The following is a 132899-nucleotide window of genomic DNA, read 5'->3' as shown; positions in this document are numbered from 1 at the left end:
GGCCGTGACGACAAAAGCGTGTGGTTTTAAAAGGGCTCCTATGAGGGTTGGACTGAGGCCTGTCATAAGTGTTGTAGGTGGTAGCTGAAATTTGTTTGGTAATGGACACTAATCTCTTTAGGCTGTCAAGAGTCTTTCCCTCCCTACTGCTGGAGATACTGCCTTCACCCTCCTTTACCCTTCTCTGCCCCTCTCTGTCTTTTTTCCTTCTCCCATTCTCTCTCAAACTTATATGCAATTGAAAAAAAGAATATTTCACGGATTTGCTTCTTAAGAATGTGAATATTATAGATCGCTCTGAAAACAACCATATCAGATATCCATGAGAAAGTCACCCTTAAATAAAGGTGTAGGTGCACCCTGGCCTTTTTGTAAAAAGTCAACTTTGTTTCAACTCCAAGTGTGACTAGAATACTCAGACCGGATTAGCAGTGTTAGCCTGCAGTGTTACATTTCTTTGCAATTACAATGAGGTTCCTCCGGGCATTGAGGTTAGGAGTACTTCTGTGCACCGACTATTCAAATGAGATGGAATGCGCTGTAGGATGTTGATGGAGTTTGAGGTATTTCCTTCAACAGGGGCAAACTGCAAATGCCAAATGCCTTCAAAACATTTCAATGTATATATTTTAGACAACACTGTCCAAAATGTAATACTGTCTGCCAGGCATCTGCCATGTGTCTGTACAGATACACTTGATTAGACAAATGGAGAGATCTGGGCAGATCTAGATAATTAGCATAATGCGGGACAGATTGTATCTCACTGTAAGTTATGCAATGCGCAGAGTTAACACGCAATATGGTATCATGTTTCATAGCAAGTCGTTTTGAGTAAAGAGCAGGTCGGACTTGAGTCCTCCTCCCTCTCCTCTGTGTCTTATGTATTAGCCTTGGTCTGACCTTGTCTTCATATCACATCCCTGGAGAGGAATGTAAATCGTATCCGTCCAATCCCAACCCAGTTACCACCAACCTCCTCGCTCTCACCACCCCTACTCCACTGCAGGGCCACATGATCTTTTCCATGTACCAGACATAATTTGTGGCTTAGGTTTGGAGGCTGACGGTGCGTCTACGCCACTCTGCTGTTTCAGGCGTCGGGTGCACCATGTGCAGTTCTCAGGATCAGGATTCAGGACAAGTCAGTCTTCAGGAACTGGAGAAGGAGCTGTTGTTTTTGAAACCATAGTACATGCCCTGTCAACCTCCCATGTTGTTTTGATTGCATCCCAGAGTGCAACAAATCAAACATTGCTAATGAATGCAGATGAAAGTGAGGTAAAGGCGAGCAGGGAGCAAGAATACACTGGAAAGCCAAGTTATGTAAAAGATCTCCTCATAACTTACAACAAGAACGTTGCATGCCAGGTTCCTGGCATAAACAGCAGTACTACCATCCAATATAATATACCGTACTACTTAGTTCATCCCATTTGAAAATAAGGAAAGAGACTTCCAGAAGTTCTAATAATAGTGAATCATAACTGTGTCCTCATGGCTTAGTAGATTACTGTTAATAGTATCTCCCACATTTACCTTGTGTGTAGAAAAAAGAACAGTAGCTTTAGTTTAAAGAAGGAGCTTTCCATTATCAATAAACACCTTAGTGGAACTTAATCCCAGTGCTTCATTTGCAGCATGTAACCTATGGTCCATGCACATTTTCTAGTGAAATGTTATGACACACTTGAGCCAAATTGTATGTGTGCATGTAGTGGCTTGTCCATTCCTGAAAGTGTCTGTTTAAGCAGGTACATCTAAAGTGCTGCTGCAGTATTACTGAGGGAGTTTTTGACTCAGAAAAACTGCAACATGACATACCTTTACTGCAAGGTGAAATAGTTTGTTGTGGAAAACATGATCTTCCATAGTCAATTTGTGGAGGCGAATTTTAGGGATCCATAAAAAGGCAACACTTTAGCATATTGTATTGTATTGAAAGGTTTGCAACAACAAGCCCTGTTTTGAGATTGTTGCCAAATGAGTTTGGTGAGATTTTAGGGAAATGATCCTTAGATATCTCCTGGTTTATTTTGTTTACCTTTTCATTCAATTGGCAGCCTCCAGCTTTGTTCCTCCAAGCATTAGTTACATTTCCTTTCTTGCAAACAATGACATTTATATCAAACCACAGTATACTAGGTCTTTTATTCATCTACGCGACAAAACCACAAGATACGATCCACTCATCGGTTGCCCGGCAACCGGTGAAACACCCTGCTTGAACGGGTGTTTACAGAATGACAAATTTCTATTTGCCCTTGAACAAACACTGCAATTCATCCAAGTTCACTTCGTCCCAATGGAGAAAGCATTTACAATGACACAACACAGCCTTAACAGTAAAAGTAATAAAATAATCATAATACGTGCCAGGAAATTACAGGTTGCTGTATGTCATTCCATTTATGAGACAGGCGATATGGTAGATATATAGTGAATGGGTCATGCTCTTGACCAGCAGGTGGTGTTGATAGAATGCTATGATCTGCTTTACTTAGCGTTAATGAAACAAGACAGCGTCCAGCTGAACAGCTGTAGTCGGTGCAACCAGTTGATTGTGACCTGGGATGACCCAGAGTGTCAGTGTCTGGAAAAGCAGGAGAGAGGGAGAGATGGGGGGGAGAGATGTCAAGACCAGAGAAGAAGAGAGCGAAGGAAGGTGGAGAAATGGAGTCTCTGGAGTCTCTCTCTCTCTCTCTCTCTCTCTCTCCCTCTCAATTTAATTGTTTTGAATTGAACTGAGCTTTTATTGGCATGACATACATGTGTACATATTGCCAAATTATACAACAAGACAACAAATAAAACAATTGTAGGACAAACTAATATAAGAAACATAGTATAAATTATACAGATCAGAGTCTTCTTTACATTGAATATTGGTGAATAATAATAATATCTGCATTTTACAGTTATTTTTACATTACTGTACATATAATAATGCACTACAAACACAACACAAGCAAATGTAAATCATTTTGAACTAAAAGTTAGTCTTAAATAAAATTAAAATAAAAGCAAAACATTTACATTTGTATACATTTGTATGTATGTGTGTATATGTAAATCTGCATATTCATACACTATGTACATGCACTCGTCCATACACACATAAACACTCTCTTCTCTCTCAGCAGTTGATAGAAGCCACAGTGCCTTAGTATGACAGGCAGGGGTGTTCCTGTAATTTGTCTGTTGTTTGGGACTCCGCTGTCTCATCCTGCTGCTTTAATCTGTGACCTCAACACTGAAGCAACTATCCAAGTGCCTTTGGGGAAAAACCTTGTGATCAAACACTGGCTGATAAAGACTTCAGTTATGGACAAAACAAGACTTTACAGGCTACACATGCAGAGACACACACACACCGCAAATGCATGCTTTCACGCCTTCAAGCACACCTGTTTACTTCTCTGAGGTCTTCAGAAGTCGGCTGTGACCTATCCACTGACCACAGCAAATGACGTGTGTGTGTCCTGTCCACAAAAGCAACAAATCTGACCTCAGAGACTGCCAAGACAGTTTACGTCAAGTTGGAAGTCATTGTGAGTGATTTCCCTTATCAGAATCCTTTTTACACCCTGTATTGCCACGGGGGGAGCGGTGGAGATAGGGACGTCAACGCCTGTGGTAATGCCCATCCTGAAGATAAGTGAAGGCAAAAGGAGGCCCTCGGTTCCTCTGGTTCCCATGTCCAGAGACCAGGAGTGAGCTAACTCTCAGGAGCGAGGCAAGGGAAAGTGATGAGTTGTTTCCAGGTGTGAGCTCTTGGGGTGTGTCCCGACTTACACTTATCGAGGCACTCCTCTCCTCCCTTTCCCTTGGAAACTTTGTAATTCAAACAGAGTTACACCGGAGGAATGGTCAGTGTTTACAAGTCTTACCGGCCATGCAGTTCTGCTTTCAAGCATCTGTTCTCTGTCTCTCTCCCAACATGCTCTATGATTTGTTTTCAACGATTATCCACAGAAAAGAGCTTTTAGCAATACAGCAAAAACAGACTAAATGAAACAGTAGATGCTGAGAGGCTTCAATTAAAGTTGTCACGATGTTTAGCCTACATTGTTCCAGTTTTCTTTCATGTGTACTTGAAATAAACCGCTTCAAAACAGGATCAAAATGACAGCTTCTATTCAATGGGTTGCACTCAACATAATCCACCACAGACCTGAAGTCTGCCTCAGTATGAAGAATACTGCCTGCTGCTCAAAACAAAAATTAGTTCACTTACATTGTTTAACTGTTGCCGTTGGATTTATTGAGCACACATACACACATATTCCTAAGAAAAGGCAAAGTAGAACATAGTTAAATAGTTAAAAGTTGCAGTAAATACATGGGATGCAAGTGCTACCCACTGTGATTGTTTTCTATTGTCTTAAAGTTCAGTTTTAATGATAGATGTTATAATTTCATAACAATGCTGACATCTAGTGGTACTATCACATTTGTACACATATCTTAAATTGTAATAGCTGTGGTTTAATGAAACACTATGTATGTATAATGTATATTTGTGGCATCTTGTAGAAACACATGATTGCACAAATGAGCAAAAAAAGCTCGGTGGCACATAAGGAAAACATTCATGGAAAATTCAGTGAAGTAATGAAAATGTGATTAATTCAATATTTTTGTATAGCATGATGTTAGTGTGACTGTCTTATGTCAACTGAAGAGAGCCTGACTGAGGCTTGTGAGTGGGATGCAGAGTAATGACAAGACTCACTTGTCGGACATGACTTGGTCCTAACGGCATTTTGCTAAATGACATCATCATGGTAGTGAGGTCACCGTGGGCGCACACACAGGCGGCGTGATGGCTGCCACAATGTCCCTCTGTTTGCATGGAGGGAAAAACTGAATGGACTGCCACAAGAGAGGCAGAGTGGTGGAAGTGTTGTCAGTGGAGACGGGGGGGGACAGAAGCCAGCTCTTTTGCAAAGAATTTACACTTTATGATTTAATTGATTTTGTAAAGGATACTCACTGTGTGATTGGCTCATATGAAACTATACTTACGTAAAAGGCCTTGAGTTGAATGTATTTTCTGGTGTGCACAGGTTGAATTTATGTTACACAGATTCTATAAGTAGCTCAATGAAATATACGATTGTCACTTTCTGGCAGTTACACAGTACTATACATACATTCACTTGCCACACAGCTGTAAACTGAACAGACATCACATTTTTCTCATGTATTAAACACCCTTGCTGACTTTGCCTCTGTGCCAGCGCTGACAGCTATCGGAAAAAAGGCCTAGTTCATAGCTGCTCTAACCCCTCGCTTCGTGCCCCTCTCTTCCAGATTTGCCTCTCTGAGAAAGTCTGGAAGCCAGACCTTTCTACACCTGCAGCCCAGGCAGCTGCCGCAACACACTGCAGGCTTCCAGCTATTAGGCATGGCTGTTTGGTCATTCAGAAGACATTTTTACTCTCTAAAGAAATTATTATTGTTATTGTTATTGTTATTATTGCTGTTGTTATAGTAGTAGTATTTCTTTCTTTCTTTCTTTCTTTCTCATTTTCTTTCTTTCTTTCTTTCTTAGAAATAAATAAATAAATACTACAACAGCAATAATAACAATAAAAATTATCATTTCTTTAGAGTAAAAAAAAAATGTTGACTCGCCAATTATTATTATTATTATCATTATAATTATTATAATTATTATAATTATTATTTATTATTATTATTGTTGTTGTTGTTGTTGTTAATACTGCTACTACTAGTAGGCCTACTAATAATAATAATCACCATCAAAATGACAGTAATGGTGACCCACATTTTAATTTATAAATTCCTCTTTGAAATAACACCAATAATCTCCATTCATGATGTCATTCTTGTGAACTTGCATAACAGAGATGCATCTGAGATGCTTCAGACCCAGTCATCCATTCATTCATTCATTCATTCATTCATTCATTCAGGTGAGAACAGACTCAATTTATGTGTCAGTATTTTCAGCTGATGGTCACCTCCTGGGTTAGCAGTATGTAGCAACGTCCACTAGATGGCAGTAACATCTAGGCTTCATGCTGCCAGTAACTCTGGACAGTGATCTTCCTCCTCCAGAGGGTTCATTTAGGCTCATAAGGACAGTTTTTAGACATCAGACCACGATGACAGGCCGACTGACTGGATGAATGCATCACTGAACGACGGACCAATTAACGATAGTCGAATGAGGGGATGAGTGAAACAATGGATCTAATTATGTATAATTAGCACACAAAGCCTTCCACACGATAAACACTGCAGAGTTAATAATATTCCAAATACCTATTAAAGTTTGGTAATTTGGTGATTAGGCCCATATAGACTATACAAGGCAATGAAATATACCAATTATATTTAATTGGATTTTAAGACTCTTCCTATTCAGGTTATGTTGTGTTTACGTCGCTTCAAAACAGAAACTGTTACATTGTTGCAGATTTTTACTGGTTCGGTTTAACATTACGGACACTTCATCAACAAAGGCAAGTGATTATTTTACCAAATTGATGAATTCCAAAAGACAAGTAAGGCAAAATGGAAATAGGAAAAGTTAAAATAAAAAAATTCGTTCCTACTTTGATATTTATAGCCTAATACCCAACAAACATTGGTTTCTGTTATTAACTATATTTTTTAAGCAATCTAAAGAGGGAAATGATGTGTATAGCTTCCATTTAATGCTTTTGCTGAGCGTGTTTAAGGACAATATGAGAGAAACCCTCGAATCAACATCAGTTTCATTAATATGCCCCCGACTGTTTTTCCTGCTTTTGGTCCAACTGTGTTCTCCACTCAGATAAATGGAGTCGAAAAATGTTGATGGGTCTAAACATTTAGTTTGATTCAATCCCTCCAAACAGAGCAGGTGACAACGTGCCTGCTGATAACTGTATGTCGTATAATTATGTAATATCTCCATCACTCAGGAATAAAGCCTGCTGACTACAAAGAGTGAAAATAAAAAATTGAAGGTGATCAAGCGACAATTCAGTTGATTTCATTAATTGGCGTTAAATTGAATTCAACAAAATACAACAACAACAACAAACAACAAAAACTTTTTTGGCATTATATTTTTTTGTTCACCTGCAGATCTAGAAACTCTTCAGTGTGAGTCCCTGATCTTGCACAACTAGCACAGAATGATTTCTTTAATCTTCAGATAAGCATCGGTGCCTATAAATGGAGAGACTGGTCCACCTCCTATTAGATCAGCTATCAACAGCCACTTGACATTGAGAAAGGGAAACAGACAGCCTGCCATTTAAACTCAGCGGCGCGGCCAAATCTATCGGATATTTTCGTTGGAATAGCTTGATGAGAAGCAGCCTGGCAGCTTCTCGTGCAGCAGCATTACAGTTAGGCTCTGGGAACACCAGAATTATAACAGTGCATGAGGTAATACTAGTGGAAAAAAAACTTTCCCTAATTTCCTTAGTCAATTAATGCTTAAAATAGGGCCTTTATAAACTGCCTACACTTCTCAGGATATGTAAATATATAATTTATAACGACAAAAACTGGCAGATTAAAATGCCTGCTCTTTGTTCGTTTTCCAATCTCACTACATCATTTTAACAAATAGGCTATAGTGGGATGAATTGGCAAATTGACAAAATAGACCTGCAGCACTTGATTTAAATTGCACATGTGTACAATAGCAGCCTAGTATCAGCCTAACAATTTAATTAGAGAATAATTAGAATGCAATAGATGGTTAATTTATTTATGTCATACTTTTTACAAGTCTAAAATTAATTTCTTCTTTCTTTATTCAAAGTCAATTCGTTGCATCCATCAGAAGAAAAAACTCGCCAGATCTAATTTTACAATCATTCATAATGGCATACAGGGACAAAATAAAGGATCGGAGACCTTAATAGTGGGCTCAAGCAATTCACACATATTTATTTCTGCATTTTAGAAGTTTCAAGCCAGGGAGTGAAATCCGGACAGGTTGTTATAGCTACGCAATCCACGGGGGTTCCGATGTCTATTTAAAACCCCTCGGACCCTCCCTCTCTCCTTTAAACAACATTATATATCACACACACAGCATGCTAATGCGACCAATTCTCAATGAGCACTAAAACACATCTTAAAATTAGCTCATTCTAGTGTCTGTGTTCAAGCTGCCTGAGTCGGGAACAGAGGGAACAGTATCATCAGAATTCCCCCTTTGGCAATACCTGCTGATTGGGTCCTAAAAAGCAAGCAGCTTTTAACTTTTAATATTTGGCTCCCGAGTTCTGCCACGACTAGTCGCAAAAGATAGATTGTCTATCTGTTTTAGGGGACAGAAATAAATATTAGTGAGTGCAGATTAGGGTTTTTGTTCCTCACTTAAACGCACTGTGCGCGTATGAGCGCGCATGTAGGCATTCTAGTGGAGATGTTTTGCGAAACTTTAAGGATGATATACCTTGGATGTTTCCTGTTGCTCTGTGGGCTTACGCGTGTCATGGCAAGTTATCCAATCTGGTGGTAAGTTTTATTTTCATTATATCTCGGACACATTTGCGACATATTTCCATAATGTTGTGTAGTATTTCGATAGTCCGTCTCTTACAGAGCACTTCATTTGTTTTCCGAGTTGTAATTTCGTTTTTGACATCAGCAGAATTATGTATTGTCCTTTACGTGCGCTGACAGTGAAATAGCGTCAGGCTGATTGTGAGAGGGGATATTTGATATGAATGTTAGTGCAGAGGATGGCTTGATGGCCAGACAAGTGAAATTCAAGGAGAAAAAACAACACGTGAGTCAATGACGCTTTTGATTTCAAAGCCTAGAGCAGAAAACTTGCAGACACCAAATCCTGAACCTCTGTGGCTACTTATTCTCCCCAAAATCTGATTTTATAGAGTATGGACGGTTTAAGCCGTTTTTATTTTTTATCCTAAAGAACCTAACTTTTGGTTTCTATATGGTGTAATATGACTGAAAGCAATCTTCATATTCAGACTGCAGCAGGTGCAAAATTTGTGTGCTTGCTTGCATGTATGTGTGTGTGTGTGTGTGTGTGTGTGTGTGTGTGTGTGTGTGGGTGTGTGTGTGTGTGTGTGTGTGTGTGTGTGTGTGTGTGTGTGTGTGTGTGTTTGAGTGAGGGGGGTGCCAAAGGCTGACCAATGGCACAGAACAAGAACGAAATTGTTCATAGAGTTTATGCTTGGGATGAAAATCGTAATAGGCTACTCATAGCTAAATATATTGGTGATACACATATATATTATGTTGTTAGATTATGCGGCTAGTCGATAGGAATAATGATAACATTGCAATTGGAATCAATTAATTTCCTTGTTATTTGAAGTTTGAACATTTGAATTGACTGTGCCTCTTTCTTCACTTGGAATAAACAAAATATTAAGGCTTATAACCAAGATCATTACAGACAGCAGCATTCCTGTCATAATGATATCACAGTCCACCAATGATTTACATTGCTTTCATATATTTCTTCGCTTTGCTCACGTTGTTCAGTATCAAACACCTGAAAATAATCACTTTTCCCATGAGGGCTAAGGAGGTTGAGGAGGTGCATTCATAACTTTCTTCCGTGCATTATTTTTCATTTATCATACAACAGGAGACAACTCACTGCAGTGCATGCACTAACGCATTTCTTAATTATTTGTCCAGTAATTATTCTTCACATTTACGAAATTGGCGAGTGACACTGATAGTAACTGAATACAACTATTTTTTATTTATTTATTTCCATATTTTGTAATTTATATAAACGGGCTGTGACATCCTCTGGTAATGACAGAGGAGAACTTGTCGTATGATTGAGGAATATTCATGCTTCATCAATTTATCAGATACTCACGTCAGTCAAAACTGCCTTTACTCCATTAGATAAATGAACAAATAATATCTATTGTCAAATAAATCATTTCAGTATTTGGGATTGGTTCGAGATTGGCTGTACTCTAATCTGGTTCCCTTAATGGGTCCCCTGGTGGTAATACCGATGAGAAACTAATTACATGCTCAGCTGGAGGGAAATCCAGATCTAACAGTGGGCCCTCTGGACCAGGAGATGGAAAAAAACTGACCTAAATGATAATCAGTACACTCCTAGTTTTGAGAGTTATGCAATGCACTCACAGGGGAGTTTTCAGTTTCTATTTGCAGCAAACTTAGTGTTCAACAGGTTGCAGTGTTAATTCAAAGTGAAAAAATATTGTTTTATGAACTGATATGAATATCAAGCTCCAAATACTGCGTGTTTGGCACTAGATCTTTATTTTTTGTTGTTGGATGCCAGTGTGGATGCCATGTTTCAGCTCTGCTGGCTCACACTTCTTAGTCACTTGCAAGCAAGGAAGGGCCTTGAATTTCAATATCACAAAGAGCTGTCTTTTCATTTCTTTCTTCTGCTGCCAAGATATCACAAATGACACAGCGGATGGCAGGTTTCCATTTTGTCACAGCAAAAACCCTGCGGCAAAATTCATCAAGTCATCAACGAACTTAGTGTGTTTATGATTTGATATTTGGTGGGAGGGTCGGAGCATTGATTCAATATGGGCAAGAGCGCAGCTACAGAAGCAGAACGGTGGCAAGTAAATCTAACGGCGGCTGTGGGTTTGCTGTATCACTCCTACCAATACAAACAATCTCTGACTGTAGCAGGCAAAGCAGCAGAGATGAAGTCACTTTTGAGCTCTGCATACCTGACGTAATGCTGAACTCTGTTTTCATTTCAATAGCTAACCAAAGACCAGAGATGTACTGTTTTTTGTTTCGTGGCAACTCAGCTCAATTCAAATGATGTGGTTCCTTTTTGGATTGCCTCTCTGTTTGCAAACAACTTGCCGGCTCTCCAAGAGCTATCATACGCTCTTATGAAAAGCAGCTTGGGGTGTTTTGCTGGTGAATTCAGATGCTTTGAGTGGCCATCAGAGCTGTATCCCACTCAACTTCTGTATCACGGCAGTCTCTGGGGATCGGTGCAGGACATGGATCTGCACTAAGACAGGTTCATGTCTGTCTCTTCTCGACCTGCCATGACATAGCCTGGCTGCACCCCCTCCTGCCCCCCCCCCCCCCACACACACCCTGCACCCCCCCTCCCTCTTCCCTAGTCCACCCCACCTTAGAAGATAAATACCTGGAGGTGAAAGCTTGCCGCACATTCCTTTTCCCAAACATGCTCTCTTGATGTCAAAGTCGGCTCCAAGGCCCCGGGGCCCAGGAGTAAAGTGGTAATTCTAAGGTACCCTGCTTGGGCTTGCTGAAATATGCATTAAACCTGCGCTGGATACACTTAGATGAGAGGGGGAAAATCTATACTGAGACAAAAATTGAATGTGATATAAGTTTCGCTTAAGCATTTATTTGTAAGTGTTTTAAGTGTTTATTTGTAACATGGGACAAGGTTAGTGAGGATGTCTTTGGTACAAATGTGTGAATCCGCTGTTTTCTTGATGGCACCGTAGATTCACTTGCACTGAAAATACATTTCTTAAGAGGGCAGTTTGAAGTGAGGTAGTGGATTCCTCCTTTAAGAGTGAGAAAGACTCATTTATGCTGCACCAATCAAGACTTGGATGCAATGAGAACAGGAATAGTCAGTAGATGCATACAATTCTGGTATGTTCAGGTATGTTTACAGATTTGTCATAGCTGGTATCCAACAACACTCATGCAATAGCTTTTCAAAAAAATCATAAATCATCCCAGGTGAAACATGCCCTGCCTCCTCTCTTAGGCCATTTCCTAACACAGGAAGAGGTGGCGTGGATTACTCAGCCCCACTGAGACAGACACAGAGACACGCATGAGAGGAACAATCCAGGCACACTGACTCATCATGGTTTGGTCTGACATGGTCAATAAGGATCTGAAATTATTTTAACTTGTTAACCTGGGAGAACTGCATAGAAACAGGTGAAACAGTGATGAGTGCTGATACTGAATATAGAGTCATACTAAGATGAGCATGTATGGATTGATTGGTAGTGACAATAATGTTGCATTGTTGCACCTGTTGGCCTCATTCAACTCTATTCAAACCTCCAGTGATCCTGGCTGAACATATGGACAAATCCAGGATTTTTGGCATGTAGGTCCTATGTCACTCCTGCCTCAATAAGAGCTAATACTTCAAACCTTTGCTCTGCATCATTTTCTATTATTGGGATATTTTGTGTTTTCATCAATGCAAAAACCTTCTGGCATATTCAAAGCATTGGACTTAAAAAATAAATAAATAAATAAAAACCTGGATTTGATGAAAATGTCATGATAGTTTTTTATTGTGGTTCTGAAAGGAAGAAGAGGAGGCTCAAGACTAGATTGACATAGAACTAGTATGTAAAAAATGCTGTCCCGCAGCACTGTTTCCACTTCCCCTCCTCTCCAGAATATCTAATCAACTCACACTTGTATTGAACCTGTGATGGTTTCTCCTACATGGCTTTTCTTTGCATTTCGGCTCTGTATGTTATGTGTATTGGGGCAAATGTCTGCATCGGTTTGTGATGTGGACTCAGGTTTCTGTTGTGAATGATCTGCCTGATGCCTCAGGCTTTGGACTGACAAGGGCCAAAGAGAGGTCACTTTGTAATAGGAGTGTCCGTGTTTACTGATGTTGCAGACAAAATGCAGACGAATGTGATTTCCTCTAGAGTCACTTTCAACTTGCCATTGTTCACTTACAGGATGTCTCATTTATGATTAACTAGAGCGGTCTAGTCTGTGGAAGTTAGGTGAGCAAGTCTGTTAAAATCAGTGTGACACATAACTCTGCCATTTGCTTGGGGAAATACTCAGGAAAGCACTAAATGGGTTCACTTACCAGGTCAACCGATGGCTTACAGACAACTTGACAGCAGATGGACTTCATTAAAATACAATCTTCAAAATGATTTTTTTAAGTGAAGCTATGTTGGCTTTTAAATTGCAATACATAAGTGAGATATTCAAGGTCAACGTGTTTTGCAGAGTTGAACAGGAACAGTCAGCCAAGGGTCACCTGGCTCTGGATGTCTTTTTGGACCGTGAGTCTAAAAAAAAAAAACAGCCTCAGGTCAGTGTCGGGGGTTTTGGTAATCTTGTTGTGATCAGTGATTAGTCCTTGAACAGCGGTGAACAGGTCAACAGATAGTGAGCTAACTGAGCAGCACAAGCCTCCTCACACCTGCTTTGGCTTTGCCTTTGTGCAAAAGCTACAGCAACTGTTCTCATGCCCCTATCACTCACAGGAGGATCATCAGATTACTGTCGTCAGTGCTTGGTCTTTCATAGACAGTTGATGTGAAATCAAGACTTGTCTGGATTGCCAACAAGCTACTTTGTAGCTACTCTGCAGGGACTTTGCCAATGATAATAGGAACTCTGCTATTAAATAATTTGGCTGTCCCCTGATAGTACCGAGTTGTCAAAATATTGATATTGGTAACATTTCTTTAAGTGGCAAACGGTTCAGGTCAATGGTTCAAGCATTTACTGAAAAAAAGAATTTGTTGCTAAAACTTGGTACTCATTTATGTTAGGTCTAATAATGCTGACACAACGTTTTGATAGTTTCTCTAATAAAGACGATAGCATCCAAATCAAATGGGAGGCAGCCATCCAACCCATGTACCCCCTTCCCACTGCAATAAATCTTTGCGTGATGTGGAAGCCCAAATGCACTGCCGGCAGGCAGACTGACAAGTGGTCCTTGGATTATACATTTACAATTACAGCACTGCAAAAGTGTTCATAAAATTGCATTAAATTACATAACATGCAGTGATACAATGGATGTTCCATTATATACTATAGTTACAAGTTATAAACAGCCCTAATTGAGAGGATAGAGAAAATAGATAGATGAGATAGAGAGATAGAGAGAGAGAGAGAGAGAGAGAGAGAGATGTAATCAGTGAACCACCAAGTTTGCACTTGTTATATCCCAGAATACCTTCCTCAAAGGAGAAGGGGGATGGGTTCAGAGTTACACTTAATACACTCTCTGAAGTTTCAATGTAGGGTTTGCACTCTTATTACCCTAAGCTGAGGGCCTGTTAAGTGTGTGGACAGTTAATAACAAGGTGTAGTTTTCCAAGTTGTCAACTTAAGGTCTATGAAGTCCTCTAGGTGCGTTGTGGACTTTCATCTTAGTCTGTAACCCTGCCTGCTCCTGTGGTAGTAGGACTGCAATTTCAATACATACAAAGGCCAGGTGTCTACAGAAAGGGTAGTTGAAGGGATAAAGGAGAGATGCCTAATGGTACCATCTGATATAACAAATAAACACACACTCAAACATACACAGACACAAAATTATACTGTATCTCGGGGAGAAAATCATTCTCCCACTTGATATTAAATCAATAAATAGACTCTGACACAGACAGACAGACAGGGATAAACATATACTTTCAGAGATGCAATTTTAATGAGTACACACTGACACTGTGACTTCCCCCATCCTTGTAGGTCACTAGCAGTGGGCCACCAGTACTCATCGTTGGGCACCCAGCCTATCCTGTGTGGCAGCATCCCAGGTCTGGTGCCCAAACAGCTGCGCTTCTGTCGGAACTACGTGGAAATCATGCCCAGTGTGGCAGAAGGGGTGAAGATCGGCATCCAGGAGTGCCAGCACCAGTTCAGAGGCCGGCGCTGGAACTGCACCACAATCAATGACAATCTGGCCATTTTTGGACCAGTGTTAGATAAAGGTAATGTTACAAAGCAAACACGTTTCTTATGTGATTTCTAACATAGACAGATTTACAGATTTGCTGTATTTTTAACAGCAACACAAGTCCCTAACTTTACAATCACTTTCTCTTTGCTGCTAATAACTTGAGTACCTGAAATCAGTCAGATTTTTTTCCCATGCCTGCTCTTAACTTATTGAAAGATGACTAGTGTACTATATAACAATTTCCTTGGTTATGGCTGGCATGCTGCGTGTGTCACTGTCACCAAAGAAGCTGAGAACTGGTGTTGCTGCTGCTGTTGAATATCTTAAAAAATAGTCAAGACATATGAAAAAACACCAGAACTGAAAAAGTTGAAGTTGATGTTTTTCTATGCTGCTGAATTCTCCATTCCATGAAAAAAAATTGTACTCTCTATGACTTATTTTTGGATTAGAAATGCTGCACTCCCTGGGTGCATCATTCATTATAATCCTTGTTCAAATAGACTTCAGAGACTGAATAAGCTATGAGCAGCCTGTATGCATGAAATAATGTACACAATTAGGTGAGTGAGTTCTGTCTTGTTGGAGTTTTCTTTAGAAGGGAATCCCCTTCGATTGTTCCTCTGTATGTTGAATTCCTCTGAAGTCCCTTACACAAGACTTTTAACTGAATGATGGATTTTTCTAAAATAGATATGTCCCCTTAGATTCTATGCTGATTGTATTAAGGCTTACAGACGTATGTCAATTCTTGTCTAATCATGGGCTCAGGCTGTAGAAATCCCCCCTATACATTTAACAATTTAAAAAAAACAATTCACAAAGCCTAAACAATACACATTCAAAAGTGGTTTGGAAAAGTGCTCATTAACTACAAGCTACAATGGAACTTCCCATTCTATTTTTTACTTAAGTTAATATATTTTCACTGTATTTTCAGTCTACATCATTAAGCCAGATGCCTATTCAGGTTAAAATGGAAACAATCTGAGCACAGTTGTTTTCAGTGTTATTTCTAAAATATATCTAGATACTAGAATGAATCTCGATGCATCCAGTGATTTAACTTTAAATTTAACTTCACTCATACAGCATGCCAGGATACTCTTTTTGGTGTTGTCTTTTCTTCCTCTCTGTTGCTGCTTGGTGATTCTGAGTCGCCAATCACGAAACTGAGAATGAGCACAGAAGTTAGGGGTGGGGGTGGGGGGTCTGAACCTGTCACCTAGTTTGGAGAAGATTGATGCTTACCATGGGGGAGAGAGGAGGTTAGTTAGGGCAATTGCTTTTAATAAACTCTTGAGCCAGTTGTTACATTGATAGAGGGGGCTTGAGCTCAAGTAGGTGGGTAACGATAGGGGTTCACAGTCCAAGCCCTATTGTGGTGCAAAATGCCATCACATCTCTCCCATTGCCTCCCCTCCCTGGCCTAAATTGCAGGGGCACTGACTGGAAAGAGGAGGCAGCTACTGGGCTTTAGTAAATCATTTTGATTGGATTAAGGTCACTGAGGCCCTTAATAATGTGAGAGGTCAAAGTGGCTGGATTAAGTGCCTTTGTCAGAGGCCAAGGAGAGTGACTCTGGGGCTCACAGGCCTTTGATAGGGCTTAGTAGGAGAGGGCTTCCATTTCATTGGATTTGATTGATGCTTGTGTTTGTCTGTGCAACAGGGCCATTGTCCTCACCGGTGTCTGTTTGTCTGCCGTGCAGACTGTTGTGTGTTGGTTTCCTCCTGCCTTTTTTGGGGGAGAGACTGAAAGGAACAGTAGGCCTTAGAAGCAATAGGCTCCAGAGGCTTAGCACCTATCAGTTAGCCCATTACTGCCCATGTCCTCCTCATCTTTACCAAGGAGGTTAGGGGCTTGTTTTACAGACATGGATTAAGCCTAGACCTAGAAGAATGACAGACATGGATATTTGTGGAGAGAGGGCAGTTTTGTGAATTGAGATAGTAGGCTACACCTCACAGAATGGAAGACTGAATGGAAAACATGTTTACAGGTTCTGCCTGTGGAAATGCTAATGCTCTTCCACCCTGTCTCCTCTCATACTAACACAAATACACAAACATGGTCATGCCTAATCACACACACTCATTGACATGGCCACACACAAACATGCATCCATGCATGGGCACACTGTCATGCACAGACACTGCTAAAGAGATAAAAGAGTTAAATAACTCCTTCCTACAAAATGGACCTTCTTTCTCTCGCGCGTGTGCTCTCTCCCTCACACATGGTCTGCCTCTCTCTCTGTCTCTCTCTCTCTCTCCACACCCCAAATCACAAGCCCTACCCCTAGGCTATGTCTGCGTCAGCACTCATTAATTTACATTAACCAAAGTGTCAAAACATGCACCGCTGGAATCTGCGTGTGATGAAAGGCAATAGAAGGCTGTGCAGGTGTTCTTAGTCCACAGAGCCGATCCCAGAGCGGTTTCGGCACACTTGGTATTTACAGAAGATCTACCTATATGGTCATAATCAAGCAACAGTTTATGAGTCATATGATAGCATTACGTGTGGGCAGCATTTTTACAGAAAGTGGACAGTCACAATTTCACAGGCGGCGCCAACCATACAGGTATGGACATGAACAGTTAGTCACTATTCTACTTGAAACCATTAAAAACTAGAAGGGCACTCGGAGAGCGCAGACCTCCACCAAGGTTCGTCGTGAGTCGGATCCAGATCCGCTCCAAAATTTAATGGGTTCTTCCTTGGCCCATGCTACACCCTTCCACGAAGTTTCATGAAAATCGGGCCAGTAGTTTTTCCGTAATCCTGCTAAAAGACAAACAAACAAACAAACGGCACCGAAAACACAACCTCCTTCGCGGAGGTAATGAAATGAGGTTTATCTAGGTAAATTACGTAATATGCAAAGCATGTAGAAGTAATTGCAAGTTTCATACTATAATCAGTTGTTGTAGCTAACCTTCATTATGTAATAGATTCACACAGAAATTGTCAGCACATCTGAACTGGCCAAATTCAGTGTGTTAGGAAATCCACCTTATAAGCTAAACTAAACCATTCAAACGGAGCCCCATCTAAACCAACCGGGAAAAGGTCAGGGGATGCGGGTTACGACCCATGACCTGAGGATGAGAAAGTGTAACAATTTAGGATGTGCTAAGAGGTCTCTGCTTTTCATAAGATGCATGTCTCTCCATGCTGGGGGAGGGAGGTTAGCACACCGGTATATCATTAACTCTGGGCAAGAAAGAAAGAAGGGGTGTGGTAAATGGAGTTGATGGGGGGACCTTAGCCCCACTCCCTGCTGGGCACTGCTCGGAGCACAATATCTTCGCAACCATGAGATTAAGCAGGAGAAAAAGTGCTTTTCCCCATTCACACGCCCTTTAGATTGTTTTATTAAACCATTTGAATAGGGATTTCCCCGTCTGCCGACAAGCGGGGTCCAGCCAACGCATAGTTCTCTGTTGCTATGACTTAACTTGGTCCCCACTAATCACTGGCCAGGGCAAATTTCATATAAAATATCTGGGGCCATTGTGGGGCTAACACAGCGTGACAGTGGCAGCACAATAGGGGATTCAGCCCCCCAGCAGGTTGTAGGGACCACTTGCCCTGCCAGGGTCTGGCAAAGTTTGGTGGAGGAGCATTGTCGGAAGAAAGTGTCTTGAAATACCATAAATGGGTCTTAAAACCAAGGAAAGCAGTGCAACTCGCGTGTTTGCAGGGGGATTGAAGGTAAATCCAACTACAGGTGTATCAGCACTAAATTTTCTTAAAACACCACATAATACATTATATGAAACGCCAAGCTTGATAAATACAAATTTAGATTTTTACAAGCAGCTTGATAAACACAGTTTAGCTTTTTGTTAAATTGAATAACATCAAAACGCTAAAGCAAAGATGATCTCAATAATATGATATCAAAATCAGGGTTTTATTATAATTGGAACTTGGATTGTCTTTTTGAGAAGTGTAAATGGCTCTACTACATACGGCTCAGCACAAGGTTCACTATGTGGTGGTGTGGTGATTGTGGAGACTACTATTTTCCTCATAACCATCTGTGTACTGCGCTTGCATGGGTTAAAATAGAATAAAAAAATCAAATGAACTGCATAAACGTAATGCATTAAAGTAATGGCTTGTGGCTTAATGGTGAGAGTTTGTGCCCTGTAATTAAGAGTTTGAGAGCTTAATGGTCAGTGGCATCATCGCTTGGCACTTCATAGACTAGTGCCTTGTCTGGGATTGTATATAAGATAAAGTATAATGTCTCAAATCCCTCAATTTATTGGGACTCTAGACCTAGTTGCGTTTCAAAGCTCTTTTTGAGTGCCTCATTTTACCTTTTATACGTATCAAAATCACTCTTTGCAGTCTGTAAACATTAACAGTGTGATAGATTCAAATCCTTCAGTTGGTGTAGCTCAGTTACCACTAATTTTTGGGTATGAAGACACTTCTATTTAACAGTGTGGGGCTGTCACAAGCAATCTTTCAACTTAGACACCTACCAAATAGTCTTTTTTTCCAGGTAAGACCCTCTATTCACCCCAAGGTGCCAGGACATATTTCTTTTGCCAGCGATTCACCTTCCTTTTCTCATTTTGCCCCCAGATAATCCTCTTTTTCTCTCTTATTCTCATCCCTCTGCCCCCTTTTGCTCTGCAGCATCATTGTCAGTCAACCGTAAGGTCACAATTTCCAAAGGCGTACCACAGGGTTCCATTGTAGGTCCACTTCTCTTCACGCTTTATAGTTGTAGTTCTGTGAAGCATTCTAAATTCCATTTCTACGCTGATGATACAGTGTTGTATTCCACAGCAGCCTCTAAATCCTTGGCATTCCAATTCCAATCTCTAGACTGACTTCCCACCTTACATACACCATTTTAGCTTACATCTTTATTACCCTCCAAACTGTAACTACCTGACTGTATCGCAAACATGGCTAGTGCTAGAAGTGCTAAATAAGAATAAATGAATAAAGGGACTGACCCACACTATATTGGCTTCCTGATAATAAATGGGTGACTATGTGGTTCTAAACTGACGCAGTAGACAACCCCCCTTAGCTGTTCTTAGGTCTTTGGAAATTTTAAAGTGACTGGAGAAAATAAGACCAAAAAAAACAACGGAGCGCAGAGTTTCAGATATACTGAGGACGTTGGTATCCCTGTGCACATACTGTGAAGTGTGTGGTGGAGGATGCCAGTAGACCTTTCTCTTGCATCATTGTTTCTAATGCCCTTTAGTCCTCAAACTGGTTGGAACCTGCTGTAAGGGAGGAGCTCATACTCCCTCTAGCTTTATACTCCTCCCTTCTTTCTTTTCTCTCTGTCTCTCAATCTTTCTTGCTCTTTACACACACACATACAAACACGCAAGCACGCACACACACACAGACACACACACAGACACACACACACACACACACACATAAGCACGAGCACACTTTTGCTGTCATTCCCAAATTTCACTATTTATCCTTTACCCTCACTACTTAACTCTCTGCTGCCTTGCATGCTAATTGTCTCATATATGACCTCCTTTTATGTTTATCCCTGGTCTTTCCACTCTCTCGCTCTATCTTTCTCCCTCTGTCTCTGTCTTTTCTTGTGGTTGTGCAAGACCATACAAGTACATATGTTCAAGGCAACCTCCCTGTCATAATGAATCCTGTTAAAGCAGGGAATGCTGAAGCATGGAATGTCTACAATAGCTCCCCTTGTATCAAATTGAAGTGTATCACAATGTGTTTGGAATTGCATATCTGGACACTCCACAGACCCATCTCCCTGTTGTGTCTCTGACTTGTCCCTTCAGAGTGAGGCCATTTCCTAACCTTTCAAAAGCTTAATTGAGTCTCTTAATTATAGGCCTGTCAGGCCTGTCTCTTCCTCTCATCTCTCTGGAAGTTCCTGATCCCTCTGAGTCATCAGTCAGCTATGTCAGACAGAGACAGGGGCCTTGCTGGCCTTATTCAGAGACAGGAGGATTGATGTCTGGGCAGGATGAACCCACACACCGGTACACCTTGGTCTCCAAGAACTAGACACATCTCCTAGTCAGCACTAACATTGGACTCTATCCACAGTTAACCACTTGACCATTCTGTTTGTATAATTCTTGTTGGCTTGAGTTGAGAAAGATTTGCCTATGCGATTATACAAGATGGAACAGAAGCAAGTATCAATAAGCAGGTGGTGACCTACATTCCAACGACTTGTACAGATACATCTATGGATATACTCCATCTTAGTTACGGCCAATATATGACTCAACTTTTCTACAAATCTAATATGGAAAATAATCACTAGCATCAGGAAAAGGATTACTCATATGACAGTTCATGATTATTTCATTCTGCAGTGGTGTTTCTCGCAGGAAGTTGCCTCCCAGTATTTTTCCATCCATGTATATCTTATGCTTATGTACTTATTTTTCCAGCTACACGAGAATCGGCATTTGTTCATGCTATTGCCTCGGCGGGAGTGGCATTCGCTGTGACCCGTGCTTGCGCCGAGGGTTCAGCCACCATCTGTGGATGTGACACACGCCACAAGGGCCCCCCTGGTGAGGGATGGAAGTGGGGCGGCTGCAGTGAGGACGTGGAGTTTGGCAGCATGGTGTCCCGAGAGTTTGCCGACGCAAGGGAGAATCGTCCTGACGCACGCTCAGCCATGAACCGCCACAACAACGAAGCGGGGAGAACGGTTAGTTGTTATGCTCTTTTTCTGAAGACTCTTTTAGCTGATTGCCAGCTGTTGTTCTAGCAGCAGCAGTTACCTGATAATGATGTTTGATTAACACATTGGCTTCTTTCACTCATCACTGTGTTTCTGTCTTATTCTCAGTCCCTCAATGACAACATGTTCCTGAAGTGTAAGTGCCATGGACTCTCGGGCAGCTGTGAGGTCAAGACCTGCTGGTGGTCTCAGCCTGACTTCCGGGTTATCGGTGACTACATGAAGGATAAGTACGACAGCGCATCGGAGATGGTGGTGGAGAAACACAAGGAGTCCCGTGGATGGGTGGAGACCCTGAGACCCAAGTACAACTACTTCAAACCCCCCACAGAACGCGACCTGGTTTATTACGAGACCTCGCCCAATTTCTGTGACCCCAACCCCGAGACCGGCTCCTTCGGCACCCGCGACCGCACCTGCAACCTGACGTCCCACGGCATAGACGGCTGTGACCTTCTCTGCTGCGGCAGGGGCCACAACACCCGGACTGAGAAGAGAAAGGAGAAGTGCCACTGTATTTTCCACTGGTGCTGCTACGTCAGCTGTCAGGAGTGTGTGAGAGTCTACGATGTGCACACCTGCAAATAGGGACCTCTGGCTCTCCTCTTGTCTCACCAAAACTTCCAAGACTTCAGTAGGCAGAAGAACAAATACAAGAACGTACCTAGTAGACGTGAGAGACTCTAAACCTGACTGACCTGTCTGTGGATTCAGCCAATGGCAGGCAAGATGGCCTTGTGTTTCATGCTGTGATGCTGAAAAGAGCCAGTCTCTGCCTTAATTTACTGAAACATTTGAGCAGATGTTCATATTAGGAAGCATCATCCATATGAACTGTGCAGTGCTGAGTGATGATGATGACAACGACGACAACAATGTTGCTGTCTACGACGACGACGACGATGGATGAAGAGTGGGATGGGGTTGCCGAGTCGGGACTTGCAGGGACAGAAATGGGTTTCATGTCCTGACGTAGGAAAGGAGAACTGTCAGCTAATTGTGTCCAATTGACAAGCACCATATTGGTGAATTTCTCTGTGTGTTCCAAGTAGTTAATTTTGTTGAGAATAGCACAGCACTGTCAATGCTTTCAAGTCTATGGGGCATACAATGAATTCAGTGATCAGTTATTCCATAACAAATTTGTTTTGCCAAGAAAAAAACGACAACATTTATGAGCAATTTGCATTTTTCAAACACTCAACAGCATGCATTCTCCTCCTCAACATTATTAGTATGTATGTTTATATCTGGTAACTAACATTATCATTGTGTGAATGAGTATTTGTTTTAGAGTGTTAATTTGTTACAGATGTTTGGGTAAGAATGCACTTGCACCTGAGTGAATGTAGTTGTTACACTGTAATGCGTTTACATATTCTCAAACTCTTAAGCTAGCAAGTTAATCTCTGCTTTAAATAACTAATTTTAACTGAGAGAAGACATGAGCCACATCAACTGAATATTGGCAAAATAAGAATATACACAGCCTGCACATTTCCTCCTGCAATGCTGGTGTATCATTAAACTCCTGAAAGAAAACTGGAAGCTTTTTGTAAAGAGTAACAATGGTTTGAACAGCATAGAGAGTTATGACCAAAGACAAAAAACTCTCCACTAAGTCTAAGGTGGTCAGAGAGCTGTAAATGAATTTGAAAGGTCAGCACTTGTGTCTTGTTGAGGAATATGAAGCATGTTCTCCTTGGTATTATCAGTATTAGCAACGTCTCATACGACTGGGTGTGGAAAAAAACTATGTTATTTATAAAAGGGACATTCCCACTATATTTTTTTGTTTCATTCATACCCATATAATATTCTTTTATTTTGATATTTGATCAAATAGAAGTAAATTTTGTACTCCCCAGAAAAAAAAATCACAAATGACAAACAAACCGCAGACTAAGCTGTATCATAAGCTGTGCAAAGTGGAGTATATTTTGCAGTTGCTGTAAAATAATGACCAAAACCTGTGCATGTGATGATTCTCAGCTGTGGCTTCTTGTTCCCCTGACTAAACAACAAGCAGCATCACTGAAACTATCAATACTTCCCCTATTTTAATGCTGCTAAGTAAAGATAATATGTGTATGTTTAGGTTCTTTATATATATGTCTTTGTCTATCTATGTTGTATGTATACGTTTGCATGTATTGATTCTTTCTATGAAAGAAACCTATTAGACATAGTTTGGAAAAAATGTGAAGTTTTTACTAATTCTTGCATACAGTAATTCCCAATTTAACCAAATAGACCAAAATAGAGTTTGATATATTATTTTAGTTGCAAACTGGTTCCCTATGGTTTTGCAGTCATAGAGATCATTTGAGATGAAATGCAGCACAGTATTTATTTATTTGGAAAATGAAAAACTACTGAATGCTGAGACAAGAAGTCGTAACAAGCAACACTGACACACGTTTATGAAAAACTGTGCGTACATTTCATTTCTAGTCTTCACTATGGAGGAACGTGTAAAGTAGCTGATGAATTAATGTTTACAGCCAATGTGATGCTACGTCTCAGGCATGTATATTTCTCAGATCTTAATCTAAATGGCCCTCCAATGTGCTATGTTTCATCATGACTGTAATTATTAATGAAAGGCCATCACCAGTTTCACATTTTAAGACGTCTTTAATAAACGCAGCAACCATTATCAGTAAGATTTGTTATCTTGCATTTATCACGGTACACTCTATATGGTTCTGTGTTTGATTGCTTGTGTAGACAATTTGCTTATGTTCTAATTTTTTTGTTAAGTCTGTAAATCCAAAGTTTTGTACAAACTAGTTTTGAGTTTTTATGGATTTCTAAAATTGGATGTTTTTTATAATTATTTATTTTACCCTATGTACATATTAGTAAGTAAAAGTATATATTTGCAGATGAAATCCATTTTTCAAAACAGTGTTGTGACTTGTAACACTGTAGCCTTTTTACCTCATGTCTGTTTTTTCACTGACTGCACACAGGTATTGTTTGTCCTACTGCCTGTAGTAGATTTCTAGATGTTAACTCTGTAACACCAAAATAAAACAACATAAACAACACAAATTATGTTTATTCATTGCAAACATGACAGTAGTTGTTCTATAATGCATGACAGAACTGTGGATGGTTGAGTGCCAAAGAACTAGTTATAACAGTTTGATGATTCAAAAGTCATGCAATGTTCTGGAGACCAGAGAACATCAAACATCGCTGCTGAGTGGATTTTAATAGATATATTCTGGGTCTTGCTTTACTGATGTCATTAAGTCCATGTTATCATCTAATCATAGTTTAGATTCACAATGGGCAATTGCATTGAACTGCATGGTAATATAAAGTATGACTACACTAATTTTCAAAAATTATTCCCTCATTTGTTTTAAATCTCATTTTATGAGAAATTTAAATTAGTATTTGCTTTTTATCATTAATTTAGACAACAGAATTGCATATCACAATAGCTCATCTCATCACAATATGATTCTATTGAAAGACGATAAACAATAATACTGAATTATTGCCCAGCCCTAGTTTAGAGTATACCCAGTGTACATAGAGTGTGTCTATGCAGCTATAGGTGTAAAAACATCTTAAAACAACAGTTAAAGTCACAATTTCCACTGGCACCTCCAGAAGTCAGACAGCCATTCTTGTCTTACTTTTCACTGATAAATGATGTTGATTTAAGCACATGTAGAGGTGAAATCATGCTCAACAGGTGGGAGACTTAAAGCAGGAACATCCATGCCTGAACACTCTGTTCTTCTCTGTCTGCACCTTTAACATGTGAGAATGCAGCTAGATATTACAACCAACAGCCAAACACTTAAATCATGTAAAATAGATAAATCCTCATGGTCCGTCTGCAGATTGTTGAATATTAACCAATTTTCCCCTCTGCAACACCCAGGCCTATCATCATAAAGAACTCAAGTGTGTGTTATCTACAGTACATCTATGTAATCTTATTCATTTTGCTCAATCCTCAACCAAAAAGTATCTCTTTAAAATAAAATATCCCTTTCAGAGTAGCTCTTTGTAAGAAGACATTTAATTTTTCCATTAACATGTTGTGTGATGCTTGTTCTATTGGCATGTCAGGCTGGATGAGAGGTTTCACTATAATACTACACTAGGCAGGCAAATGCTGCAAGTTGGTGCTTCTCAATAATGATCTCTACAGGCAGGCAAAAGTACAATTCACACAGAAAAGACATAATCCATTTAGTTGCCATTTTAAATGCCTGAAAGCCATTGCATTAGCCATTATTCCTGTCTGTAGATGGGGCAACGTAAAGACGACACTACTCCAACCTACTACGGATACATTGTTGCCCTTCAAAAAAAATCTAATCACGATCGCATAGTTATAATCTGGATGAGCTGTCAGTCGTGAACGCAATTAGATTTAGGGAATAGTCCCCCAAAACATGGACACTGCTGCTGCTGTCAATGGATCTGTGACAGGAAGAAAGAAGAAAAAACCTGCAGCAATAATTTGATTCTTTTGAGAGTCTGCAGAAGCCAGCTGTGCTGTTTGAGAAACAATAACAACAGGGGGAAAAAAAAAAGAAAATCTTAGTGATGAGAGTTTAGAAATAGATGGAGCTTTGTTGAGGAGAAAGACCTGATCTGGAGGCAGATTAGGGCTGTGAAGTGAATAGAGCCCACCAGTGCTCCGGCTCAGCCCCTGGACCCCTGATAGTCTTTGAGGCCGGCAACAATGTCACCACCAGAGGCCAGGTCTCTCTGCTATCTAACCCCATTATCACACAGAAAGATTGATACACACCCCCTCCGGAGTGGAAGCACCACAAAAAAGTGATGCCCTTCCGTTCTCATTCATGCGGGTTCATTTGTCTGCCCACCCCCACATCAAACTATATTTTAAGCCGTCTTTCACAGTCCGTCTTATTAGCAGAACTTATTACTTGGGTGTACTTATTTTTCCCAGACATTCATAAAAACCCAACGGCATTTAAACCTTCCCTCATGATGGGGGAAATGAATAAAGACTTGCTGCTGTCCCCTTTCCCAAGGCTCTGAGCTCCTGGGAGCCGGGCTCAGGTCTGGTTTAGTGACTCGGAGGCTGTCAGCAGCTCATTCCACACCTCGACCCTTGACACTTTTCACACCATCTGAAAGGGAAGAAAACGAGTACAAAACATGAAACAGATCACAGGATGGACAGAAACTCCGACCCTGCAGCAACGCGGTCCTTTGCTGAAGGAAATGGGCCCTTCCCTTCAGCCAGACCCACCTAGCAGCTTTGTCACCCAAGTGAGATGAACATTGTTAGCAGATAGTTGCCAGAGGAGGCTACGGCGGCTCCAGTGAGAGAGATGGCATCCTGACTGTGAGAACTTCGACACGGCCGGACCCCAAGTGGCACCACCCAATAACCATATAAATGGGAGACAATGGGCCTAATTGCAATCAGCGTCCCCTTTTTATGTCCTGTTTTTGCTGCTGCAGGACAGGGAGAGGGGGATCCTGGTTTTCACCCTGACATTTCACAATAGAGAACTCCATGCATTTCAACAAAGCGATGTTTTGGTGGGGCAGACCGGGGCAAGATACGCAGCGGAGCGGCGCAAAGGCCCACACTCAACTGACACGGTGCAAAACACTCCCACAGGAGTCACACTTCTCTTTCAGCCGGTTTCTGTTTCACCCTTCCTGAAGCTTTTGATGTTCAGACAGTTGAACATGGAAATCTCCGACTGTCACGTTTACATACATGTATGACACAACTGGAATGATTGTTGATTAAATTTGACTGTGTGCAAACATTTTAAAAGGAGAGTTCAGTTGTTAAAAGTTAATATAGTAACATGACAAAGAATCAGCCACTGTAATACTTAACAATTCTAAATGAAATGCCTTTGACCGAAGACTGAGGATGGGAAGAATGTGATTCTCAAAGCTCTTCTTGTGTAGATCATACACACCAAAAGTGTTGGGCCATAATAGAACTACAGACTGAGTAGAGTGTGTGGGCATTTCATTATGCAACTGACTTTGAAGCCAATCTTTTCATGTCTATGTGTGTTTCTGTCTGAAATTAGATCACTGCCTTAGCTTCAGTATGTCCCTTTAGACCGGAGAGTATCCAGACCTGAAGGATATAAAAAGGAAAATTATTGTTGTCACTTTTGTTACCAGCAATCTTGGTACTGCCAAGTATGTTGAAATGAATAAATAAATACAAAAATACTCATGACTACTGCATGTGACTCCCACAATTAAATACTAGAAAATCATTCCCACTCAAAAAAGTGTTAAAAATTTTGCCTTGTTAGCCCTGTATTTATACGCCCTGTGAGTGATAATCTTTAGCACTTCTGTTTTCTAAATAAATAGATCCTGACAGCGCTCACACCTTTATTCAACACTTCAGCCACTATATTCTAACTAAAGATTCACCAATGTGTTGTTTATCACACAAAACTAATCACGTATTTGCCACTTTTGGATCAACATTCGATTTTTCGGTTATGGGCAAAAGAACCAGCTCATTAGTCTTCTTCAGATGGTACAAACATTCTTCCATAATGAGCCTTTAAACTGTATTTTGAAACATCTTACATCTGCAGCAATCATGGCGATATTTTCTCTTTTACAGCCGAGGAGGGAAACGTGCGAAGTATGTCACCTGCCTTGAATGGGGATGATGGGTTATCTCCGAGCTTTCTAAAGAGGACACCCATCATCAGAAGAGATGTGGCACCTGTAAAGCAGCCTTATCCCTTTTGAAGTGCCTGTTTGTATTGTTGGAGCGAACAAAGGAATTTTGCCACCTCTGTACTTACAAGAGAACATTAGTCAAACTAGGGAGATAACAGCGGGGGAAGGGGCATATGGGAGACATGCTAATGCACCATACAGTGTGTGTGTGTGTGTGTGTGTGCGTGTGTTTGTATGCACCTGCATGTGTGGATATGTGTGTGCATGAATATGATTAGTACATTGACTGAAGAGCCTGCATACATGGTAGGAATACACAAATTCTTCCGTTTTTTTCAGGCGAGCCCTGTGTGTTCAGGTATGCTGCTGTAAGATGTGGTCTGGGTGTATGTGTGTGTGTGTAAGGGGGGTGGGGGGGTGCTGACAAGGGGTCATCCAGACCAGTGTGGGGTGAGACTGTGGTGGGGAGGAGGAGGCAGACATGATCAGTCAGTCACCTTTTCACCCCTCTCCGGCTCAAAGCAGTTCAACAGGTAGGATGTGCACGCATGCATTTCCATTAACAGTTTCATATTAACACTTCACAGTTCACTCATGTCTTTCATCTCTGGTGGGGTTGTTTGGGATTAAGATTTAATATCCGTAGTTTTAAGACATACAGAGTTTCTTTACTAACTTGCGGAAATGTGAATCATATTGCTTTTCTTTGTTATCACTGGGAGCAATTATATACTGTATACTGCATGCATACTTTGGGATCATCAACTTATTATGGCTGACTTGCAGTGGTTAGACTAGACTCTGTGTGGTGCGGTCCACAAATTGTGTGTGTTTGTGTGTGTGTGTGTGTGTGTGTGTGTGTGTGTGTGTGTATGGTGGCATTTCCATGATAAAACTCGTGAGCAAAAGTGAGAACTTGCGCTCGAGCAAGACGACTGCTCACGCGAGGAAACGGCACCGCCACGTGCGCAGGAACTCCCAGGCAGTGGCACGCGAGAGGGAACTTCGTCTTTGCAAGCAATTTTGCAGCTTGCAAGTAGAAATCCACACTTGTTGAGCGTGTACACAACCTGAAGGAGCGAGCAAAGTCCATCCCTCACACACAATTAGCTCTCCAAGCTTTTTTCTGTGCTTAAGTTTCATTTAGTTTTGACAATCAGAGGTGGGCCCATCACTGGTGTCAATAAATTTCATGTTACTGTAAAATCCCCGCCCTTGTCCAAAACTGTGTTGTGATTGGCTTATACCTTGTGCAACGACATCAACACAGATTAAATACGAAGAAGATGAGGAAGAGAGAGGTAGAAGCAGGCAATTTTTCTTTATTGTAAACAGTGGCTCTGTGCTAGAGGAGCGCAGCCATGTTTTGTACCTCAGAGGGTAGCAAACAGCCAATCACAACACAGTTTCGAAACAAGGGCGGGGACTTTACAGTAACCAATGAAATTTATGGACGCAGCGACCCAGCGACGAGCCCGCCCCCGACTGTCAAAACTAAATGAAACTTGAACACAGAAAAAAGCTTGGAGAGCTCACGGAGTAGCTTAATTGTGTGTGAGGGATGAACTCTGCTCTCTCCTTGAGCGCGCAAATACGGATTTCTGCTTGCAAGCTGCAATATTGCTCACAAAGCGAACAAAATTCCCTCGTACGAGAGCTGGCACTGCGCTCGCTGGATGTACCAGAGCGCTCAGTGGTGCCATTTCCTCGCGTGAGCAGTCCTCTCACTTATTCTTGCGAGTTTTGCCATGGAAATGCCAGTATACCATGTATGTGAGTGAGTGAGTGAGTGAGTGAGTGAGTGAGTGAGTGAGTGAGAGAGAGAGATAGGGTATATCAATTACAAGGTGACTAGCAGGGGAGAGGAGAGGGGTTATCATTAGCAGGGACTGGCGCTGGCCTCTGGTAGTTCCAGTAATTACCCCACAAAGGGTGGTGCTTGCCTTCCCACTGCTTTTCCCACACTGCACTGCAGGCTCAGAATTCCAATCGGCCCCAGACCTGCAATCTCCTCGGTTTTAGCCAGCAAATTACTGACAAGTCCCATTCTTCACAGCACTGTAATTGCATTTTAGTGCTGTTTTTATTGGGGCACCCCCAGCCCCCTTGTCCCTCCCTCTCTAAAGCGAAGTCAGGGAGGGGGCGAAGGGTTAATATAGATAGCATTAGTCCCTAATTGGAAGGTCTAGGGCTGCAGGAAAGTTTCATACAAGTCTAAACATTTCATTTAATCTCTTAGTAGTTGGGTTGGGCTAATATAATTATGCTTATGTATTAGATGTATGGCATTTTTAATGATCAGGAAAGTCTTTTTTTTTCCAAATTTGAAATTCAGTTGTCCTGAAAGTCTTCTCTGGAAATGCATTTAAACTCTGCCATATATCCTTCTGTGCTTGTTTGCTCCAGGGATGTGATATCATCGAGGGTCTTCACATCCCATACAAAGAGAGGTATTGAGCATCTTGGCTACTCTACTACTTTAATCACTCAGTGTTGTCTTTCCCACCCCTTCGCATTACTTTCTCAATCTATTACTATGTGGAAATCATTAGTCTCCATGTCAATACAAGCTCTGAGCAGAGAAAACATCTCATTATGGGACTTAAAGAGATCAGTGGCATTCTTGGCTCTGTCAAGCTGTTCTTCCTTTCTTCAATATAGTTACTTTCTTTTCACAGAGAGGACAAATTCTCAACGTTCCAATGCCGGACAACCAAACAGTTGCCATTTGAAATGAGAAAAAGAGAAAGAATGGAAAATGGCCGAGGGATTAGAGGATCTAAACAGGATAAAGGGATAGGAGATTCTTGGTGTGATCCAGTTTAGTTTGAAAGATGGAGGGTCTTAACAAGGATTTGAGACTTTAGAATTCATTGTGCCATTATTTCCATCCTATGCGGTTTCAGCTAAATTGTTTGCAGTTTGCTGGCCCATACAAGCCCCCGATTCTTCACACCCTCACATGCAAGTGTGCACACAATCTTCAAAATTATATCTGAAATAATGTGCTAATTAGTAGTTCATTCCGGTTTTAAACCATTTCCTGTTTGTTTCACATGCTTAATGTTTGCAGATTTACTCTGGACGTGCACAAAACTAATTTTCAAGGTGTGCACAAGCAAATTTGTGAGTGAACCAACCAAGAAACAAATTAAATGTTGTTTCTGGTTGAGAATTTGCAGAGAAATTTTCCAGTGGCATTGTCCAAGTCCATTCACCATGCGCCCATGTCAGGAATTGTCCCGCAAAGAACAATCAATGGGATCATAAGAGTATGTTGTTGCAATTTTTATAATAGCTCTATGATTGCGGGGTTTTTTTTGCACTAAACAGACACATAAACCCAATACAAAAAGAAAAAATCTAAAGGGAAAATGTCACAAACAATAAAAATACAGAAGGCAATGATGGATGATGATAATGCTGGAGAGGGATCTATATTTCTACTGTCGTTTTCTATCTGTGCATCAAACATGGATACCTCCAGGCTTTATTGGCGGAGCAGCAAAGTGCCCTAGGGCTACAACCTGCAATTGACTCAGGGAGCAACCTAATTCGCCTGTGCCCTAATGTGTCCATCTCCCTGTCAGTCTGAGCAGGTTGACACCTCTGACCCTGTCGAGAGTGTCAAATGGGTTGTCAGAGGCCTTCAATAAAGCGCAATGACAAGCCCTCTAATGCATTACCACACGAGCGCCAGCCAGAAATGAGAGGCTGTAGCCTTTTTCAGCCTGAAGGCAGACAGGTGCGCTGTTGAACATACACGCAGACAGACAGACAAACAGACAGATACACACACACACACACACACACACACACACACACGCAAAGAAGCCTTCCCCATCAAAACAATGTCCAGGGAAACAGTAGATCCATAACGAACAGTGCTAACATGCAGTATATCTATATTTACATTGTGACAGGAAACAAAATACTGGGACCTAAAGAGGAATGATGATTTTGCTTCAATGATCAGATAGTCATTGGTGTAGTTATTTTAGTACACAGCTTGTCTCAGTAGCAACTCTGTTGTACTCAAACCTGCAATGTTCAAAATGAAAAGCCTCCTCGTGTTTAATGACAAATTGATTGTTTCATCAGTGTAGCATTATCTTACAGGGGCTTACATAACTGAGAGAGATCAGTTGTCAGTAGCAACAAAACCCCTACCTGGACCACCTTGGGAGCGTGTTAGGTTTGTCACCATGAAGCCTCTTCAATGGACCCACAGGGCCTCTCATAATCAGCCTGTCAATATCATGGATGCCTGAATGTTGGAGAAACAGAATGAGACTGGGTTACAAATCATTTGACATCAGCATGACAATTGGAGGATGCAGTGCCAAGTATGGACACCTAGCTGTTCTTGATGCCACAGGTTTTGGTTGGTGCTGGTTGTCCTCAAGGCCCTGCTTCGACATGCTGTGCATTCCAACCAATTATCTACCCCAAGGTGGAACAGGTTCACACTTTTATCTTTGATGCCTCCTCCAATGGGATATAGCTGGATTTAAAACAGGGAATTGGGGTGGGACAACCCTTAAAAACCTGTATACACATAGCAGACATGAATCAACTTCAAACTAACCCACTGAGGAAAACAAAAGTCTTTCAAAGAAATATCTTTATCCTCACTATTGTTTCATCTCGCAATGTCACGTAATAGCCTCTGTGGATGCTTGATGCAAGTTTCCAAGAGAGAGCAGCAGATGTAGCCTCAAAAATTACTCTAATGAAAATGTCCTTTCAGTCAATAGAAGGTGGTGAAATGTCCTGGAGCAATGTAGGTCATTCAATGGGTGTTAAACAAACTCATTTGAAGAAATGGGCCATGGTAACCTCACGTCCAACCTAGTCATCCTTTACCAGGAAATCCAGCCCCTGGCACAGACATGCTGTTCTATGTGAATCCTCACACCTTGCCAGTAGACCCGCATCTAGCACACCAGCAATTCCCATACTTAATACATTCCCCCTTCCCACCCCAGTGGCCCCCTGTCCCCCCTGAGGAAGTGCGTCCTCGAAGAGCTTGTCTGAACCATCTGTTACGGATGTCCCAGGACATCTCCCGTGACTCAATGGACCCCACAGATACTTTCCTCTCCACCAGTTGTCATTTAGAGGAATGAAAGGGCCACATGGGAACTGACGAACCAATATTTAGATTACAGGAAATATAGCCTAACACAACTGTTCACAAATATTAAATTGTAACACAGTACGAGATCATTGGTAGCATCAGGGGTGAAGGAATCTTTATTGTACAACTATGTTTCCAAAAGGTTTGTGAAAAATATGGAGGACAAGTGGAGAAAACATGTAGTATTCTGGTCGTTTACATCTTGGTTTTCGTCTCGCATCATCCCATTGCCTCTGAAAACTATCGAACATGTATCTCAAATTATTCTGCCATTCAACTTTGTGAAAGCACAGTTCACCTCATTCCATTTGTTTGCATAAATTGTGTTGTCAAAATACATGAGAACATTCTTCATATGGTGAGGACTTAATATGGAATCAAACATTTCCGTATGCGCCCGGGGCGGAGTGCAAAATGTTATGTAAATCCCCTTAACGACCTTTTCAGACTGCCGACAATCGCCATACAAAGGTGATTGGCAGCCGACACTGGTGCGCATTTATCCTTTGCCCCAGCCTGTCTCTGTCTATAGCGCCCCCTACTGTGAGAGGCGTGGGGTAGGGTGCCCAGTGGCACTTGTTGCCAATGGGTAAAGCCAGCATGGATCCTCTCATGGCAACGATGTGGGTCGCTGTAATAATGTTCGGTTTGTTTCCTGCTTCGCACCTCCTTGGGATTTTGCCCGACCTATAATCCAGTACATGAGACGCAGAGGGAGGCGTCCCATGCCTGTCCATCTGAGTTCCAGCATCGCTTAGCCCAATCCAGCTCCATTGTACGACCCACACAGCGGTCTGTTGGTTGCCCGAGGGCCATTTCATAATGTGTGTCCATTATCATCATTATTATGACTATTGTTACTGAACCCTCACCCCAGGATACACATGTGCTCCATACACATCCAGAATCACTTATCTAACCGAATGTGAAGGCTCACGAAGCTGCAGTGATGTCAAACTTCCCTGCGTGCACACACACACACACGCATGCACACACACAAACACAGACATTCTCTCACTCTCTCTCTCTCACACACACACACAGACAGACACACACACGCACACACAACAGACCAGTGTTCCCAAGCCCCTTACTGAGCGTTTTTATCCTCACTAGGCTTCGTCTCAGAGGGGAGTAAGGCCCCTACTGAGATCCGTACCCACTTCCTACTGCGAAGCCTGTTTGGCCCCTTGGCGGCCTTCCTCCATTCACACACTGCAGACGAGCCTTACTCCCTGCTTGGTCACCCATAAATTTGCTTTGATTTGGGCATGACTGACTCAGCGACATGAATAACATCTCATAGGTGATGACCTAGTGCATATACATTGCCCAAAAATGTCCTATAAGAGCATATTTTCTGCAGAGACAGATTACTTGGGAAATCTTCAGAGCCCTACTGTTCTGGGGCCCTGACCCCTAGGTGGGGATAGGTGTCCCGGAGACACAATTGACATGAATAAAGAGAAAGGGAAGGAGAAAAAGAGAGTGCATGTGTGTGCGTGCACGTTTGTGCATATCTGCGTATGTGGGGGAGAAAGTTAAGCGTGTGCGCAAGCATGGCCGTCAGAATTTGTTTGTGTTTGTGTGTTTGTGTGTGTGCTTTGAGGGGGTGTGTGTAAATATATACACCCCCTACTGTCCTATTTTCCTCTGTCCACACATCACAACTGTCAGTATCTGGTGAGATATGAAGCCGAAAGGAAGAAGCCCTTCAAATGGATATTACCGCTCTGTTCGCCTATGGAGTACGGAAAGGGGGATTCAGCATTACCTCTAGGATCTTCGCAGTGCCTTCGACTCACTACATGGTACGTTGCATGTTATGATAATGTTGCCGCAATCAACTTGTTTTTCTAAGATTTTAAAGCTGTGATCCACATACAGTGAAAAAAAGAGATCAGCCACTATGGAGAGTTTCTAACTACAAAGAGCTTTTTTAAGCTTTGAAATGTATTAATTTACACACTGTATATTATTTTGGCTAAATATAGCCTATTTTAAATTATTATGAATCCAAAATGTACATCTTAGAAATACAATAATGGTGCTACATGCTTGATTCATTTATTGATTGATTCAGTTTCACAAACAATATCATTGTTTTCAGCCTGCAGTAGCAATATTCCACTTAGAAGGATTGGCTCAGCGTCAAGATATCAGAATTGGCGAAGGAATGAAGGAGAAAATACAGCAATAATAAAATATAATTTTGACAGGTTTCATTGCAGGTGTTTCCCCTAAGTCTCCCTGTCACACCTCAGCACCTGCACCTGTGCTCTTACTCCCTGTGCAGTAAAGAGACTGTGGGGGTTTGACTCTCGTTTTTTTTTCCAGTTGTTGGGAAGTTCGCCCAAGTCAAACAGTACTTTGTAGCTACATCTGCTTCATTTGTCTTGTTAACTGTACTTATTAAAATAGCCCCTAGGCACGGGTTGAGCTGTAGTAAATCGCCCAAACCTAAGCGGTGAGGAGTCACAGAAGAGTGAATAGTTGAGGCCTCTTGCTCTCTGTTGTCTGTCTTATTCAGCTTCACTGTGTGAACTGTGCAGACCACACGCTAATATGCTGTAATATATGTAGTATGCTGGCTCTCCCAGGTTATCAATGGGTTGCTTGATTTTAAAATATTGGTACAGCTGTAGAAATTAAAAGAAAAGACAGGTGCTCAACAGTGTGTTTGTTTGGCTCGCATTTAAAGGATAGGTTGTCTCTATATAACCTTGTTTTTAAGATGATATATAGAACCATCCTGACATGGCGTTAGATAGCACTAATTAAGAAGGAACTGGAATTATTTTTAGATAATTAGAATTGCAGTACAATGGGGAATCAATTGTTTTGCTATATAGAATTGTAGAATTTTAGAATGTGACTTTCTGAACTCATTAATACTGCACCAACATTGGCAGACCTCTAATTTATGAAAAGCCACTGGTCACAGTTACAGACAAGACTGTACCTACTGGTCTTCGGTCTTTAGAAAGGGATTCCACAGTGCAACCACAATGTTTTGATTTTTGTTATGTCAAACACACAGGAGCATGCCAAATATTTACATATATTACACCTTGGAATCATACAATATTTTCTGGTGTTATTGCTAAAAGATAAACACAGTTGCATGTGTGTTAACAATTGAAATCATTGTGATATTTGTTTTTGCAATATGCTTTAAAACCTGGTTTCCTAATTGTTTGAACAAAGTTCATTGGGTTCAAACTATTTCCGCGAGAGAAATAGGGAAATAGAGACTGGGAGACAGAGAGAAAGACAGACAGAGAGAGTATTTAATAGTAGTGTGAGTTTTATAGATTAAGTTTCATTGAGATTGGACTGAGGCATTTCCATGTTCCAACTGATTTTTTCTCCCTGTGCGCAATAATAATGCACGATACAAGCTGAATGAAAAAGAAAAAAAAAACAGTAATTTGATATGTGATTCTCAATTAAATGGTTGAATCCACAACCACTTAAAAGAAAAAGAATTGCCTCTAAGTAAACACCTCCAACATTCATAAGTGAAGACAACAGTTGCTGTGAAAATATGCTGAAAGCCATTCCCCAGGCATTTGGCAGGGCAAAACCACAAATTATGGTTCCAGAGTGAGACGGCATTATGAGGCTTCACTGTGTGGTCCGTCACACACTATAGACCCCTCTCCCTCCTGCTGTTCCCTCCCTGTCCCTCCTGCCCTTCTCCCCTCCTGCTGCCCCCTCTGCTGGGGGGTGGCAGGCATAGTTGACCCTGGTTAAAATTCAACCGCTCCAACAATAACATGTGGTTAGACTTCTCCTTAATGACCTGGTCGTGGATCAAAAGTGGAAGTGAAAGCTGCAGAGTTTGAGAACAAGTATCTTTATAGATTTAAATTCATTTAAACTGTGTGACAGACTATAAGTCAACATTTGAATGCCCCTTTGGCAGATGCTGTGAAAGATTTCCTCTTTTTGAGCGTTATTTAGATAATGAATACACAACGTATAAGCTGGTTATTTCACACTGGACTTCTGACTTGGTCTCCACATCAGTTTCCCCTCTCACATTAGCTTCTCCTCTCATATTAGCTTCTGTTGTGAAAATTATACTTTATCTGTGATCCGTATGGGGAGATTTTCTTTTTGCTTGCCCCCTCAACAGGGTGGTCAGAGCACAGGGTCAGTTATACAACAGCACTCCTGGAGCTGGTAGGCATTCAGTGTCTTGTTTAAAGACACTTCAGCAGCATTTTGTACCCAGGTTCTTCAACTGACATCAACAGACATCTATTGCTGGAACCGTAGTGTTAAAGCAAAGGGTTAATCTGGCAGTGAAAGAGGGTGATAGGTTGCCAGGTCACAGATCATGAGTCTTTGGTTGCCACCACCATTAACTTACTTGATCTATGTTCAAGGTTTGTTTCCATCCCTGTTTTCCAAGGGACACAACTAGGCAACTACTCAGTGAGACAGGTGAGATTATAGTCAACAAGAGAGGAGAGTCAACATCCCTTCACTAAACCCTATGGCACAGTCTCCTTTCCACCAAAACTTCCAAACTCCCTTAAATCGACTAAATTTCGACTAAATAATATTATGACTGATAACTGACAAGATATAAGGTTATTATTTGGTCAACGTTATAAATCACCAAAATGTCTTGCATAGATTCATACAGCCAGAGGGAACATTGGTCCCCTAATGAGATATTTGGCTTCTAAAGGGGTTTCTTCTCCATTAGCCTATATAGTAGCCTAATGATAAAAAAAAAAAAAATGTAGATCCGATAAAGACTCACTTTACGCTAAAATGCCCAATTCACTTCTATGACAAGAAATCACTGCTATACAGACAATTACAGTATATATGCTACTGAGAGGATTAAAGACGTGTGACGCTGACTGGCAATGATATCATATTCCAGGAATTTTGGATGTATTTTGTGTTTGTTATGACTGCCACCTTTTATAAACAGAACTGCATTGTCAGGGGTTCATGTAACCTACCTGACATGCCGTAGGCTACTTGTTATTCAGTCGATAATGAAAACGACCTTCTTCCAGTGAGATTGACAGTGTTGGAGTTGATTTTTGCTCTTGTTCAAGCTTGATGCGCAGAGGTCTGGAAGCCATGGACTCCCGATTAGCTCTGGTCTCACCTAAAAAAAAAAAATCATATTCACTGATAATTACTGAATCCAATTTTATCAAATGTTTGAGTCTGTGTATAAAAAGGAAGAAAAGAAAAAAACGCACACCTATGTTGTTGAGGTGCTGGCTTACAGGGCATAAACATCAAAAGAAACGAGAAGCCGCACACTCGTAACTCCAATGCAAAAGTATGAATTTAATCGACGTTTCGGCATTTAATGCCTTCTTCAGGAGTCTGTGTATAAACCAGAATTGGAAAACACAGAATAGATGCTGAAACGGTAAAATAAAACCCACTAGAGTTGGAGTAATGGAGTGTATGACAGGCTCTGCATGTCGTTCTCCTCCCGGCCACAGGGGGCGACATTCTATAGGCTGATGATCACGGAAGTTTCACTGGAACCTCTGACGTGTCAAATTATCGCCATTTTCTTGAGGAAGGAAACGCCTTGAAGAGGAAAAGAAAGATAACAACTGTGTAAGGGAAAACTTTTTAAAGCAAATTTACTGTTGTTTTCGTTGAATGTAAACCTAAAAAAATAACGACCCAGTATGTAAGCAACATCATGTTTATGATAGTGGTTGTGAAGGTCGGGCACTGAGAAGGAAATATGCTAAAACGTCTTGCTGCTAAAAGCTAACGTTGCCGTTATCGTAGCTGATTCGATGGATCAGACTCTTGCCTGGAATTTCATTTTTGGAAAATTGTGACCTTATTCTTACTACACGCTGTTTAAAGTACATAAAATGGGTCTTTGCATATTGGAAAAGGGGCATCTTGTGTTAAGTACTTGTTCAAAATAAAAACAATGGTAGTAAGGCAACTTTACATTGTAGCAAGCTAACTAGCTAGCATTGGCTACTGTCTGTTTACTCAAATGAGCCGCATTGGGGCCTCAATTGCGAAACAGCTCGTGTCTCATCTAACGTTAGTCTTTGTGTTAAAACTTGATCAGAGTGACGTCCTTACTATATATAGACGTTACTGATGTTTCGTACTTCTCATGTGGATGGAAGTTGTAATACAGAAGAACAACTTGGTGAATAACTGCGAGATAGTGCACCTATCGCATGTTGCGGGCACATTTTGTCTCTCTTGCCTTCTGATGTCAAGTTGGGTTAGGATGTTTTTTCAAGAATTTCTGCCCCCTAATCTTCATTCATTGGTCTCTAGCTGTATTTTAGCTTGTCAGCCACACGCTTCTGCTTCTGCTATGGCACCCCGTTTGAAACGGCTGATCTGTTTTTTCCCCAGGTTTCTCATACCAAAGTGGGCTCCCATCACCTGCCACCATGGGGAATATGTTTGCAGGTCTTTTTAAAATATTTGGGAAAAAGGAGATGAGGATCCTCATGGTAGGCCTTGATGCTGCTGGAAAGACAACTATTTTATACAAGCTCAAGCTTGGAGAAATTGTGACTACCATTCCTACAATAGGTAAGTCAATTAATATGCGGTAATGAAGTTTAGCCTGGACAGGAGTATGCATTTTGCATCAAATGGCATAATACTTTACTGTTGTAAAACATTGCAATTGCTGTAATCAAATATTTTTAGGAAGTCAGTTCACATATACGGCGGGCCCCTTATTCTGTATTATAAGAATTTTAAGTAGGTTTTTGATGTGACTATCATCTTTGTTTTCAGGTTTTAATGTAGAGACAGTAGAGTACAAGAACATCAGTTTTACAGTGTGGGATGTCGGTGGTCAAGACAAAATTCGACCGTTGTGGCGTCATTACTTCCAGAACACACAGGGTAAGTGTTGTTTCAGAGTCAGTGCTTAGTGCCAGTGTGAACTTGACATTTGTTGGTTTTAGATCGATCTGTTTGTCATGGGATATGCTAACTTCCCATGATGAATTTCCCAATGCCTTGTGCGTGTCATCTACTGTATGTCTTTAAGATACAACTCATTTATTTCTTCTCCATGTCCTTGTTGTTTCAGGTCTCATCTTCGTTGTGGACAGCAATGACAGAGAACGAGTGAATGAGGCCCGTGAGGAGCTCATGAGGATGTTGGCAGAGGATGAGCTACGTGACGCTGTGCTATTAGTGTTCGCCAACAAACAGGTACGTTTTACTTTATTAGAAGCATCCACCATCTCTGATATAGGCAGATACAGAATATAGGCGTAGGTAAAATAGAGTGGCCTTTCTAATGTTTTCTCGTTTTGTGTTCTTAGGACCTTCCAAATGCTATGAATGCAGCAGAAATCACAGATAAACTGGGACTTCACTCCCTTCGCCAGAGGAGCTGGTACATCCAGGCAACCTGTGCCACCACCGGGGATGGTCTCTATGAAGGACTGGATTGGTTGTCTAATCAGCTCAAGAACCAGAAATAATCACCTGCTATCCTCAACTAATATACTGTACCCACTCTCTATCCTTGCTCTCTACTCTTCTAGTGTTGCAAATTGAGCTACCTTGTCCAAAAAAAAAAAAAAGTACTGGAAGCTGCCCTCACTTCAGCTGTAATTACAACAAAAAAATACAGGCCAGGGGGGGGTAATCTATTCTTGTAAAGCTGTCAGGTTTCTTATTTAATGTTAATGTAAATACATTTGGTAATAGGGCAGCTTGTTGCACACTTATAAAACCTACCATGGTTATTTCTCTTCCTGGCCGTTGGGCAGCCACATGTGTATTGAAATAAGAAAGGGAGGCAAAGAATAAAAATTTACCAGCTAACTTTGGCCCCAGGACCTCAGTGCAACCTGATGACTTCTTTTTATCAGCTTGTATGTGAACTGGTAATGCGTACTGTAAGGAGTGTTTCATTAGGGGGCATCAATTATCAATGAATTAATTATAACACTGATGCACTACTTGCAACTGCTATGGTTACTTTAAAAGAAAAAACGGCTACCAGTATCCAGCCCCCAAATTACCATTTAGCAAACACTGGCATTAACTAGTCGTACTATCTGTACTGTGAGATTACTCAGTCCAAGTCAAGAACTCCTGTGAACACTTACCAGCCTTTGTTATACAGTATGTCAGTTGTTAGCTTGAATTGAGAAATGCTGCCATGATCTCTCATCTACCTGCTTTATGATTGACAGAGAGGCAGTCTGTTCAGTCAACATTGGATTTTTGTGTTTGTATGACAGTGTCTCAGGTTGATCATGTTCTGCCTTTGCAATATACCTGAATTAGCAAAAATGCATGATGTGGTCTGTTGGTCTTAAAGGACGTGCAAACGATTGTCTACATGGGACTAGCTAATTGTTTACATCATTAGGCTGCACAAGAACTATTACCCCACTGAGAACGAATTTTAACAGCCCTATACTGTAACCTAATGTATGTACTGTGTGATGCAACGGTAACAAAACAAGTTGCACACTATGATGTCCCTAGTGTCCTTACAATAGGCTCCATCAAGAAAATGACATGCCTTTTTATTGAGAATTGATTAACACAATCTGGGAGGAGGCATTTTGATGGCAATACAAAATCAGTTTGAGCTAAATGTTTAGCGTAGTGCTAGTATTTCTTCCTTTGCTGCACATGTCCTTGGGGCGAACAAGAAGCCATACTTATGCCTTCTTATCCAAGACACATGTTGCCTCTTATTTTCATGCTTCTTATCTAAAGGTGTGGGCGTTCTTTCACTCTACTGCTCTGGAAATGTCTTAGTGGTGCATTAAACACTTTTTGATTGATAACTGCCTAAATGTTTGTTGAAAATTGTATGTTAATCTCTTAGCAAACTTTGTCGAAGCATTTTTTTTTATGTTAAGTTACTTTAGCTTTTGTTTTGTGAAAAAAAAGCACTGTAATTAAAGCGACTGGATAAAATGGATCTGCATTTGATTTTCATTCATTTGTCTCATTCTATGCAATAAAATTGAATTGCTGAATGTTATGGTGCACAATGTAGCTTTGTAGTCTTATGTCCTTGTCCCTTAAAACTAGTATCTTTGAAAACTTTCTATTTTCATCACCTTTAAAGAGACTGAATAGAAATATATTTGGAGCCAAGACGAAGCAATACTAAAATTTAACAACGGACCTCAAAATTGGTGTCATTGCAACCTCCTGCCGGGTCTGTCACCCCTTGACCTAGGAAGAATTGTGTTGGTGATGGCAGCCACCCAGTGTCTGTGTTAAAACTGATGAATGTGGATAGCTCACCTTACCTTTAACATAGGGTATATGTGTGCATAGGCGCCAGAGTTGGACGGGGGGGGTGGTGCAACCGGGGAGCAATCTAGGACAACGTTCTTTCAGGTTGATTAGGCTGCTATGGTTAACGCAGCCAAGCCTATAAAACATGGCAGGAGAGTATGGTGGTCGTGGAAGGGGAGGGGGTAAGAGTCTCGGGTCCCTTACAGGGTGGCTTTGTCTGGCCTCCTCTCCTGCTGGTCCATCAGCTTGGTTTGTGTGTGGCGGTCTAACGGTACTCGGCCATATAAAAGGACCAGCCTGGTTTTTTGCACTCTTCTTTGTGAATGCCTTGCTCTTTTTAGTGCACCCCCCAGGTGCCAGCCAGCAGAATACCCTCTTTCAGACCAATTCAAGGCAAATGCAAACACTACACTCTATTATGACCAGTGGAGTGCATTCCAATGGTATCTCACCAGTCAGGGAGCTGAACCTAGAACGGGGAGGGACAATGGAGCGCTGGCATGATTGAGGAAAGAAAAGGACCGGAGCTGCTGAGTAGCGCGAGAGGCACAGTGGGACGGAGGAGAGGTGCAAGGACGAAAAGCATCAAGGAACATCTCAGAGGATTTTCAACATAGCAGACGCTAAAAGAAACACTCAGTTGTTTGACTCCATTCAAATGTAGGCTTGGTTTTGCAGGGGGTATGTGCGGTTCCCTACATTTACCTGAAAAAATATTTTCATAACATTGTTATGAAAAATAGATACTACTGTGCTGCTGACTTTCTTCTCTTATCCTTCAACAGTCTTTGCCTCACTTGTATGAAAAGCTGCCAACTCTATTTATACCATAAAAAAATTATCTGTGACATTTTCATCTAAATAAATGTGTGTTTTACTACTCTCTTTCACTGATTGATATAATAATGATTAAACCTATACCCAGTTCATGAAAACCATGGCACTTGCTGTTCTAAACACCGGGTGTCAGGTAGGTCTTTCCCTTTCTGTCTGCCACACAGGAAGTGATGTTTTACGTTTCCAACTGCAGCAGCAGCACTTTGTTTGGGATAAATAGAAGAACTCGGTAGTTTGCATGAGCAGCGAGATCTACCATAGCTGAGAAAAGACCAGTGCCTACAACAAATTAATAATTAAAACCTAATCAACAGAAAATCCAAGGAAAAAGATGTCACAGTACTGGCCCCACTGTTTGATTGACAGGTGATCTCTGGGAAGTGCAGCGCAGAAACACCACAGCAATGAGCGCTTGGCACCAAAGATGTCACCAAAAATAAGAAAATGAGAGATTACCATGTTAAGAAATACGCAAAACATTTTATGTAGCCATATCACTCTTTGTTTCTCAAAATAATTCATCTTGCACAATTTCCTATCTAATGAAATAAAAACAAATATTCAAAACTGCTAGTGATAAAAAAAAATAAAAAAAAATGGTAGTTTCATCACCTAAAACAAATTGTTAAAAAAAAGACATTTCTTTTGTTTACAACAAACATTTCACAGGACATTATCAAAAACAACAACAAAAAAGGTGAAGGAGGGGGTGCATGACCGACTGACCAACTGATTGGTTGAAGTAGTTAAAACATGTGGCCAAAGCCTGTTAGTCGAGCATATCGGCCTGTTTGCATCCACAGTCCATTTAGCTGTCCGGGGTAAATGAGGTCTTATGGGCCAGTCAGGCTGCTGCAGAGCGCTCCGTCCGCGTGTCTCTGATTGGGGGGGTGGGGAGGACATTAGTCGTCCGAGTCTGTGTCGTGGCGCCGCCTGTGGCTTTGTGTGGCACCAGCAGGGGCCGTCTTGTGGCTGGCGTGGTTGCGGGGGACAGGAGACCCCCTGTCGGAGGAGTCTGTGTCACGCCGCTGCTGTCGACGATGGGGGTAGGAGGGGGGGCGCTCGGCCTTTGCCCCCCCCCTTGAATGGCTGTCATGGGGTCTGGCTCCACTCTGACTGTGGCATGATGGATTATGATGATGGTGGTCCTTTCTGTGCCTGAAGAGTAAAAGGAAACAAACAATCAATGATTGGGACCTGGTGGGGGTCGAATAAGCTGACGCGAGGCTGGGGAAGAAGTAGCTGCCTGAGGCGCTGATCAGTCATGACATCCACAGAAAATACCAAATGCCAGCTGTAGGTGAATATGACTGAATATTCTCCTCAAGCTGCAGTAAACCTCCCTTAACTCAGAAAGTTCTGTAAATTCAACCCATCTCATTGTTTCTGTACACTATCACCACATGTTGCCCTACATCATGCTTCTTTTATCGCCAATTATTTAATTACTTTGCAATTATGCACTCAAACTAAATTATTCAGTCTGATATGTATCCCTCCATCCCCAACTTGACTTGCAGGACATAGTTAAGGTCTCAGGTTTTAAACTGCATAATATCTGCATCCCCAGACTCCCACGTTAAAAAGATGACACTATAAGTAGCTGTCTGCGGGACAGAGCCTCGGTGCCCTCTAGTGCTGACGGAGGAGAGATTTCGCCCAACAGTAAATCTTCAGGTTTCCTCATTTGACCATGTATAACTCTCCAACAGCAATACATGTGACACACTGACAACAAATGTGGAGAAATGAGCCGACCTTTTTCTGTTGTCATCCGACTCTGAGGAGGTCGAGTCTCTTCTTTGCCTTTTCTTCTTCTTTTCCTTGTTCTTTTTCTCCTTTTTGCTCTTCTTTTCCTTCTTCTTCTTCTTGCTCTCATGTCTACAGAATGAGAAATAATTAGTGCATATCTTTAGTGTTCAAATAAAACATGGGACATAATGTATAGGGCCCTTTTGTCCTGTAGAACTAAATGTTATCTTATATCTGAGGCATTTTGCCATACGTTTAGATTGATTTCATAAGGTGTCACATGTGGTTACTATACTCCTGTAACATATACTCACCTTTGCTCCATCTCCTCCTTGTCTTCACTCTCACATGTTCTTTTTGTTGAGGTTTCTGGACGACCCTCCGTCTTATGGTGCTGTGAAGAATGCACTTTTTTAATCTTTGCATTAAGTTGCAGGAGTCCTGTGCAATTATGCTGCAATTATTGTTGTAACAACATGGGAACGGGGGAATATTCATGTTCCATCATACTCATAATAGCTGATAGGCTACACTTAAGGGACAGTTAAGAGGCCAGTCTGATTTATTATACACTGGGAGTCCTTTCAGTCCATCCAAAAAGCACTTACACTAGTATTTTGTTATTGAGATTAGAGGTAGATATTATTTGCATTTATATTAATTAGTGCAAGTCAGTATGAAAACCATTTATTTAGAAATTAGACTTAAGTCTTTAGTTCACTATGTTGTAAAAAGGTTTATAAACTGCTTGGAAATTATTGCATGTGATTTTTCAGAAAATGGTCTCTAGCCACACTGACTGGCACTTGTATCATTAAGAAATGCAAACAACTTCTGCCTCCGATATTACAATCTTTCTGAATTGAGTGAAAGGTCGCCCCAAGTTCATGATAAGTCAGAGAAGAGTACGCGTCTTATAAACCTGAACCATCCCTTTAGTGTTCTGTGACATCTGAAATGGCAGGGGAAACAAAAACTTACTGTGAAAACTGACAGGCCTATTTTAGCAGCCTCCTTCTCTTTTTGGGAGAGCACCATTTTCCGCGACCCTGCGCTGCAGATGGAAACACACATGTAAGTAAGTACACTCCAATCACAATGCATTAAGATAAGCAGCCCTCTCTCCACCACTTGAATGTCAAGAGGCACATTTTTAATGACTTTTACTGGTACGAAAATAGAGCATGGTGAGAGTTACTCAGACAGATAATGCTGTTATTCCTTAAATGAACACCCTGCTGGCTCTCACACAGGTTCCTTACAAACATAACAAGTAGAAGCTTGATCATTTGAATACCTCGGGAATGGAGGTTATTTGAATTTATGAAATGCTGCATTTACATATGAATAGATTTAATATTCAAATATATGAAAAATGCACAAGTAAAAAACAAGTTGTCAGGAACAGGCTTCTGATATTATGTAGATGAATAGTTTTTTTTACAAGGCATGTCTACATGCCTCAACTCTTTCTGTACCGTTGTATGGCAATCTTTAAACCTGTTCCATGTGAATATATGCAAATTTTTTACATCCTGTATATACACGCTGTAATTTCACATATTGTTTTTCAGCATATTCTCATACTTGTCTAATTTGTTATATTATGAATATATATTGATTTTTTAATATTTTTTCAACTAATTTCATGCTATATGTATTTCAAACCTTTGGTATATTTTCATATGGTACATTTTTTTCCCCATCTGTTTTTTTTTTTTCTTTCATCCCAGTAAGTTCCTGGTTTGTGCCGCCTCATGATGCTGTAATCCACATTTTCATTCACATGTCTAACATGTTAGAGTGATGACAGTGTTGGTTGCGTATGTTTATATAACCCCTATTTGATTGATATAATCTTATTCTATATTCCTTTGCTGTATCTGATTACTACCCAAATTACGACCCAATTTCCCCATGGTGATCAGTGAAGTTTTATCTTATCTACTAATAAGAGCAATCCAGCAACCAAACACAACCCTCTCCCTTTGTTGTGTATTTTGTTGGTTTGCCAAATTCACGTTGATTGGTCAGTTTATCAGGTTCTGAGTGCTGAAAGTAAATCATAGCAGTCATCATGAATTGAGTGAAACATAAAAAAAAAAAATCTGTGCCAAAGCCAAAGCTGGGCAGACTCACCCACTCATTATTCACTCTGCCCTGGTGACTAGCACTCAAAGCAAAATGTGAACAAAAAAAAAATGTTATAGACACTATGTACTTTTTATTAAGGGGACATAAATCACCTGGAGCTTCCCAAGCCGGAAATACGGTCCACATCTCTCTCCTCACCATCCGCCTCTTCCCTCCTGCACACATCTGCAAGGTCCTGGTATGAAAAGTGGGGAAATTCAAGCCAAGGTCTACAGTGTTGGAGCTTTTCAATGAAGGCAAATTTATTGAAAATGTGTAAGAACTTTGAGAGAAAGCAAAACTGGAAAAACATGCAATACCTCTTTGGTCAGGCCAGTTGGCTGTCTCTTTATATTCTTGTGCCCTCTAAAACGAGAAGGGAAAATGTAATTTGGATTTATGCATTGGCCTACATTTGTCAACAATTATAATTTAGGATGTGATACATACAGGGCAGCCATCAATGCCTCCTGCTCTGCAGCCCTCACAGCAGCAAGCTCCTCTTCTCTGGACAACGGTGCACCTCCTTTTTTGTCTTTTGCGTACCACGTCAGATCTTTGCCTTTCTGCCAGCGTCCTACTGGTGCCATCAAAGAGTTCCCTGAAAATAACACAGTGGCATTGAGAAAGATGGTGTGAGAGATGGGGGGGCAGTGGTATCTATTTAAAATAACACTTGTAAGGACTGAGAGAGAGAGAGAGAGAGAGAGAGAGAGAGAGAGAGAGAGAGAGAGAGAGAGAGAGAGATTTGGGCAATGATATGATATTTTAGTTTAGAAAAATACACATTGTGGAGTGCACATCTTCCCTAGAGTCACCTGTTGATCTCATGACATCATACTTTTTAAACCCTTGGCTGCAGACAGACAGTACATGTATGGTGACGGTACGCCTAATATGCAAGTCCCCAGGTCATGGCTTACTTGACTGCTTGCTCCAAAATCACTCATCTGTTGAACAAGCTGTTTATACGTTTTCTCCTTTTATATCCCAGCTGTAAGTGCTGACGAGGGGAATCGCTACGTAGGTGTTTGGCATGCTGACATGTTGGAGGCAGCAGTGCTGAGTGAAGCTACGGCTCTCTGCTCAGACAGCAATGCGAGCTGAGATCTGTCACGTCGGCTGATAGTGTGGCAAACCGGCTCAACATTTACATTAAAATAACGTTAACACCAGGCGACTCGACCAGCCGAAAGGAAGTGTAATGAGGGACTTGCACACTACGGAAAAAGGTATGGAAAAGAGTCATGTGGGGGCATTGAAGTTGCAGCTTACGTTACACTTTAACCACGCTTGTAAATGACCTGCCCATTTGGTTACGCGTTAGCAGAGCGCTGTTAGCTTGCTAAATGCTAACCCATTAAGTGCTAGCTAATAGCATGGTTGTTTGCGCTAGCCAATAGCATGGTAGGCTAGCATTTATGCTAACGCGGCGTTACAAGTTAGACTTACCGAGATAATTTTCTCTGTGTTTGTCGACTTTCACATCATCCCAGTTGAACTGGTCTTGGCCTCCTCTCACTCCCCCAGATCTCGAGGAGCCGAACATTTTGTCCACAACTTAGTTAGCTAGCGTATTAGCAGGTTACAGGGATGTTGTAGCTTAACCGGCTATGACTTCTCGACACACATGAGCAGCAGCCTCGGCGGCGGTACCAGCAGGCCTAATACTCACGCATCCGGGGAGTTTCTCGACAACTTTTCCGTACTGATCGGAGCCTGCGTGTCCTGGTGCTAATGTTTACTTTGACTAGTGCCAGCGACTGTCAACTGACCACTGACCCGCGGTGGCAGTAAAAATCCCCAGAAAACCACAGCGAATAGGTAAAACTTAATTAACATTCAGCTCAAGCTTGTTTATGCATGCGTTTCTCGCCGTTTCTGTGCGCAAAAAAAGCTAATATCATCCGCTTCCTTGTGAAGAACAAACGAGCCTAGTCGAGCGCAGACGTATTTTCTCATTAAGGATGAAGCTGCACCTACCAGCCTCCTTCACACATTGTTATTGCCTGCGGGTTGTTTACTCGTTTAGCTGCAGAATGATCGACATGTCTGTGTATTGTCGCGCGCAGTCTAGACGCTCGCGAATGTAACTTTTTAATGTTTTGGCCCGCAGTGATGACGTTTCAGTACAATCCCTGCTCCCAGTGTGCTGCGGCTAATGGCTCTCACAAGGAGAGCGAGCAGAGCAGCAGAGGAGGGAGAGGATCCTCAGGAGACAGAGTCACAATCTCGGATTAAAGTAATTGCCGATGTACATGAGATATTTTTCCAGGCTCTTTTCAGGTAGGAAGACGTTTAGTTTTTCGGTCGTTGCGTTGTTTCAATTAGCCTAATCGTTATCTGCCATCCACTGTAAGCCTGCCATTCAATTCCTGTAATAAACCATTGATAGGAGCCAGTTTCTTATAGGAGAAGAAAATGGCTAATGTCTTCATTGTGTATATTGCAACGATAGGTGATGGAAAGTTTACTTTCACATTATGTTAGCCGCCTATGCATCAGGCTTTCTTATTTCACTAACTTATATATTAGATAATGCTGGCACAAATATCGAGACACTGGAGGACAATAATGAAATGGAAAAGGCATTTTTGATGCAGCTTACTTGTGTACTTTCTACACTTTTGCTTTGCATAATGAAATGAGTTGGAATGGTGATTGGTTTGAGATCCCAGCATCAGATGGATGGGAATAAAGATGGAAATAGGCTTAACATTACAGGATAACCGATCTTATGACAGTTATCTTGACATAACACATCCTTGTTAATGCATGTAGGAATTCTCTCTTATGAACAATTAGCAGACTGTAACTGAAAATGCTCAGTAACCAATTGAGACCTAATGGATTTCACATGAAATAAGTTGGTGTCAGGCGAAGATCAATCACATGGTGTTCAGTGCACATGGTTTGATTAAATCTAGGCACAAATTAGTGTCAAGCCGTGCTCATTGTAAACTCACATGTCCCTCATTTCCCGTCAATACAGTAGTCTACTCTGTCAGGTTTGAAAAGTTGAGTCTTGTGTGGGCCAGGATTGCTTAATTATATATAGCTGCAAGTTTCAGAAACATTGTCAACACGAGATGCAAATCAGATTTTGTTAACCATTAGTTTAAAAAAAGTGCTGAGGTTCCTTGAGCCATATACAGAATCCCTGCCGGCTCCAGGGCCGATGCTGTGTGGCCCTGCAGGCCTGCGATCCCACCTGGTATTATCTCAGAATGTTGGTCATTTCAATTGACCAAGAAGCCAGCTGATAACGAGGGTCTTTTGAATGTTTTTTTGTTGTTTTGTTTTGTTTATTGATGATTAATGAACATAGTTGAAAGTCAAGAACGAGCAACACATATTATTATGCCATGACAGTCATAAGTGTGACTGTCACCAGCATATTTTCCTGATGCTAACAGGAAGCTGAAGCAAATTAATTTCTCAGAGAGAAAATCTATTGAACATCCAGTGGGATATAGGCTAGTTTCTAAAAATTCCTGACTGTAGATTCCCTGTGTGACTCACTGACTCCTGAAAAGGAACTCCTGCCCCTTTAATTAGCCAAGTTGCTGTTTATGGTAAACATTCAAGAGGCAATGGAGAATGACTGTCACTTGCACCTGCAAACACAACCTCACCGCCTCTGTTTTGCTTGGAGACAGTGAAGGGTCACTGTGCTGTGATTTTCTCATTCGCTAATAAAAGCCCATGGAAGCTTCAGAATCCCCCTTTTATATGCTGTTTTTGTTGATGTTGTTGTTTTTTTCCATTTTAAATTTGGACTAGGCTAATATTTTTTTAATCCATTCGGTTGATTTCTTGCTGAAGTGGCAACATTTTGGTTAAGCATGTCATGCCATTTACATGGAAAGCCTACGTTTTGGACTTGTAGCCAAACCCTCTGATACCTGACTGATGTAATAGGCCTAGGTGTGTAACCATGAGGCTCAGTCTTGGTCCTGTTTTGTAATTCTATTAATAGCTCAGCCCAGCCATAGCCTGTTTCTTACTGCTAATATTGTTTTGGAATATTTTCACAGGCTTTTTTGAAAACCAATTGACTTTCTAGTCTGTTGCAGTTTTGCTTAACTTAGGGTTTGTCCCACCACTTCAGTAATTGAGGGATGGAGGGTTGCCCAGTATCTCTGGACAGACTGTTTACTGCCATGTTGCCCTGGTAGTAGTTTCCTAACAGAAATGAAGCACATAGGAAAAGATAGCCTGCTCAATGTATTTGAGACTTTATGTTACACAACAAAATGTACTAGTGCATACGTATGGCCCAGCCTTCTCTCTCTCTCTCTCTCTCTCTCTCTCTCTCTCTCTCTCTCTCTCTCTCTCTCTCTCTCTCTCTCTCCCTCTCTCCCTCTCTCTCTCCCCCTCCCTCTCCCCCTCCCTCGCTCCCCTCCCTTTTACACTTGCCCAACAATACACTCACATGCAAACATGCAATACCCATTCACTTGAAAAGCCTGTCTGCACTCCCACACACTTCTCTACTGAAGAAAGGTAAGGAGGGAGACTAGAGACATTATTTTATCGCTTCATTGAATAGGTTGCCTAACAAAAACCATTTGTGATGAAAGAGAAGGTATATTACAGTATAGAAAGGGAAAGCTGAGAAACGATTACTATTTTAGAAAGAAAGTGGAAAATTCCCAGTACCAGGACTAGGCATATAATGTTGAATTATTGGCTGGCTGTATAATTTGCCTGTAGGTAGCTTTGCAATGTGTTTTTTGTTTTAAGTTATAGTTTGCTTGTAAGAAGATGTACGTTCGAATACTTGCCTATATTGCCTTAATTCAACAAACCTGTTTTCCTTAGCATATCTTTTAGCCTCTCTGCTATTTTCCTTGCCATGCCTTTCTTTGCTGCCATCTCAAGCAGGGCAGGGCTCTCCAATTAGTGAGTAATTGTTCCATGACAGCGCCATGGTAACCAGAGGACTTGCTAACCAAGTGATTGCCTCTGCTGCTCTTGTGGGAGATGTTTTGGTCTCATCAGTGTGTCAGCAGTTCAGCAGTTTCTGAGAATGACAGGCTTATTATTTTTATTACACTGCATTTATTCCACAAGAACAAGGCTAGTCTAAAAGTTTGCCTCGTTTTGGTCCCGCGTTATGACTCACGCCTTCCTAAATGTAGCTGAACCTGATCCACATGCTGCCGGATTCCAGTGGTTATTTTTCATCTCCTCAGCCTCCCCCGCTGCTCCCTCCCTTGTCTCCTTCCCCTCTCTGACCTCGGCGCCTCTCCTCCTCTCTTGCAGCTATGGCTGGACCCAGGCCTGTGGTGCTCAGCGGCCCGTCGGGGGCCGGGAAGAGCACGCTGCTGAAGAAGCTCATGAAGGAGTACGACGGCGTCTTTGGCTTCAGCGTCTCCCGTAAGTGTGCTGTTGTAGGCTCTTACACTACGTATTGATGAAGCATTTCACATTCAGTTCGGTAGGGATCTTGCTGATTGAGATGCTTATTATTGTAGGGTAGGGCTGAGCGATATGGTTGATATCAATATCACGATAATCATAAGGATTTATTTCAATATCAATATGTATCTCATGTTGAGGAAGAAATGGAAAAGTACCTATACTAAGCAACATTCCTATATGTACACTTAAGGTGTAAATATGGGTCAAAGGTTGCATATTAAGTGAGCATATAGGAATTTTGCTTAGTATAGGTACTTTTCCATTTCTTTCAACACACAGTATGGCTCACATAAGCAGAATCAGGTTAAATAATCAAATTAATTTTCATCCCATTGAACCAAATGGTGATGTTAGGTTTGATGTCAAACAAAACTGAAATTTTCAAAAAATATTCCTACCATACCATATATGTATTTAGAGTTTTTAAATACAATTTGCTTGTTATCATCAGTTTAAACAGCAGAATTGTGTGTCATGATAACCCGAAATCACCATATCATCACCATATGATTCCACTGAAAGACAATAAACGATAATACTGAATTATCATCAAAAGTTAAGGTCATCAGTGTTTTCTAGTAGACCTGGATGTGTAAATATGTACTTATTAAGTCACGCTTATATGCAAATGTATGCATTTCTATTCAAATCAATGCATTATGTTCCCCAGATACAACAAGAAATCCTCGACCCGGTGAAGAGAATGGCAAAGGTACACTCTCCTTATTCTTTGGTGAACACTGTAACACTGAATCATGTTTCTCAGTTTCAAGTCATCAGCTTTTTTAGCGGCAAGATTTGTAATTTGCCTTTTTGTTTCCCTGCCTCAGATTACCATTACGTCACAAGGCAAGTTATGCAGGCAAGGATCGACAACGGGGAATTCATCGAGAACGCCGAGTTTTCGGGCAACATGTACGGGACAAGTAAAGCTGCCGTGCAAGACGTCCAGGCCAAGAACCTCATCTGTATACTGGACATCGACATGCAGGGTGTGAAGAACATCAAACGGACAGACCTCAATCCCATCTACGTCTCCATCCAGCCGCCGTCCATGTCGATCCTGGTGAGGACACGGCGTCTCTTTAAATCCATAACCTCTCATGTAAAGTCTCATGTAAAACAGGATGCCATTTCCCTGCCAGGCTGGAGAGCCCGGGTGTGGCTTTAAGTGTACTTTGTACCACAATGGCCCGGTCATACAGGTTTTATATGTTCTGTGGATACTTCTGAACACCTGCGTTGGGTTGAAATCCTTTTCTGATTTTATTGTTTCAGGAAAAACGTTTAAGGGACAGAAACACGGAATCGGAGGAGAGCCTCCAGAAGCGTTTACATGCAGCCCAGGTGGACATGGAGATTAGTAAGTTATTTGTATAAATTCAAGCTTAATAAACCACATGATACTTTAAAATATGATAGGCTTAACTTATTTGCTTCCCTTTCTAGGTAAAGAACCTGGCTTATTTGATGTTGTAATTGTCAATGATAACTTGGAGGTTGCCTATGGGCAGTTAAAGGATGCTCTTCTTGAGGTGAGTTACCAGCCATGTACATTAGATTATCAACACACAGTGAAATACTCTGTTTTAATGCTTTCAGTTGCATATCAAGAAACACATTCCAGCACCTTTGCACCATCAATAGAATATATTTTCACCAGGCAGCATATTTTACTATTTATACCTCTTTGATAAACAGTTGCATTCCTCTTGAGTCTCAGATAAACAAGGTTCTACTGTATTTTTTTGTGAACCACATAACACTAAACCACTAAATCTTAAGTATTGATATAGTCCATTATTGTACATGTGTCTGCATTTACTAACCTACATTACCTATATATATGAGTGTGTTGGTGCCCATTCCTCAGATTCTAATTCAAGTTTTTTTTTTTAATCTTCTCCAGGAAATTAATATCGTCAAGAAAAAAACGAACATGTCTTCGTAGGGGAAAAGGATCCTGCCAACCCCCTTTAGTCCCATCCAGCCACTCCTTACAAAACTGCAGACCTCCATTCCAGTCCTGAACATTCCCTCAGATGGCGGTCTGTGCAGTTCAGAGAACTTCCCTTAGCGGCAACACAGAAGCCTGTGTTTTACATGTTTAGAAGTAGTTATTACGAAATGATAACATACTGTAAATGAAAGTGGAACATTTTTTTTACTGTATCTTTTTTTTGTTCTTCTTTGACAGGGAGCGATTACAAAGTTTTTATTTGGATTTGTTTGACATAGAAGGGTGCTCAAGTAATGGTTACTTCAAATGTGACAGAGATCGTATGTAGTACTTACAAAGGAGGGGTTTGCCAAACACAGATATTGCTTGCATCCTTGTTTCGAAGTTCCTCTGTCTGTTTACCAGCCCGGCCTAATCCATGCATTTACTGCAAGTAAAACAGACATAACTCATTCCATCAGGTGGATAAACTGGTCTGTTAAGCATACAAAAGGGCATGTTTCTAGATATCTTGGTTAGTGGCGAAGAGTCGTGCTACTCGAACCAGTTGAGGGCTGTTTCTGTCTGACTGGTCATGCTGCGTGGACGCTGTTGGATTCCCATGTAAAGCACAGTACGGCTTTTATTCGCCAGATGGCCAGGGTTCCTAGTCACAGTCTGAAATGTTCCAAAGACAGATAAGAGTCAGAATCCGCTTTTTGTTCCGTTGAAGGACTCTTGCAGTGCTTTACTTTGGGATTAGGGCAGCTAAATGACCACAACGTTAACACTCAGGTCTCTGCACACTCTTTCTATCCCGAGTCATCTCTAGTTGAGGAGGACGACAGATCTGAAACACCAGTGTTACGACTGATCTCCGGCACACGGCTGCTGGTTAATGCCTTGTTTTACAGACCGAGCTAGTAAATTGTCACATATTGTGTAACTCCGCTCAAGTTTGGTTAAAAACCACAGCTGGATAATGACAGTGATTACTGTTGTGCTAAAGTAGGATTAAATCCCATGAGATAAAGAGATGTTGCTTAATATTTAAAACTGATATGGAAAGTCAAATGTCATTTAAGGATCTACACAATGTCAGATGCCAGTTTTTTTTTGGTTTTTTTCTGGACACCATAACTTTAAAAATTTAGCAGTGTAACTCCAGTTGATGTTTTTTTATTTTACAGTTGTATTGTAAATTTGTAAAACTTTTATATTGTATAACTTTATCATTTTACAGTTTTACCTATATAGTGGAACGATATTCAGTGGACTCTTTTATTAACAAAAGGAGAGCAATTTAACTTTGAGAACAACAGTTACAGGTAAACAATGACATTACATGTTTATTCTTTACTGTATAGCTTAGAATCAAGCACACAATACATCCACTTTTACTTGAAAATTGAGGTAAAATCTAAGATCACTACCAGCTACTTAACTGTTCACATATTTGTAATTTGGTATGTTTTTTTCCATAACAATCAAGTCACTTCTTAATTTAGTGGATTTATACTAAAAATGTAGTGCCCAGACAGCTGTATTCAGTCAACTTTTACAATCCATTCCTTTACGCAGATAATTTTATGATCCTATCATGGTAACTGTTTTTTTTTAAGTGCCCATATAAATATTTAAACGTGCAAATATTACACCATACTCCTTGAGATGCATGCAGTCCTCTGGTCAGGCATTTGCAACGTACCCAACTCTTATGATCATTTGCTAGTTGTGGAAAAATATGGATGTCATTATGTATTTCTCAAGTGCATTAAAAGTCAAGTAGTAAGACTGTTTTGCCTTGTCACCACTGTTTTGTATACTGGAAATTGTTTATAGTGTTTAATCTTTGTTAAGTATGTTAGAATACATCTGGGAAGCAAACATTGTACCTGTATGTTTGCTGTAAAAAGGAAGCGCAGAAGAAACTGATCATATTGACGATATGCAGTTAATTTATTTCATTCAGATTCAACACTGAGTACCCAAACATGTTTTTCCAAGAACTAAACATGTACAGTACAGGCAATTACGATCTATTAGCGCTTTAATAGTGAAATACACAAAATTATCCATGTAATTGAATAAAAGACATTTCAACAACACAAAGAAAAACACCACACATATCTTTGAGAAGCAGTTATTCTAGTCATTTCTGTTAATTGCATGGTCTAAGTTAGTAAATCTGTGAGCTGAACTACTTTGAACAAATGTCTGTGCTCTTAGTTTAATCAAATATTACATGACAGTTTAATCTGATTACTTTGACTGGATAAACACATCTGCTTTCAAAAAGCTAATACATGCTGTCACTCATCTAAACATCTACCACTTACACTGTTGAATATTCTGAGGTGAGTTCACTGGTCATTGCACTACATTAATAGACATTAAAATGTCTAAAAAGCAACAACATTTTTGTATAACATTCAGTTCACAATGAACTGTAGAAGCATCTATGTTCCACACTGATACATGAAGTAAACAAATCAAATACACAGTCGACTGAGATCTGTTGTGAAATAGAGCTAGGTTGCCACTCCACCTCACAAATGATTTACATGTAGAAATGTCATATCTGTACAACTTGTACCAACACATCAAGAAACTTCACAAACAACAACCAAAGCTGTAGTGAACTTCTTTTGGATAAGGGCAACACGCCTTTATTTTGACAGTGCACTTGCTTTTATTGACAAGCTTTGACAAGTCAATGTACCACAACACAACTGTAATCAAAGCTCTTTGTTGTTGATTTTTTTGCATGTGCACAAGTTAGTGTTTCCTTTCATAGGATTCATTCGTACAAACTGTCATCATCACTGTTGCACATTCATTTAACTTAGAGCAACACTTGAAAAGAACTTTTACATATCACGACATCTTGACTTCATTAACACTTCAACATTTGCTGCTCCAGGAATCTGTAGCCACCACTGATGTTAAGGTTTTGTTTTTTCAAACGACATTATCAATCACTGCAAAAGGAAACATTGCTTGAAAAGTACAAAAGTAAAAACTGAGAAAAATATACCTAAATATAACTCTGTGATTATGCTTTCAAAATGAAAGCATGTGGCATCACTAAGGATACCCAGAGCAGTTAATATTGATGGGTGACAGTTCATGAACTTGTATGAAGGTATGTATACTTAAAGTCCAAACTTAAAAAACTTCAACAAGCGACAAGGGACACTGTGAAGTTATAGCCAACAAAGACACTGAAATGACATTCAGAGCATCTGCCACTTAACAGTTCAATAGTAATATTATATGTCATATTATATGTCACATAGCATTTGTAACAGAGCAGCATAGAACTGAAACCTGCTTACAATGACATCTACATGATTATAACTACATATTCCAACTCTGTTTTGAAGTTTGTCAAAACACCTTGTCTAATGAGATCATCTGACTCTGTTTAACCATTTGACAAGGGAAAAAAAAACTCACAGGATGGGCCTATCACTTTTCTGATGGGTTGCTTCAAAATGGAATGGTCTGTCATATGCAGTAAATGTAAGGTTAGAATATGCTCTTTTTTTAAGTAGAAATGGCCCCATTTAAGACTAAAAGGGTTGCGGTACCAAATTAAAATTGCTTCTACTCCGGTTATTTTCAAAGCTATTTGTTCTGATAGCGGTTATCACTAATTTGAAGAGTGACTGGGTTGCCCACTGATGTGTAGCCGTAGGTCTGGGTTGACACTTTGGTTTTAAAGCTCTGCTGCCCGCCCTCAACTCTCTGCACCTCTGAGCAGTACGAGGGCTTGACTTCCAGCTTCGCGTGGCTCACTTGGATCGGGACGTCCCTCTCCCTCCTGGACTGCGCTCCGCTGGCTTGGGGGGCGGCAGATGAGAAAAGGCTGCTGGAGAGATGCTCCCTGAAGCGGCTGAAGAAACCGGGCCTCTGCCTCGGGGCCACAACGGGCCGCCCCACGTTGAGGAGCACAGGCTGGCCCACTGCGGACCCGCCGATCTCCCTCTGGAGCACAGAGATCTCACAGGGCTTTTCAGCGGGGGGGCGGTGGGTGTCGGAGGAGCCGTAGGTCTCTCCTTCCTCTGGGACGTAATCCTCCAAGTCCTCGAGGGTCAGGACGTGGCCTCCTTGGGTCAGGATCTTAGGCTCCCGCTCTCTGAGCAGGTCGCTTTCACCGTCTTCATCATCGGGCTCGAAGATGACAGTTTCTTGATCGTCCAGGTCCTCGCTATCCTCTCCATCTGGAGTCAGGACAGATGAGACCTCGTGAATCTCTCCAGTGATTCCAGAGGCAGAGCCAGAGGGGGCAGCACTCTCCTCTGCCTCCCAGGAGAGAGGCTGGCTGCTGACCTCTCCCTGCAGCTCGGCCTGCGCCTGCTCCACCAGCTTGTTGTTGGAATTGTTAGCGTTGGGGTTTTCTGGTGGCGACCTCTTGGGTCTGGCACCAGAGGGAGTGTTTCCTCGCTCAGACCCTGCTGGTGACAAGCCTCTCCTCCTGGGCAGCCTGGGGGATTTATTCACCTTGTACTCAATGATCTCTTCTACCTCCACCCACTTGGGCTTGCTATCCATCGACCTGGCTTCAGCACCCTCGGGCTGAGTGACATAGAGGGTGGGGATAGTGGTCTTCCTCGCAGCGGGCAGCCTCCTCTGCCTGGCTGCAGGAGGCTCTGGGGTGGAGGTCTCAGAGCGGTAGGCCCCAGTGATAGTCATACCAGGGGACTTGTGTCTCTTCATGCGCGTGTTCTTCACCACAGTGGTTATAGTCTCCTCACTGGAACAAAGAGAAAGAAGATCAAAGACGTTATCAAAGCTACAGACAAAGATTTCCCCTTCGAAATGCAGGACTGCATGCCATTTTCACACTGTTGATCAAAGTTTACAGACAGAAAACTCCACTCATACTGTAACAAAGTACCGGCACTGAGCTATGCAACTAATTGTGAAAAGGTTACTCCCCAATGGTTTTCTATCAGGACAATCTGATATCCATACTGGATGCCATTTAAGGCCAAAGTGAGAAGCTTTGCCCAAAATGGAATACAAACTAAAACAAGCCTGTTCTCATTAAACAGGATTATCAACACAACAGTGTGAAGTCTTGGTTTCAAATATAAATGCTGCAATTGTAAGGCTGCTGATTAAAGTAGGCAACACCATGGTGAGAATAGCCCATCCTTTCATCATCCTTGTGGGAGAGCCCTTCACACTCAGGCTTTAAATACTACATGATAATGCATACATGGGGCCAGGGAAAGAGAGGCGCACACACACACACACACACACACACACACACACACACACACACACACACACACACACAAGTGCTCCAAATTGGCTCTGAACTGAATAGACCAGGTGCATATTGATCCCTGCTGCCTGTACAACATAATTTAGTCCATGGCAACTTTTGGCAAGCTTTATCTAGATTGCTAGGCCAAAAAATGCTGCATTCAGTTATGTGTCACAAAGCCAACAACTGCAGTAATAATCTTTCCAAACCTGAAACTTGTTTGAAGATTGTCCATGTTGACAAACTACCTCACAACTTATATTTCTTAGTAGGATGGTATACAATGCAGAGGTATTGTCTACAGGATGGCATGATGTCAAACCAGGTAACAGACATGCTTCATGCACATGGTTCATTTTAGCCTGATCACACTTACATGATGATGGTTTTCTTTGGTATTTTAGTCTCCTGCTCAGTAACTATGGGGAAAGCACAATGAATGAGAATTAATGGACAAAGCAAGATGATTAGACTAAGCTAGAGTTAAAAAGAATTAAATCTACAATATGTGATGCATCAACCTATAGTGCATCTATAAACTGGCATTATTATTATTACATATTCAGAACCTGTACAAAGATGTGCATATTATATTAAGAGAAAGAGAGTGTATGAATGTGAGTTCCTACCTTCAATGGTGATGGCCTGCTCTCCAGTGCGAGCCACAGCAGAGGGGAGGACTAAGTCAGCAGCACACTTGGCACTGCCCAGACGATTGGACAACTGGCAACGGCAGGGAATATATTTTTAGGCTACTGAACAAATGGGTGTTATTGTGTTTAGATGATGTCAACTGACTTAAATCAACCCTTCAGTGCATAACTAAGTATGATCCTAAAATGATCCAGAGTGATTCTTACTTTACAAAACATACACTGGCTAGTGTCGGTGCTCATTATTTTCTATCTACATTTTAATTAAAATAACAAAGTCCTGTGATTCAAGTATGGTGTTTGATTGTAGACCAACCTCACACTCGTAGTGTCCCAGGTCTCTCTCTGTCAGGCATTTGATTACCAGGACCAGCACCCCGCTACGGGTCTCACTGTAGGTCTGATACTTCTCCTGGTCAGTCAGCAGCCTGCCGTCCTTGAACCATCTTGACCATACACAAGCATATACAGTCAGAGACGAAAGGTAACACAGAGGGTGACAGAATTAAGGACCTAAATTAAGTTATGGTAATATCAAACATAACATATAGTGAGTGATGAGTGCATACCTGATCTTGGGGCTGGGTGCACTCTGTATGATGCAGGTGAACTGAGCGTCCTCACCAGCAACAAAGGTGGCATTCCTCAGCTTGTTCACAAAACGAGGAGGCACTGCAAGGAACACCTCAAAATTGAATACACATTAAAGCCCTAGAGAGGGTTTTTCATTCAAGATTTTTTTTTTTGCAGATCCCCAAATCATTACTAATTTCCAAATGGTCTTCAATTTTAGCGAAAACAAGACTTAAGTCGAACTACAGTCTGACTCATCACTAATATTTCCTATGGTGTATTATAGTTTTAAATGTAAACATTAGGGTATCATAAGCCACTGTATCAAATGCCACTTACCCTGAACAGTGATCTTTCCTAGGGTGCTGGCGTTGCCAGCTGAGCTGGTGGCGAAGCACATGTACTGTCCAGAATCATCTGCTGTCATGTTATCCAGGATCAGTGTGCAGGAACCATCAGGATCCTCAATGATAATGTGATGAGGATCTGCCTCCACTGCACGTCCATCTGCGTCCAACAAGTACACAAAGGTATTGATGAAACATATCGTAGTTACAGTCAAGTGCAACATCAGCAGCCATGTTGCACATAGTTTGGTCTCAGATACTGTTTGTATGAAAGTTACTTTCTCACTCAGTGGTTTAGGGCATGTACCAATTCCAGAAAAAAAACCTCAAACACCCACACCCATCTTTGCTGTTACTCCCCATTATATACTGTCCAGTAAAGCAGAAATGAGGGGGAAAAAAAGAAATGTTGTACATGCAAACACTCCCTTACCCTTGTACCACGTGACTGTAGGTTTGGGTATTCCAGTGGCCTTGCAGGCCAGCTTAACAGTCTGTCCCAGCTCTGCTGTGCAGTCTGCCAGAATTTCATCAAAATCAGGGGGACCTGGAAGAACAGATTATATAATAATATTACTATACATATCCATACATTACTGTAAATATATACTGTGGGATAGAAAAGACAGAATGAGGTAAAGAATAAGAGTAGGATAGTATGTATTTGTGTGTGTGCATGAGTATGTCTGCATGTGTGTGTGTGTGTGCGTGTGTCCCACTCACTCCATGCAGGCATGCTATAGCGCTGCTGCAGTTCTCGGAGGTCTCTCAGCCACGAGTTCTTGATGATAATGGTGCGGGCCTGCAAGGTGTATTTCCTTACAGAGTCCTCACGTTCATGCCAGATCTCAAAGGCACGGTCATCACCCTCCACTGTCTCATTCACATCAATGTTATTCAGCTGCAATAGAACGAAGAATACAGCAAACATCAGTCAAGCTGCAGACCATGAGAGAGGAAAGATGACAGTAAGAGCCTTAACATGAGAATGAGGACAGAGTAATTATAGCAAAGGTCTTACCTTCATCATATTCTTAAAGACATAGGCCTGCGTATCAGTGTTGCTGTCTCTCTTGGGTTTGCAGATTATACAGTAGTTCTTAAAGAGGAAGAGGTGGCGGTGGTGACCTCTAGAGGACGTCCTAATTCCAGGAGCCCCCTCCCACACTTGGAAGGGTCCCTGGTGCAAAACACAGAATAAACAATCAATCAAACACAAACACAATCAAACCCCCAATATAGACTGGATTGATTTAGAGCTTGAAGTGGCTTCTTAAGAGTGTTTAGCCGCTGCCCAAGCCAGAGCGGGGTTAGTTGACTTTGTTCGTGAAGAAAACAAAGGCCTGTGTATCTAAAATTACCAAGTGAGTTAACGTGATGCTGTAAAGTGCAACATGGATGAGATGAATATGCCGATCACTCCTGCTGCTGCAGCAGAGGAAGAAAAGCTAATGAAACTAATTGGAAAACGCAGAGCTAAACTAGCAGTCTGCACACATAAAATGAATGAAATAAAACAGTATCATTAATATAATAAAATCACTGATGACTCAAACTCCAACTTACTATTACTCAGCAATGCCACAATAACTAGCTCCTACCTGTCTAATGGGCTCTCCTAGTACTTCCAGAGTGGCGGGATAGTTCTCGATCATGGAGACATGGTGGGTGTTCTCTGAGCGCTGAGGAAGCGATGACACCATGGCATAAGCTTCCTCCAGGAGGCAGCAGTTCTGACCATTTTTCGCCTTGTTCCGGATCAGCTCCTAAAGATGGGAAGAGTGACAGGTGTGGGGGAAGCAGGGATTTCAGTAAAAGTGAGATGGAATTTTGTGAAATTACATCTGCAAGTATATCTGCTTTCAAATTCCTAATAAAAACACAATAAAATAAAGTGACATGATGCAATGAAAACCAGATCAAATCAGAATAACAGTGAGTGGCAGAGAGCTAAACCTCACAAGATTCCACTGTGATTCTACTGTGTTAAAAATCTGTCACCTTGAGGATGGCCTTGTACTTCTGAATCCTGTCCAGCGGCCGTTGGAGGTAGGCATTGATGCTGAGTACAGGAGGCTCTGCAGGATCTGCACTGGCCTGCTCTTTCTCAGTGTATTCCTATAATATAGTGAAAGAAAGAATATTTTTTAACCCACGTAATTGCAACGGTAACCCTTCCTTTTACAGACACCCTAAGGATTGGGTATTTACAAGGTAACGACAAGGTATTTACCAGGTAAATACAAGTTACCAAAGTAATTACAGCTGTAACTAAGTTAGTAAATACTTAAAAACAGCGGAATTACTTGTGAAAGAAACTACTTCATAGCTTGGTAAAAGGTATTTTTGAGAACCATCCTGAACCTGTGATTTAGTGATTTAGAGATTTTTGTCAGTAATTGAGCTGTTTCCAAGTATTAACCTAATTAATTACAGCTATAATTACTTGGTAACTTACTATTTTGGTCATATATTTACCTGGTAAATACCTAGTAGTTAAGGTGACTGTAAAAGAAAGAGTTGCCATTACAATAAAGTAATATTCCAACGTATTGTACAACCCACAGTTCAGTGATAATAAGCCTGGCCCAACAGGAGAGGAGCTGTGTTACCTTGAAGAAGCGGTGGACGGTCTTGTCACTGATAGCAGATTCAGCCAGACTCTGACCTACAAGATACTGGAGGTAGTTCTCGAAGCCCTCCTTGTTCCTCAGGAAGCGCATGGCTACATCATCATCTGTGTCACACTCGTTCAGCTTGGGGAGGAATGACCTACAGAAAACAGCAGTGGAGTGAATTGATTAGTCAAAAATAAGGAAAACCTGAATCTAAAAAGTCTTCCACTGACTTCTTCAGAGAAGAGGATGCAAACTGTTTTCTGGGTACAGGATACAGTCTGCCATTCCCAACACACAACAACACAGACTCTCGCTCTCTTTTTTAAATACATCAGTTGAGTAGAACGCCACTCACTCGTTATGGAAAGCCTTGATATCTCCAATGTTGCGGAATATGGCCTCCTTCTGGCTGGTGACATCAGATGGGGCGTCAGGACTGTCCACATGCTTCAGGTGATGGGACGTAAAGAAGTCCATCTCTTTGACAAACTCTGCTTCACCATTGATCAAGTCGTGTATCAGTTGGCTGGGGAACATGGAACAATATGATGAAGCATGTTGGTTATGGTGCACTCTTGGCTTCTGTTTTAGAGTACTTGCTAAGTGTCTGTAGATGTATTGTACTTACGATAGTTTCCTCTTGTATTCACCCTCCGAAACCTCTTCTACATTTGTCTCTGGAAGGTCACCCGTATCGGCAGAGAGCTGGAATAATAGAGCCGTAATTAAGTTATTTTTATTTTCACCTTTCAAAATGTTCAAAGGCCTCAAGAAAATCAGCTAATGCTTGTGAAAAGGAGAGTACAGATGTTGCATTGTTGGGAAAGCTGCTATAGTCTTGAGACATACTTTCAGTTTCTTGTCCAGGTAGGCAGGTGAGACCCAGCCTTGGCGGGATGGGGTAGTTTTGGTGGGTTTGGTCCGGACTAGCCATTTGAGTGGATGGGCTGAGTCCAGCACCTCAACATATTGTCCCTCCTTCAGAGAGATGGATTCTTTGCTTGCGATGGTGGGGTTGTAGTCAGCCGTTGCCACATAGATGTCAAACATCTGTAGACGTAAATTAATGACAGCAGATATATGAATTCAACATAAAAGGGACTGTCAGTCTGTGTTACACAAAATGTCATGGTGTCATGGTATAAATCTAATATTCTGTTATACCACTCTATCTAATATACTAATATACCACTATATAGTAGACTGAGGGTTTCCATATCTCACCTCTCCCCTGGCATCACCCTCATCAGACTCAGAGGAGGAGTCAACGATGAGGGAGGGAGGACGAGAGCGGCCGTGATGGGGTGAAGGGGAGGGGGTCTTGGTCTCGTCATCACTGTCAGCACCTGGGACACGTAACGAAGCTGGGGCAGCAAGGAGGGAGGGAGGCAATCAGAGGAAGACAGGCAAAGTGTGCCAAACACACAATCTATGTACAATTAAAATAATTTGTATGTGAGCTTGAAACATAGTTTATTACTGATATGTAGCCTAAAAACATTACAGCAAAGTCTGGCAAGGAAGTACTGATATCTCACTTTGCTCTAAGATGAAGTGGTATCACTATTTTTTTTGGGCTTGAATTCGGTGGCATTAGTAGTGCCCATTCTGCTCAGTTCATCGATGCACAGGTGAGGCAGGGCAGGCTTCTGCTGACCAGTCAGCTCAAAATCACATTTCAAGCAATAATTGACTACGTGCCTCTTATAGCGCTGAATTAACATGGCATTGAATGATTCCTTCAAAGGGGCAAATCATTACTCTTGAATCAATGAAGATATTGAAAGATGTTATTAGTTCAAAATAAATGAATTGCTTGCAAATATAAATTAGTGCTGCTATGAATTGCACAATGGATTTCAAATGTTTTACTATAGTGGCTGTGTTAGTATTCTAACAGCATGCAAGAGAAAGCTACAATACAGGTAGCACTTGTATGATCTGAGCTCTGCACATACATGTCTGTCTCAGCATGTATTCCAGTCATCAGCTGGTGAGACTCCCTAGTCACTTCAAATCCATTTTTCACAAGACAGGAAAAACTCAATGATGATGCATAACGAGGTATGAGAGAGCACAGACAACCAGGAGAGGGAAAAGATGTTTGACCACTTTATATTTCATCTTTATATATAATACTGATACGGCAAATGAGGGAACTGTAGTGATGGCAGCTTTGTCCACCAAAGAATCAAATTATCTTTTCCTATACTGTATCTAAGAGGATTTTCTTCATCTTTGCAATGCACTGTGATTCTTGTTTTATGAGAATAAATGTAAGCCAAAATTGTTTCCACAAGTCATCTCCTCAGACATATAATAGTACAAAAATATCTTTCTCATCACTGCGCTTATTTTGTAAGAAAACCAAGTTAACAAGTCATACTCCTTGTGGAAAGAATTTGCTATTGTGAAGGTTGATGCACTGGGGATACATACTGGATGTTTTGGGCCATGATTTCATCCACTGGAGCACTTGATGATTCTGTGAGCTGTCTGAATAACAAATTAATGATTGGATGAGTATTTGAATAGTTGGATTGATGAATTGGTGGATGGTAAAAGATAAAAAAGGAATGATGTCTGTATGAGGGAAGGTTGTAAGACATACACACATGGATGCGCAATACACACTGAAAAACAAGCACTAGAGAGCAGGGAAGAAACACTCCTTTTCAGTCAGGTTTGTTGTCAATTCTATTTAAATTCAGAAGTGAAGTCTAATTCAAGAATTGAAGTGTTAAAGCATTCAGATTAAATGAGGCCTTCACAATTCTTGAATCAGGAGTTTCAATTCACTGAATTGCCCCCAAACCTGTTTTCTGATTGCCACATAACAAAACAATGAACAGAAGAAGCACTGTATCCAACATTTTGTTGGAATTGTTCATATACTTTTAAGCAACTTTAGCATTAGCAACTGGCATAACCATTCATAGCAGTTTGGACTATCAAATGCAGTAGCTGAAAATTACTTTCCAGTATCACCTAGCACAGGTATAGGCAACCTGCAGGCTTTCATTCCATCCAGAGTACACCAGGTGATTTCACTGATAAGTCCCCCATCTCCGGTTGAATCAGTGAAATCAGCTGGTGTAGTCTTTGTTTGGAATGAAAACCTGCATATTGTTGGCACTCCATGGCACATGGTTGCCTATCCCTGACCTAGCATATTAGCTGGCCAATTAGCTCGCTGCATGTGTGATGAGGACACAATTAATGATTTATCGTAACATGACATAACCTGTGATTCTATTTAATTCCTCCTGACCACCAGAGGCAGTGATGAATGCTGGATATTATCCGTCTCACCCATGTGCAAGTTGAGTGTTTAAACCAATAAAGTAACCTGTGACCTAGGATGACGTAGGGAAGCAATACCTACCTGTATGTAATCCCCCATCCCCCCATCATCCTGAGGTCTGTTCCTTCTATCTTCTCGCAGGTAATTCGCTACTACAGGTCGAGTCAAGATAATGTTCCCTACAGATTTAGAAGTAGTTGGCGGCTTATCGCTTTGTCTACATGGAGGCAACAGCTGGCATTGCTGGGGCATTGCTGAGGACATTACTGCCTTACATCATACATGACTTTGCTGGTATATAACCTTGACCTGCGTGTATGCAAGACAAATAATATCCATTGTTAAGCCTCTGGCAGTCATCCAGAATTCATAGAACCGTAGTTACATCCCTAACTCTTGTTAATTGTTATAGCAAAGAGCAGATAGTTTGTGATAGCATTATGCTATGGGCTTTGAATTCAGACTTTACCAATTATTTGAAGATGTTAACAAAACACTACTACAAGCCTTTCTGTAACTTCAGAAGGTTGTGAGTTACAGAAATCTTGAATGTCTCTCTTCTCTGAAGCAAGTTATCACAAAAGATTGTCCAAAGAAATCAGGACATATTTCACCATTGTTCAGTACGTACTGTATATAGGAGGAAGTGCTGTAAATTGGAATTAGAATTTCTGTTAAATTAAAATCAATGAATCCAATATTTCACAGCACAAATGGAAGAGTCCATGGCCCATACTCACCTTGACTGATCTTAGCTGATACCATTTCAGTGATCTGGGAGGTGAGTTTCATGAGGAATTCCTCTGTACCAACTTCACCTAGGTAGGGTATTTTACCCTCTTGAAGAGTAAAGAGGAAATAAATAACACCATCAATATTGTAATAACAGTATATATTATAATATATATCATATTAGAGGATATTAGGTGACTTAATAGCTCACCTTTTCCTCTGCTAACCTCCTCCTCAGGAGGACTAACTGTAATCCCAAGAACCCTAAACAGAATGAAGTGTTACATTTTATTATTATTTTATTATTATTATTGAATTTACATGTATTTGCAATGTCTATATATGTTACATTATTTCCCATATCATTCTGAATCTCCAACAAAAACTTACTCTGGGACTTTGGTCTCTGGCTTTGGTCGTGGTGCTGGGAAAAAAAGGAAACACATGTAAATATATATCTTAAGTTTTTACCCCTGTCTATTTGTTAGCAAAATACCTAAAAAAGCAACAAACAGATCTGGGTAAAATTGTGACAGACTCAGATTGCCCTTAGCCCTAGGATCAGTTGAGTAGATTTTGGTGATGATACGAATCTGGGATTTCTGCCATTAGACGATTATTGTTTTTTTAGCCATAACCATTATGCTGTGTGCATGTGCTAATGGGAAGGTCCAACATCCAGGACCAAGTCATTGCATTCACATTCTATTTTCAAACAGATCAAACAGCTTTGCAAGTTGGAGAATTATTCAACGTTGGCAGAGGTTTGAGATCTACCGAGTGCCTTCTAATTTAAGGATATACTCATAGATCAGTATAATTTCTATCTAAAGTGCTGAGTTGACTTTTTCCTTACTGTCATCAACCTCTAGGTGGGCAGTGCAGATGGACTGTCCTGCCCTATTCGTGGCGATACAGGTGTAGGTGCCGGTGTACTCTGTGCCCACGTCCATCAGGATGAGGCTGTGCTGCCGCCCAGAACTTGCTACTTTGTACCCCTTGGTGTCAGGCTTGATCCATAGGACATCTTCCATTGATTCCTCCTTCAGCCAGGTGACCATAGGAGTGGGAGAACCTGGGAGAACAGAGGTGAGTATTGGGGATTTTGTAATGTATATTGCATGACAGATAACCTGGCAACTAGTGAAACTCTTGAGATGCATCACTGGGTCCTGATCCTGGTGTAATGAAATCCACTCTTTGGATCTCCCCAGATTAAGAGATTAAAGGCTGCTGAGGTGGAAATGCTTACAGGCAAAACAGGCTTTTTTAGTTTTCATGTACTCATGAAGCTTGCCTTGGCTTAGCGAACTTGCCTGCACTCTAGAGGAATACATTTTACAGTGTTTAAAAAGTCAAACAGTGTAGAAAACAAACCTTCCACTTTGACAGACAAAGTGATGCTGGCTCCTTGTTTCACCTTCCTGTTGGTGAACCTCTCAAGGAAGCGTGGTGGCACCAGGGGCTCCTTGGAATCTATAAAAATGTAGTGTAACATTAGAGCAGTATCATCATATAATATATCATTAAAGCACCTATACCTGTGCACCGTCTGTAGGGTAAATGTCAAAGTACCTTTTTTAGTTGTATCTTGAGGCATAATCTCCCCCGGACCTGTCGTGAAACAGAGTTGTTACTGTATCTGTAAACCTCAGTGCATCACAGTTGCAACTTTTAACTGTTAAGTAATGTAAAATATCTCATGTTCTTTTTACATTGTGAATTATTTAGGCATATGCCGACATACTCAGAACTAGCAGTCGCGCAGAGGAGTATGCAGAACCGGCTGCATTGCTGATGTAAGCAGAGTATTCTCCCATATCTTCTCTCTTCACCTCCAGGATCTCCAAGCCATGAACATCCCTCTCTGCCAGCAGCAGAATCCTCTCTGAGGGTCGCAGAGGGTGGCCGTCCTTGAACCAGTATACTCTGGGCTTGGGGAAACCTGGCAGACAAATTATTCATGTAAATCCTTCTAAAACACAGTTTGATATTTTGTTGACCAGAGGTGAATTGACCTTGATTAATAAACCTACCCTTTACTTTGAGCTGCATCTTAGCGATGGGTGAACCTGGGCTGACATGAACATCATGCAGCTCATCCACCACTTGGGGTAGCTGCTCATCTTCGGCTACAGACTCAAAGGCCTCAGTTTCCCTGCTTGAGGAGAGAGGAGAGAACAGTGCAACTTAAAGCATGCAATATTTAGCAGTTTCACTGTTTATATTTTTCTGAACTATCTCGAAAAACAGAAATTGGCATGAAAAACTGTGGTAAATTCATAGTAAATTCACCTGGACACGTAGCCCTTGGCACTGACGTAGGAAGATGTCTCAGTGGCATCGGCTGCAGTGTCGTAATCTGAGCTGCAAGACACTGAGGGAAGGGATAGCTGTATTGTATTATACAAATATGAGTAAAATCCGGGGCACTGTGTTTGTGTTTGTGTGTGTGTGTGTGTGTGTGTGTGTGTGTGTAATGTTGTTGTGCTATCCTTATGAGAACCAGTTTTAGACCTTTGGATTGAGGACATTTTTGCAAAGTGAGGTCATTTTGGCCAGTCCTCATTTAAGGGGCTAGTTTAGGAAAACTATATATAACTATATATATATATAACTATAACTGATTATAATTTGGTTTAGGTTAGCATAAGGGTTAAAGGAAAATGCCATCCTCGGATACTCTTACACTGTTAGATCATCAATCTGTGATGTTTAATGCATTCCAGGAGTTATTTCGTGATGAAATGTTGTAATTTACTTTTGTGTGTGTGCGTGTGTGTGCGTGTGTGTGTGTATATACTGTAACTTCACTCACTGTCGACCCTGAGTTCAGCCTTAGTGGCTGCGATGCCACTGCTGTTCTCAGCCATGCAGCGGTAGACTCCCATGTCAGTGGGCAGCACAGTGGTGATGATTAGTTGGTGGCAGCCCTCCTGGTCTTCATTGATCATGTAATGGTCATTCTCCTCCAGCAATTTGCCATCCTTGAACCAGCGCACATTGGGAGGGGGCTTGCCAATGACCACACAGTCGAAGCTGACCGGGTAACCGTCTGGAACGTCTTGGCTCTGGAGCTCTGTCAAGAATACTGGGGCAGCTGGGTAACAAGACAACAAATGGTTAGAAACACCAAAAAGTTTAAAGTTTGCTCCAAAATGACTGCAAATAATCTTTTATGAATCAGGGTTAAATACAGTGTCCATGGTCAATCCTTTCTGGTATGGATGTTGTAATTAGGTAAAATTAAATGACATTGGTAACAATGACAAGTACAAATAATGTTACATTATGAAGACATGCAAGAAGAATGAAAAAAAAATGGATAGGCATGTTGAGTCAATATTAGAGAGAAGTGTCTAGAAATGGGTGCATACATTGAGAAATACAGAGAAAAGTTAAGAGGGAGAAATTGCAGCATGTATTAAAAGCAAATACATACAAACATGAATATAGACAAAATAAAAACCGGCCACATAAAATGCTAAAAGAATACTAAACTTAGGGTGAGTAGACGACAAAGGAAATGTGATCTGAAACAGCTCAGAAAACACAAAACAAACTCACAAAGTTAGTAAGGCTAGCAGCAAACACACAAACAGCAGTGGACACACAACATAAGTAAAGCAGGATAGACAGCTGAGTGTGGACAATATGGACATCAAATGTCACATTATGGACGTCACATTTATTCAGCAGATACAAACTTACTTTAACAATTAAAGGCTCTTCATATGATTAAGTAGTAAATTAATTAACAAATTGATACAAGCTGAACATGTTAATGATCTGACACTCTTCTTTAGTATGACAAAGGAAAATGTATGCTAAAATGTACATGACATCTTGTTAATTTTGATGATTCAATAATAAACGATATAGTATACAATTAGTATAATTTTTTATCCTTAAGAGAGATCTTGTGTTTCCTACCAGGGGCTCCAGCCATGAATGCAGGCAACTGTCTATCTTGCGTGGGGGTCTGTGTGCCATCTTGTGTGTACCCCATCTTCATAATTCGCAGCTCCACTTTGACAGGCCCGGCCTCCAGGATGGTCGTCTCCACAGGAACCCCTTGGGCCGTGAACATCTCCTGGAACCTCTGCGAGGCGACCTCGGCCTCTGTCCGTGAATCAAAGCGAATGTAGATGTAACGGTCATCCTCGCGGTAAGAGTGGGGATCTGGGGGACGCAGGTCTCCTTCATCTGCGCTGATGAAGGGTTCTTCCTCCACATCTGGTGGGAGACGCGTGCGCAAGAGGCGACGGAGGCGTCTGCTGGCCTGCCTCAGCGACTCGTCCATCTCACTACCTGAGGAGCTCTCGGGCTCGCTGTCCGCACTGTAGCCCACCGTCAGTGGCCGTCGCCCGGATGATTCTCTCACGGTTCCCACTGTCACCTTACCGCTATGAGAGGTCACTCCAAATTTGTTGGTGACCTCACAGATGTAAACCCCAGTGTCCTTAGTGGTGATGGCAGTGATGACCAGGGAGCAGGTGCCGTCATTGTAGATGTCGATATGGTGGTGCTTGCCGTCTGTCAGGGGCTCTCCATCCTTCAGCCAGCGCACCTTGTCAGGTTTACCTTCTGCCACACACTCCAGATGTATGGTGCCATTAGGTTCTTTAGTCTGGTCCTTAAAGACCTCTCTGAACACAGGACGCATGTCCTTGCGGGCCTTGTAGCCCTTGAAGGCAGCTTGTATCTTAATGGCAGCCTCTCTGAGCTCAGGCTCATCCTCCTTACTAGTCTCCATGATGTTAATCTCTTCTATAGTCATCTGTTTTGCATCTGTCTGCTGAACTGTAGTTGTTTTTACCTCAGTCTCCTGAACTGTAGTTGTTTTCACCTCAGTCTGCTGCACCGATCCCTGATCTGACATCTTGAAGTGTGCAAAGAACCTCTCAGTGGACAGAGTCTCTTCCTGACTGGCCGTTGAGAGAGAAGACTTGCTGCTCTTCTTGAGGTAGGACACAAGTGTCGAACCCCCGGAAACAGACTCATCCTCGGAGCTGGTGTACAGGTTGGGCTCTGGCTGCTTCTCAGCCACAACAGCCTGTTCCTTCTCAGGTGATTTAATTTCCATCTTCTCTGGTGCCTTAACCTCCTTCTGTCCTGATTTATCTTGACCACCTTTACCGTCCTCCTCAGGTAGTTCAGAGATGGAGTCCAGAGTAGGCTCTCGGCTCATACGGCGTTTCTTGGCCAACGCCTCCCACAGCTCATGGACGTCACCTTCGTCAGCAGCTTCCGGGGGCAGACTGGGCTGCCCCCCTTCCTCAGTCTCTGCCTCCTTTACCTCTGTACCTATAACCACAATGGAGTATCCAATAATGCTATGATAAATATTAAAAAATATCATTGTCAGTATCCATAAAACACAACTTACCTAACTGGTGGCAGAACCGAACTATACTCTACTTACCGAAACTTACCATAATAAACACCCTTCCCAAAGGCCTCCAATTTAGTTAGAGTGGGATAAGTCTATAGAGGTCTATAACTACAGTACAACTTGCATAAGTTTCCATATTTACCTTTCAGGTTGAGGTTGACAGAGTTCTTGGCCTCAGTAGAGGCCATATGCGTGTACACATCCTGGTCAGCAGCTTCAAAATCCTTAATCAACAGTACTTGTCTCTTTCCCTCTGTGGTGAACTGGTACTTATTCCCTACCTCCAGCTCCTTGCTGTCCTTGTGCCATGTAACTGACTTGCCCCCCCACCCATAGAAAACTGTCACACCACACACCATCTTACCTGCCTGCAGGTCTGGGGAAGTTAGTGGCTGTGTCACCGTCACAGGTGCCTCTGTGTAACAACGAAAACAGAAACATATATTATACAGTAGATGGCAGCCTGGTATTTTTCTTTACAATGCTGTTATCATTCATTGGACAAATTGGACAAATTAGCTTTTTAATATTAGGCTAAACGAACAAAAAATGATTTTAAATTACTAGTCCCCCAATTTTATTTTTATAAATTATGCTATAATTTCTTGAAGGAACAATAGGCTATAACCAGTAAACAGATGAGTCCCACAAACTTCTTTACTTTTTGAAGGGACCATAGGCTATGATGATCAGTAAACGGACAGTCACAGTAAATAGATGGTTATAGTCAGCGGTAAATGGTTGGACAGCATTGCCTCCCTCCCTGCCCTACAAAGCCAAACAACAGTAAGTACTTTTCGTGTCCTTTAAAATGGTATGACAAGGGTTTAGATGTCATATCATCAAAAATCATATTAATTAATGTTGTTCAGTATTTTGCACTAATATTTTTAACAATGGGAGATAATGGGAGATTTTTTATTTTTTACAGTTTCACTACTTGTGCAGTTACTGTTCTGTGCAAACAAGCAAGTGCACCGTTGACAGTCAGTGGGAATTTTACACTATTTCATGAATTAAATCACACCACACATCCACTCACCAAGCTGCACTGTCTGAGGCAGCTGAACAGGCTCTCCAGTCCCGGCTCTGTTGATACCCGCCACTCTAAACCTGTAGCCACTTCCCGGGATGAGATTTTCAGCCACAAACTCTGTGTTACACACAGGCTCTGAATGACATGGCAGCCAGAGGGCACTGTCTACCAGCCGCATCTCCACCCTGTAGCCCAGAATAGGACTTCCTCCGTCATGTAGAGGAGTGAACCAGGAGAGGGTAACAGACTGCTTAGTCTTACTGAGGACCTCTGGATCCTCTGGCGGATCAGGTACAGCTGTTGGGAAGAGGAGCAGCGAGAGTCAGAGGCATCTATGAACACTGAGAAAGAAGAAAATAAATTGCGAATTTAGTCTGTCAATATGTCTGCTTTTCTTTGTCTTATATTGAAAATCGAAAAATAAAATTCTTAACAAAGATACAAAAGACAGAAATAGACTTGAAGACGAAAGATTAAAAAAGAGGATTACTGGAAAAGGCTTTAATTCTTTTTAGCAATCTTGAAAGAATCGTTCAGCATAACACTCTTCTCTAGCTGGACTGTTTCTCCACTGCACTTACTGATGATGGTGAGCTTGGCCAAAGACAGAGCATCTCTAGCCGCAAAGGTGATTTCCTGCTCGGGCAAGAGAGGCGCCTGTCTCAGGACGAGGCGATAGAAACAGCCATCAGCTCTCATGGCCCAGATGTCACTGGGCTTTAGCTCAACCCCATTAGCATACCAGGCTACCTCCGCCACAGGGACGCGCTCAGTCAGCTCAACACAAAACTCGACCTTATCGCCCACCGCAGCCACCTTGTCCTCCAGACCCTTCAGTATGTCGAGTTGCCAGCCTTAGCAGAGAAAACCCATATGATGAAAAGGAAATTATCTTGAGGCCTATCATATTTTATATTCAGTGCAGATATTACTATGAATACAATTCCTCAAGGATATGGCATTGATTTGGATGACTTACCCTTGACAGAGAGCTGGGCAGACGTGGAGGCTGTGCCAGCTTGGAAGGTCACTGTGCAACTGTCTTCAACGTGCAACTCTTTCAGCAGGAGCAGATGACGACGGCCACTCTCAAAGGACACAATCTCAGCATTAGGTGACTCCTTCACTGGTTTGCCATTGAGAAGCCAGCGGGAGTCTTTGGTTTCAGGACAAGAGAGAGCACACTCAAACAGCGCTTCGCCACCATCGATGGTCTCCACGTTCTCCAGGCCCTGGACAATGTCAATGGATTTGGCTGTAGAGTGGAAATGCCAAAGTGAAGAAAAAACGAGAGCACAATCAAAAAACAATCAAGGAATACTCCGAGGCTTAGGAAGGCAAATCCTTTGAGTTTTTGTCGGTAAAGGACATGAGCTTTGTGATGGTATTGTGATGAGCTTTGGGATTTGGTCAAATATATGTAAACATAGACAGACACTTCAAAAAAGAAAACAGAAATGAAAGCTGAAAACACTGCTGCGCAAAGTGCACATAAGCTACACATTCATACTTTTTTAAGGTTTGAATTGGATGTGCAGTTGGACAACCCTATGACTCTACATTTTCATGGGCTACAGTACTGTTAAATATGACGCTGCCATAATAGCCACTAATTCCTAACTCCCTGAAGGTAGGTGCTCTTTCCATGTGGAGGGAAGCTCACCTTCCACATGCAGTGAGGCAACCACGCAGGTCCCCTCTGCCTCACAGGAGTATGTGCCCCTGTCCTCAGTGGACACGTGGCTAATGTACAAGCGAGCCACATTCCAGTCCTGCTCCACTACCACCCTTCGACCATCAGGCTGCAATGGCTGCCCGTCTTTCCTCCACTGAGCCTTGACTGGCCTTGAGTACTGGCAGATGAACTCAGCCGGTTGGTCTTCGACCACCTGCAGGTCCTCCATCTCGCTCACCACTTCAACTGTGGGATCTGAGGGTGGGGTCGGGGTCATGGGGTCAGGGCTCGGCCATAAGATATAAAGACATGCAGGACATGCCGACTGACATATGGGCTTTATAACCCCCAGAGCACCTTGGAGTGGTGTTCATATGTGAGTGTTATCATCATGATGTTGGGGAGTGTCCAATACAAAGTGTATGAATATAGCACCATGTACCAAATTATACAGTATGTTAATGTTGTTTGACCTCTGTGTTGCCTTATGTGAACTCCCAAACTGAAGAGGGGGTCAAAAAGCCCAAGGTTCAGGGTCATGGTCACAACCGAGGGGCCGATAAGTGCTGGCAGCCAATGAGAGAGGAGGCATGATAGGTGGATAGAAATGCCAAACTCATAGGGTTGATGTTGGAGGGTTAGAGGTTTTAGTGCTTGCAGGCCAGGGGCGGGGCGGGGAGGGGTAGGTGGAGGTGAGAGTGAAGGTGAGTATGGGACAGTGGCCGGCCTGAGTGGATGGGTGGAGCAGCACTTCCCTAATACATTTCTGTCATCACTGCTCATTAGGCTCACATTCTAACTCTATATAATAAAACCTGCATCAAACCTCAATATCACCAAAACCATGCCTAATTCAGTTATCTTTGTAGAAAAAATGCTTCATGGCTATGTTGTCCATTTTATTAAATCACCAATAATGCAACACTCATCATACACATTACCAAGGGTTACTGAGTTCCTATTGTCACATACACTACATAGAAAGAATTCAGAGAGAATCCCCCCAAAAAATACAAAAACAAAATGTGTGTAAATGACAGATTTCTGTTGGACAATCAAAATAGATGGCAATGACTCGATATAAATGCTAGTCAAATTTGATACATCTTGTGTCAATGACACATGATGCCATTTAGACATCTTGTTTAGATGTTCTTCTGCTCTAATCTAATTAAACTTTCCTGTGGTGCTGCACCCAGTTGTATGTTTTGGTTGTATCAAAGCATACAGCATGGAACACTCTAATGCTATTATTATTAATGGAATGAGAAACAATGTCTGCTCATGCATGGATGAGGCTCTCTTTTATGGACACCTGCAGAATACTGAGATTCTTAAAGAAACATTGCAGTGTACCAAATATTATTTGGTTAATTCACATCTTGAAAGGACTAGCTCAAAGAAGGAGAGGGGAAATTTGGTACTGTGCTTAGTCTCTTGAGCCTACTATACTGTAAAAAATAACAATAAATATTGCCACTATATCAACATTGTAGTAACAACATCAAAGTACAATCTTGGCTTTGACATGAGCTACAAATATTATGTTTATAAGATTTGAATCAGTGAATTAAAATGCTGCAGGGTCTGAAAAAAGAGTGCAACTGAGATGTTCTCCTGCTCTCAGTTTCTCTAGCAGTTATCTTTGCTACTTGTGCCCTGATACCTTTGACTAAGAGCTTGGCTGTTGACACCACACTGCCGGCTTTGAACGTGACCGTGCCAGAGTCGTCTGTGGCCAGGTTCTTTAAGGTGAGTGTGTGGATGTGGCCCTGGCTCAGCCCTATCTCACTGAAGGGGCTGTGCTCCAGCAAGGTGCCATCCAGCCACCACTGCACCTCACCGGCTGCCCTACCAGACAGCTGGCAGGAGAAGGTGGCCCATTCCCCAACAAAGACGTCGATGGTCTTAAGACCAGACACAATGAAGACCTCTTTCACTGTTGAGTGAAACATACACACATGCAAACACTGAGGTTCTAATAATGCTCATACATTGAGTACAGAGCTAGTTGTATATGTATATGTTATTTTATCTATAAATCTATATTTTGATTGTCAACAGTCCCTTTTTGTCAACTTCAGTGGTAGAACAAAATGATATCACACCAGACAGAAAATGACAACATACAACATCACAGTTTACAAAGAGATAGGCCTGCCTAAATACATACCTATTATTCCATTTGTTGCAGTAATTAATTTGCAATTAGCCATTGTGCTAATAATTTTTGCAAATTAATTATGCATCATTTCTAGGAATTATCTTATTGCCCTTAAGCATAACTATTTTACTGTCATGACAAAGAGCAAAGATGAAAAAAACTATGCCAGAATCCAGTCAGGATTAAATTGGCTGGCTTGAAGTAAAACCAGGGACAGACGCAACAGTGTTGAGGTAGACTACCTTGCACTGCCAAAGAGGCTGTAGTGAGCTGGTCTCCTGCATCACAGGTGTAGTAGCCACTGTCTTCGGGCTCCAGGTACCGTATACAGAGCTCGTGAATGCACCCTTTCTGCCTCATCTCATACTTCTTACTGGGCTGGAGGACCATGCCTCCTTTCCTCCACTCAACGCGAACGCCTGGCTTAGACAACTCACAGTGCAGCGTAACATCATCGCCCTCTATGGACTCCTGGCTCTTCAGCTCTTTCTGGAAGAACGCTGGGGCACCTGGTGAGAATTCAAAATGGGAAAATGTGGCATCAGATGCTGAGATGGTAAGTTGAGACAAACATCTTTGATGGATGAAAGAGGAAAGATGGTTTTGTTGATGCACAATGATGGCAGAGTGGGTGCATGGTAGAGGGCAAGGGACATTCAAGAATGTTGTAGGGGGTTCATTCCAATCCTATCTTGATCCACAGACTTGAATCTGATCAACAGGAAAAGGACTTTTTTTCTAGAGCTGGCATCGTTCTTTACCTTCCACAGTCAAGGTGACGTCACACTGTGCGTCTCCTGTATCACAGGAGTACGTTCCTGAGTCCTCAGGCACCAGGTTGTGGATGCGGAGCTGTTGGAACGCGCCATCCTTCCTCAGGTCGTACTTGAGACCTGCTTTGATGGTCTCGTTGTTCCTGATCCAGGTCACAGTAGCTTTGGGGTCTGAGACGGTGCAGGCCAGAGTGACAGTCTCACCCTCTAACGCCACAGTGTTGTGTGGCTTCTCTAGTATTAGCACTGTAAATATGGGAAACCCGAAACTAAGTTCAATAATGAGAGCATTTACGTATATGATAGCATTACTTCCTGTCTCCCTGCCTCTTCAGTCTAGTGTGAATTGTTTATATAAATACATAGATGCATGCACTGACTTCTACATCAATTTCAAATTTTAAAGAAAATGAACAACTGCATAATTTCTTACTAAAATGTGTTGAAACCATGTTTATTATTCTGATTTCAGGGTGTTAGGCAACATTTTAATTATTGAAATATTGCAAACTGCCCTTATTTGAGCAACACTCACAATCTATTAAGCAAGGTGACTTAAGCTTATCTACTTTAAGCTTATCTACTTTAGTGACATTATTCTTGTTAGCATGTTGATAGCATTTCTTTTTATAGCGGATGCTATAAAATGAATGCAAGGGGATGGAAAACACGTCTAAGAAAAGTTAGGATGTTGAAGATGATGGCGCGAGCAGATTTCCATTTGCCAAGGCAAAGCTGTTTGGCGGTCGATGGAGAAGTGAGGACTAAAAATTTCTAGTGACCATGTCATCGCCATTACCTTTGGGTTTCTCCTCCACCAGAAGACAGGCCACACTCTTCTCTTCTCCCACTACGAATGCCACGTCTCCTGATTCATCTGTGGTTACCATCTTCAGGGCCAGGCGGTGCACTTTGCCCTGGCTGCTCATTTCATTCAGATCATTATTTTGGAGGAGGTTGTCTCCAAGCCACCATTCCCCATTCGTTACCCCAGAGTGTGACAACTCAACCTCAAAGACAGCATCCTGTCCAGTGGTCACAGTGATATCACAGAGCTCTTGGATGATGTGCACACGCTCTGAAGGTGAATGAGATGATGGGAGGTCAGTGATCAGATGTGAGAAGGGCTTCGGGAAGGCATCACTAAGAGGGTGTATCCACCATCAAAAATGCCACTTTTAATACTTACTGACTTTGCCTTAAGTGTGATCTGAAGAGAATGGATGTTGTGCTCTGGTGTGTGCCAGTCTAATGAAAACTAATTAGGCTATCTTTAATAACACTAGATTTTACCAAAAAGAAGTAATTAAATAATAATACATCAAATTAACTTGAACAAACTTGCATTAACATTGCATTCACTGTATGATATTGTAGCTTGCATAACGTCCATCACACAACAAGGCAGAAATTAATTTGTTGCCAACAACATCAGATAATTTTAACTCAAGTAAAACCGAGAACCAAGATGTTACACTTAACTCTACAACTGTGGAATCCAAGAGAAAAAGATTCTGAGTAGAAGATTTTATCCAGAACTTGATAATGGGATGAATGAACTTAGGATGAACTTCAGGATGGATGACAAGGGCACAGTCAAGAGACAAGACACATAGATGACATGAAGATGTGCTCCGTTACCTTTCACGGTCAGGGCAGCAGTGCTTTGCTTGTCCCCTGTATCACAGGTGTAATCTCCAGTATCCTCCACCTTCAGCTTGTGCACCACCAGGATCTGGGTGGAGCCTCTATGCTCCATAGAGTATTTCTCCCCCTCGGTGAGCACAGTTGAGCCCTTCCTCCACGTCACCTTGCCGTCAGGGCTGGAAGTCTCACAGGACAGGGTGGCCTTGCCTCCCTCCATGGCCTCTTGGCTCTCCAGCTCCTTCTTGAATACTACAGGTGCCACTGCCAGAAAGACCATCACAGGTTAGGGCGAATATGTTAAGATGGTTCACGGGTGAACGCGGCCACCACAACACATCTTATACTCAAAAGAGACATTCAAGTTTTCAATTATTTATACTTACAATGTCAACTATTCCATAGCATCAAGAAGCGTAAAAGAGAACATATACAACACTGTCAAAAGTCGCTTGTGAACCTACAGTCTTGTCCAACTTTGAAATTTGAAGAGAATCAGTGACAGATTGAATCAGAAAATATGCAGCAATCAAATGAATCAACTCGTACATTCTTGAACAAATTACTTGGCTGATACATTGGAATTAATTAGCCTTGCTGTACATAATGTTCAAAGTTTGTCTTAGGGACTCATAAAACATCAGAGAAGATTTATCATTTCAAGGGTGCACCAGGGGATCGCCTTGCTAAACTGAATGGAAACAAACTACTGATATTCACACAAAGCTATCAAATAAACATTAGCATTTGCCAGTTTGATTATGGTGCAGTAAAAGTGAGTGGAAAGATGAAAACATTTAACTGGATTTTTCAGTAATCGGTGAATGAATTATGACGCACTATGCTCAAGTTATTTTATGAAACTCGCAAGTGAGAAAACTGTGCAGTGATGAAAGTGTGAACATTGCTGAAATCATGACATGAAACTTTCATGTTGCTCAACAACATGAACAATAATAAATTCGAAAGAGGAATAGGCAAATTTCATCTCAGTTCAATAGAACATGGAGGGGAGAACATCCATATAGAAATATGTTGGGATAGACCGGAAAGTAGATATTACAAAAGTGAGAAAGTGAAAAGTGACAGTGAATGGGGAACACTTCAATCAAAAGTGAACCGTTGGAAATCACAAGCATCCAAGATTTTGGAGTTTAAAACTTTCAAAAGGACAAATGCAGGCGTGCCACAAGGAAGATGGAGATGAAGATGAGTTTGAAATGAACTGGAAAACGTAGGAAAATGTTACTGTAGGAGGAAAAAGGTGAGTGTTAGTTCTTGTCATCACACTTGGTTAAATGGGCTAAATGTTTCCCTTACCTCTGACTGTCAGAGAAGCAGTGGAAGTGTGGTTACCCACTGTGAAGGTGACTGTGCCTGAGTCTGCCTTGGTGACGCCTCTGAGTGTGAGGCTGTGCACCCGGCCCTCAGCCCGGATCAAGTTCATCTCATTGTTCTGTAGTGGGACGTCCTGGAGCTTCCACTGGGCAAGGGGTGCTTCCTCATGAGAAACCAGGCACTCAAAGTGGACATCTTCTCCCTCGCACACGACACAGCTCTCCAAGAATTTCACTATGGTAACCTCAACCTCTGTTTGACGAAATGAATTTCAGTAGTTCAGTTATATATTTATTGGTTGACATCAGCATGCTTGACAAGGAGAGAGGTCACATCTCTGCAAATTGTGACCAAAGTTTGATTCTGTGCTTACAGATTTCCACTGTGCTGTTAAAGATTGAGAGTGAGATAGTATTACTGTATGTGAAAGAAGACCAAAGAAATGAGATGAGATCAGTGATCGATCAAGCACAACAGAAAAGTGTTTGTGTGAGTATAAGTGCACTGAAAAGTGTGAAACCGAAAGCAAGGAACAAGACATGCAGTAGGAGGGATGACATCAGAACCCTTGTAGTCAGGAAGATCCCAAACAGGATCTCTACATGTGAGGTGGGTGCATTTCATGCTCAAGTTTTTCTTTGTGGGAAAGTGGTGAGGAGACAAAGAATGATTGAGGACACAGAGAAGACATGACTCCAGAGGTGGGATAACAAAAAAGATCCTTAAAACAGAATCCCTACCCTGCACAGTGAGAACGGCTGAAGTCTTCTGGCTGCCCGTGTCGCAGGAGTATTCTCCTGAGTCAGCTCCGTGTATTTTATAGAGAACGAGCTCTACTACAGCTCCTTCCTGTTTAAGGTGGTATTTGCTGCTAGACTCCAGCACCCTGTCACCGAACCTCCAGACCACGTTGGCTCCTGGCTTTGTGGTCTCACAGCGAAGAGTAGCTGCCTCCCCTGCCTGCCTCTCAAGGCTCTCCAGCTGGGTCTTGAAAAAGACAGGCTGGGCTGAAGGGGAGGAACAGGAGGAAAGGAGTAGGAAAGGTTAGGAGAACTGAGACAGAGAAATTTTTAGCCCACCACACAAAATATGAGATGTATAAAGAACAGTTTCCAACTGGCATACCCTTTACTACTAGCTGTGCAGTGCTTTGGCAGTCACCATTGTCACATGTGTAGCTCCCAGTATCCTCTAGGTCTACATCATGGATTACTAGTGTGGCGATGTGCTCTTTCTGTCTAATTTCATACTTGGCACAAGGGCAAAGACCCAGTTCTCCTTTCCTCCAGTCCAAAGGAACACCAGATTTAGAGAGCTCACACTGCAGGGTAACACTGTCCCCCTCATCAGCCATTTGGCTCTCCAGCTGTTTTGTGAAAACAACTGGAAGAGCTGATGAATGAAAATAAATAACCAAGATAGTTATCTACACGATCAAGACTGGAGACACAGATATATAGTGAAAGAAAGAACAATGAATGAACAAACGAGCTCTTTAAAATTAAAGACCACGGTAAAAAAGACAACACCGATGAAACGGTCGCCATCCTACCATTTACTATAAGAGAGGCAAAGCTTTCTGTGTCTTCTGAAGAGCATGAGTAGCTTCCCGTGTCTCCGGGCTTCAAATCCAAGATCTGTAGTTCATAACTGTATCCCGTTTGTTTCATCTGGTACTTTTCTCCAGACTTCAGCACTTGTGTTCCCTTCTTCCACTCCACAGGGAGCCCAGGTTTAGAGAGTTCACAGTGCAGAGTAACACTGCCTCCTTCCTCAGCCTCCTGGCTCTCCAGGTCCCGCGTGAATATGACTGGAAGAGCTAGGATTAGTACACTAGAAATTAGATAAGAGTATGGCCAAAGTGGTGTAACCCACAGGCTAGATACCAGATGAAGAGAGCATAAAAAGTGCAAAAAAATACTTTAATGACAGTTTACTCTTCCCTTCTGTGTTCATTTTCAACTTACCAGATGCTGACTATGATCTCTACCAATACCAAGACAAAAACAGACAAACAAACCAACAAAGAAAAATGTGTGCCTGCTAAAATAGACATACATGAGAACACAAACACAAACACACACGCACACACACACACACACACACACACAAACAATGCTGCACAGCAAATAATTCCTACTCCAAATCAAAATAGGGAGCCAGTCAAGCATATATCAAGTACATCAAACAAAGCTGAAAATGCTTAGGAACCAAGAAGAGACAGCACAAGCTAATTATTCCTAACTGAGGGCAACCACCAGTTTTCTTTTCCTACTGAGTTTCTGGTTGAGTTTCTGATAGAGCTAGAACCACAAATATGTTTGCAAAATTAATTTAAATTACTGAAATAATTTTCCCAAGTTACACAGGGAGTACAGCAAAAAGCAAAACAGAAAGCAAACAAACCAGAATACACCAAATTTGGCATTAACAAATTAAGAAATTAGCAAGTTACAGAGAAAAATGTGGCAAGAATTATGTATATATATATATATAGATATATATAAAAAATCAAATATTCTATTATGTTTACAACTTTGAACAACAACTTCCAGCCAACAGACTGAACATATGGCATGCACAACTCACATGGAAAACAGAATACTATGCTAAACAACAGGGAATACACACTAAAGTGCATGTGTGCCACAAAACTTCTACCTGCTCCTTTCGCTTTGGGCTCCAGCTTTGTAGGCTCTGGCTGTGGGGTGACTGCAGAAACAGCAGGCTTTTCTTTCTCTGCTGGTGTAATGAACTTAATTAGACTTTTTAAATATCTACTGTAATGAACAGAGTAGGACAAATACATCACATAATGGTTGTAACCTAAGACTGATAAAATAGAGACATAGCATGTTGCTGAACTGATAAATTCCACTCAAAAAAACACCAACAATAATGAAAATCAGCAGAAATAATTTGGTTTAACTAAGAGCAAATGCCAATGAGCAATTTCCAACGCCTAAGCCAAACAAGAACAAATGAGCCAGGCTGTTCACAAAATCCACGAAACACAAGGCCATTAGAGTCATGTCACAACTGAACAATCTGGATGTTTAGCATAAGTCAACACAGCAGGGGCTTTGGAAATACCGCGGCATACAAAAAAGTGATGAATGCAAACAGGACCCTGTTCATGGTCAGCACAACATTCTTGCAGTTTTTTCCCAATGCATATTTTCAACTCCCTTTTTGGCTTCTTGCTTCAGAGGCCCAACCTTAGGGGTTACTGCAGGAGCTGGTGTCTTCATAGCTGTGATTCAACTTAATTATAAACATATAGGTTTTAACCTAACTTCAATACAAAACTGCATCAACAGTATAGCAAACCAAAAGCAGTGCGCCACAAAAGTCTAAGAACCACAAACAATGTTCAAGACAATGCAGTAACATTTATGCAGAGTATTTTCATAGTCATTTCTATGTATAAAATTCATTTGGTTGAAACTGACAGGGGCAAAAGCTCCTCTTCATCTGAAGATGATGCAAATATCCATGCAATATGCAATAATAAATAAAGCAATATCTTAAAACCAACAGATAACATGAACAATGCCAAGACCAAAAAAGCTTGTTCTCCAAATAGATACAGTACTAGCATATGGACACATGGCAATGAAGCATGTGGCATTCAGATACGATACACCACCACATGAATGAGCACACTTATGAGGATTTGGGTTCATACCTTCCACCACTTTTTTGGACTCCTTAGGCTCTTGTTTGGTAGCAGCTGGAGAAGTTGGCAGCTTCACTGCTGTGATAAAACATTTTAGGTCTGATTAAACCTCAAAAGAAACAAACTGCCTACGGTGCCACCAGCCACACAGCTCATTTTTGTTTATTTAGCCAGTGAAGATTTGCTGAGTACACATTATTTTTTGGCAACACCCTGCTTCATATTTATACTCTCTCATTACTGAAGATTAATTGAATCATGTATAGATGTAGATTACTTTCTTTCCCAACCTTCATTTCCATTTTTGCTCTTCTGTCATCATTAATCTGGCATTAATATGGCATTCTGGCATCATTAAGTTACTGGAGCTGGAGGCTTTACAACTACTTACTAATTTCATATAACATCAGACTAACATTTATTAACCCAATGGCACACCAGTACACAGATGGAAACTTAAACACAGGATCACCAGCCAAGCTATGTCTTGTGCCTCATAAACCTCATGTCTTGAGTGACATGACTTTTGAATTCAGCTACATGATAGCAGCAGATGACAAAGCTGTTCTTTGCTCTCATTCTTTCAGTCATGCCATTGCCACCAAAAACCTCAGTGAAAAATCAACAAAGGGAGATACTGAACTGCATTACAAGGGAAAGAATCATTTAAATAATTCAAGTAGCAGCACAAACAAGCTACAGCCAAACATGTGGCACATTACTAGATGTACCATACAGTAAGGACCATCAGTGCAGCTGAGTAACTGCCTCTGGCAACATAGACACTGAGTGGGATGTGGCAGGAAAGAACAGCTCACATCCTTCATTACCTTCTACTGCCTCTTTGGTCCCCTGCTTCTTTGTATCTTGTTTGGCAGCTACTCCAGCAGCAGTCTTCTCAGCTGTGATAAAACACAATCTTGGTAACCTCAACAACTTACAGTGGTGGGTGCTATAGCCCGAGAAGCAGACAACAGCGAACCAGAGCCATATGTAAAGCAAACACAACTGCCGCAGTCTCCTCCCTACCTTCATCTCCCACTCTGGGTTCCTCTTTCTGGGACTTTTCTTTGGGAGTCTCTGTGGTGGTTGGTGTCCTCATAGCTATTTTTCAATATTGTATATTGGCTAAAGTCAGTTCTACAGGAAATTTGTTCAGTTCCATACAAGCATCAAAACTAAGCAACACCTGGGAGACCAGAAATTTGCAATCAAAATCAATAGAGCCACAGGCAACAGCAAGTAAAGCTTCTCTGCACAGATCACGATCAATACTCCAAAAGACAGCAGCAATCCACCGCAGTACTGCCACAGTGCCGCAAACATGGTGCATCAAAACATCTGACGTTCAACACACAACTGGTATAAAACATAGCACTAAAACAACTGGACAACATATTTGCCATAGAATAGACAGAATAGCAAAATAGAACTAATAAGAGAACAAAAAAGCCTTGCTTCATGTTTGAACCATTCATCGGGCAACATAACCAACAGCACAGATAGTAAAGCCAAACAAAACTGTCTCCTCCCAACACTTCTTTAGTGTATATTGTCTATTTCTGTAAACCTCACAACTGGAATAAAACATAATGGTGACCTGCTTTACAGTACTGACATACTGTATGTTACAGCCTGGATATGAGACAGTAGCAGAGAAGAGCCATGCGAACAGCGGTCCTGGTGTCTCTCCCTACCTTCACCTCCCACTTTCAGCTCTGGTTTCTGGGTCTCCTGTTTTTGGGGCTGCTGTTTGGGAGGAGTCTCTTCAGTAGTTGGAAGCCTCACAGCTATGAAATTAAACATAACATCGGACCCACAATTTTAAATTGCCTTGCAACAATCAGCAACATGCAATGCACAAGTCTTAAAACCACCAAATCTTGAGGAGCCAATAACATTGCATGTGCATACAGTAAGTGGCATTATATACCCCAGTAATGCAGTAAATAAAGCAGAAGGATGGGAACAAAGGCTTATGGTCATTCAAATAAGTCAGTATCCATGCTACAAAACAAACCCAGATCAACAAACCCGAGATCACAGAAATCCACTGATGTTGAAACATTAACATTTTTTTTCCACAGCAGTGGTACAAACAAGGTACCAAAAAATGACAGCAGACAGCAAGAGATTTAACAGCTGGATAAAAGAGCCACAGTTACTGGGGACAAAGCAGATTAAATATCATAGTCAGGCTAGACCAAAACAGCAAGGAGAAGGGAAAAAATGAGTCTAGTCTTAAAGCAATTCTTCAAGCAAAAATACACAATGCAAGTCAATTCATCAACCAACAAATTTCTGACATCTGTCATCAGCGAAGACATGGAGTTAAGACGCGTTTTGACGACACTGGATAGCTTAGTATGGTTTCTCACAAACAGGTTGCTTATAGAATGTTGATCACCTCTCCAGCAGTGACAAGAAGAGCACGTCTCCACTTTTGACTTACATTTCACAAAGTGATGCACACATATCCATCACATATAAATGCACAAAGGCTAAATCAAGAGGCAAAGCTGGGAATCTTCTGCCCATTACCTTCTACTGTCTCTTTTATCTCCTGCCTCTTAGGCTTGTCTTTGGCAACTATCGATGGAGCTTCAGACTTCATTGCTGCAATACAAGTATGATATGGACAAATGCTGTACAAGGCCTGATGGCAGCAACATGGACTTGCAGAACTTGGGAGTTCCAGCACTGGCAAGAACCATGTTAACACATCCAAAATAGTCTCTTATATACCTTTACCTCAAACTTTGGTCATCTGTATCGAAGGCTGCTGTCTGTAGGCTCCCGCAGGAGTTTAAGTCTTATTAGTTGCAAAGTTTTACATAATAACAGCCATTGAACAAAACAATGAGAACTATATTAAAAAACAGATCAATTTGATTGATAAAAATATTGCTATGAATATATGTATAGGGTGAATGGCACAAATACAATGATCTCCAGTCTTCTTAAAACATTAAGCAAGTATGTGCTAAAAGCGCCATGCTACACTGAAGTAAGCAATGCTCATGTAAACGCCAAGATACCATTCTCAGAAAAAAAGCACCAATAATGTCAACAGGGTAATTGGCACAAAAACAAGGATCTCCAAGCCACTCAATAAAATAAGGCAGTTTAAGCTACAAATAAAGCAATGCCACATCGAGGAAAAAAACCCTCGCGACAGGCAATCCCATTATCAGACAGACACCACTTGCCAAAGCAGAGGCACAGAAAACTGCAACATAACATTTGGTATCAAAAGCTATAGCATTGCATAGCATGTGCCAGAAGATACAGGTCCAATTTTAGAGCAGACTGGACATGGGAGCAGACGAAAAAGCCATTATCAATAAACTGGACAGTGCAGGTAAAGCTGGAAGCCAAACTGCAGCTAAATGCCATCTTCCCTCCATACCTTCCATTGTTTCTTTGGTCTCCTGCCTCTTAGATTCCTGTGTGGCAGCTGAAGCAGCTGATGGAGGAGCTGAAGGCTTCACAGCTGTGATGAAACATTTTGAATTCAGAATCTCATAATATACTTGACCATCCACATTACGATAAAAACAAAACAGCAGCATATAGCCTAACAGAACAGCTCACAAGGTTCAAATAAAAACTTCAGCAATCCGCAAGCACCATAAAACACAGCTCATAACTAAGATATGACAAGAAAAAATATCTACAGGCTTTTTGCAACATTGATCTAACCAAGCTGGTTTTCAATGCAATACATGACAACACACAACAGAAAAACACTCCAAATCTCTATCTCTATAATCTATCTAATCTCTCTAATCTCTATAATTGTGGATAAAGCAGATAAACCAGTTTACGGACCCGCATAGAGACATCATCAATGGTAAAAAAACATCACCAACAAAAACAGCAGCAAGAAGCAGTGTCTGGTAAAATGTCAAACTGTGTGAGCGTATATGATGATATAAATCAGATGCTCCTCCTACAATACAATCTAGGGTTTCCACTTTGGAGTCATTACAGGAGCTACAGGCTTTACAGCTACAACGATGTGTCCAATTTTGAGTTGTGATCTCAAAGATAAGAAACAGAAGGACGAGAAAGAAAGTGAAAACTACTGAAAGTACAACCTTTCAGCTCCTTCTACGGTATCATTGCACACTGAGCAGCACAGATGTCAGAGCAAAGGGATCCAACCAAGTGAGCCATCACGCACACATACAACAATCTGATGCCATACACCCACAAAGAACACTGATATTATATGCAGCTGCAAGACAACATTAAAAAACAATGACATAAAAGAAATTTCACAGGAAAAGTTAAAATGGTTCAGTCAAGACAAAACCATGAATACAACAGACAACAGTGCAACAACTACAAACATACTTACTCATACAAAATGTTCCTCCTTTCAATTCAACATCAATCTTTACAGCAAAAACTGTGATTAAGTTTGAAAAAGTGATTTCTAGGCAATGACAGATCAAAAAATACCTAACACTTGAAATTGCTGAAATTACTGAAACATATCTTAATATACAGTGGTTAAAATGACAAATCTTCCTCCTACCCTTGATCTTGAGGCTGGCTGTGGTCTTCTGGTCTCCACACACACAGCTGTAGTCTCCACTGTCTTCTGGCTCCACTTTGCTGATCAGGAGTTCATTCACAGAGGTTTTCTGCTTCATCTGGTACTTTTCTCCAGACTTCAGCACCTGTGTTCCCTTCTTCCACTCAACAGGGACTCCAGCTTTAGAGAGTTCACAGTGCAGAGTAACACTGCCTCCCTCCTCAGTCTCCTGGCTCTCCAGCTTCTGTTTGAAGGTCACTGGTTGGGCTGAGGAATCATTAGTTGGTTAGTAACCAATGACAAACCATCAACAAAAATATCCACATAACAAACATAAAACACTTAAATACTGTAGGTAGACAGAACAGACATCAAATGTGACTGCAGTACAGACACCATGACATAATGGCTGCAAAACAAACATATCTAAACCACAAATATCTATATTTTAAAATCAATCAGATACATTTTTCAACATTAGTCCCATGGACTGACTCATTAACAAGGTCACACAGTATCATAGATGTGAAGCAGCCTACACAGTTCAGCAGTATCGCAGAGACCAGTGAAAGATCGTGGTTCAATGTGTTTTCTGTAGACATTGACATGCCTCCTAACGGCCACTAGGGGTCAAATAGGCTAACCGTGAGGATGTGACTGAGTGAGTGAGCGAGTTGCTTCCATGAGTTGCTTCACATCTAAAAACTTTCTTCTTGTCCTTGACTTTGGCTGGCAAAACCAACAAATGTCACCTGATACATGTGCACTAGTTTTAGCACTGAATCTTCCTCCTACCCTTGATCTTGAGGCTGGCTGTGGTCTTCTGGTCTCCACACACACAGCTGTAGTCTCCACTGTCTTCTGGCTCCACTTTGCTGATCAGGAGTTCGTTCACAGAGGCTTTCTGCTTCATCTGGTACTTTTCTCCAGACTTCAGCACCTGTGTTCCCTTCTTCCACTCAACAGAGACTCCAGCTTTAGAGAGTTCACAGTGCAGAGTAACACTGCCTCCCTCCTCAGCCTCCTGGCTCTCCAGCTTCTGTCTGAAGGTCACTGGTTGGGCTGAGGAATCATTAGTTTGTTAGTAACCAATGACAAACCATCAACAAAAAATAGCCACATACAACAAAAGGGAAATTAAAGAATACATCATAAACAGGATGAAGTACAATTATACTAGTTCAGTCAACAATCAAGTACATTATGATAAATTGAAATGCAAAAAATGTAACAAAAAACAAACAAAACACTGACAAAAACTGTAGATAGACAGAACAGACATCACAGAGGTGACTGCAGTACAGACATGATGGCTCCAAAACAAATATGTCTAAAACAACAAATATGTATATTTGAAAACCTGTTGGATACATTTTTCAACACTAGATCCATGGATTGATGCTTTAAAAATCTTCCTCCTACCCATGATCTTGAGGCTGGCTGTGGTCTTCTGGTCTCCACACACACAGCTGTAGTCTCCACTGTCTTCTGGCTCCACTTTGCTGATCAGGAGTTCGTTCACAGAGGCTTTCTGCTTCATCTGGTACTTTTCTCCAGACTTCAGTACCTGTGTTCCCTTCTTCCACTCCACAGGGACTCCAGCTTTAGAGAGTTCACAGTGCAGAGTAACACTGCCTCCCTCCTCAGTCTCCTGGCTCTCCAGCTTCTGTTTGAAGGTCACTGGTTGGGCTGAGGAATCATTAGTTGGTTAGTAACCAATGACAAACCATCAACAAAAACAGCAACATACCAGAAAAGGGAAATGAAAGAAAAAAACCAAAACAGGATAAAATACAATTTAGCTCCACCAACAATCCAGTTCTATGATACACTGAATCAACACAATTGGCACAAAAAACAAACATAAAACACTTAAACATACAAACACTGTAGGTAGACAGAACAGACATCAGAGGTGACTGCAGTACAGACATCATGACATAATGGCTGCAAAACAAACATATCTAAAACCACAAATATCTATCTTTTAAAATCAATTGAATACATTTTTCAACAACAGTCCCATGGACTGACTCAAAAACCTTCTTCATAGCCTTGCTTTTGCTGGCAAAACCATCAAAAATCACCTGATACATGTGCGCTACTTATATCAACAAAAGTTGCCCAGCACTGAATCTTCCTCCTACCCTTGATCTTGAGGCTGGCTGTGGTCTTCTGGTCTCCACACACACAGCTGTAGTCTCCACTGTCTTCTGGCACCACTTTGCTGATCAGGAGTTCATTCACAGAGGCTTTCTGCTTCATCTGGTACTTTTCTCCAGACTTCAGCACCTGTGTGCCCTTCTTCCACTCCACAGGGACTCCAGCTTTAGAGAGTTCACAGTGCAGAGTAACACTGCCTCCCTCCTCAGCCTCCTGGCTCTCCAGCTTCTGTCTGAAGGTCACTGGTTGGGCTGAGGAATCATTAGTTTGTTAGTAACCAATGACAAACCATCAACAAAAAATAGCCACATACAACAAAAGGGAAATTAAAGAATACATAATAAACAGGATGAAGTACAATTATACTAGTTCAGTCAACAATCAAGTACATTATGATAAATTGAAATGCAAAAAATGTAACAAAAAACAAACAAAACACTGAAACAAACCAAACACTGACAAAAACTGTAGATAGACAGAACAGACATCACAGAGGTGACTGCAGTACAGACATGATGGCTCCAAAACAAATATGTCTAAAACAACAAATATGTATATTTGAAAACCTGTTGGATACATTTTTCAACACTAGATCCATGGATTGACGCTTTAAAAATCTTCCTCCTACCCATGATCTTGAGGCTGGCTGTGGTCTTCTGGTCTCCACACACACAGCTGTAGTCTCCACTGTCTTCTGGCACCACTTTGCTGATCAGGAGTTCGTTCACAGAGGCTTTCTGCTTCATCTGGTACTTTTCTCCAGACTTCAGTACCTGTGTTCCCTTCTTCCACTCCACAGGGACTCCAGCTTTAGAGAGCTCACAGTGCAGAGTAACACTGCCTCCCTCCTCAGCCTCCTGGCTCTCCAGCTTCTGTCTGAAGGTCACTGGTTGGGCTGAGGAATCATTAGTTTGTTAGTAACCAATGACAAACCAGCAAAAAATATGGTAAACCTTTCTTTTGCAGTCACTGTAAGTACTAGATATTTACCAGTGAAACACTAACTTTTTGAAACTCCTGCTCTATTCCCCATTAATTCAAGGTAGGATATCAAAGGATATGGTAAGAACCAAATAATGCCATAAGAACAAACAATGCTTGCTGTTACAGTCCAGCTTCAATTTACATTCAAAGTAAATTGGAATTGACTTAGCACCTTGGCAGAGCATACATGGTACATGTTGATGTGGGTAAAGCTATGAACAATGCCTTACTTCCTAGAAGGAATGCAATTAAATTTGGCCTATTGCTAATATAAATCTTCTGTACCTACAGTACAAGACAGTTCCTGGACTTAATGGGTAAAAGAGAAGGTGCTTATAAGAAAGTATATCCTAATTTCTTAGGGATTATGCCTTTAATCTACTTTAATTGATGAGTAATGGTAAAGATTTAAGTAATTCAGTTGTTTCTAAGTATTTACCAACTTGGTTACAGCTGTAATTACTTAATAACTGACTATTCTTATCATGTAGTCACCTGATAAATACCTATTTTTTAGGGTAACTGGAAAGGGAAGGGTTACCAAAGATAACCACATACCAGAAAAGTTAAATGAAAAAAGAAACAAGATAAAATACAATTTTGCTCAACAAACAATCCAGTAATGTATGATAAATTCAATCACAACAACTGGCACAAAAACTAATCATAAAACACTGAAACAAACCAGACACAAAAACTGTAGACCAGACATCACAGAGGTGATTGCAGCACAGACATGATGACATGAGGGTCCAAAGCAAGCATGTCAAAAACAATAAAAACCTTTCAAATTAATCAGACACATTTTTCAACACATGGACTGATTCTTTAAAAATCTTCCTCCTACCCTTGATCTTGAGGCTGGCTGTGGTCTTCTGGTCTCCACACACACAGCTGTAGTCTCCACTGTCTTCTGGCTCCACTTTGCTGATCAGGAGTTCATTCACAGTGGCTTTCTGCTTCATCTGGTACTTTTCTCCAGACTTCAGCACCTGTGTGCCCTTCTTCCACTCCACAGGGACTCCAGCTTTAGAGAGTTCACAGTGCAGAGTAACACTGCCTCCCTCCTCAGCCTCCTGGCTCTCCAGCTTCTGTCTGAAGGTCACTGGTTGGGCTGAGGAATCATTAGTTTGTTAGTAACCAATGACAAACCATCAACAAAAAATAGCCACATACAACAAAAAGGAAATTAAAGAATACATAATAAACAGGATGAAGTACAATTATACTAGTTCAGTCAACAATCAAGTACATTATGATACACTGAATCACAAAAAATGTAACAAAAAACAAACAAAACACTGAAACAAACCAAACACTGACAAAAACTGTAAGTAGACAGAACAGACATCACAGAGGTGACTGCAGTACAGACATGATGGCTCCAAAACAAATATGTCTAAAACAACAAATATGTATATTTGAAAACCTGTTGGATACATTTTTCAACACTAGATCCATGGATTGACGCTTTAAAAATCTTCCTCCTACCCTTGATCTTGAGGCTGGCTGTGGTCTTCTGGTCTCCACACACACAGCTGTAGTCTCCACTGTCTTCTGGCACCACTTTGCTGATCAGGAGTTCATTCAAAGAGGCTTTCTGCTTCATCTGGTACTTTTCTCCAGACGTCAGTACCTGTGTTCCCTTCTTCCACTCCACAGGGACTCCAGCTTTAGAGAGTTCACAGTGCAGAGTAACACTGCCTCCCTCCTCAGCCTCCTGGCTCTCCAGCTTCTGTTTGAAGGTCACTGGTTGGGCTGAGGAATCATTAGTTGGTCAGTAACCAATGACAAACCATCAAAAAATATGGTAAACCTTTCTTTTGCAGTCACTGTAAGTAATAGATATTTACCAGTGAAACACTAACTTTTTGAAACTCCTGCTCTATTCCCCATTAATTCAAGGTAGGATATCAAAGGATATGGTAAGAACCAAATAATACCATAAGAACAAACAATGCTTGCTGTTACAGTCCAGCTTCAATTTACATTCAAAGTAAATTGGAATTGACTTAGCACCTTGGCAGAGCATACATGGTACATGTTGATGTAGGTAAAGCTATGAACAATGCCTTACTTCCTAGAAGGAATGCAATTAAATTTGGCCTATTGCTAATATAAATCTTCTGTACCTACAGTACAAGACAGTTCCTGGACTTAATGGGTAAAAGAGAAGGTGCTTATAAGAAAGTATATCCTAATTTCTTATGGGATTATGCCTTTAATCTACTTAAATTGATGAGTAATGGTAAAGATTTAAGTAATTCAGTTGTTTCTAAGTATTTACCAACTTGGTTACAGCTGTAATTACTTAATAACTGACTATTCTTATCATGTAGTCACCTGATAAATACCTATTTTTAGGGTAACTGGAAAGGGAAGGGTTACCAAAGATAACCACATACCAGAAAAGTTAAATGAAAAAAGAAACAAGATAAAATACAATTTTGCTCAACAAACAATCCAGTAACAATCCAGTCATGATAACATCGTAGTACACGTCGGCACCAACAACGCTAGGATGAAACGGAGGTCACTAAACACAGCATAATTAGGACATGTAACCTCGCCAGCAAGATGAGTCGGCATCGCTTAATTGTCTCTGGTCCCCTCCCCATCACGCTTAACGATGATATCTACAGCAGATTAGTCGCCCTTAATCGCTGGCTGGCAAAGTATTGTGAGCAACAGGGTTTTATGTTTTTAGATAACTGGCCCTCCTTCTGGGGTAAACCTGGCATGCTTAAGACAGATGGCATACACCCTACTGGGTTGGGTGCCCACATTTTGTCTAGGAACATGGACAGGTGCTTGAGGCAGGCATGACATACTCCCCTAAGGCATGCTGGGTTGCAGGCTGTTAGACAGCCTGCCAGGACTTCACCTAGTGCGGGTTTGGAGCCCTCATCCTTCAAATCAGCCGTAATTAAACCTCTGCTCAAAAAAATCTAACCTTGATCCTGATGTTCTTAATAACTTTAGACCAATCTCCAATCTCCCCTTCCTCTCTAAAGTCTTGGAAAGAATAGTTTCTACCCAACTAACCGACTACCTCTCGTGTAATAGTCTCTTCGAACCCTTTCAATCTGGCTTTAGGTCTCTCCATAGCACTGAGACTGCTCTCACAAAAGTGGTAAACGACCTACTCCTCGCCTCAGATTCCGACTCTTCTTCTGTTCTTATCCTACTTGATTTGAGTGCGGCATTCGATACAGTTGATCATAATATTCTCTTAAACCACCTAGCGAGCTACATTGGCATCCGCGACTCTGCGCTTTCCTGGCTAAATTCCTACCTATCTGATAGAACGCATTGTGTCTCACATAAAAATACTATATCTGACTACTCTAAAGTTAACTTTGGCATACCGCAGGGCTCTGTGCTGGGGCCTTTGCTTTTCTCAATTTACATGCTACCTCTTGGTGAAATTTTCCGCAGCTACGGTATTAAATTTCACTGTTACGCGGACCATACTCAAATTTACATACCAATTAGACCTGACGACCGTTCACAACTTACAAACCTATAATTATGCCTAATCGCTGTCACAAATTGGATGTCACAAAACTTCTTGCAACTAAATGCCAACAAAACTGAGATGCTAGTTGTTGACCCAAAAACCCATCTGCCTCTTGTTGCAGACCTTATTCTAAACTTTGGGGACTGCTTAATTACCCAGAGTCCCACAGTTAAAAACCTTGGCGTTACTTTCGACTCAGCTCTCTCATTCTATGCTCACATTAAGGAAATCAAGATAGCATTTTTCCACCTGCGCAATATCTCAAAAATTCGCTCCCTGCTAAATACGACGGATGCTGAAACCTTAATACACGCTTTTGTTTCATCAAGACTCGATTATCGTAATGTCTTACTCTCTGGCCTACCTACCTGCAGTATTAAAAAATTACAACTCATGCAAAATGCTGCTGCCAGAATACTAACCAGAACTAGAAAATTTGACCACATTACTCCAATCCTAACCTCCCTTCACTGGCTCCCAATTCAAGCCAGATCTGACTTTAAGGTGCTTCTTTTAGCTTATAAATCGTTACATGGGCTTGCACCATCATATCTATCCGACCTCATCATCCCTTATATTCCCCCTCGTGCCCTCCGATCGCAGGATGCTGGCTACCTTATTGTCCCTAGAATCAAGAAAAAATCAGCAGGCAGTAGAGCGTTCTCCTACCGAGCTCCCTATCGCTGGAACCAGCTACCTCTTACAGTCAGGGAAGCTAATTCTGTCGAAATCTTCAAATCTAGACTCAAAACCTACTTATTCTCGCAATCATACGACCTACCTTACAGTCTATTCTCTTACCCTAGCCTGGACAGTATTTATATAGAAATTTGCCATTGGGAACATAGCATAGGACTGCCTCCTGGTTACACTGTGTCTAATCACTTTCTATCTGCTGCCTGTATGAGCGTGTCTGTGCCCAAATACATCTGGGTTTTGTGCTGCCTCTGCACAGCTCTGTGTGTGTGTGTGTGTGTGTGTGTGCGGCTGGTTTTCTCCACCCTTTCTCAGATTCCTGTGCAGTCTTCTAGCTGTCAGCAGACGGGTACTGCCCCTGCTCTGATGGTCTTCGGTGCTGGCCTTAGTCCCATCCCTGATGCTGCTCCCACCTGGATGTTTCTCTCTCCGTGTGTTCGTTGTCTTTGTGTGCACCTGTCTCTCCCCCCTTTCACAGACTCCGGTGCAGTGCAATGGTCGCGAGTGCATGCATTAGTCCCATCCCTGCTGCTGCTCCCACCCGACGTGCTCTGACTCCGTGTGTTCTGTGTGCAGCTGTCTTCTCTCCTCTTCCACAGACTCCGGTCCAGTGCTCCACCTGCCAGTGGACATGTGTTGCTCCGGCCTGACAGTCGTCAGCGCCGGCCTTGGTCCTGCTCCCACCCAACGTGTCTCCCGTGTGTTCTGTTGCTGCTGTTTTCTCCCCTTCCTCTCTCCCCTTTTCAGACTTTGTTGCAGTGCAGTGGTCGTCGGCGCCGGCCTCGGTCCCATCCCTGATGCTGCTCCCACCTATCATGTCTCTGACCCTGTGTGTTCTGTGTGCAGCTGTTTTCTCCCCTGTGTGTGTGTGTCTGGGTGTGTTGTGTGTGTGTACGCGGCTTCCTCTCTCTCCTCTTCTCTGACTCCAGGTCAGTGTTCTACCTGGCAGTGACGGGTGCTGCCCTGGCTCTTCGTCGTCAGTGCTGGCCTTGCTCTTCCCTTCCGCTGTTCCCACCTGGACGCTGAATTACGACTGCTGCCCTCGCTTCACTGAATTTTTTTGCGCTGGCCTCAGCCCCCTCTCATCGCCGCATGCCGCTTCTCCTTCTTTTTGTCTCTCTCTGTTTTTTCCTGTCATTATTGTTGCCCATATTGACTCATAAGCCGTCCCGGGGGGGGGGGGGGGGGGGGGGCAAGGTTTCTTCCAAGTTTTCCTACTAAGGTTTTTCCTGGGAGTTTTTCCTTGTGTGCATTTAGGGTCTAAGGCCGGGGTGCCGGGTAGATTAGGCTATGTAGAATAGGTCGATTGTTTGTCTTGCTAAATCTGCTCTTGCCTACCTTGTGTTTTTCGCTATGTTTGTTCTACATAATTTTGTTCACCACTTATTGTGTTTAGCTAGACCTAGCTAGACACATTCTCTGTAAAGTCCTCTGAGACATGCTTGTGATAAAGGGCTATATAAATAAACTTGACTTGACTTGACTTGACTTAATGTATGATAAATTCAATCACAACAACTGGCACAAAAACTAATCATAAAACACTGAAACAAACCAGACACAAAAACTGTAGACCAGACATCACAGAGGTGATTGCAGCACAGACATGATGACATGAGGGTCCAAAGCAAGCATGTCAAAAACAACAAAAACCTTTCAAATTAATCAGACAAATTTTTCAACACATGGACTGATTCTTTAAAAATCTTCCTCCTACCCTTGATCTTGAGGCTGGCTGTGGTCTTCTGGTCTCCACACACACAGCTGTAGTCTCCACTGTCTTCTGGCTCCACTTTGCTGATCAGGAGTTCATTCACAGTGGCTTTCTGCTTCATCTGGTACTTTTCTCCAGACTTCAGCACCTGTGTGCCCTTCTTCCACTCCACAGGGACTCCAGCTTTAGAGAGTTCACAGTGCAGAGTAACACTGCCTCCCTCCTCAGCCTCCTGGCTCTCCAGCTTCTGTCTGAATGTCGCTGGTAATGCTGTACAACCAACGTTTGATTACTTCTTAATGAGGTGGTTTGGTTTCACAAAACACGAATGTAACAGAAACGTAACACTTTTACAGGCAATAAAACATGAGATAACATTTGTTTTATGTTAATACAAAATTGTCTGTCTCCATTAATAAATAAATCCATACCATCAACTTTGATAGTTGCAGCTGTCTTCTGGTCCCCACACTCGCAGGAATACTCTCCACTATCTTCAACCTTCAAATTCTTTATTTGAAGCTCAAAAAAGGTCTCTTTTTGTTTCATCTCATACTTCTCTCCAGCTTTAAGAATTTCAGAGCCCTTCTTCCACTGAACTTCAGCCCCAGGTTTTGATAACTCGCAGCAAAGTGTTACGGTCTCCCCTTCCTTTTTATCCTGGTTCTTTAGCTTCTCTTTAAAACTGGCAGGCAGGGCTATGAGAAAATGGACAATGACTTCATTATATTAAGCACAACGTTGAATATCTTGGGTTGTGATGGAGCAGGCAAAATGATGAGAAGGATGATGGATGATTTGACGTGCTCCAGTCTTCCAACGTTAGCTTTTGGAACCTGAACATGATTCCAACAGTTGGGTTGATGAAACAAGATGATTGTTTTGATGAAGGGTTTGCTACAACAGTGCATTGAATTTAAATGCAACCAGAAACATCACAGTACAATACTATAGAATTAAATCCTTTTTGAAATGCACAAAGGATTACCAACATAGAAAACATTTGTTCAAGCAGTGAGCAGTGCTTTCACAACAAAACAATGCATTGAGGAATGAATCCCGCTGAAACATTCACACAGGTGCTGATGGAGGTGCTGATGGACAGGTGCATAATTTGTGGATGTACAAAACATTCTCTATCCACTTGAAAAACATGCAAATCCCAAGACAAATACCATAGAAATGGCACTAAACAAAATAGCAAAGCTGACCTTCCAGGAAGGCACTCACAATGCAAAACAGAATAAAAGTAATGTGTGCCAGAAAATACAGAAGATCTAGCAACAAACTTCAACAAGTCAAGACTACTAGATCGTGAGTGGGGGGCCATGTAAATTACCTTTGACAACAAGGGAGGCATATACTTTCTGGTCCCCGGCAACCACAGAGATGGTGCCCGAGTCCCTAGGAGTCAGCTCTCTAACGGTAAGAGAGTGGTAACCCCCTTCTAACACCTGGATATCATTGAGGGGGCTGGGCTGCAGAGGAGTTTGATCTAAGCACCACTGTACATGAAGCAGATCGGTAGGGCTGACACAGCACACAAACGTAGCAGATTCCCCCTCAAAGCAATTAACATCCTGAGGCTTTTCCACTATAAGCACGGACTGACCTGGGTGGAACAAATAGACCAAACAGACTGTGACTTAAAGCACAAACAAATCACACCACAGGCTAAAACAAAGTACCATCCACCGCTAATAGTGTGCTGTAATGCCATGGCCAAACTCAAACAGCAGCAAAATTAAAAACAAAATGTACTGTTGAAGGAGACATGATGCAGGGAGAATACCTATACAGTAGGAATTCAAAGGCTTACGGCAAACTGTGAACTAGTGGTATGTCAAACTGCGTTACAAAAGACATAATTCATCCTTTAAACATTTCATTACATATGGCAGATATTGAGAGTCCATACTCGGTTGGTGAATGTAACCACATTTTTTTGCAGCAAACAAGATGAAAAAGTTGGAAAACACTTCAATGCAAAGGGAGAAAATGTATTAATCGCAAAATAATGAGACATACAAAGTGTAAAATAGAACAGGCTTCTGTACTACATGCAGGATAAGCTACGCGTTTCAAGCTTAGCACTCTTCCTCAGGTGCCTTATTGCTTTCCGCTTACTAAGAAATTAATACATTTTCACACTCTGTATTGAGGTGGCTTCCAACTTTTTCATCTTGTCAGCTGTGGGCCTTTTGGAAGCCCTTATTTTTTCCAATTGTTCTCTAGAGGATACCAAATTTTCTTCCAAATCTTCCAAAGGTAGGATATACTAGACATTCAATACTCAATTAACTCTTGAAACAGCATTGATAAAAATAATAAACTATGCAAAACGCTGTATCCACCTACACCATAGGCCTACACAGCATTCATCATAGCTTTGTTTTTTACTACATAACATTGGGTGTGTTGAATTCCAATAGTGGTAAACATATCCAAGTTCTTACCTTTGACTGTCACCTTTGCCATGCTCTTGGCAGTACCCACGTCACAGGTGTAGATGTCACTGTCTTTGTCCTCCAGGTGCTTGATGGTGAGAGTTAAGACCCCCTCCTTCTGGGACATCTCATATCGTCCTCCGGCCTTGAGCACTGTGCTACCTTTCAACCACGTCACCTTGGATGGGCTTTGTGCGGTCTCACATTGCAAGGTCACGGAGCCCTTCTCCTCTGCTTGGCTGTCCTTTAGCGCTTTGGTGAATTTGTGGAGTGGCTCTGTGAAAAAGAAAACAACTTTGTTGCATGTTTAGACACTGTATGAAATTATAAGATTAAAGTTGATCTGTGGTTTGAGAATATGAGGTTACCCATGAACTGACTCTAACTATTTTTACTATACAGATATTGATTCGTTTCTATATCAAAATCTCTCAAAGTAGTTGTTGTCATATGCATATCTCTTGTTCTTACATAGTCATAGATCAACACTGGCCTAAGATGAAAGTAGATAACTAAGAGTCATCTCAGTCGTACCCTTGATCTCCAGCGTAGCCTTGGTGGTTGCTCCTCCAACAACCTCACAACTGTACTCTCCAGAGTCCTGAGCAGAGACGCTATGGATCGTCAGCTTCATGACCTTATGCTCTTGGCTGATTTCATACTTCTGGCTCTTCTTGATGGCCTTGTCTTCCTTGGCCCACTTTACCATGGAGCTAGCCTGTGTTACCTCACAGGTGAACACTGCATCTTCCCCTGGACCAGCACTAACATTCTGTAGTCCCTTCGACACAGATGAAGCTTTGCCTGCAACAAGGGATGATAACATGTTTTACCTTTGTCAGTGTTTACTTTTGTCATTTTAACACTTTCATTCATTCAATGTCTCAAGTCTGTCTAGGTCTCTTAAAACAACAGATAACTTACCTTCAACTGCTAATGTTGTCTTGGAGCTCAGGTCTTTAATGTTGAAGACCACCTCTCCAGCATCAGCAGGGGTGACATCCTTGATGGTCAGCATGTACTTGCGTCCTTTACTAGAGACTTTGAAGCGTCCTCCATTTGTAACGGTTTGGCCATTCAGAGTCCAGGAGCACTCATCTGTGCTCTCCCGAGACAAGATACACTCAAAGCTACATGTCTCTCCCTCATTCGCCTCAGCTGACTTCAGATATTTGGTAATTCCAATGCCAATTTCTAAAGTCAGGGCAGAGAGCATAAGGTGTGTTGTATCATATCATGGGGATTTTGATAAAACACAGACGGCATATCAAATATAGACTGTAGAACAAATAAAATAAATAAATACATAAATAAATGTCTTGGGCTTTTAATTAAAACCTTCACATAGTTTATGTTAAAAAATATGCTGAACAATTAGGGACGGGACAATATATCGAAATATATCGAAATCACAATGCATAAGTGTGACGATACGTATCATGGGGTAGAATAATGAATTGCGACATTAGCAACACTTTATTCTGCTGTAGTAGTCACAAATAAGGCATTTTTAAATTGTTGTTTACATTCTAGGACAAGTCAATGCCATTACAGATTTGTGGTTCAGAAATAAACATAATTTTGCGCAGTCATACTTTGTCATTGAACTATGACATCGTATCGTGGTTGTATTGAATCGTGAACCCCATAACGCGTATAGAATCGTATCATGAGATAGGCATATCGTCCCATCCCTATAAACAATACATGTATATAAAAAGCTAAAATAGCAAATAATATGTATGCTGTATGTTAACAATACCAACCTCTTACAGTGACCTTTGACTTAGAAACCTCAGTTCCCAGATCACAGATGTACTCTCCAGCATCTTCCTTGGTGACATCCTTGACGATCAATCCCAAGGACTTTCCTGTATGAAGCAGCTCATACTTTGGTCCGGCCTTCAGGACTTTACCCTCTTTTTTCCATGTGGGGGAAACTCTGGGCTTGGAGGCCTCACATGCCAGAGTTATCATGCCTTTTTCCTCTCCAACAACATCATCTAGAGACTTGAGGAACACCGCGCGCTTCTCTGGAGGGTAATTGAGAAAGGTAAGCATGATTGAAGAATATATTAAGTTCGCATTTCCTCACTTGACTTGGTTAAGCCATGATCACAGTTCTTACCTTTAACCTTCAGTGTGACAGACTCTGTCACCTTGCGGACTTTAAAGGTGATAGTGCCCCCATCCTGAGGTGCCAAGTTCTTAAGTGTGAGCTTGTGAAGTTTTCCCTCATGAGTGATGGTGTTGACCTCATTGGTGAAGAGCACCTTGTCATTCAGCAGCCACTGTACCTCTTCATCCGCATAGTTAATCTCACACGTGAACGCTGCATCGCTGTCTTCATCAACCTCTGTGTCTGCCAAGTGCTTGGTGATCTTAATTTCACGCACTGGATGGGAGAAACAAAACAATGATTTTAGTTTAATGAGTGATAACTTCAAATCAAATGCTTGGTGGATACTATGGATACATTTTCAATCCAGAATGATTTTCTAATGCAACAAATTAATCACCACTGTACCTTCAACAGTAAGTGTTCCTTTGGTCTCAGCAGCTCCGGACTGACAGCGGTACTCTCCACTATCTTCTCCGGTCAACTTCTGAATGGTGAGCTGAGCCCGTGAAGCATCTTGCTTAATGCTATACTTGTCTGATGCTGCCAGAGGTGCTTGACCTTTGAACCAACTAACCTCTTTGGGTGAGGCAGAGAATTTGCAGCTGAGTATAGCTGAGCTTTTCTCCTTCGCCTTCACGTTTTTGATGGGCTCTGCAACCTCAAGTGGACGCTCTAAACGGGAGGAACAACAGCATGTGATTAGATTTGACTGAATTACATTAAGCATAATCACCTAGAGCTGTTTTGCAGCACATTTACCGTAGCAAAAATACTGTATAAACATTTGGTTTGTACCTAAAGTCACATTTTTACCTTTGACTGTGAGTTGGGCCATAGATTTGCTCTTGCCAGCAGTGAACTGCAGAGGTCCTGTCATGGATGCTTTGGTCTTTTTGAAGGTGAGGCGGTGCATAGTGCCTTCTTTCTCCATCTCAACATCAGTGCTCTCCTGCACAGCAACTCCATTCAGTGTCCATATAGGAGGCTTCACCAATTCCATACTGATTTCAACTTCGAAGACAGCAGCGAAGGGCTCTGTAACTTCCACTGCACTCAACTCCCGCACAATGCTGATGGACTGTTCTGGAGGAGCCGTGAAAAGAGAGTAGTTTGGTTTGAAGATGTAGTCGATGTGAGTTCAGAAAGCTAAATACAATGGTGTTTTATAGTAAGTTAACAGTACCCAGTTAAAATTATCCAAATATGATTACTAACATTATCTCTAACCAATAAAATAATCCCTTAGTAATTAGTAATATGTCACAGAAATGTTTTTTACTTAAATAAATTAAGCAAAAATAGCATAGTATAGACAAATTTAACTCAAGTACATAGAGTGAAGATATTGTGGTAAAGGATAATGTGAATCCTCTGGAAATTCAGTATTTCTTTGGCCCATTTTGTATCATTATTGAGCCATGCGCAATTCTAACATTAAGGATGACTTACTGCAGTGGTGCTAGAGTTATGATAATTTATTTGTTGCTTGAATAATTAAAAATAATATTATTATTGTCATTTATTTGCTTGGACTTGCATGTTACAAAATGGGCATAAAAACTACAAATCAACATGGTATTAACATACTTCTCCTTTACCACATACTTGACCATTTCTGATAGAAAGATAGATAGATAGATAGATAGATAGATAGATAGATAGATAGATAGATAGATAGATAGATAGATAGATAGATAGACAGACAGACAGACAGACAGGCAGACAGACAGACAGATAGATAGATACCTTATTGACTAGCAGTCTGATGGCATTGTTGATGGCAAATGTATTTATATAGTCATATAGATGCCCTATAATTGACCATATAAATACAAGTTAGCTAAACCTGACACCATGGTTTACAATAAACCTTTGACATCTTCCACCCTGTTACCTTCCACAAGCAGTTTACAGGATGTCTTGTCATCAGTGGCGTCACAGGTGTACGTGTCTTCGTCCCCTGAGCCCACATCGTTGATGGTGAGTTTTCGGTACACATCTTCACTCTTGATCTCGTACTTCGTGCTGGGCTTGATCTCCGTCTTGTTCTTGTACCACCTCACCTTCGCACTGGCGCGTGACACTTGGCATTCAAGATGACCACGATGCTTATACATCGCTATCTTATCCCTGAGTCTCTTCACAAACTTCACAGGCAGCTCTACAGCAACAACAACAGCTTATCAGTACAAAACCATCATGTATGCCACAAAGGTGCTATTAATGCCAAGGCCTTGCCAAAGCCCTTGCCTAAGCGCCCTATAGAAAAGACAAAGCTCAGAACTACATCATGCTATAGCCATAGCAAATGGGCCTAAAAACCATCACTTCTAACATATTGTCTGCAAAAGCTAAAGCAGGTGGCAGGCATGTTGTAATGACACATTGCATTAAGTAGGAATTACTGTATGGCTGTAAATATGATTGTTTTTTTAGCTGTAATCAGTATAAAAAAATGTTGTTGTATATGTTTCGTCAATTGCTGTTTGATTACATACAGCATGAACAGTGACTTAGAATTAGGGAAGAACACAATGTAATTTCATAAAAGTTACAAAGCAATCAATTAAATCAAAACACAATAGTTATTCATTAAAAAGTAATAACATATTGTGTTGTAGAGTAGTTTTAAAAATCTTTACATATACTGTACATAATGTTGAGCAACATATGGTAAAGTGTTAACAAAGTATGCTATTTAATGAGTCATAGAAAACAATTATGCAGGGAGTGAATGCCTCTACCATCATCTTTCATCTCATCATCCATTAGACTGCTGAAATTTTGTATTTTTTGTTTGATTCATAGACCTCATACTTCTAGAGGAATCCCTAATACTCATATATAATTGATTACCATCCAAACACCCCAGAACAGCAAACCAAGTCCTACCACAGGCCAGTAAACCTAACCCAGTCTTACCGCAGGTCAACAAGCAAATTAAACTTATAAGTTTCAGACTACATCACAGTAGAGCTAACACAAAACCAAAAATATTTTTACTCCACTATCAAAGGCAACAGAAATGCACAAGATAAAATTAAATTCCTCAAAACAAGACTTTGTAAAGCCACTTTCACCACCAGGTGGGACTAGAGGCAATAGAACGACATTTGGGAGAAAACTAACCTAACCCTAACTAACCCTCCTCTCGAAGCTGACATGGATGATTGTTCGACACCAATGCAGTTCACAGTCACTCCGCAGTGGAAGCATCTCTTGGATATGCGCTCAAACCTTCACCTGTAGGAGTGCCATGTCTTTTTTATGCGTGGAACATGATGTCCTGAAGTGAAGCCCTGGCTCAGCATGATTCAGAATCACAGACTGTATCCCCAAAATGGGATCCTTATATTGTGTGGATTTATTGTGTACTGTGTTACAGTGGCTCCCTGTGGCTTCTCAAAAGAAATAGGAGTGATTTCTCCTTCAATACCAGTTTCTAAAAAGTTTGAGGCTCTAAACAGCTACACTGTTTTTTTTAGTACTTGTTACTGAATTGTCCAATGAAAACATCACACTTTGAGGATGAGAGCCAAAACAATCTGTCTAAGACAAGTTTATTTAAGTACTTGCACTTATTCTTGACGGTATAATCCTGAGCCTTTTTCCATCCAATTAAGTTGATTCCTGTCTAAAAGGGGACACGAACAACAAGCATGCTGCAGCAAAGCCTCAAATGAACCCAATTAGCAAAAAACAATTGACTAACGATGTGTTCTCTGTGGACGCCGATACACAGGACCTTAACAACATTCAATCAAGAAAGGAAGCGATGACAATACCCAGGAAAACAATCCTGAACATCAGCTAATGCTAAGAAATAATAGTTGGAAAACAGAAAGAGTTGTTTTCCCTTTGCCATCAGGTCTCAATGAGCCATACATGCCTGAACCTATGACAATGTAAATGAAAGCTGCAACTAGATTTTCTACCTCACCTGACTGAAAAGTTGTCAGAATGTTGCATCGATTTTTTTTTTTTTTTTTTTAAGCAAGAAACCATTCTCTTTGACTTCAGTCTGATTACAGACATTTACACAACATTTAACCCGGTCACTAGTCTAGGTTAAATGTTGATTTAAGTTTATTTGAAATACAATGAACCAGGATTTGGATTATCAGGTTGCATGCCACCAGAATCTGCATACAGCCTAATAATCAGTTTAGAGTAGCCTAATTGGTCCTAATTTTATCAACATTTGAAAATGATTGTGATTTCAGTTGTGCATAAGCAAGTAATCCTTGGCAACTTTCTGACCACTTTAGTCATGATGATTAGAGATAATCCATTTGCAACCTGCATCTGAACATTGTCACATAATAGTTAAGTAATCCATAGAATAATATATCAGTTGTTATGTAATTTCAGCACACTGTGTTTTCATTATTGCTATCTCAAATATAAATGTGTTGCTGTATCATACTTTGGTGGACAGACACTGATTTGTATAATGCACTATATGATATAAAGCCACACAGAATGGTCGGGATTTGTTTACCTTTCACTTTTAGTTTCGCAGTTGAAGAGATTTTCTCAGATGTAAATTTAATCTCACCCATATCTTCTGGGGTCACAGACTTAAACAGCAGCACATATGTTCTGCCTAGGTTCGGAAATAGAGAACAGAACGTTATTATAGACAGAGTCATCACTGATAAAGAATTATTAATGTAATTTCTATAACATTACATAAATGCATTTGAATGACATTAATTTATTAATTGTGGCCTCACCCTCTTGTCTCATCTTGATGTTGTCACTGACTTTGAGTTTGGTACTCCCTTTGTACCACTGGAAGTCCACCTCATCATGTGAGAGCTCACAGACAAATGCAGCACTTTCTTTCTCCATCACCTCCACATCCTCCAGCTTCTTAACAAACTTAATCTCTCTGGCTGTGGGGAAAATATTCTTAAGCTTCTTGCATGATGTTTCTATTGTGAATATTGTATGTGAAACATTGGAAATAGGCATACTAGTGTACCAAAATTAACAGTACCAACTGATTGAATTTTTCCTATATGACATGATCAATAATTTAGAATTACCATGAATGGAGAGCTTGGCTGAGGTGTTATCATCAGCAGTGCGACAGATGTAGGTGCCTTGATCTTCAGGTGTACATTTGTGGATGACCAGAGTGCGCTTTCGGCCCAGGGAGTGGATGCCAAGATTCTTTGTTGGTTTCAGCTCCACATCACCCTGCAGAGAAATTGTCTTTCAGAGGTGACGTATGTACTGTATATACTGCATGCCTTTTTCTGCCAGTTCAAACTGCACAGTGGCTATCTTATTCTGTCACTACGCAGCGTATATTCTGACACTACTTATGATTTCTCACCTTGAACCACTTAACGTCTGCGTTGGTTCGGGACACTTCACATTCAAAAGTGACCTTCTCTTTCTCTGGGACACTGACATCCAGGATGGGCTTAGAGATCATAGCAGGAGGTTCTGTAAAACCAACGCACGTTCATCAAAAAATTCACAAACACAAGCTACAGCAACCCAGTAACTAAGAAACTCAGTTTAACGGATCATTGCTGAATGAAAATCATACCTGTGACAATTAGTTTGCCAGAAGTATGGACACCCTCTGCTTGGAACGCAATTGTTCCTGCATCCTCCATCTTGAGTTGGGACAGCGTAAGGGCGTGCTTCTTTCCAAGAGCTGTGATGCGGCAGTTTGTCCCTGTCCTCATCTTGGCCCCGTCCCTGGTCCAGGAGCCTTCGACATCAGCCTGGCTCAGTTCTACCTCAAGAGTTACTGTCTCCGTCTCGTGAGCCTTGGTTTCTGTCAGGCCCTTCACTACCTGTATCTTCCTCACTGAAGGGAGGAGGGAAGGTTTGAGTGTGTTAAGTTTACATGCATGACTAAGCTTATAAATCAAACTGTGAATCCAAACAGGTGCACATTACCGGATAATTAAATGCTCTTTCTAGGGCTAAGGTATGTGCTTGAATATTGTACACTTGCAATAAAAACTTGAAAATTGGGATCAGTCTTACTCTCCACAGTGAGCTTGGCCTGGGTCTTGTCATCCAGAGTTTCACAGGAGTAGAAGCCACGGTCAGCGTAAGTCACACTCCTGAAGACCAGACTCTGCTTGGCTCCATCTACCCGAATCTCCATATTTCCTGTAGGCTGCAGCACTACACTGTTCTTCATCCACCTGACTTCAGCTGATGGCTTACTGAGCTCCACCTCCAGCTTCACTTCACTCTGCTCCTCCACTGTCAGGTTTTCTAGCTTCTTCTTAAATGTCACAGGCATCTCTGATGGAGGCACAAAGGATGTTTCAGAAAGAGAATGAAATGTAATTACAATACGCGTTCACAGAAACATATTTCTTCACATTAAATGCGTGTTCTTACGTTGCACTTGCAGAGTAGCTTTGCAGCCTTTGCCTTCTGCGTCAACGCTGATCTCCCCAGCATCCTCCTGGGTAACAGAGGTGATGGTGAGTGAGTGGCTGTTGCCACCATGCTCAATCTTATACTTAGGCCCAGCAGTGATGGGTATGTTGTTGCGGAACCATTTAACATTGACGTCTGCCGGGGTGACAGAGCACTTAAAAATGGCATCTTTTCCCTCCACTGCAGCCACATTGTTCAGTTTGGCAGTCAGCCTCACTAGTCTGGGTGCTGAAAGAAAAGAATGACATCAAATGAACTGGACTGATATAAAAGAATAATGTGACAATTTTAACACTGTGCATGTTTGACCGTTTCTTTTATAAATTCCCTGTAGGGAGCATTCAGAATGGCTTGTCATGGATTTCAAGTATAATGAAATATTTAGTTACCTTTTGAGGAGACTTTAGCAGAGGTCTTGTCATTTGTACATTCACAGCTGTATTCTCCCTCGTCTTCCTTAGTCATGCCAGTCACGGCAAGGACCCGCTTAGCACCTTCTGTGCTAATACAGAACCTGCCACCAGGTTTAATCTCACGACCATCACGGTGCCAAACAACATCCCCTGAGGCTTGGTTTAGTTCACACATCAGGCTAAGTGTGCCACCCAACTCCATGGCAACAGACTTCAAAGGCACCACAAACTTCAAAGGTAAATCTAAATGGAAACACGGAATTTAGACATCAGAAAATTAGGCATCTGCAGCGATATACACTCACCTGCCACTTCATTAGGTACATCTGTTCAACTGCTTGTTAACACAAATATCTAATCAGCCAATCACGTGGCAGCAACTCAATGCATTTAGGCATGTAGACATGGTCAAGACGATCTGCTGAAGTTCAAACCAAGCATCAGAATGGGGAAGAAAGGTGATTTAAGGGACTTTGAACGTGGCATGGTTGTTGGTGCCAGACGGGCTGGTTTGAGTAATTCAGAAACTGCTGATCTACTGGGATTTTCACGCACAACCATCTCTAGGGTTTACAGAGAATGGTCCGAAAAAGAGAAAATATCCAGTGAGCGGCAGTTCTCTGGGCGAAAATGCCTTGTTGATGGCAGAGGTCAGAGGAGAATGGCCAGACTGGTTCGAGCTGAGAGAAAGGCAACAGTAACTCAGATAACCTCTTTACAACTGTGGTGAGCAGAAAAGCATCTCAGAATGCAACACGTCCAACCTTGAGGCGGATGTCACTTTGGTAGCCGGTTGACACTGAGCTGAAAGCTGATACCTACCCAGTATTAGTAAGGTGTACCTAATGAAGTGGCCGGTGAGTGTATATCTATACAAAATGTAAATTCTCTCAACACTAAAACATTCCTTTAAAATTCATAGAAAAACTGACTAACCTTTGACCTGAACTTTGAACTCCAGTTTGTCATCAGCAGTGTGACAGGAGTATGTTCCACTGTCTTTGGCTTCGGTGGATTTTACTATCAGGGTACGAGAAAGGCCGTCTTTTTTCATCTCATACTTGCTGCCCTCCTTGAGCTCCACACCATCCCTACACCACTTCACACTCGCACTCTCTGTGGTCAGCTCAGTGGTCAAAACGATCTTCTCACTTGCTTGAACAATACATGTATCCTTGACAGACTTCTTCTGGAACTTGGCAGCTGAATCTATAGAGAAGAAAGAAAATGTTTACAGTGCTTTGTGCAGAGAATTAATCAAGTTAAAAAAGGCAAAAAATTCAATGATATTTTACCTGCCATCTGCAGCCTGAACACCAGCTTGTCTGTTCCAACCTCACAGGTGTATTCTCCAGCATCTTTCTTCTCCATCTTTTCTATCACCAGCTGACGACTCTTGCCCTTTGACTCCATGTGGACTGCCTTGCTGGAAGTCAGCAGCTTGCCATCCTTGTACCACTTCACCTCCGTCTTGATATCAGAAACCTCACAGCTCAGAGTGGCTCTCTGGGAGAGAGCAGCTTTCACCTCCCTCTGGACCGACTCCTTGTTGGAGAAGGCAGCTGGGGCTTCTGTTGAGAAGATGACATATTTGCCAAGTGGCACCAGAATAATATTCAATTTCAGAATTATTTCTGATTCAAAGGTACCATATGTAGTTTTTTTGTAAGATCTTCAAAGTGAAATGAGTTATGATAGACCATCAAGCTGCTTTTTACTGTCATATTTCATTATTTCTACTTCCCAATGCTTTTGATACATATCTTAATAGTCTTCCTTCTAATTTTCCAGAGAATCAAGCCCATGAACCCCCATATTGTGCCAACTGATAGCACTGAGCAGACAATTACAGCTTCTGTTTATAACAGCGACAGTCATATTTTTTGCTATCATTAGAATGTGACATCCACAACTAGTTTTACAGCAATATATGCATGGGGAAATGTTATATATAGCATCTGTAATTAGTCTTTTATCTTGTAATATACTCTTTTTGATAGACTGCTTATAATGACAGCTATCATATGCTGTAACTAAGTGTAAACACATCAGTAACACTGTAAAGCATGCAAAGAGCAAAAGCTTTTCAACAGTAACAATAGTAATAGATAAGAACAACAAAAAGACAAATTAAATAGTCCTGCAGAAAAACTCAAATGACAACAATTACATTAATTTGATAAAGCCAATACATAAAGCTGAATTCTGCACATATATCTAATGCACATTTACATACACTCTAGCAAAGGCCAGCCGCACCATATTTTTCCTACCTGCCACCTGCATCTTAAAGACCAGCTTCTCTGTCCCAGCCTCACAGATGTACTCTCCAGCATCCTTCTTCTCCACGCTGTCTATCACCAGCTGACGGCTCTTGCCCTTTGACTCTGTATGAATCGTCCTGCTGGAAGTCAGCAGCTTGCCATCCTTGTACCACTTCACCTCCGTCTTGATATCAGAAACTTCACAGCTCAGAGTGGCTTTCTGGGAGAGAGTAGCTTTCACCTCCTTCTGGACAGAGTCCTTGTTGGAGAAGGCAGACTTGGCTTGGATTTCTGCAGAGGTAATAATGGAAGTGTGTGATGGCAATGTAACCCCTTCATTTAGACACAATTCATCACACCACCAAGTAGCAAAACAATGCAGGCCAAAATATAACCAGGAGAGCCAAGTACAACATCAAGCCATTAACACAGATCAAAAAGGGAAGACCAATATATATACAGTATAGCCAAGAGCAGCAAACAGCACCGTGCAGTTATGTAACTAAAACATCTAAAAAAAAAAAACAAATAACCACAAATATGTATGATGCCGGCAACATACTATAACATTCTCAAATTAACAGAAAACAACATCTAAGCAAAACCAACTATATCATAAACATTCACATCCTCCACTGCAGTTGCTTTTCAATTTCCCTCTATTTCACTTAAATATTCTGTTGTTGTCATGCACAAGACAGGCAGACATATAGACTTGAACAAAATTTGCACAAATCACAGTCCTGTGAGAGAAAGCATTCCAAGGGACATCCCCATACCTGTCACCTGTACTGTAAACGCCAATTTCTCAGTTCCGACCTCACAGATGTACTCTCCAGCATCCTTCTTCTCCACGCTGTCTATCACCAGCTGACGACTCTTGCCCTTTGACTCCATGTGAACTGCTCTGCTGGAAGTCAGCAGCTTGCCATCCTTGTACCATTTCACCTCTGTCTTTGTATCAGCTACCTCACAGCTGAGAGTGGCTTTCTGCGAGAGAGTAGCTTTCACCTCCCTCTGCACTGACTCCTTGTTGAAGAAAGCAGATTTGGCCTGGATTTCTGTAGAGGTAACTGGGGAGGGTTTTAGCAGCGTTATAATCACCCATAAAAAACGGAATGGACACTAAAACCACAGCATAGACACTAGTTTGGATGGACTGGACAAACATAAAGCTAAACAGATGCAGAGCATAGAGTCATAAACTCTATCAATGCACATCCAAATGAGGTAGGCATTACACAGCACCTTTACAGCCATGAACTGAAACCCACTGAGAACCACTGATTAAATAATTCACAATCTAGACAAAAACAATTTGCAAAAATCCACTTCAACAATTTTTTAAATTGCTGCATAGACATACATAGACAGACATAAATCCCCAAAACAGCAGCAATCCACAAAGATAAAGTGAACTCACAGATGCCGCCTACCTTCTACCTGTACTTTAAAGACCAGCTTCTCAGTCCCAGCCTCACAGATGTACTCTCCAGCATCCTTCTTCTCCACGCTGTCTACCACCAGCTGACGACTCTTGCCCTTTGACTCTGCATGGACTGTCCTGCTGGAAGTCAGCAGCTTGCCATCCTTGTACCACTTCACCTCTGTCTTGGAATCAGAAACCTCACAGCTCAGAGTGGCTTTCTGGGAGAGAGCAGCTTTCACTTCCCTCTGGACCGACTCTTTGTTGAAGAAAGCAGATCGGGCGTCTGGAGGTAGCCACAAAGGTGCACAATGGAGACGTCAAAAATGATTCATTCAGAGTGAAAGACCAAAACACTGCACAAGACCTGACAAACAACGAATCCCCATACACCAGAGCTGCCTCAGCAAATCAAATACTACAAGAAAGTCTGACTCTGAAGCACAGTAGTGCACACAAACAAAGAAACCCAAAGCATTCAGATAATCTCAACACAAGAAAACAAGTCAATATTGTCCTATAAAAGCTTAAGCCGCAGAGCTTGGCAAATATCCCATAACTGATATCAAATTTAGACAAACCCCAGATGCAACCAATAATGCAGCTAATTTCATTATTCCCTCTCTGTAACACCACTTTTGATTGAACAGTCTAAGCAGCAAGACTACAGACACAAACAGGACATTCCACAAAGAAACCTGCAGATGGTGTCGAAGTAACATTTTCCAAAACAGAAAAAATAAGACAAAATATCCAGCAGTTTTCCACAAGTAAAAGGTTATTTTCCTATCTCCTAATAAAAAACTAAACTGGAAAACATGTTATAAGTAACCCACTTTTTCCTCATTTGTGGCAATCTCAATAATTAGGAAATAATGTGAAAATGATCACACAGTTGTTTCTTGGTATATGTAATAAGCCTTAGTTTTTATACATATTTCTGTTTTTTGTTTTGTTATTACACTAGGGGGTACTGTCCCTATTTAAATTTCTATACTGTATATGTATTGCAATGCAATTACCATTGTATGAGTCAGTCAACAAAACTGTGTTTCAACTAAAATGCATCTGGACTGTGTGTTTTACAAACTATGTCCTGAAAGGGAAAATGCTGCAAGTTATTTAACAGTGATTTGAGATTTGAAACACCAACCAATGGCCAATGGGTAACCAGTGCAGTTATAACTCAATACACTCATTTTTTGGTATTTATTAGACATATTGTATGTACTGCATTCTCCATACCTTCCACCTGTACTTTAAAGACCAGCTTCTCAGTCCCAGCCTCACAGATGTACTCTCCAGCATCCTTCTTCTCCACGCTGTCTATCACCAGCTGACGACTCTTGCCCTTTGTCTCCATGTGAAGTGTTCTACTTGAAGTCAGCAGCTTGCCATCCTTGAACCATTTCACCTCTGTCTTGGCATCAGAAACCTCACAGCTCAGAGTGGCTTTCTGGGAGAGAGTAGCTTTCACCTCCATCTGGACTGAGTCTTTGTTGAAGAATGCAGACTGGGCCTTGGTGTCTATGGAGGTAACCATGAAAGGGTGAGACATCAAGCGCAGACTGGATTCTTCAATATCAGACACTGTTGTGGACTAGGCAAGCATCGTGGCAAGGAAGCCAAATTCAGTCCATTATAAAGAAAAAAGAAAAATAGAAACAGAGCCTAGATAGACAATGAAGATGACGTTTTGTTCACTGAAGTATGTTTGTTTTAGGGTTTTTTTTCAGAATGCATTTTCTAAAATGTGTCAATCTGTGGGTTGCTTTACAACTTCACATTTCATATCCTGCGGAAAATGCAACTTTATACTTGTTCATTTACGTGTTACTAACAACATCTACAACATCTGCTATGCATCTCAATCAACAGGAAGTCAGCAAGCCAGTTGCCACCTACCTGCCACCTGCATCTTAAAGACCAGCTTCTCGGTCCCAGCCTCACAGATGTACTCTCCAGCATCCTTCTTCTCCACGCTGTCTATCACCAGCTGACGACTCTTGCCCTTTGACTCTGTATGAATCGTCCTGCTGGAAGTCAGCAGCTTGCCATCCTTGTACCACTTCACCTCTGTCTTCATATCAGAAACCTCACAGCTCAGAGTGGCTTTCTGGGAGAGAGTAGCTTTCACCTCCTTCTGGACAGACTCCTTGTTGGAGAAGGCAGACTGGGCCTCTGATGGGGGAGTCATGGAGGGGAAAGTATCAGGTGTGATTCATTCAGAGCAAAACATCAAAAGAAGGATGAACCAGACTGAACCAACTGTGGAGTAGTGGACAACAGAGGTGTCTGAAGCACATCAGTTATCGAGAATATATTCAGCCATGCGGAGATACCTATACAGGCACAGATCATTTTACATCTTCTGGACAGACTTATTGGAGGAGAGACACTGAATTTCTAGTGCAACAACAATCGATGTGCACAGTGGTATCATAAATCTTTTATCCAGAGCTATACACTAAAAGCACAAACAAGGCTAGGCAAACAGGATGGCAAGGTGGATGATACAGACCCCTGATAAAATCTACTATTGAACGGCAATAGATACATAGCGCAAATGGGCAACTCTGGTGTCCACATAAGCCACAAACATAAACAATACTGTACAATTCTAAAACCAAATGAACAATTTAAAATGTTCCTTTGCGTCATCCTTGTATTTGTATTTGTATTTGACTTACATTTACTATATATTACAGTATATTATTGGAACAAAATTCCACCATGACATGCTGCACTAGATGACTGAGACTGACTGAGTGTGGACAAACACACCTGAAGCTTCATTACTGATGAGCACCCAGTAAGTAAAGAGAATAGAATGAATGAAATCTACTCTCCCTTACCTGTCACCTGCATTTTAAAGACCAGCTTCTCTGTCCCAGCCTCACAGATGTACTCTCCAGCATCCTTCTTCTCCACGCTGTCTATCACCAGCTGACGACTCTTGCCCTTTGACTCTGTATGAACCGTCCTGCTGGAAGTCAGCAGCTTGCCATCCTTGTACCACTTCACCTCCGTCTTGATATCGGAAACCTCACAGCTCAGAGTGGCTTTTTGGGAGAGAGTAGCTTTCACCTCCTTCTGGACCGACTCCATGTTGAAGAAGGCAGATTGGGCCTCTGAGGATAAAGTCAGTGAGAATCACAGTGGTGCTGTGAGTGCAGTTTAAGATCAAACACCAACAGCTGGAAGCACAATGGAAGGGAGCAAATGCACAGCAGAGCTGCCTCAGGAAATCATGTATTCTTAATACTGTATATTAGGGGTACGGAATAATTAACATATTCATTGGCAAGAGAAGCTTGATAGGCTACTATCATAGGGACTACGGATGTAAATTAGCATTTTTGCTATGTTTACATCTTGTATTTTTATACTGATGTTTATCAACGTGCTCTGTCCCTATCAAATAAACAAATAAATAAATAAATAAATAAATAAATAAATAAATAAATAAATAAATAAATAAATAGGCAGAAGAATATACTCAGCCCAGCAATGTGGATTTAATGTAAAGTAATACAAGCGAAATTGTAACACATTAGAAAACACCACTGCTCTGTGCAGCACTGAAATTAATCACAACACAAAGGGCATAATATAAGGATTCTAAAAAGTTCAACATTTAAACTATTACTATGTCAGGCAAACCTCAACTCATCTTGTTTGTGAGGTATTCAGAATCACAAAATAGGTCCTGCATCAAAAAATGGAATGTACAAAGAATGTACGGAGAAATGTGTGGTTACTAACGTTCTCCAAGACCTTAATCTACCACCTTCATAGCTACAGTGCATTCACTTGTAACATCAGGCATAACTTCCTGAAAGTCTCTCCAGCAACTGAAGCCAATCACAGGCAAGAATTATATCCATATAGCTGATCAATTGATCAGTCCTACCTGAAACAAGTATCTTAAAGACCAGCTTCTCCCCTCCGGCTTCGCAGGTATACTCTCCAGCATCGTTCCTCTCCACCTTTTCAATCACCAGCTGACGAGTCTTGCCTTTTGTCTCCGAGTATATCATCTTGCTGGATATCAACAGCTTTCCATCTTTGTACCACTTCACCTCTGTTTTGCTATCAGAAACGTCGCAACTCAGAGTGGCTTTCTGGGAGAGAGTAGCTTTCACCTCCTTCTGGACTGACTCCTTGTTGGAGAAGGCAGCTAGGGCTTGGGTTTCTGTTAGAAAAATACGGTTTCATAAATTTTGTATCTGTGATGCACAAAGTGAAGTGCTGAGTAGGGCCATTCTATGTCATGCAAAAGCATCATATTCTTACCTTTTATCTTGACCTGGAATGTGACTTTGTCCGCTGCTGTCTCACAGGAGTAGTGTCCTTCGTCACTTTTCTTGGCATTCTTGATGATGAGTTTCCTTTGAGTCCCTTTTGAGATGATGGAAGTTCTTTGGTCCTCAATGACCTCCACCTGATCTTTCTTCCACACGACAACCCCGCTGGCAGGAGACACCTCGCAGCTCAGCTCAAGGTCTCCTTTGAGGGACGATGTCATTCCCATGGGACCTCTGGGCCTGTTCAGAAACTTGGCAGGTTCATCTTAGAGAGAAAGAGATGGAATTCAGTCCGTGTTTTGTTTTGGTTTTTAATAAATAAATGTACTATGTAATAACAATGTAGAATTGTTTTTATAACTTATATATTTTATAGCTCTAAAGTCTGTTTTGTGAAGACCCCATGAAGACTACTTGACTCTGATGGCTAATAGACATCCTTTAAATTAAAGAAATAAACTAGAGACTAGTGCAGGTGAAATATTTGTGATTGAGAAAGACTTTTGTGATATTTCCTTTTAATCTCTTTGAAAATTTCTATAATTTAATTTTCTAAAGTTTGCTATGGTATTCATGCATGGGAAGTGCATGACTTGGGGGGGAAAGAGTCATACTGGAGTTGATTACATGATGACAGAGAGTTCTTTCCTCTGTTTGATGGCTCATGAGCACCTGCTAGCAGCCATCAGGGCAGGTCATGTTCCTGTGTGTCACGTGGTGCGAGAGAGGCTGTCTGCATTATGCAAGCTAGAGATTGGGCACGAGGTGTGTTACAAGCCCCATTCCCTTTGTCAAATCATGTCGCACTGAGCATGAGGTATGCGTGATGTTTAGTAAAAAGTTATGCTTCACAGGTCAGTAACAATACTGGCAAGTAGAACAGATTTTCAAACATAATCCATGGCAGATTGTTGATTGTTGATTTTACCCAGCATTAAAGTAAAAATATGTTAAAGTACTATACTTTGCACCACTGATTTTGATTGAGTGTACCTTTAAGAGCGAGTTGCAGGGACATTCTGTCACCATCCAAAACACACTCATAGATGCCCACGTCCTCATCTGTAACATTGTGCACCATCAGGATCCTCTTGCGGTCTATGATCACATACTCATACTTCTTCCCCACTTTTACCTCGCGCCCATTTCTCATCCAAACCACCTGAAGAAACGAACAGAGAAAAGAATGTAAAAATAGGCATGCTACCGGTGACGTTAAAGGTATATTAACTGAACAAAATTAGCTGAAAGAAAAAGATAAAACCGGATATGAGGTGTTTTCCCATCACACACCTGTGCATCGTAATCAGACACCTCAGTGGTCAGCTGGGCAGTGGCTTGGGCACTGCAGATCACCACCTCCATCTGATCTGACTTATTAGTGAACCTAACAGGAGGGGCTACAAATAGAGGTGTCAAATAAGTGGGTATTAGAGACTTGCTTCTCACAAAAAAACATGTAAATGGATCTAATTTGCCTTGCAGTAAATAGCCATGTCCCTTAATTAAAAGCAATGCTGAGGATGAATATTGCTGTTGTAATACAAATGGGTAGAGAATCACCACATAAAAGGAAATAAATTATATCAAAAGGATTTAGAGTGTTTCTCTCTGTTGGTAGTCTAATTGTCTGGGGTCAAGTGCATACCCTTCACGCTTAAGATGCAACTGGTCACCGAGCCTCCACCCACAAACTTGACTTCAACTCCGTTCAGTTCCACGGACACAACGCGGATGACCAGGGTGTGTATGTTCTTGGACCTGGTGATGAGGTACTCTGCCCCGCTGCGCAGGAGGCGGCCGTTCAGGGACCAGAAGCCGGAACAAACAGCAGACAGTTCCACGGAGAGAGATGCCTCCTCACCGGAGATCGCTGTACTGTTCATCAGGCCCTTCCTCACTTCTGCTGAGGGTTCTGAAGGAGAAACCGGACATGAGGAAAGACATCTCGATATGTACTGTATACTCAATATGCTCACAGTCAACAACAGCATTGTTAGTGAGGAGTGAGAAATGTCACAGTGGCATCAGTCTTACCGAGGTAGAAGCTTCCAGGCACCTCCAGGTAGGGGCTCTGGCCAAAGTCGTTGATAGCGGAGATACGGAACTGGTAGCTGGCCTCTTCAGTGAAGTTGCAGATAGTCATCTGCGTTGACACAACGGTTTCCGTAGCGTTGCACCTCTGCCATGTCTGAGTGCCCACCTTCCTCCTGTCCACGATGTAGCTCTTGATGGGCACGGGGCGGTCGCTGTCAGGAGGAGACCACTGAAGGGTGATGGACGAGTCAGTCTTGTTCAGCACCACAGAATCGACTGGGGGATCGGGAGGATGCTTTCTTGCAGCTAGAGCAGAAGGAGTGATGGTCATGCTTTTTGTCTGATCGGATTAGTATGGAGTTATGATAGTAAATGAGACAGACATTAAGGGATTAAGTTTCACAGAGAAGCATGTATCCTCACCGGTCCTGGGTCAAATAGTGTTTATAAATATATTTTATAGTTTGTTTTATCCTAGGTGCCAGATGGGTGGAGTTTGCTGCATAAGACAATAAAATAAATACAGAAGAAAGTTAAGATAAGCACCAGTTTCAGTTTTACCATACTCCCAACTTTATGCATTACTTTTTATTTCCTTTTCATATATTTTATTCTATCTTATTTTACTTCAATTTATTATTTTTTTTACTATTATGATTATTATCATTACTATTATTATTATTATTATGATTATTATTAATACATATTCTGATTTAGATTTCTGTGTTGTATCTCTTCGATCTTGTTATCTTTGTTGCACTTTGTATTGCAATCTTGCATGAAAGGTGCTATATAAATAAAGTTTGATTGATCTGATTGATTGATTGATTGATTGATTGACCAAAAAGTATTAAGTCAGTTTGTATAGTTTTCTGTGACTGAAAACTTACCTGACACTATCTGAATTGTCCTGATTCTGTAAACCCCATCCATATGGTATTGCAATCAGTTCGAATAAACTAGGTATATTTCGAAATAGTATTTGACCCAGGTCTAATCCTCACCAGTGACAGAGAATCGAGTGGAGGTCTTGCAGTCTCCAGCCACAAAGGCCACTTCTCCTGAGTCATCTGCCTGGCAATCTCTGATGGTGAGTGTGTACTGTCTGAGCACGCAGGCAATGGAAACCCGTGAATCCTGCTTCAGCTTCTCGCCATTGCGGGTCCAGTACGCATCTGGGCAAGGCTGCTCCAGCTCCACGCAGAAGATGACAGTGTCACTAACGGGAACAACGGTCCTCCGGGGAAGCTTCTTGGTAATGTTGCCTGGGATACAAAGAGATGCAGACATTAGTCAAAGAAAAACAGCATTCAATAGCCTTGACACACTGGAAAAGTATAAATGGTGCCAAAGTGGAGAGCAAAGACATTTGAGGACAGAGGGAAGTTGCCAGGGACGAGGAATGAAATGGATTCCATCTGTATAATTTCAACTTTTAGCAGTATTTTAATAATGGTACATTAATTCTACTGAGGTGAAAACATTGTGATGCTTGCACACAATATCAAACAAAGAACAAGGAGTGGAGAAAGAAACGAAAACAATCCTTCATACCCAGTACAGTGAGCTCGGCCACGGTGCGACTGCCCTCCTTCATCTCACAGATGTAAACAGCATCATCGTTGGTGGTGACATTGTGGATGGTGAGGCGGCGCAGGGTGCCCTCTTCCTCCATGCGATACTTGATACTTTGCTCTAGCCGTGTTTCCTCCATAAACCAGTTGGCCTGGGTGGCAGGAACAGGCACCTCACACATCAGCATGGCTGACGTCTTCTCTTGTACCTCCACGTCTTGCAGCTTCCTCCTGAATGGCACCTTAGGCTCTGACACAATGGAGGATCACAGAACCTTCATTAGGTTAAAGTTAAACATAAATGGTTCACATTATGTACTTCATATACACTACCAGTCATTATCTTAAAGCCATTTTGACCTGAAGAAGGCTTATGTTTAAAGGCTTGAAATTTGTTTTTTAGACAAATATAAATAGTGAAGTTGATGCCTATGTATGAATTTCTTTCCAAAGCCTTCGCCTTTCCATCAAGGCAAAGGGCGACTACTTTAAAGAATCTAAAATATAAGATTGTTTTGATTTGTTTAACACTTTTTTGGTCACTGCATAATTCCATTTGTGTTATTTCCTAGTTTTGATGTCTTTACTATTACTCTTAAATATGGAAAATAGTAAAAATAAAGAAAAATGTGTTTGTCCAACTTTGACTGGTAGTGTATACAAAAAAATGTAGGCTATGTCAGTAGCCTGTAAAGCTTAGGATGTGAACACTAAATGCCCCTATAACACACACTATTTCAATGGAGAATGCAACATAAATCTTGTACATTTCCTCTACTGCTTGTGTTGTCAATTTTCTTACTGTACTGTACGACACTTCAATACTACAAACAAGGGTTACAACTTCATAACGTATCCATCATCATCAATAACCTAATACTCTGGATCCAAGCCAACAGTTTAAGCAGTGTACTTCAACATGTGGCACTCTAATTTGAGTTATGGGACATGTCTACTGGGTTCAGTAAATCATTCACGATACAGCAAGTATTCACATAAAATAAAACTAACATTTACACTCTCTAGACTCTTGTGAACCTACCAAAGAAGGGTTGAGATGTTTTCAACTTGGCAATTGAATATCAAGTTCCGCAAAATGACTGGTCATACACTAGAGACGATCGAAATATGTGAAATATAGTACGGCTCCGGAACAGGGCTTTGGCTTGTAATCTAGTCCAAGGCTTTGACAACATACATACACAAAGATCAACAGCCCTTAAAACCTATTCATTCTGTTCATTAGCATTAAAAATAATAAGTGCTGAACTGTAGCTGGACTGTGGACTAACCTAGGGTAAACAATAATAACCAACATTTTAGATAAGATTTATGTGCTGTCACCTTTCCAAAAAAGATAAAAAATCAATGCGTGTTTCATAGTTGTGGTCTATGACCTTTCACAGAGGTGCTTGTTGCACACAGGGGCTATCAAATGATCTGATGTTGCTGGGAACACCAAAATTTAAAGGGCAGAGGGGTGTAATCCTTTCCATTGCAAAGCTTCTAATCAAGTCCTGCAAAACAACAAATTACAAGGCGGGCATCTAAGGTATCTATTTTCTTGCACCAACAATGACCAGGCACATCAACGGCGCAGCCCTCACTATCAAATTAAGATCAAGATTTACAGCTGTCATTGATAACTCTACGGTTTCGACCCCTGGCCAATTTCTGCTCATAGAGAGTGACACAAGCAGTGGCGCCCAGGGGCTACAGCAAGTGAGTGACTATCTTAGCAACTGTGAACTACTCATCACCCGCAGAAAATAGACGCAACACAACACCCTCCTTCATACCATGAGCCAAAATTCAACCTTGTTGTGAAACGCCACGCACATGTTAAGGGGTCAAAATACAGCTACGTTCAGTTGAAGTTTGATTCACTTTCATAAAGTATAGTGATTTTGAGAACACTGACAGCAGTTGCCTACCGTATGTCAATGCAAGTGTGAAGGCCTCTTTTTAAACATTTGTACACGTCAGCCTCTAAAATGTTATGCTGACAGATGTTGCAGTTAATTCAAGTACATCTTATAAACATTTATTGAAGCTCCACTGCAGAAGATTCTCTCAAGGCAATAAAACAGTCAGTAAATTGTAAATAAATTGTCAGTGCAAGCGGTGTGCTATCATTATGTGGCATATCTTCAAAGAACACCAGTGAACTGTTATGTGAGATGTTAGTACCAAAAATACACCTAAATGACAAGGGATCTTCCTATCACCCATCATTTCTTAAAACAACACTGATGATGTGCATAGCGAGACCAGATTTAGGCCTACCATTTTTAAAAGCTTACCTTTGACAATCACCAACACAGCACTGTAGGTCTGCCCAGCCATGTTGGTTGCATTGCAAGTGTAGAGGCCATTATCACTCTGCTTGCAGTACAGGATCTTGAGGATGAAGTTCTCAGCTTGGTCCTCATAAATGACATGTCTGCGGCCCTCGCTGATGTTGGAGCCATCCTTCCTCCAGATGATGTGGGGCTTAGGGTGACCGGTCACGAAGCAGCTGAGTTTGGCATGTTTTCCCTCCGTCACCGTGCAGGTACGAGTGAATACGCCTTTGGGCAGCTTTGCCAGCGTAGACGCCCTAAGGTCATGTTCCAGACTCAGAGCACTCAAACCATCTGCCATGTTGGTTGTGGAGGAAGAAACAGAGGAGCTGCTGTCTTCGGTGCGATAGATGGAGATGTCCTTCTTCATTTCCTCTTTGCGCTTTTGTAGGTGAGAGAGGAGGGAGGTGTTCTTATCTGCACCCAGGTGGCGAGAGTCCTGGACGTCCACAACAAGCGCTGCAGCAGTGTGCGCTCGACCCACAGAGTTCTGCGCCCTGCAGGTGTAGGTGCCGCTGTCCAGGTTGCGTACACTTTGGATCTTTAAGGAGCTGCTGTCGCTGTCTGAAACGATCTTGATGCGGTTAGTCTCCCCCAAGTAGCGGCCATCTTTCTCCCAGTCAAAGTTGGCCTCAGGGTGGGCTGCGACCCGGCAGTGGAAAACAACATCGCCTCCCAGGCCCACGCGTGCAGAGGTGGGCTTGACCATGAAAACCGGGGCCCTTTGCACCATCTCTGCTGGCAGGGCCACTTTGAGGGTTACAGCAGCGTAAGCCTCCCCGACATTGTTTTTGGCCCGGCACATGTACTGGCCACTGTCCTCCAGTGTTAAGTCATAGATGGTCAGGCGGTACACATCTCCATCCTCAACGGTCTTGAAGCGGCCCCCAGATGTCAGCTTCAGCTTCTCCTTCTCCCAGGTGATCAGTGGGGTCGGGTTGCCCACAATGGTGCAGCTCAGGTTGGCATCCTTGCCCACGCACACTGAGAATGCCTTTGGCCGGGTGAGAAACCTGGGGGCTCCTCCAAACAGGTTCTGATCCATTATTTGTTCCTATATTCAAAGAAGAAGTGAAGATTAAATACAATACCAGGGGGGAATTAAAGGAAATAAAAGGCAATTACATTGGAGGTGTCACACACAGGTGTCCTTCTCACTGTATTTTCACAGCTGGCATTTAACAGGTAACAAATCTATTGCTAATTTACACACAATTAACACAAAGAAAGAGATAATTAGATACTAATTTGGGTCCTATGATGAATAACATTGGGTAAAAAATAGGCTACATACCTAAAACAAATATTTTATTATGTCAGTTTTATACTGCATTTAAGAAATGCTCAAGAAAGACAAACAATAATATAGCTGCTGAACTGCCACACCGTATACTATTTTGTATGCCCGTCCCCACTTTCTGTATCATAGCAGCCATTTTCTATTACTTTCTGGCCACAGATTAGATTACAAAGAAACAATATTAAATGGACAGGGTTTATTTTATTTTGTACTCTTGCTGTAACAAAACTACCAGTAGCTAATTCAAACTGTATCCCAAGCCATTATGACAAATGACATAGTTTGTTATGTGTATAAATAATGCTGTGACAATACACATAAATCCACATCTGAGACGTCATATTTCTAGCTGTCTCTGACACCATACCCCGGCCCTGGCCCTACACACACTGACCATATACAAAGACTTACTTCATGCCATGCAGCCTACTCAATAAATAAATAACACACAACAAATAAATTCCTCTATAACAAGGTCAAATAGAGCAGATATGTGCCTTTCAAAGGGTGACATTTGCCAGCTTTGTCACCTCAGTCGCTTGAACTGCCTGTCCCAAAAATAACCTCAGCTGTCAGACCCCGTCTCTGTCCATTGCCATTTGTAGAAGCAAAGGGACATCAGCTGTTTGATAAAGCTCCCACTCCAGAAACAAACTTCATTTTTCACAATGCCAGTTGTCTTTAAGCTCACTGAATCTTCTAAATTATTATGGCAGATTTTAATTACTAATTGTGGTTTGTAAAAATGTAAAAATGGGAGCAGCGTAATTCTTAACGGTCAATTTAGCACAGTTGAATAAAGTAACTGTTAGCCTAGCTTAAACTGGAAGTTGTAACCCAAATCATGCATTCATCATGGTTGCCAAACACTATTATGAAAGTTTAGATGCATTTACCCATGTAGCATAATTAAATGAAGCATATTAGTTCAACTTTACATCTCGGAATCATTACTATCCATTAGGATCTTTTGGTAATAATGTTTTGACATCACTTTCAGCCTAGCTACTTTTTCACCTTGAGTCTTCAGCCACACTCAGGTAAACCAGGCGCTGAAACATGTGGGCTAAAACGTCAGTTGGCTGTTAAGATTTTCGGATGGTACTCCAGTATTTGTGTTTTTAAAAAAATCCCTCTAAAAACTTTCTTCTTTGTGGTCAAATATCCTTGAAATGGTTGTAAATCCAGGATGGTGGAACATCCCCCAGTCTCCTGCGGTGGGCGGTGGACTACGCTTATTTTTTCTTTCTTCTCCGGTACCTCGCGATGCCAAATAGCTGACGTTCCTATTTCGGTGCAGCCTCCTTTCCAAAATAGACTTGTCATTTACTGTAGAGATAGCCTGTTGGTCAAGTGGGGAAGCAGAGCAGACTGGCCTGGCTTCTGCTAGACTATAGACTGCATTTGTGTTGGGCTACGTCAGACAGATAGTTAACAGATAATAATGAACAACACTACTGAACTAAATTGCTTTTCAAACGCAGATGGAAAGCTTCCCTCCCTTAATTAACAATGACAACACTTTTAGTCAGGGACTGTTTGGCGGGGTGCAAAGCCAATTATTCTTATAATTTAGACAAGGCCTTGGCTAACATTATCCAAGGTCATAAAAGGATCAAATTTGGTAGCTTTGTATTTAACATATTAGTGATATAATCATTCATTAACAAATGCAATCACCAATCTTTCCATTCCATCATTTCTTCCTGCCTGCTTTCCATTTGATTTTGTTTCCCTTCATGCCTTCAGTCTTAGTTCATTCACTAATTCAGTAACAAAGCCCTTTACAGCTGTTGTGGGTTGTGATAAGGTGGTTACATGCAGGAACAGATATTTTAGTGTCTGAAGAAGGCATTACAATGTTAACATTGTCCTACACTAGTATTATTGTTAACGGAAATAAACTGTAGGGAAGAACAGTAAAATGAGCCACTTCATACGTTTTGTTATAATGCAAAATAAATGTGTATTTATTTCAAACAATAATTGTTATGCTTAGGGTTGTTGGGCATTCAGAGAAATTAAACCATTCTCTGTAGCTAATACAGTATTCAAAGCAATAAAATCTTAATCATATATATGTGTTTAACTTACCGTAACTACATTTTTACCTATAAAGTAAATGTGATTGGGGTAAGCTGAGAAATTGGCTCAACTTGCCCCAGGGCAAGTAGCACATTTTACCCTAAAACCACCATTTTGACAGAATTGCTTCACCCAGCTACTCCAGCGCACAGTTGTGCTTATTTTGATGAGTTTATAACATTATATTGTACCATATAAAGCCTTAAACTAATATAATAAAGTCTCAAATGTATCTACTTCCATTTAGATAAAGAATCTTCTCCATGATGAAATCACTTGACATAGCTAAAGTTGGACAGCAGGCATTACTGTGCCACTTTCTCCATATGCTCTCCTTCATCACAGCTTCAGGCTATTACTCATTCTGAATTAATGATCACATTATTAATTTTGTGTATGGTTGCCTAGAAACAAGGGCCGGCTCATCAGACCCACAGGCTCATCTTACCCTGTTCTCCCCTATTCTTTGGCTCTCATGGCGTTTTCTTGGTCCTCTGGTGTGGGCTTTCCCCCGGTGCCAATGACTGACAGCAGCAGGTCGCCTGGGCCCTGATTTAAACTCCCCGAAACTCTAGCAGACAGTAATCCTAACAGTCCACTGTTGCCACTTGCTTCTGCCTCATCCTCCTCTGGCTACTGGTGTTTGCTTTCCATTTAGTTTCCTTATCAGTTGCCCGGATGCAGGCTCCTTGTCTACTTGAGTTCACACTTTAATGAATATATCAAATTACATTGAAAAAGAAAAATGCTGACAAGAAATGGGAAATTCTCTCTCTGTCTTTATCTCTCTCTCTCTCACACACACACACACACACACACACACACACACACATACACACTTTTTATAGAACCACTAAATATATTATGTGTTATGTGTTATATTTATGAAAAATCTCTATTATATTTAGTCAAAATCTCTTATTTTGATTAACTTTCTCTTCAATTTTTCTCCTCTTCCTCCTCTCGCTATCTGTGGCCTATTTCTTGATGTCCATCCAGTGAATAGCATCAGAGCACACATAATACACTGGTTGGTCTTTCCACACCCTTTGGTAAGCATCCGAAAAGCACTGCCAGCAAGTGGCCACCCTATACTGAAGCACCATTTGTTCTTGCACAATGCAGCACACATCAGTCTGTGAAACTGACAACAGTATAGAGAAATAAACACGCACACAGCACTTAGATATGTTTATTGAGGGATGATCAGTTGCCAATTTTTCATAAAATGGTGGAAATGTATTCTCTCCGGCGTCTGAGCTATACCACGGCCTTTCACATGACCTCTCAGCCATTTCAAGAGTAAGGTCATGTCCATATCATGTTTACAGCCGAAACACATGAGTGTTCTCTCAAAAGAATATGGACATAGCAGATGACAAGTAAGACAAGGGTCAGTCACACCACAGATAGATAGCCAAGAATGAACAGCAGATGGCGTAAATGTGACCTGGATCTGGCCTGTATTCAATATTGAATAAATTCTTCATTTGTGAAGGTTGTTGCCAATAAGTATACACTGTGGAAGCATGTAGGTGTACTTTTTTTCTACTGTAAATCTCTCTGGACGGTGCAGATATTCTTGATACTTCAGATTCAGGATATTATAATTATTATTTGTACCTCTCTCAGATGATTGTGAATGTTAAATATTCAAAAAGCATATCACTTTACAAAGCCCTCAACTGCTTTAAAAATGTATTTGTTCCTACCTTAACTAAGATTCTGATTTGTAGTGTAGTATGAGGCTATAGGGGTTGTGCAATATTACATTAAATGTGGTCATAGAGGTAGTGCAATATTCAGTATTCAAGTTCAGTGCAATAGTTGTACAGTATGATGCAATGGAGTATGGGCAGTGGGTTGTTCTGCATTATCACAGCAATGACTAAATGATGGAAAAGGCATACAGCAGAAACACAAGCAAAAATAGGCTAAATGATGTGACTTTGATGCATTTTCTGAGACAGATTTCTGTGTGGGCAGAATGACAATCCTCCCTGACCTGAACTTTCTCACTTCTTTAGCAAGTACATGCAAAAAATACAAACAAATCCAATACATCAATATGACAACCATTTTTTCCATCCATAAGCAATATAAAACATACCATCCGCCAATAATAACACTACATAGGCCTCTTTCATTATAACTAAATTGTTTTCCATTGCAGTAATATAACAAAAATAAAAATGGCTTACGGTGTAATTAGGGTAAATTATTTTTGTGTGATTAACCCTCATCCTACCAACATATTTAACATACAAGGACTACCGACTGGGCTCCCTGGGGACCCCAAGAATAAACTACTGTAAGAAACAACCATCATAGCAAAATGTTAACTTATTTCTTCTCAAAACATTATTAGTTAATTAATGTCATCTGAAAAAAAAACAGATTATTATTATTTTAGGAAAGTTAGTTAATTAAATGATGTATTTCTGACTTTGAACATCATCTTACCTTAGGTAGAGCAGTATTTAGGGTCGTCGACAGAGCACGAGGAAATCTGTGTCCGCTGCATCTGTGTCTGTCTCCTTCAAAATGACTGACAGAGTGCCCCTACCCCCCTTGATAGTGTGTGATACTTTAAATTAGGACCCATGGCAAACATGAACTCAATAAATAGTTCCATCTATTAAAACTGCATAGGCAAAATTGGGTGCTTTTGACTGGGGTCGCCCAGGACCCCAATACATTGGTATTTTCAAAAAGCACTAATTAAAACAGAAACAGAAAACAATGATATGAAGTCATTAGGAACAAATTGATTGACAAAGTCATGAAAAATTGGAATGATAGAATAAAGCACCTGTGAGATATGACAAAAAGTATACCTCAGGGGTCTGCGGGTACCCCAGTCGGTAGGATGAGGGCTGTCTCACATTTTCAGTCATCGATTATGACACAGGTAAAGTACAGTTTGTCTTTTTGAAGATTTGCTACATATTATTATTATTATTTATATTGCACTTTTTGAAACACCGTTGGGTGTCTTACATCAGAACAAAAAAAACAAAAACAAAAAAACAAACCTTAACCCTTAATAAATTTGACAGAAAAAAACAGAGAAAGCAAGATGAGAGATATCAAAGCAAAGCAAGAAACAAAAAAGTAAACCATAAAGGGTCAAAACCAGCAAATCATGTTTGTATCTACCATAACTGAACTTTCCAATCGAATCATGTCTGCTGTATATATTTTGATTTCTATTAAACAAGAGTGTGTTTAATTGAAGACATGTGGTACAATCATTTCATTTATACTAAGCACCTAATCTATAAAACAAATTACTGATGTAAACTACCTGTTACATACAAACACAGAACATATTCAGTGATTGTTTCTAAATTGCCAACCAAATAAAAACAAAGCATGTAATGAAATAAGCCATGCGTGCAAAGGCGTTAAATAAAGCAACCCCATAAAATTAAAAGTAGTAAAAGCCAGTATGCAAAAGTGAGAAAGGGATTTTTTTGGATAGGAATTTAACAACAGCAAATCATAATTACATTAAAGCAAGTCTATAAAAAGGAGAGGTGGTAAAGAGGTGATTTGATTTAGCCAACCGGTCATTTTAAAGTCAAGGAGCCCTGATGGTCAATCTGGACTTTGGAACAGCCAATAGGCACCTGCCTGTAGATCAGTACAATTTTAACATTAGTTCTGAAACGTACAGATAATCCAATGTAAAGACTCTTAAATCTCGTGTGTTCTGACAAGAATCCTAGCTGCTGCATTTTGAACAAGCTGGAGACGAGAGGGGCTTTTCACTGAGGCAGGAATACAGAGCTGCTGTAGTCTATAAGTGAAAAGAGCTAAATGCATGGATGACTTTTTCCAGCTCACTGAAAGATAGACATTGCTTAATTTCTCAACAAGAACTGCAGTATTTTGGAAATACTTCTCATTTGAAAAAAAGACAAGATTGCACAACTCTCAAAGCTCAAATTTGCATCAACAATTACATTGGCAGACAGAGAACATAATTCATGGTGGATCCATTTAATGGACTTGGGTCTGCCAAAAAGCACCATTTCTGATTTGCTTTCATATTAATCATGATTTTGACATCTACTACGACAGTAAAGTGGTTATTAACAATTGTGCAACTTGATTGATGATGACCTGACATCCTTTGTAAAGGGACTGTGTACTTCTTCTCATGTATTCAAAGCAAACAATAAAACTTTTGATATAGCCTATGTTGTGATATGAAGGTTACCCATTCAGTTCAGTTGCAGGTATGTCCAATCAGGCCTATAGAAATAATCATTAACATTTCTTAAATTGGACATCCATCTTAAGCAATGAAAAATCCACCAATAATAATACTACATAGGCCTCTTTCATTATAACTAAATTGTTTCCTGTTACAGTAGATGATATGACAAAATAAAAATGGCTTTAGGGTGTAATTATAGGAAATAATTATTTTTGTGTGATGAATTTCACATTTTCAGTCATCAATCATGTGTAAATACCACTTACTGTTAGATACCCATTACTGCAGCGGAGAAATGCTTGGAATGCAGCAATGCACGCTGACCCCCTTGACCCCTTCACTGTTACGGTAAAGAGGCACAGGTTTCCCAAACACCCTGGATTGCTCAATGCTGGAAGTTCAGCAACAGCAGAGTATAAAACACCAGAGAAATTCTGTTTTGGACACAGACGTGAAAATGAAGGATCAGATGAGACTGTTCTTTCTTCTTGCTGCCGTCACCTTGCTGGTCCAGGCCCAGACACCAGCTGAACCCAA

The 132899-nt window shown here is 41.3% G+C and overlaps 6 protein-coding genes across 9 annotated transcripts in view; 4 read left to right on the top strand and 2 right to left on the bottom strand.

Annotated features, from left to right (window-relative positions):
* Positions 1-8280: 8280 nt before the first annotated feature.
* On the top strand, positions 8281-21983 carry wnt3a (wingless-type MMTV integration site family, member 3A). Its single transcript, XM_071926446.2, has 4 exons — positions 8281-8496; positions 14449-14690; positions 21097-21362; positions 21504-21983. The coding sequence occupies exons 1-4, from the start codon at positions 8375-8377 to the stop codon at positions 21981-21983; spliced, it is 1110 nt and encodes a 369-aa protein (XP_071782547.1). The 5' UTR covers positions 8281-8374.
* A 16753-nt stretch (positions 21984-38736) lies between these two features.
* Positions 38737-42174, top strand: arf1 (ADP-ribosylation factor 1). The gene is made up of 5 exons (XM_071926450.2): positions 38737-38823; positions 39601-39783; positions 39994-40104; positions 40295-40419; positions 40533-42174. Exons 2-5 carry the CDS (start codon positions 39639-39641, stop codon positions 40692-40694), a joined length of 543 nt encoding a protein of 180 aa, XP_071782551.1. The 5' UTR covers positions 38737-38823; positions 39601-39638; the 3' UTR covers positions 40695-42174.
* A 1637-nt stretch (positions 42175-43811) lies between these two features.
* Positions 43812-49271, bottom strand: c13h1orf35 (chromosome 13 C1orf35 homolog). Its single transcript, XM_071926473.2, has 8 exons — positions 48658-49271; positions 47656-47806; positions 47526-47571; positions 47319-47401; positions 46054-46126; positions 45387-45466; positions 45079-45201; positions 43812-44478 (listed from the first exon to the last, which is right to left on the bottom strand). Exons 1-8 carry the CDS (start codon positions 48752-48754, stop codon positions 44223-44225), a joined length of 909 nt encoding a protein of 302 aa, XP_071782574.1. The 5' UTR covers positions 48755-49271; the 3' UTR covers positions 43812-44222.
* On the top strand, positions 48258-56365 carry guk1a (guanylate kinase 1a). Of its 4 annotated transcripts, none has more exons than XM_071926516.2 (7): positions 48258-48437; positions 52474-52587; positions 53303-53344; positions 53463-53698; positions 53911-53995; positions 54082-54167; positions 54542-56365. In XM_071926516.2, exons 1-7 carry the CDS (start codon positions 48410-48412, stop codon positions 54581-54583), a joined length of 633 nt encoding a protein of 210 aa, XP_071782617.2. In that variant the 5' UTR covers positions 48258-48409; the 3' UTR covers positions 54584-56365. The 4 variants fall into 4 exon arrangements, with proteins under 4 accessions (XP_071782617.2, XP_078143917.1, XP_071782616.2 ...); XM_078287791.1 differs by lacking the exon at positions 48258-48437 and adding an exon at positions 48928-49029; XM_071926515.2 differs by lacking the exon at positions 48258-48437 and adding an exon at positions 49361-49491.
* A 1731-nt stretch (positions 56366-58096) lies between these two features.
* On the bottom strand, positions 58097-125797 carry obscnb (obscurin, cytoskeletal calmodulin and titin-interacting RhoGEF b). Its single transcript, XM_071926472.2, has 79 exons — positions 124714-125797; positions 122391-122660; positions 121841-122101; positions 120837-121142; positions 120448-120714; positions 120093-120199; positions 119793-119961; positions 118789-119064; positions 118406-118687; positions 117370-117375; positions 116398-116673; positions 114503-114778; positions 113076-113357; positions 112098-112373; positions 111739-112011; positions 110779-111045; positions 110348-110617; positions 109982-110248; positions 109533-109799; positions 109314-109426; positions 109021-109174; positions 108706-108867; positions 108471-108575; positions 105864-106130; positions 104783-105052; positions 104375-104641; positions 103976-104242; positions 103614-103880; positions 102772-103041; positions 102382-102651; positions 101857-102123; positions 99404-99670; positions 94962-95228; positions 94318-94584; positions 93115-93381; positions 92471-92737; positions 89190-89237; positions 85790-85879; positions 83227-83493; positions 82842-83108; positions 82084-82353; positions 80761-81027; positions 79919-80197; positions 79108-79365; positions 78589-78855; positions 77849-78121; positions 76171-76437; positions 75487-75762; positions 75089-75361; positions 74514-74804; positions 72926-73383; positions 72010-72895; positions 70895-71176; positions 70372-70453; positions 70113-70234; positions 69824-70021; positions 69652-69690; positions 69454-69552; positions 68933-69151; positions 68467-68500; positions 68288-68340; positions 68085-68183; positions 66480-66536; positions 65265-65404; positions 64890-65090; positions 64669-64745; positions 64396-64566; positions 64035-64194; positions 63424-63540; positions 63024-63188; positions 62444-62602; positions 62146-62323; positions 61856-61969; positions 61415-61582; positions 61072-61174; positions 60819-60948; positions 60479-60572; positions 60226-60268; positions 58097-59330 (listed from the first exon to the last, which is right to left on the bottom strand). Exons 1-79 carry the CDS (start codon positions 125795-125797, stop codon positions 58202-58204), a joined length of 18666 nt encoding a protein of 6221 aa, XP_071782573.2. The 3' UTR covers positions 58097-58201.
* A 7026-nt stretch (positions 125798-132823) lies between these two features.
* Positions 132824-132899, top strand: part of LOC139932697 (uncharacterized) — a 1436-nt gene continuing 1360 nt past the window's right edge. Inside the window, exon 1 of the mRNA XM_071926540.2 lies at positions 132824-132899. This exon is cut by the window's right edge and continues 79 nt beyond it. Within this exon, the coding sequence (XP_071782641.2) occupies positions 132832-132899 (68 nt within the window). The 5' untranslated portion in view covers positions 132824-132831.

Source organism: Centroberyx gerrardi, chromosome 13 (genome assembly GCF_048128805.1).
Source record: "Centroberyx gerrardi isolate f3 chromosome 13, fCenGer3.hap1.cur.20231027, whole genome shotgun sequence".
Classification (NCBI taxonomy): Eukaryota; Metazoa; Chordata; class Actinopteri; order Beryciformes; family Berycidae; genus Centroberyx; species Centroberyx gerrardi.
The sequence above is the reverse complement of the archived record's forward strand: the minus strand, read 5'-3'. Positions and strand labels throughout refer to the sequence as shown.

What these genes read in the sequence shown, in the direction of transcription:
- wnt3a (XM_071926446.2), top strand. Translation starts at nt 8,375, where the DNA reads ATGAGCGCGCATGTAGGCATTCTAGTGGAGATGTTTTGCGAAACTTTA. An exon ending in GCAAGTTATCCAATCTGGTG is followed by an intron (nt 8,497 to 14,448) that starts GTAAGTTTTATT and finishes CCATCCTTGTAG; the next exon opens with GTCACTAGCAGTGGGCCACC. An exon ending in TGGACCAGTGTTAGATAAAG is followed by an intron (nt 14,691 to 21,096) that starts GTAATGTTACAA and finishes TTATTTTTCCAG; the next exon opens with CTACACGAGAATCGGCATTT.
- arf1 (XM_071926450.2), top strand. Translation starts at nt 39,639, where the DNA reads ATGGGGAATATGTTTGCAGGTCTTTTTAAAATATTTGGGAAAAAGGAG. An exon ending in GACTACCATTCCTACAATAG is followed by an intron (nt 39,784 to 39,993) that starts GTAAGTCAATTA and finishes CTTTGTTTTCAG; the next exon opens with GTTTTAATGTAGAGACAGTA. An exon ending in TTACTTCCAGAACACACAGG is followed by an intron (nt 40,105 to 40,294) that starts GTAAGTGTTGTT and finishes TTGTTGTTTCAG; the next exon opens with GTCTCATCTTCGTTGTGGAC.
- c13h1orf35 (XM_071926473.2), bottom strand. Translation starts at nt 48,754, where the DNA reads ATGTTCGGCTCCTCGAGATCTGGGGGAGTGAGAGGAGGCCAAGACCAG. An exon ending in ACACAGAGAAAATTATCTCG is followed by an intron (nt 47,807 to 48,657) that starts GTAAGTCTAACT and finishes TGTTATTTTCAG; the next exon opens with GGAACTCTTTGATGGCACCA. An exon ending in TCCGGCTTGGGAAGCTCCAG is followed by an intron (nt 46,127 to 47,318) that starts GTGATTTATGTC and finishes TTCCATCTGCAG; the next exon opens with CGCAGGGTCGCGGAAAATGG.
- guk1a (XM_071926515.2), top strand. Translation starts at nt 49,458, where the DNA reads ATGTACATGAGATATTTTTCCAGGCTCTTTTCAG. An exon ending in CTTTGGCTTCAGCGTCTCCC is followed by an intron (nt 52,588 to 53,302) that starts GTAAGTGTGCTG and finishes TATGTTCCCCAG; the next exon opens with ATACAACAAGAAATCCTCGA. An exon ending in CGGTGAAGAGAATGGCAAAG is followed by an intron (nt 53,345 to 53,462) that starts GTACACTCTCCT and finishes TCCCTGCCTCAG; the next exon opens with ATTACCATTACGTCACAAGG.
- obscnb (XM_071926472.2), bottom strand. Translation starts at nt 125,797, where the DNA reads ATGGATCAGAACCTGTTTGGAGGAGCCCCCAGGTTTCTCACCCGGCCA. An exon ending in AGCCAGCCTCAAGATCAAGG is followed by an intron (nt 95,229 to 99,403) that starts GTAGGAGGAAGA and finishes ATGATTCCTCAG; the next exon opens with CCCAACCAGTGACCTTCAAA. An exon ending in GCACCCAGCCCCAAGATCAG is followed by an intron (nt 60,949 to 61,071) that starts GTATGCACTCAT and finishes TGTATGGTCAAG; the next exon opens with ATGGTTCAAGGACGGCAGGC.